The 144179-nt window shown below is 42.2% G+C and overlaps 1 protein-coding gene across 2 annotated transcripts; it reads right to left on the reverse strand.

The window, feature by feature from the left end:
* Window positions 1-327: 327 nt before the first annotated feature.
* Window positions 328-87953, reverse strand: LOC124034304 (polypeptide N-acetylgalactosaminyltransferase 18-like). 2 transcript variants are annotated; one of them, XM_046347314.1, is made up of 11 exons: window positions 87498-87953; window positions 49455-49656; window positions 49181-49347; window positions 47477-47660; window positions 36451-36648; window positions 35926-36040; window positions 30575-30760; window positions 30102-30239; window positions 27938-28033; window positions 13601-13765; window positions 330-1679 (listed from the first exon to the last, which is right to left on the reverse strand). In XM_046347314.1, the coding sequence occupies exons 1-11, from the start codon at window positions 87724-87726 to the stop codon at window positions 1530-1532; spliced, it is 1830 nt and encodes a 609-aa protein (XP_046203270.1). In that variant the 5' UTR covers window positions 87727-87953; the 3' UTR covers window positions 330-1529. The 2 variants fall into 2 exon arrangements, with proteins under 2 accessions (XP_046203279.1, XP_046203270.1); XM_046347323.1 differs by lacking the exon at window positions 30102-30239 and having other exon boundaries at window positions 328-1679.
* Window positions 87954-144179: the final 56226 nt, after the last annotated feature.

Below are 144179 nucleotides of genomic sequence, written 5' to 3' on the forward strand. Positions count from 1 at the left end.
AGTGCTTTATCCGGGTAGCCGGAAAATAGAGCATTGCAGTAGTCTAACCTAGAAGTGACAAAAGCATGGATTAATTTTTCTGCATCATTTTTGGACAGAAAGTTTCTGATTTTTGCAATGTTACGTAGATGGAAAAAAGCTGTCCTCGAAATGGTCTTGATATGTTCTTCAAAAGAGAGATCAGGGTCCAGAGTAACGCCGAGGTCCTTCACAGTTTTATTTGAGACGACTGTACAACCATTAAGATTAATTGTCAGATTCAACAGAAGATCTCTTTGTTTCTTGGGACCTAGAACAAGCATCTCTGTATGAGTGTAAAGGGCTGTCCTGTCCCATAGAAGCACATTTGTTATCAGAAATTCTGGTGGTGTATGTGGATGCTGTGCTTCCTCCACTGCTTCAACAATTAGTGTAAATTGCCTGTGACAGATACAAGCATGAACATGAACGGAGTGATGCGTTTTGAGTGCCATCACGTGCATCTTTCATGACTTTTAACTCAATTTCTAGAAGCTAATGAGGACTGACATGTTAAATCGATGAAAACATCTCTCCTGCACTCCTCTTCAGGAACCAAGTCATAATTTAAGAATATATTTCTCTGTAGGACACGCAAGCAGTGTAGTGAAACGGGAGTTAGTTCTACAAAGTACTTTTAATTAGCAACATATGAAAACCAACACGAAAGCATTCATTTCCCATTTGAAATATACAGGACATTAAGTAAATGAAATCAGTGTCCTTACATTGGTAATAACAGTGATAACATAAGGACATTTGTTTCATCATACAGAGGATATTATTACTGGACGTTTCATTCATGCTCCATTATTACCCAGCTGCTGCTGTCAACAAGTCCTGTATTTCTCAGGATATGGGGAAAATAATGATTGCATTCTTTGCAAAAGCCTACATTTTTATGCGTTGTGAAAAATAATTATTGTATCAAATAGACTATTAAGGTGTCTTCACAAAAACCAATCTGAGATGGACCATCTTGATTGACTTTCACAAGAGCATAAGGAATTACTCAGGATGGATAATCAGCCACAGAATATATTTTTTTCTCATCAGCATTTTTACTGAAGGTTTTTATAAATATCCAGCATATACACATGTAAAAAGTGTGTATATTCGCGACAGTTCCTCGAACCCGACCACTTGATCTTATAATAAAATCTGTCTACAAACAAACCTGAGACATAAAAGAAACCAGAATAAGAAAGGTTTTTCAAACACATGCTACACAGTAGCAGAAATTACATGATGTATATTAGAGCCAATGCCAGCCTAAATTCAGCATAACAAAAGACAATCTGACACTTAAATCCCACATCCACTATGAATCCAGGAATTGTTTAATATTGATCAAATCATGTCTGAGTCTAAGAGATTGCATACTTCTAATTCAATTCTTGCCGTCCTCAATAAATATATAGTTTTAAGAAGCAAAGCTTCTATGTGTCTGTCAGTCACAGATCCAGTGTTCACCATGGGCAACTCTTTCCCCTGCAGGACTCAGGATCCCCTCATTGGCGAGTGTAGGTTGACAGTAGGTTGGTGATTGTCCATTTTTGACCAGAACACTTCTGTATGGCCAGCTGGTAGCCAAACTCCATTTCACTGCTCGCGACAAGCTCCAGACAATGCTTGGACTTCCTGTTCTCTATGGAACCTCCCTATAGGACACAAAGCATATTACAACGTTGAATCATGCAGTCATTTCACTGTGCTGAAATGCATTGTGTCCATCAGGGAGCTCCGACTTCCACCGTAATGGCAGGCCATTTAAAATCAATAGGATAGTTAGTTGTACATCTGTAATCACATATCAGTAAAATGAATGCAGATGATGGATCTTTTAATAATGTCAATCTATAGACAGGTTGGTTGTTTAGCAACAAAACTGACTAGTGCGCAACTACGGGGCAAAACAGACAGGGTTGCCTTGGACTTAACATGTAAACTACAATTAGTCTCCATGTTTATTGAAAACAAATACATTTGCACATTGAGCACTTGTCTCTCAAATACATTGTTACATTGATTCGCCGCACCTTAGCACTCACGCACACACCCATACAGACCCACACAGACATACACGTCACAAATGCTGACATGATTGCTAAATACTGCACAATTTAAAAAGGGTAGGAAGAATGAGTTAACTCTCCAAAGTAACAACACGCTTTGGTCAAAGACTTAGTAACTTATACATTTATTTTAACTAGATTATGAATGACTTTGTAGTTATTAAAACTGGCTAACGTTAGCCACACCCAGGGGTGAAAGTAGATTTAATTTCTTCCCGGTATGGGATCTATGTGTGCTGTGGCAGACCAGGGGATTTGGTCAAGACATTTACACAGATCAGACAATTGTATTAGCTCAGTTGCAAGGGTGTTTAGTCCAGACCTGAATCCAATCGAGAATCTGTGGAAAGAACTGAAAACTGCTGTTCACAAATGCTCTCCATCCAACCAGTTACTAGAATTGGGATTATTTGCTTAAGTATTTTTACCTGAGAACTGCAACAAAAACAGTAGCTAAGTGGAATGGACATCGTATTCTGATTAAAGTCATTGTGGGAATTTCGAGTTGAATCTAGAGGCATTCAGCCATTGCATTCTAAAAAATCTTATTTGGTTAGCAAGCTAGCTAAATTTAACATAACTAGCTAGCTACGTCTCTGCAAATTAAGTCTTTGCTCTTATCTAAAGAAATGCCTGGCAATGGGTTTATGGTTTAATTTTAATTTTCTGTAAGTTTTCAATCAAATTGTTGCTCAAAACAGCAGGCATAATGGATGTTTTAGCACCACCAGAGAGACAGGCCACTCTACTGCTGATGCTAGCTACCATCCAAGAACACAGAGTGCTTTAAAGGGTCTGTGCAGAAACATCGACTTTTGGGTGAAAAAATGTAAAATCTTAAAATTTTCAAAAGTTAAATGTAACTTGTTAACTTTGACAGCCCTAGTAATAATATTCCTTATATCTTTATTATGGTAGAAAAGAGGTACTGTGCCTTCAGACATTATTCACACCCCTAGACTTTTCCACATTTTGTTGTATCCCAGTCTGAATTTAAAATGGATTAAATTGGGATTTTTGGTCACTGGCCTACATACAATACCACAATGTCAGTGGAATTTGTCAACATTTTTACAAATGAATAGAAAATTAAAAAGTTGAAATGTTGAGTCAATAAGTAATCAACCTCTTTGTAATGGCAAGCCAAAAATGTGCTTAACAAGTCACATAATAAATTGCATGGACTGTGAGTGACTGTGTGCAATAATAGTGTGTAACATGATTTTTGACTGGCTACCTTATCTCTGTAACCCACACATACAGATAATTTTAAGGTCCCTCAATCGAGCAGTGAATGTCAAACAGAGATTCAATCACAACGATCAAGGACGTTTTCCAATACCTCACAAAGGACACCAATTGGTAGATAGGAGAGAGAAAAAACAGACATTGACTATCCCTTTGAGCATGGTGAAGTTATTAATTACAGTTAGTAACAGTTTTGCATTAACTCGTGTTCAAAATGTATGGAAAGACTTGTCTTGCAATGATCAACAAAGAACCTGACAGAGCTTGAATCATTTTTAAAAGAATAATGTGCAAATATTGTACATTCCGGTTGTGCAAAACTCCTAGAGACTTACCCCAAAAGACTCAGCTGTAATTGCTGCCAAAGTGATTCTAACATGTAAATGAGATATTTATGCATTTCATTATCAATAAATGTTTAAAAAAAATAAGATATATTTTTTTTGTCCCATTTTGAATTCAGGCTGTAACAACAAAATGTGGAATACTTCAAGGGGTATGAATACTTTCTGAAGGCACCGTACATAATGGTGAATCACATCGAATCAAATAAGGCCACTGTCAAACTGCTTTTTACACACCATAAAACACAAATTGGAATTACATTTTAAAATCAGGGATCATGTTTAAGATACTTTTCATTATTACTGTTGTCTTTAATCTAATATTGCAAATCTAGCTAGTTTGTTACTTGGTCCATGCTTTTGAATTTTGGTCCTAGGTTGGTTGCACCATCTGTACCACATCATCTTGGTTGGTAGTCCTTACTATTACACCATATTTCACATAATGACATCGATGATGTCACAGAACTGGACAAAACTTTAAACTTGCTCTTTCTGAGCTCAGTGTTGATTTAATAGTCAAACAGTCAACATGGGCTTCTGTGGGCTCTTCAAGTGCCATAAGGCAAAAAGCTAAAAATCAAAGAAGATTGACATTGGAAATGAAGAGGGGGACAATATTAGCTCATCAAGGAGATTGATGTGCATCAGTGCTTATTTTTGCTACCTTTGGTTTGGTCTGTGGATTGGTCAACAATTGATTTTGAATACAAACATGTCATATTTGATATAAATGGAATGAAAGTCTGTTCTCTCCCTTCTCCTGTATCCTGCCCATGGAATAAGGTTGTAAGGCCCATGGCCTGAGTAGGTCTGATTAGTTCATGCTTTGTCTTGTAAGTTAGCCTTTGTGAATACTATCTAAGCATACAGATCCTATGTTAATGTCAGTATTGTCTTGTAACTTAAGCTTTATGCCTTGTATGTGAATCCTTTTATATTCGCTTCTCATGACCATTCCCAGATCTTACACAGCTAAATGCATAATAATTGCACATGGTTTAACTATAGTATCATATGGAGTCTGATATTCCGTTCAATAGACTTTGTTAACATACAAATTACATAGTCTTATGATGTGTTACATGTGAGGTATATACAGTATAATATATGCTTAGCCTATATGATAAATATTACTCCACTACACGTAGAGGTAGACCAGGCAGCTCATCACCTTCCACGATCCTGGCTAAAAAAGCCTCTGGATCTGGTGTGGGCAGAGGGGTGCATTGGCTTCCACTCCTAAGGGTACCTGCCCACCTTCCCTATATTTTACCTATCCTCAGGAGATAGCGCTGGCCAGGTGACGTCCATAATATTTTGCAAGATACATTGACACAACTTTTTCGTAGCAACCCCAATTAATTGTAAATGTCTTGGCTCCTACAACATGTCCCCTATGTGTCTCTGGCTGGTCAGGGGCAGGACTTATTTCCTCTACTTCTCCCCGGACCAGCCTCTGGTCATGCTACGGAACAGCACCAGCCCTAAACTGGTCATGGTGAGCCCCAAACCTGCTGTCTGCCATCAGTCTCATCCAAACAGCGAGGAGCCCGTGGACATGGAGAGCGGATCATTCAGGTGTCCGTTTCATGGCTCATGTTGCCACTGTCTTTCAGGTGTACCTCATGGCAGAGGTCCCACTGGTGAAAGTTGGTTTTAGCCCAAGTTGAGGGGGGATTGGCTATATTGGGATTGGGTGTAATCTCTTACAGCAGAGTTCCCACCATGTTGTGGCTGTTGCGTTTCATTTTTATCTTTCAACTTGAATGAGAAAAGACTAATCCGCTGAAGTTCCTTACTGGCATACCAAATAAAGGAGATTTTAGCATTGAATGTAGATTGCTTTGTTGTGATCATTTTAAATAGTATTTCAATAGTATACTGTATGTATTCTGTATACTGTATGTTTTAACTGTCTTTTTTCAATGTGTTAGATATTAGAAGGGTTTCTATAAATATTACATTGATTATAACGCTGTCATCTGCAAAACATACGGCAGGTTCACAGTGGTTAACAAATGCAAAACAGTTCAATGATTGCATATTGCTGTTATGTCTGAAACAAATTACATTTGATTTTCATCTCAGCAGTGCAGCTAGTAATTTATGCTGGTACAGACTGCTGTGCCCAGACTAACTATTGAACTCCAATACCGGAAGGCCCTAAATCTAAATTACTTAGATAATTAATTTAATTCCTAATTAATCTCTTCACTCCGATATGAATGAATTATTGCAGAGCCTGTTTATCCTGCACTCGTCTTTTTGCACATGTCAACTCCTCCACATTAGTGGGTATTTATTTTCTGTGTGCATAAAATTTGTGTTTGCTCCTCCACAGTGTGCTGAGGAGTGTGCTCTTTCCTTGGTCCCAGGGGAGAGGGTCTGAGATGGACTTTACATCTGGCAACGAACCAACTCTGCTCTCCTCTCCATACAACACTCTCATTCAATATCCTGAGTGGGCCAAACCCAAATATTGATTTGCTATCCTAAGTAGAAGCTGAAATTCATCTGGCTTTGAAGGTTGTGAGGCCTATGTGTCCTGCGCTCTGATTCGGGAATCAGGGAGCTTATGAACTTGGAAGTGTCACACTGTGTACCATCTACTGCTAGTCTGAAAGTAGAATCATAAGTTACAGGCACCAATACTGTCTACACACTGTTATCATGAAATAGCTATTTATTTTAAGGTACAATAGAAGGTGGGATTTGTTTTTCTTCAATGTATCATTCGCAATTCCTTGCACTGGGTCTGTCACAGTAGGTAGCCAATGTTCACAAATGGAATATATAGGAAACTTAATGCATCTTTAGATGGCAGTATTATAAATCAGTATGAGCACTCAGCAGACAGCATTTGATATGAAGATAAAAACAACACATTCTTCTGAAAACATTGTTTGTTGAACCGTCTGTGTAGGGTAGAAGGAGGCTGGAGTAGCTGTGGTAGTAAATTATGTATTATTCTGATAAGGCTGTCAAAGTTAATACGTTAATTAACGGAGTCAATTTAGTACCGCATTTATTACATCCATTCTCCACCCACAAATCAGGGTTTCCCCACAGACACTTTAAGTGAAACACAATGCGCTCCGCTGTTGGTCGGCAAGTAATTTCTTTCCCAGAAACTTCAGCCCAAATCTGCAAAGAGTCTGGTAGACTAAAGAGTCTAACTTTGTTAGCCAATACAGAAAGAAGAGGAGAAACACACAGCACATAGGCATAGCCAACCAATCATCTCCCACAACTGTTGTGTGATTCGCTAAAATTAAATGACAAATACAGTAGGTCACCCCCATTGAATTCTATGGTTACTCCAACTAAGGCAAACTTTGAATCATTGATACCCCAGATTTATATGCACTGTGTGCAATAGCCTGGGGATGAGCTTAGTTGGGAAGTAGCAGCAGCTATAGGTCTCACTGTGGTGCCAAAACATCCATTATGCGCACAACTTTGAGCAACAATTATTATATATATATATTTTTAAAATGTTTTTGAATTTTTACCCCTTTTCCTCCCCAATTTCGTGGTATCCAATTGTTTTTAGTAGCTACTATCTTGTCTCATCGCTACAACTCCCGTACGGGCTCGGGAGAGACGAAGGTTGAAAGTCATGCGTCCTCCGATACACAACCCAACCTAGCCGCACTGCTTCTTAACCTCTTCAACCTATGGGGGCGCTATGTCATTATTGGATAAAAAAACATGCCCGTTTTAAGCACAATATTTTGTCACGAAAAGATGCTCGACTATGCATATAATTGGCAGCTTTGGAAAGAAAACACTCTGACGTTTCCAAAACTGCAAAGATATTATCTGTGAGTGCCCCAGAACTGATGCTACAGGCGAAACCAAGATGAAACTTCAAACAGGAAATGAGCAGGATTTTTGACGCTCTGTTTTTCATTGTCTCCTTATATGGCTGTGAAAGCGCCATGAATTAGCCTGCCCTTTCTATCGTTTCTCCAAGTTGTCTGCAGCATTGTGACGTATTTGTAGGCATATAATTGGAAGATTGGCCATAAGAGACTACATTTACCAGGGGTCCGCCCGGTGTCCTTTGTTGAAATTGTTGCGTAATCTCCAAGCTCGCATTCATCCATGTGATTGAGACAGAGGAGACTTCCAGAAATGATATATCATGAAGAGATATGTGAAAAACACCTTGAGGATTGATTCTAAACAATGTTTACCATGTTTCAGTCGATATTATGGAGTTAATGTGGAAGAAAGTTTGGCGTTTGGATGAATGAATTTTCATTTTTTTTTGGTAGCCAAACATGACGCAGAAAACGGACCGATTTCTCCTGCACAAATAATCTTTCAGGAAAAAACGGAACATTTGCTATCTAACTGAGAGTCTCCTCATTGAAAACATCAGAAGTTCTTCAAAGGTAAATTATTTTATTTGAATGGTTTTCTGGTTTTTGTGAAAATGTTGCCTGCTGAATGCTAACGCTAAATGCTAACGCTAAAAGCTAACGCTAGCTATCAATACTGTTACACAAATGCTTGTTTTGCTATGGTTGAGAAGCATATTTTTGAAAATCTGAGATGACAGTGTTGTTAACAAAAGGCTAAGCTTGAGAGCTAGCATATTTATTTCATTTAATTTGCAATTTTGATGAATAGTTAACATTGCGTTATGGTAATGAGCTTGAGGCTGTATTCACGATCCCGGATCCGGGATGGCTCGACGCAAGAAGTTAACACAGTGTGTATCCAACCCGGAAGCCAGCCGCACCAATGTGTCGGAGGAAACACTGTGCACCTGGCAACCTTGGTTAGCGCGCACTGCGCCCGGCCCATCACGGGAGTCGCTTGTGCGCGATGAGACAAGGACATCCCTACCGACCAAGCCCTCCCTAACCCGGACGACGCTAGGCCAATTGTGCGTCGCCCAATGGACCTCCCGGTCGCGGCCGGTTATGACAGTGCCTGGGCGCGAACCCAGAGTCTCTGATGGCACAGCTGGCGCTGCAGTACAGCGGAGCAACAATTATTTGAAGGAAAACATACAGAAAGTTCATCCATAAAAACATTCCAATACGTTTCTTTAGATAACAGCAAATACTTAATTTGTAGCTAGCTAGTTATGCTAGCTAGCGAACCAAATAAGAATGCTTAGAATGCAATGACTGAATGCCTCTAGATTCAACTCTAGAACACAACAGGAGGTCAAAAGGTCAAAAGATTTGAAGCTAACGAACCCAATTCTAACAGTAGCAGCTTGTGACTTATACAGAATTGTAACATGATATGTGATCCTCCATACCCATTACAGCTTAGCAAATCGAAAGCGTCGGCGCCCATTTTTCAACTAACCTTTCTTGGCGATAAGTTAAATCGAGAACAAAGAAAGTATATATTTTTTTAAAATAGTTTGACAGCCCTAATTGCTGAGCATCTCTGCTGAAGTGTGACTTTTTTTCTAGCTGAGCAGCTCTATGGAAATATGGTGCCAATAGGCATGGCTGCCTTGTTTCAGGCTCCAAAGCAAATTTGAAAAAAAAGATTTGATCACTTTATTAGCCCAAAACGTTCTTTGCATTATTATATACAGCCGGAAATAACCTTTGTATATCAGAGACGTGGTAACTCACCAGCATTGCGACCAGGAACACAACTTTCCTAAATTGGATAATTTGTTCTTACCGTCTGTCATGTTCTGACCATAGTTCTGTTATTTTATTCTTTGTTTTAGTATGGTTAGGGCGTGAGTTGGGGTGGGCGGTCTGTCTGTTTTTCTATGTTGGTTTTTGTGTTCGGCCTAGGATGGTTCTCAATCAGAGGCAGGTGTCGTTAGTTGTCTCTGAGAATCATACTTAGGTAGCCTGGGTTTCACTTTTGGTTTGTGGGTGTTTGTTTCCGTGTGTGTGTTTGGGCCACACGCTACGGTTTCGGTTTTGTAAATTCACGTTGTCATTTATTGTTTAGTGTTCTGAGTTTTAATTAAAAATCATCATGAACACTTAACACGCTGCTCTTTGGTCCGATCCTTACTCCTCCTCAGACGAAGAGGGTGATATCCATTACAGAAACACCCACCACAAGAGGACCAAGCAGCGTGGTAACAGGCAGCAGCAGCAGCGGCCGAAAACACAAGACTCCTGGGCTTGGGAGGAGATTTTGGACGGCAAGGGACCCTGGGCACAAGCAAGGGAATATCGCCGCCCTAAAGCAGAGCTGGAGGCAGAGAAAGCGGAGAGGCGCCGGTATGAGGAGGCAGCATGGCAGCGCGGCTGGAAGCCCGAGAGGCAGCCCCAAAAATGTATTGGGGGGAGGCGCACGGGGAGTGTGGCTAAGTCAGGTAGGAGACCTGAGCCAACTCCCCATGCTTACCGGAGAGCGAGAGGGACCGTGCAGACACCGTGTTATGCAGTGGAGCGCACGGTGTCCCCGGTGTGTGTGCATAGCCCGGTGTGATTAGGTAACCCCCATGAACTGTAAATCAGTAATTTCTCCCATAAAATTTCAAAGAAAAACTAAATCACACACACACACACACACACACACACACACACACACACACACACACACACACACACACACACACACACACACACACACACACACACACACACACACACACACACACACACACACACACACACACACACACACACACACACACACACACACACACACACACACACACACACACACACACACACAGCTTGCATAGAGACATACACTGCCTGCATTAGTTAACCTTGTTGGAACTATTAAAGAACCGTCAGACCGAAACTTTAGAAACCTGTTCTAGACCTCAGGTCGATAGTGCGTGGTGAGTTATGTGGCTCTAGAATGTTCTCGGACCGAGAAACAGCCTCGTACATTTGCAATAACTTCAATTCATTTTTGCATCACGAAAATGACGACATTTAAAAATGTCCCAGAGTCGCAAGACTAGGTGCATTGCGACCGCCTCAGCCCATATAGACGGACACCCAACGTTTCTGTCCGATAGCTCATTCAAGGACCCCGTAGCAAGGCATGGAAAAAAAGTGGATTTTAAGCACAAATTAGGGTCTTGCTCGGGCACCAAATGACCTATCGAGCCGGGATTTGGGGTTGCCTCAGCTAGGCCTACACATAACATCAGAAGTGGACCCGCAGCTAGAACGTAACTACGTTTTTTACATTTTTATTATGGTTTGAACAGTATGTGATAGTTGGAAAAAGTGGGTTTGGTGTCAGTTTGTATCAGTTTGGTGTCAGAATGATATCTAATTGACTGATGGACGGTGACTTGCTGGTGACTCTTGTCCATTTGGAATATGTTTAAACAGTGAGGTACCATCACCAAAGTGACATTCTGAAATCAACAATAACGAGCGATGGAGAGGAACCAGAATCACTGCCCAGCCATCCAGAGTTCATCGGGCCAGTCAATTTTGCATTTCTGCAGGATTTTTGAGCATGACAAATTTGTGATGGTACATGCCCATTGAAACATATTACAAATGCACGTGCATTTGTAATATGATTCAACAGTGAAAAAACATCACCAAATGGACATGATGAAATCAACACAACGAGTGATGGAGAGGAACCACTATCACTGCCCGTCCATCCTGTGTTCATCAGGCCAGTCAATTTAGCATTTCTGCAGGATTTTTGAGCACATCAAATTTCTTATGGCATTTGGCCCCAAAAAAGTGACTATGACTTTTGACTTCCTATGAAATCATATTGCAAATGGACAAAACATATGCCATATGCACAAGTAAAAATAAAATAAAAATTATGATAATAAAATTGGACAAAAGTATATTCATAGAGTTCTTACACATGTGTAATTGACAAAAAAAAGAAAAATTGAAAGAATTTTGTTGAATGGTCCAGAAAGCACTTTTTTAAGAGGTTGCTAGGTTTATGATTTTTTTTCCCAATTTTTCAAAATGTTGCTTTTGAATGTTCACTTGTGTTGCATTTGCAATATGAAAAACCACGGTGGAGCGTGAAGTGTTACACCTGGCATAAGCCAAATGGCATTTGCAATCAACTTTGAACGAAACGACGCCAAATTGAGTGGTATTGGACACCGTGTATATGGTTTGTCCAGTGCCAATGACTTACCATTCATTTTTGTCCATTTCAGGGGGGTGTTCCCTTACTTGGTTGTAAAATGTTGGTATGCTTTTGTAAGCGTGGCGCTGTCCTCCGATAATCGCATGGTATGCTTTCGCCGTAAAAGCTGAAATCTGACAAAGCGGCTGGATTAAAAAGAAGTTCATCTTTAAACCGATGTATAACACTTGTATTTTTTATGAATGTTTATTATGACCATTTTGAATTTGGCGCTCTGCAATTTCACCCCGGATGTTGTCTAGCGGAAGACCTGCACCAGAAAGGTTAAAGGCACAGTAATATATATAATAATATATGCTATTTAGCAGACGCTTTTATCCAAAGCGACTTACAGACAAGTGTGCATACATTCTATGTATGGGTGGTCCCAGGGATCGAACCCACTACCCTGGCGTTACAAGCGCCATGCTCTACCAACTGAGCTACAGAAGGACCACAGTCATCGTAGTGTATGTAAACTTCTGACCCACTGGAATTGTGATCCAGTGAATTATAAATTGAATAATCTGTCTGTTAACAATTGTTGAAACAATGATTGATTTAGCATGTGAGATCTAGTTTAAGTCTACCCTGACAAAACAGCTCACATATTCCCTGCTGCCTGTCCCACCTCCCTGGTAATATTCACTCCACCCGCTCTCCTGAATTAAGCATGCGTATACAGCAAGCGCTTTTCATGGCTTGGTTATACGCTGTGATGAGTATTTGCGAGAGGTGATTGTGTTTAACATTTCTGTAATTCACTTTTTATTGGGGATTTCAAGTGATGTCTGTGAAGGGGCAAATAAAAATGTACCAATAAAATAAGAAGCTTATAAAAATCGATGTGGGATCTCAGATTTATACTGCATTGTCCCTCTTAAACTCTTCCCTCAGGGTCAAACACAGTTCAATATTTCAAAAGTTCACTTATCAATAATTCAAAGCCCCTGATTGGCCGCTTCAGAGACCCCCCCCCCCCCCCCTATCTCTCTTCACATGGAGGCAGAAAGGACCTCTGGCTTCAAACACAGCTAAAGTTTCTGCTGGATTTTAAAGCAAGAGTCCTTGTACCCTCCCAAGAGGCAGCCCCCACAGCTTCTGATCAAACAGCCACCGACAAATTATTTTAGAATGGTAGTCCACTACGGTGACATAGGTATTTCATGGAATGATAGGTTGAATACTAACCAACCACTTTCCATTCTTCAGTAACTACTAAAGATTTCTAAATATGAAGTTTAATGACACACCCATTTATCCAGATTTTACTTCCACCATTACTCGTTCTTCATTTCAGAATCTTTGACTAAACTTTCCTTTCAACTATTAAAAATGAAGGAGCCCTTATTTGAACATCTATTGGTGATGCTCTCAAAAATATAAAAAGGACAAAGAAGTACATTTCGCATGTGATTTTTTGACAGCAGGGTGACATTAGGGTGAGATTTAATGCCATCGTCTGTAGTGGAGAAGATGCAAAGTCATTAGGCGATGTTCATTGTTCTCCACAGAGTGGATCTATTGTGTTTAATGAGACAGGGTCCAATGTTCCACTTTGGCTTTTCACATGGTGCGAATGCTTTTTTGTGACACTCCGTAATGTGAAACAAGGCCACTTGAGTGCGGGCTGGTGAACCACACTCTCAACCCACTAACAGAACCACTCTTCACATCTGCTCCTCTCCTTCAAATGCTCAACAGCCCAGTGCAGTGCCTTATTAGCCTGGTTCATCTACCACATTTGTAACTTTGTTTGTGACTAACTCAATACCCATCTGAACTGTACAGTGAATCTACATTCTCATGAGAGAAGACAGGAGTAGCCTTTACCTGAGTAAACTGCCAGGCGAGTTTCATGCGCTTGGCTGTGGCATAGCTGCACTCCAGGAGCCGCGGCCGACTGTTCACATCCACCAGGCACTTGTTGTCATCGTCGTCGATGGTGGGGCTCAAGACCCCCAGGTGTAGCTGCTGCGTGTTCGTGTAGTACACATTCTAGAGAAGTACCAGATGAGTGTCAAGCAAAAAGAACGATTAGTAACAAGGAACAGAAATGCTATGCATCTGACTGGAGGGACTGAATGCAAGCATCAGGGAGATAATTGGGTGGAATGATATTTGTCTTTCGCAAACAAGACATTTGATTTTATTTTATTAGGATCTCTTTTAGTCCCCATTTGGACTAATCTTCCAAGAGTCCTTAACATTAAAATACAATTTATAATACAAACACACTTTCACATATAACACACTATTACAAACATACATAATACACTAGCATAATGACCCAATAAATACTCAATCTAAAAAAAATATTGATTCTTCATCTACTATAGTCCCACAACATTATATACTATATTTAAATTGTTTTTAAATAATGTTTAAACTTATATATTGAAAGGTTTCTAGTTTGCTCAGTTAATTTATTCCATTTCTTTATTGCTCTAAATCGAAATGTTATTTAGCCCATTTCTTTTTTCTGTCTGGATAACGCATAGATGGTGGACAATCTATTCCTAGTATTTACGGAATGTCTGTCTCTTACCAACTGAATACCATTGTGAATAGAACTTGGCCATTTTAAATTATGTATATTATAAAATAAGATAAGTATGTTTTTTTCAATTATCTTGTCGATTGATGACCAATCAAGAACACTGCGCATGACTGCAACAGAAGAACCATATCTCCACCTTAACACAATCCTTGCTGCTTTATTCTGTGCATTCTGCAGCCTCCTAACTTCACTAGATGATGCATTTCCCCAGACCACCGAACAATAGTTCACTTGACTCTCAACCAATGCCTGTGTTATTTGCTGATTTTCCCTGGTAAATATTTAGCTATCCTTCTGATTATGCATGCTGTTTTAATATTTTTTTTTGACATAGATTAGTTATTTGAGACGACCATGATAAGCAGTTGTCTAGCTGCACTCCCAGTAGTTTGGTTTCTGACACTTCTTCAATTTGTACTCCTCCCATACTTAATTATATCCCATGCTGTTTTGGCCTTTTCCTAGTTGAACAGACCAACATAACTTAGGTTTTCTTGGTGTCTAAAGCAAGTTTGTTCTGCAAATATAGTAGCTTGAGTTTCAACCAAGGCATAGGGAAGGTCGTTGGTGTATATTAAGTAGAGAAGTGGCCCAAGGCAGCTGCCCTGCGGTATTCCACAGTTTAACACATTAGGGGAAGAAAATTAACCATTGATATAGGTGGACTGTTTCCTGTCAGTTAGATATGACTGTACCCAATTCAATGCTACCTCCTTAAAGCCATAATGCATTAATTTGGTCAAAATAATTTAATGATCCACTAAATCAAATGCTGCACTGAAATCTACAAATAGTACACCTACAAACCTGCCATTATCCATAGCATTGAGCCACTGATCAGTCATGTCAACCAATGCAGTGGTAGTGGAATGGTTTTTGCGATAAGCATGCTGATTGGCTGTAATCAGATAATTATTTTCCATATACTCCCACATTTGTGTACTCACAATACCCTCCAATATCTTACTGAGTGTAGGGAGTAGACTAATTGGTCGACTATTGGCAGGAGTAATGGGTTCTTTGCAGTCTTTCAGAATAGGACACAATTTCGCATGCTTCCATACATTTGCAAACAACCCCTTTTCCAGTGACCAATTAAATATGTATCTCAGTGGAACTGCAATCTGGGGAGCTGCACAGCGAAGCAAAAAATTGTCCATAAGACCATAACCTGTAGATTTACCATCAGGTAATGACTTCAATAGGTTTAACACCTCCTCCATTGACACCGTTTGTAGACTAAAAGAGCAGATCTTATTGCTCATAATATGATCATCAATCCATTGGACAATAGCTTGTTTGGAAGAATTTGTGTCTACATTGTTGCTGAGTAATTACATTTTCTGTGTAAAAGAAATCTGCAAAATGATTGGCAATATCAACTGGTTTTGTTATTATTCTCCCGTCATCCTCCACACTATATGGGCATGATGAGATAGATGTACCAAGTAAGCCCTTAACTGTGTTCCATACCTTTTTAGAATCATTTTTACAATCAGTAAAAGCATTGTTGTAAAATAACTTTTTTTCCCTTCAATTCAATTTAACTGCATAATTACGTAATGTTCTATAATTCTGTTCATCAATTTCTAATTTTGACTTGGCTGCTTAAACCTTTTCCATATTTCTTTGAGAAAAAGCTTCACCCAGTTCATTATCAATCCATAGAGATGGACGGGCACCAACTGTTCTCTTTCTTATATGGGCATGATGGTCCATTACCTCAGTGAGCAAATCAATAAAACATTCTGTAGCGTGATTTAAATCATCCTCTAGATAAATCAGCTACCAGGGTACAGCAGCCAAATCATTTAGACATAACTCATGATTAAATGTTTTAAAATATATTTTGACCACAATCCTAGGGGTTTCTTTGGAACCTTGGTGTTCATGGTTATGGTCACAATATTATGGTCTGTCCAGCCCACTGGCATTGATCTGGCTTTTAAGCATTGCAATGGTATATTACAGAAAATCAGATCAATGCATGTGTCTGAACGATGACCCAACTTAATTGAAGATCTAGTAGTATCATTAACCATTTTTTTTCAAATCACAGTTCTTAGCATATCTCATCAATTTTGTTCTATTCAAATATTCACACATGATGACTGTAAGTCGCTTTGGATAAAAGCGTCTGCTAAATGGCATATATTATTATATTATTATTATTGTGATCCTTCCAATTTATATTAAAATCCCCCAAGATAAATACATCTCTGTTGGTATCTGTGGCCTGGTCAAACCCAGTACATAAGTCATCCAGATAGGACACCTTAAAGAGAGGAGGTCTATACACACATCCTACCAATATGGGTGCCTGGTGAGGTAGATGTACTTAAGCCTGCTGAGCCCATAGTGCCTCTATTTGACCTACATTAAGGTCATCCCTCCTCTTAAAAAGGTATATGATTCTGAATATACAGTGCAACACCCCCACCATTCCTGTTCCTGTCCCTTCTCAGTAGACTATATCCTTGAATGTTTATTTGCCCATCATTTACAGATGCATCTAAATGCGTTTCGGTCAAAGCCAAAATATGAATATTATTAATGTTGACCAAGTTAAAAACCTCATGTATTTTGTTAGGTAGGCTACATACATTAACCTGAGCTATATGCAGCCCTTTCCTTATCAAGTGGAGATCAATATAGCATGTATTTCTTATAGTTGAAGTTGTCATGATACACTACAACACACAAACTCAGTTTTAAACATTAAATTAAAATAGCCAGGGAGTTACTCTAGTGTCCTGATACAGTTGCCCGTTGATATAAAGTTTATCCATCACCATGGAGACTCATTGATTCAGGCAATGCTTTTCCTTCATGATGGGATATAGTTTTTTTCTCCTTTCATTTCTCCTGTTCTTCGTCATTTCCTTTTGCTTAAATTTATCAAAACATGCAATAATAGCCCATGACCTATTTCCACGGGCCTTGGCTATTCTATGGACTCTGGAGAAAGTGGCATTGCGCACAACATCGGTGGACAGTTTTAGTTGAGTTGACATAAAGTCTCGGACTGTGTCCTCACAGCCTCTGCTGTTGTCATTCTCCGGTATCCCTGAGAATATTAGATTGTTCCGCATTGATCGACACTGTACATCAAGCAATGATTCTTTAAGTTGTTTGTTCTCCCTTTGCACCACCTCCACCTTGCTATGAAGAGTCTACAGAACCTTCCAGCGCCGTGTTCTCTTTCTTTCGATCATCAATCTGACATTGGCTGAATTCAAGACACATAATGCATTGATGTCCTCTCGTAATATATCCAAGATATCAAGTTTGGCAAGCCTTTCATTAATGGATTTTAACAAGTCAACATCCATATCAGTAAACCTCTCCCCAATCGCCACATGCGCCCTCTTACTTGGGGATGGTTTGGTTCCATCGTTGATACCTATTGGCCAACCTGTTTTTGTTTTGTTTTGTAGATTTGGTTGGTTGTCCTTGACGATGCTTGAATCCCCCGAAACCAGCAACATGTTTCTTTGAGTTCGTAAGTATCTCTCGTCAATGAATCGTTCAAGCTCTTCAATGGATTCTAAATCATCCAGTGTGTTTACAGAATTAAGCACACAAAAACTGTTCAGCTAAATTCTTCGCAATTCAGCTCGTTCAGTCCTTAGCTTATTGATGAGCTTAGAAAATCAATTATCCCAACATAAAGCAATATTGAGCCTTTAAGCTGTGATCCTGTAACCTGAAAGAGTTCAGCAGACGGGGACACAGTGATAATAGTGGTTATTAAACATGATCTATAGATTGACATTCCATTCCAACTGAACTCTTAATGGTGTTGCCTCTCCATTCAGAGCTGGTGACAGAATCTCATTAGTCTCAATCCCTGTGAAGAGAGGACTCTGTCCTTCATTACCTGCCAGGTCCTTTGATAGGTCCTAATTGTGTGTATTGTAATAAAGACACAGCTTGAAGTGTTTACACACCTTAAAAAAACATTGTCAAAACAGCAAATATAAGAACAAAAATACATGCATTAAATGGACATTTTTCCCATACAAATAGTTGTTCCACTTTGGTATTTATTAGGATCCCCAATAGCCTCTGCCGCAGCTACTCTTCCTAGGGTCCACATTTTATTGCTAGCTTGAATTACCTGGGGTGGCAGAGAGTTCCATATAGCCAAATCAAAACAAATTGTAGTGATCACATGCACATGGTTAGCAGATGTTATTGCGAGTGTAGCGAAATGCTTGTGCTTCTAGTTCTGACAGTGCAGCAATATCTAACATGTAGTCATGGCTCAATTTAATACTGTGCATTTCCCAGCTTCTGTTCTGGACCTGGGGACTGTGAAGAGACCTCTGGTTGCATGTTTTGTGTTGTACCAAAGACTGTTCAAACTGTGTGCCAAATGCTTGAACAGACAGTTCGGTACCCTCAACACATCAATACCTCACACAAAGACTCAACTCAACTCTCCTCAACTTTGAGCCAGGATAGATTGACATGCATGTTACTGACACTTGCCCACCATGTACATACGTGTGATATGTGCTGCTTTGTTCTGGACCAACTGCAATTTACCTATGTCCCTCTTTCTCGCACATGACCACACAGCTGAACAGTAGTCCAGGTGCAACAAAACTAGGGTCTGTAGGACCTGTCTGGTCGAATGAGATGTCAAGAAGGCAGAGCGACGCCCTATCACGAAAATAGCTTTTCCCATTTTAGCAACTATTAAGGGTATATGTTTTGACCATGACAGCTTGCTTTCTAGGGTTACACCCAGCAGTTTAGTCTCCTCAACTTGCTCAATCACCACATTATTCAATTATAGATCTAAATTAGTCTTAGCGTTAAGCGAGTGATTTGTCAAAAAAATTATGCTTTTTGTTTTTGAGATTTTTCAGCCCATTACTAGCTACCCTTTCTAAAACTGACTGGAGCTCTATGTCTATGTACACTGAGTCATCAGCGTACATAGACACAGGCTTTATTCAAGGTCGGTGGAAGGTCATTAGTAAAAACAGAAAACAGTCATGGCCTTAGCCGGCTGCCATGCTGTACAGCACACAACTGAATTTGCATGATAGGCCTAGAATTTCATTTAAAGTACTCCTGAGCTTTTTTACTATCATTCTTTATATAAGTTCTTTGTCCCATAGTATAGTTTCTTCATTTAGTTTAGTTATGTGATTTATTTAATTGACTGTATGTTTGCTAGTCTGCTGTGTTGTCAGACCCATTTGCATTTCCCTTTGCCTCATCCTCTCAGCCATACAGTTTTTCAATTCATCATCTATCCATGGAGATTTGGAAGTTCTAACCGTCACTTTTTTGATCCGTGTATGCCTATCAGTCAACAGAATAAGCAGTTTCATAAATGCTTCAAGTGCAGCATGAGGATGTTCCTCATTACACACATCTGACCAACCAATTGTTTTTACACATTCGACATAGGAATCATTGCAAAACCTCGTATGATCGTTTATACACAATTTTAGGCACAGTCTTTCAATCTCTCATGGCTCAAAGTGGAAGAGAGATTGACTTCATCCCTACTTGTTTTTGTAAGAAGTGTTGACAACCTGAATGCACCGAGCTGTCTGTTTAAATGACTAGCACACAGCGTGGACACCCATGCATACCCCACAAGACATGCCACAAAAGGTCTCTTAACAATCCCCAAGTTCAGAACAGACCATGGGAGGAGCACAGTACTACATAGAACTCTATTCCACATCAGGTAACTGATGCAAGCAGTAAAACCGTACACACAAAAAAATATCTGGAAAAAATACACCATATGGAACAGCGGGGACTGTGAGACACACACAAAGGTACAGACACATGCATACGCACACAAGATTGTTGAATGGTGGTATTATACATTTTGTATTGTAGGGGTGTAATAATGTTATGATGTACTGTTTTATCTTTTGTTTCGTATGTAATGTAAGTACCTTAATGTGATTGGACCCCAGCAAGCGTATCTGCTGCCTTTGCAACAGCTAAAGGGGGTTCACTAAGAAATACAAATATACTTCCCCAGAGTCAAATTAACTTGTGAATAGCGTTTTCATGTATCTGTGTCCAGTATGAAGGAAGTTAGAGGTAGTTGTGAGCCAATGCTAACTAGCTTTAGCACAAAGACTGGAAGTCTACGGGTATATCCTAGCATGCTACACCCATAGACTTCCAGTCATTGCTACACCCATAGACTTCCAGTCATTGTGCTAATGCTAAATCCTGAAGTATCTCTTTAAAGATTTTTAAACTGAGCCGTGTGGAACAGAGAGTGTGAGTGTGTCTGAACCACCGACGAGAGTGTGTCTGAACCACCGACGTACTCATTTCGAGAAGAGCCTTCATCCCGATGAGGATTTGTACATAACACAGCCAACATTTATTAATCCCTCTTCAATGAACTCTGCAAGCGCTTCATAGCAAATTGAAACCCTCTATCTTTCGTCTGCTGACGCAGTCGGTTTCTGTTCATTTGCTAGGCAAGGAAGAGATGCGGTCTCTACTATAATCAGAACCAACTCCTACATACTTCATTATAAACACAAATTTCACACAAATAATAGATACCATATTGTTGCTGTCTGATGAAAAACTTGTAACTCAATATTTATTTTACATTTATTAAAATCACTAACTCCCCTCAATGTACTCTACATTTCATATTTAGAATTGTATGATCATTAATGGGAAAATATGTTTTTATATATTTCCTGAAATGTTTATTAAGGTGATAAGAGATGTTCATGAGACAGCGACGATATCATGTAAATGTAAAGTAACTTTCAACAGGTATGACTGAGACGACTGAAAACAACCACCTGTCATGTTTTGTCATTTATTATCATGTCTTGTCCCTGTGCTCCCCATTCTATTCGTTTCCCTCTGCTGGTCTTATTAGGTTCTTTCCCTCTTTCTATCCCTCTCTCTCCCCCTCCCTCTCTCACTCTCTCGCTCTCTCTTCTCTCTATCGTTCCGTTCCTGCTCCCAGCTGTTCCTATTCCCCTAATCATCATTTAGCCTTCCCACACCTGTTCCCGATCCTTTTCCCTGATTAGAGTCCCTATTTCACTCCTTGTTTCCCGTACCTGCCCTGTCGGTTCCTTGTTTAGTATTCACCGTGCTGTGTTTGTGTATCGCCCTGTCGTGTCGTGTTTTCCTCAGATGCTGCGTGGTGAGCAGGTGTCTGAGTCTGTCTGGTTCAAGTGCCTTCCCGAGGCAACCTGCTGTTCACCTGCTGTTCAAGATCGAGTCTCCAGTTTGTCCTCGTCATTTCGAGTGAAAGTTGTGTTTTTTTTGATTGTATTTACTTTACTGGATTAAAGACTCTGTTTTCGCCAAGTCGCTTTTGGGTCCTCTTTCACCTGCATGACAGAAGGAACCGACCAAGGAATGGACCCAGCGACTTCAGACGCTCGTTACACTGCCGTCGAGATCCAAGGAGCCATGCTCGGCAGACACGAGCAGGAATTGTCTGCTGCTCGCCATGCCGTGGAGAACCTGGCCGCTCAGGTTTCCGATCTCTCTGGACAGTTCCAGAGTCTACGTCTCGTGCCACCTGTTACTTCCTGGCCTGCCGAGCCTCCAGAACCTAGGGTTAATAACCCACCTTGCTACTCCGGGCAGCCCACTGAGTGCCGCTCCTTTCTCACGCAGTGTGAGATTGTGTTCTCTCTCCAACCCAACACATACTCTAGAGAGAGAGCTCGGGTTGCTTACGTCATTTCACTCCTTACTGGCCGGGCTCGAGAATGGGGCACAGCTATCTGGGAGGCAAGGGCTGATTGCTCTAACAAGTTCCAGAACTTTAAAGAGGAGATGATTCGGGTTTTTGACCGTTCAGTTTTTGGTAGGGAGGCTTCTAGGGCCCTGGCTTCCTTATGCCAAGGTGAACGGTCCATAACGGATTATTCTATTGAGTTTCGCACTCTTGCTGCCTCTAGTGAGTGGAACGAGCCGGCGCTGCTCGCTCGTTTTCTGGAGGGACTCCACGCAGTGGTTAAGGATGAGATTCTCTCCCGGGAGGTTCCTTCAGATGTGGACTCTTTGATTGCTCTCGCCATCCGCATAGAACGACGGGTAGATCTTCGTCACCGGGCTCGTGGAAGAGAGCTCGCATCAACGGTGTTTCCCTGCTCCGCATCGCAACCATCTCCCTCCTCTGGCTCAGAGACTGAGCCCATGCAGCTGGGAGGGATTCGCATCTCGACTAAGGAGAGGGAACGGAGGATCACCAACCGCCTGTGCCTCTATTGCGGAGTTGCTGGACATTTTGTTAATTCATGTCCAGTAAAAGCCAGAGCTCATCTGTAAGCGGAGGGCTACAGGTGAGCGCAACTACTCAAGTCTCTCCATCAAAATCCTGTACTACTTTGTCGGTCCATCTACGCTGGACCGGTTCGGGTGCTACATGTAGTGCCTTGATAGACTCTGGGGCTGAGGGTTGTTTCATGGACGAAGCATGGGTTCGGAAACATGACATTCCTTTCAGAGAGTTAGAGAAGCCTACGCCCATGTTCGCCTTAGATGGTAGTCATCTTCCCAGTATCAGATTTGAGACACTACCTTTAACCCTCACAGTATCTGGTAACCACAGTGAGACTATTTCTTTTTTGATTTTCCGTTCACCGTTTACACCTGTTGTTTTGGGTCATCCCTGGCTAGTATGTCATAATCCTTCTATTAATTGGTCTAGTAATTCTATCCTATCCTGGAACGTTTCTTGTCATGTGAAGTGTTTAATGTCTGCCATCCCTCCCGTTTCTTCTGTCCCTACTTCTCAGGAGGAACCTGGCGATTTGACAGGAGTGCCGGAGGAATATCATGATCTGCGCACGGTCTTCAGTCGGTCCCGAGCCAACTCCCTTCCTCCTCACCGGTCGTATGATTGTAGTATTGATCTCCTTCCGGGGACCACTCCTCCTCGGGGTAGACTATACTCTCTGTCGGCTCCCGAACGTAAGGCTCTCGAGGATTATTTGTCTGTGTCTCTTGACGCCGGTACCATAGTGCCTTCTTCCTCTCCGGCCGGGGCGGGGTTCTTTTTGTTAAGAAGAAGGACGGTACTCTGCGCCCCTGCGTGGATTATCGAGGGCTGAATGACATAACGGTTAAGAATCGTTATCCGCTTCCCCTTATGTCATCAGCCTTCGAGATTCTGCAGGGAGCCAGGTGCTTTACTAAGTTGGACCTTCGTAACGCTTACCATCTCGTGCGCATCAGAGAGGGGGACGAGTGGAAAACGGCGTTTAACACTCCGTTAGGGCATTTTGAGTACCGGGTTCTGCCGTTCGGTCTCGCCAATGCGCCAGCTGTTTTTCAGGCATTAGTTAATGATGTTCTGAGAGACATGCTGAACATCTTTGTTTTTGTCTATCTTGACGATATCCTGATTTTTTCTCCGTCACTCGAGATTCATGTTCAGCACGTTCGACGTGTTCTACAGCGCCTTTTAGAGAATTGTCTCTACGTAAAGGCTGAGAAGTGTTCTTTTCATGTCTCCTCCGTTACTTTTCTCGGTTCCGTTATTTCCGCTGAAGGCATTCAGATGGATTCCGCTAAGGTCCAAGCTGTCAGTGATTGGCCCGTTCCAAGGTCACGTGTCGAGTTGCAGCGCTTTTTAGGTTTCGCTAATTTCTATCGGCGTTTCATTCGTAATTTCGGTCAAGTTGCTGCCCCTCTCACAGCTCTTACTTCTGTCAAGACGTGTTTTAAGTGGTCCGGTTCCGCCCAGGGAGCTTTTGATCTTCTAAAAGAACGTTTTACGTCCGCTCCTATCCTCGTTACTCCTGACGTCACTAGACAATTCATTGTCGAGGTTGACGCTTCAGAGGTAGGCGTGGGAGCCATTCTATCCCAGCGCTTCCAGTCTGACGATAAGGTTCATCCTTGCGCTTATTTTTCTCATCGCCTGTCGCCATCTGAGCGCAACTATGATGTGGGTAACCGTGAACTGCTCGCCATCCGCTTAGCCCTAGGCGAATGGCGACAGTGGTTGGAGGGGGCGACCGTTCCTTTTGTCGTTTGGACAGACCATAAGAACCTTGAGTACATCCGTTCTGCCAAACGACTTAATGCCCGTCAAGCTCGTTGGGCGTTGTTTTTCGCTCGTTTCGAGTTTGTGATTTCTTACCGTCCGGGTAGCAAGAACACCAAGCCTGATGCCTTATCCCGTCTGTTTAGTTCTTCTGTGGCTTCTACTGATCCCGAGGGGATTCTTCCTTATGGGCGTGTTGTCGGGTTAACAGTCTGGGGAATTGAAAGACAGGTTAAGCAAGCACTCACGCACACTGCGTCGCCGCGCGCTTGTCCTAGTAACCTCCTTTTCGTTCCTGTTTCCACTCGTCTGGCTGTTCTTCAGTGGGCTCACTCTGCCAAGTTAGCTGGTCATCCCGGTGTTCGAGGCACTCTTGCGTCTATTCGCCAGCGCTTTGGTGGCCGACTCAGGAGCGTGACACGCGCCGTTTCGTGGCTGCTTGTTCGGACTGCGCGCAGACTAAGTCGGGTAACTCTCCTCCTGCCGGTCGTCTCAGACCGCTCCCCATTCCTTCTCGACCATGGTCTCACATCGCCTTAGACTTCATTACCGGTCTGCCTTTGTCTGCGGGGAAGACTGTGATTCTTACGGTTGTCGATAGGTTCTCTAAGGCGGCACATTTCATTCCCCTCGCTAAACTTCCTTCCGCTAAGGAGACGGCACAAATCATTATCGAGAATGTATTCAGAATTCATGGCCTCCCGTTAGATGCCGTTTCAGACAGAGGCCCGCAATTCACGTCACAGTTTTGGAGGGAGTTCTGTCGTTTGATTGGTGCGTCCGTCAGTCTCTCTTCCGGGTTTCATCCCCAGTCTAACGGTCAAGCAGAGAGGGCCAATCAGACGATTGGTCGCATACTACGCAGCCTTTCTTTCAGAAACCCTGCATCTTGGGCAGAACAGCTCCCCTGGGCAGAATACGCTCACAATTCGCTTCCTTCGTCTGCTACCGGGTTATCTCCGTTTCAGAGTAGTCTGGGTTACCAGCCTCCTCTGTTCTCATCCCAGCTTGCCGAGTCCAGCGTTCCCTCCGCTCAAGCGTTTGTCCAACGTTGTGAGCGCACCTGGAGGAGGGTGAGGTCTGCACTTTGCCGTTACAGGGCACAGACTGTGAGAGCCGCCAATAAACGCAGGATTAAGAGTCCAAGGTATTGTTGCGGCCAGAGAGTGTGGCTTTCCACTCGCAACCTTCCTCTTACGACAGCTTCTCGTAAGTTGACTCCGCGGTTCATTGGTCCGTTCCGTGTCTCCCAGGTCGTCAATCCTGTCGCTGTGCGACTGCTTCTTCCGCGACATCTTCGTCGCGTCCATCCTGTCTTCCATGTCTCCTGTGTTAAGCCCTTTCTTCGCACCCCGTTCGTCTTCCCTCCCCCTCCCGTCCTTGTCGAGAGCGCACCTATTTACAAGGTACATAAGATCATGGACATGCGTTCTCGGGGACGGGGTCACCAATACTTAGTGGATTGGGAGGGTTACGGTCCTGAGGAGAGGAGTTGGGTTCCGTCTCGGGACGTGCTGGACCGTTCACTCATTGATGATTTCCTCCGTTGCCGCCAGGATTCCTCCTCGAGTGCGCCAGGAGGCGCTCGGTGAGTGGGGGGGTACTGTCATGTTTTGTCATTTATTATCATGTCTTGTCCCTGTGCTCCCCATTCTATTCGTTTCCCTCTGCTGGTCTTATTAGGTTCTTTCCCTCTTTCTATCCCTCTCTCTCCCCCTCCCTCTCTCACTCTCTCGCTCTCTCTTCTCTCTATCGTTCCGTTCCTGCTCCCAGCTGTTCCTATTCCCCTAATCATCATTTAGCCTTCCCACACCTGTTCCCGATCCTTTTCCCTGATTAGAGTCCCTATTTCACTCCTTGTTTCCCGTACCTGCCCTGTCGGTTCCTTGTTTAGTATTCACCGTGCTGTGTTTGTGTATCGCCCTGTCGTGTCGTGTTTTCCTCAGATGCTGCGTGGTGAGCAGGTGTCTGAGTCTGTCTGGTTCAAGTGCCTTCCCGAGGCAACCTGCTGTTCACCTGCTGTTCAAGATCGAGTCTCCAGTTTGTCCTCGTCATTTCGAGTGAAAGTTGTGTTTTTTTTTATTGTATTTACTTTACTGGATTAAAGACTCTGTTTTCGCCAAGTCGCTTTTGGGTCCTCTTTCACCTGCATGACACCACCTTTGGTACTACAGTATAGAGCAAACCAGTAAAGATAGAATAACCAATTTAATACACGTGTTTCCTGTACTAAGGTATCCCTTCCGCTCTCTGCAGTAACCTGTAGAGTGCTCTTTGATAAGATCCTTTGATAAGCAATATGGATCCCTAAAGTATCCTCACCAGTGATGGAAAAAGTACCCAATTGCCATACTTTAGTTAAAGTATAGACACTTAAGTAAAAGTGAGTACATTTTCTTGTTTTTAAAATGTACAGATAGCCAGGGGCAGACTCCAACACTCAGACATCATTTACAAATGATGCATTTGTGTAGTGAGTCCACCAGATCAGAGGCAGTAGGGATGAACATGTGTTCTCTTGATAAGTACGTGAATTGGACCATTTCCTGTCCTGCTGAGCATTCCAATGTAACAAGTACTTTTGGGTGTCAGTACTTTACACCACTGCTCCACATACACACAAACACACGTTCAGTGCCAATTGGAGCTTCATCTCTATACAGTCTAGAGGGTCTGGTCTCCTAGGTAACACCAGTTCTAATGAGGAACACTGGGAGATGTACAAATGAGGATCCCTGCTGAGAGGGGAGAATCTCCTGGTGGCCTGGCAGCCCATCTGTTCCCACAAGAAACACCCTTCTACCTCCTCAATAATAGACAGGCCATCACTATCTAATTAGTTCCTGGTCCCTGACATTCACCACCATTCCCCTCCATATCCAGATAATGCTCTGATAGAGTTTGTATAGGCCTACACACGCCATTGTAGTACAGATGCAGAGGACATGTGCTGCTATTTGGCTTGGCTTCAGCCTGCATACCCAACGTAATACATTATCTTCTCTCAGTTTGTATTCCACAGTAAATCCTGTAGGGTTACTGTCTAGAACTAAACTGCATTTTGGACCCAGCAGCTTAACAATTGATAATCTCATATCTTGGGTTTCAGCAAAAATATATAAAAAGTTATGCATAATAAGTACATGTTCTTACATGAGCTAAATGTCTCAGGGATAAAATGAACATTTATTGTGACAGTGAGAGAAAAAAATGTTCACGCAGCAGTTTGGAGAGATCCAGTAGCTGGGTATGACCCAGAGAGAAGCCAAAGGTTTAACATTTCAGGCACCAATCGATTATATTGACTTCTGAAAACAGAGATGCAGTACTAGGCTGTCTTGTTGCAATTATAAATTATTCAATGTGAATATGTAGACGGACAAACTAAATTGTTATTTTTTGCTGTAAAATCCAGCACATTACATAGTAGTAAAAAGGGACAAGTAGTATAAAAGCACTAGGCAAGGATCTTATTTTAAGTGGGGGAAAGACCTAGTAATTCAGTAATTGCTGTGGCATATACGTTAGGACCAGGAAAAAATTGGTAGTGACCTTACAGATGGAGGGGTCAGAGAGCACTCACCTGTGGCGTCATCCCATGACAGACATACAGGATGGGGATGTTGTCCGAGTCAGGCCCCTGGTCTAGACACAGGTCACTCCTCAGAGCATTCTTCAACTGGAGGAGACAGAGGAGGAAAATCAAGGCTGTTCCAACCACATAACCATGGGGCAGGGATGGAGACGGATTAAGGATGCAGAAGTTATCGCTCTCCATGCGATAACAGACAATCTGTTTTGTAAAAGCACTTAAACTGTGCCTTCTTCTGTCTGGCCAACGACAACGGTTAATTAGTCTGTTAATGATAGAATGACACAGCACACAACTGGTCTGTGTGACGAAGAGTTTGACAAATTGAAGCACTTTAGGCTAAATAACGAGAACACAATAGTTGAAACAATTGTTTTTCATTATCCTCACATCAACAAGGGAAGAAATATGTTTTGCAACTTAATAAATGGGATGCCATTATAATAATAATAATATATGCCATTTAGCAGACGCTTTTATCCAAAGCGACTTACAGTCATGTGTGCATACATTCTACGTATGGGTGGTCCCGGGAATCGAACCCACTACCCTGGCATTACAAGCGCCATGCTCTACCAACTGAGCTACAGAAGGACACCATTAGTCCTGCGGAATCTGTTTGACAACAAATTGAGTCACATTTTAGAGCGACATCTACAAAAATAAATAATCACACTGTTTAATATGATATTGTGTAATAAATGTTATTGTTATGATAATATCACTCTCAATGCACTATTATTCAGTTCAGCTTTAAGATAACTATCATTGGTCAAATATGTATTCTTCAAACGTGTTTCAAGAAGTTGTTTTGATAGCAATGCCTTCATAATCATATTCCCAGCTTGACTCCCACACATGCTGAGTAGTGTCATGATCACACATCAAACATTTCTAACACAGTTGTGATGTGCTCATCAAACAACCAAGCAAAGCACTAGAGGGTTCGTCAAGTTATTTTTGGACCGTTTTATTACTCATGTTTAAATACAACTGACCTTCAACCTTTCATTGCTTCAGTGGAGGTATGTCCTCAAGCTGTGGCTTGAAATGGACTCCTATGACAGTAATGTTCTTGCTAAGATATTTCAAAAGACTGATTCAGCACGAACAGTATGTGGGTCGTTCCACCAATTCGGTGCCTTTTAAGAAGTGTAGACTTGTCCCAAAAACTTTAGATTTCACCTCATTTGAACATTCTGTCATGAAAAGGACATGTTCGACTTCATGAAAAAAAACACGTTTCTCCATGGCTATTAAGTGACAAATAAAGTAACAGGGTAGACTGTAACAAGGTTGACAATTTCATCTTAAATCAGCTACAAATCCCCTCGAGACAGGGGGAATGAAAGCTTGTTTTGTGGAACAGGGAGTGGCAATTGAATGCAAGTGAACAACATTTTTTCAATTGCTAATACATTTCTAGCCTGTCTATCTATGGGATACAGGGTTGACGTGTTATATGCTCGACTTTCCAGCGCAAAACACACTTGAATATGGCCAAGAGTATAACCACCTTACTTCCTTCTACAATATGATTTGACTATTCGATATTCAATGTTTCTTTCGAAAAAGGTATTTAAAAAGGAAGTTTCACCATATTAAAAAGAGAGTTCAGTTCTAGTAACAGGGTTGACCTTAAAATGAGGGTCAGACGTAGAATAAGAACTAATCACATTAAATAAATAATAATCTCCAGTAATGACTGTCAAAGGAACAAAATAACTAGGGCTTTACAATGATGGTGAAACTTGGAGACATTTTGGGGTTAAGTGGGTTGAAATCTTCCTAGAAGTGACACAGGGTTGCTGAATTTCGGCACTTCAGTAAGCCATTTCATAAAAATAAAAAATCTGATTGATTGAATTCTCCATGTGGTCTATACTAAAAAGGGCACTTAATATAACAGGCTTTAAAATTCAGTATTGGTCCACAATGTCTACTTAAAATATCAAAGGGACACAAAAGGCACTCTTTTCATGAAATGACTCATGCACGTTCTTACCTCACATTATCAGCACAATATAGCATGACTTTCTATGATAAGTGACATTGTCATACGAGGTGATACGCTGCACATGTATGGTACAGCCATCTTGTGCTATTTTGGAAAAGAAACAAAGGCTGAGATGTACAGATATCATAACATACTCACCACTCCATAGGCAACTGTGTCACTGTAGGTTCTCATCTCAGAGTAGATGTTGGCCAAGAACCAGCTGAATGATTTACACAGCAGTCTGTTTCTCAAAGCCTTCCTCTCCGAGAGGTCCCCTATGTCAATCCCTGAGTTCTAGAAATAGATACACCAACACATGGATACCACAGGTGGTTGGTGGCACCTTAATTGGGTGGTTCATAGTAAGGACTGGAACAGAGTAAATGGAACAGTATCAAACAGGTGTTTGATAGCATTCTATTCACTCCATTCCAGCCATTATCATGAGCCAGCCTCCCCTCACGAGTCTCCTGTGATGGATACCCACATGTCATAACCTATCATTAAATAAAACATTTATTGAATCCAAGTTTAGACTGAATTGACTAGGGCCTGGATTATTTTCTGCTCAGGTCACATAGTCAGGAGGGTTGGATAATGACCCACTCTAAGGAGGCTGCAGTCTTTACCTGTAGGGGAACGTTCCAGGCCATGTAAACATGGTTCTTGTATTCGTCCATCCACACCTCGGCCACCCTAAGTGCATTCCGCCGCACATGAGCAGTCAGGTCTTGAGTGTAGGGCTTGTGAGCACGCTCGATATGCGCTATCCGAGAACAGGGCAAAACCTCCACACTGCCCCCACATTGCCATACCTGGAGTTACATACAGAGTCCAAATAACATATTTCAAAAGAGGTAGGAAGTTGAGTATAGCCTTGGAAGTGTACAGAGTTCAGTAGTGAACACAGGGTTAGATGTAAAGAAGTCAGCGTCAGTAAATTATCGGTCATATAAAGACGGTCTGCCACATCTCACACAAACTTTTGGACTACTGTAGAGCTACCACGTCTCCAAACATCTTTTACGAATCACCATATTTTGTAAAGGAACTTACTGTGAAGGGTTATGAGGAGCTATTATTTAGCATATAATGTAGCCTGTGTGTATGAGAGAGAGAAAATCAAAGAGAGTGAGAGATGGTGTGTGCAAGAATCTTCTTTCATCCTCCAATATTCTCCTGCTGGGTAGAGCCCCAAGAGCTCTTCCTTTACTTTCTCTCAGAGGAAAATCCTTCTCATGGGGATTATACGGAGCATGTGCCTACTGTTTTGGACTGGAGACTGTATCGCCAGACAACATTACACCTGGCTGTACATGGCTGTGGAAGGTATAAGGAAGTGTCCAGGACTAGAAATATCAGTTATTATGAGTGCTGAATTGTTTCACCCACCTGTTCATGGTCATAAACTAAACACACAACTTGGTCAGGAACTCAAAGGAAAAGTTAGCTAACCGCGATTTAATCAGAAAATGACTGCCTGCTGAGATAAGATTCTAAAGTAATCTAATTGGAAAAAAATCTGCAGTAAATATACAGTGGGAAAACAGACATAATAAAGACCTATAAATAAAGTCTTTATTAAAGCATAACATGTGTTTATGGGGTACCAGGGAGGAAGCATTGATAGAAAAACACACAAATCCCATTACTGATGATTCCCCTTGTTTTGGCAGGCCTAAATCAAACTATTCACTACGGGAGATGTTATGCCCTGTGGAAAGAAGTGTAATTCTGGATTCCGTTAACAAAATTCCTCATTTACATTGACAACACTGATTATCCATGACTTGAGTTTCTGTTATCTGCAAAGATAGAGGGGATTACGTATGCACTCGCACACAGAGCCTGTTAAGACAGGCTATGCTGTTCCTGTACTGTACTGAAAATAAACTCCAGCACCCTGGTAATCGTGATTCTCCACAGATTCAATGGATCTTTATACCAACATCTGGTCTCAATAGGGTTATACACTACTTGGCTAAAAGTATGTGGACACCTGCTCGTCGAACATCTCATTCCGTAATCATGGGCATTAATATGGAGTTGGTCCCCCTTTGCTACTATAAACAGCCTCCACTCTTCTGGGAAGGCTTTCCACAATATGTTGGAACATTGCTGCGGGGACTTGCCTTCATTCAGCCACAATAGCATTAGTTAGGTCGGCCACTGATGTCGGGCGATTAGGCTCGCAGTCGGCGTTCCAATTCATCCTAAAGGTGCTCGATGGGGTTGATGTCAGGGCTCTGTGCAGGCCAGTCAAGTTCTTCCACACCAATCTCAACAAACCAATTCTGTATGGACCTTACTTTGTACACGGGGGAATTGTCATGCTGAAACATGAAAGGGCCTTCCCCAAACTGTTGCCACAAAGTTCGAAGCACAGAATTGTCTACAAAGTCATTGTATGCTGTAGTCCGAAACATGAAAAACAGCCCCAGACCATTATTTCTCCTCCACCAAACTTTAGTTGGCACTACGCATTCGGGCAGGTAGAGTTCTCCTGACATCCTTCAAACCTAGATTAGTCTGTGAAGCGTGATTCATTACTCCAGAGAACGCATTTCTACTGCTCCAGAGTCCAATGGTGGCAAGCTTTACACCACTCCAGCTGACACTTGGCATTGTGCATAGTGATCCTAGGTTGCGGGTGGCTGCTCGGCCATGGAAACCCATTTCATGAAACTCCCGACGAACAGTTCTTGTGCTGACATTACTTCGAGAGCAGAATGTGTGAGCATAACGGATCTGGAGCGGAGCAAGGAGCGTGTCCAATTTGACTGGAGCGAGATTCACAAAGGCTGGAGCGTCGGCCTTCTTGCCTGCTCCAAATTCTCTACAGTAGCATTCACTTCACAAGCTCAGGGCATGCCTGCCTCAGCATGCATTTGTAGTATACCTGTGTGCTGCTATAGCCCCCTAATTTAGCTACTGTCAGAGTTAGCTAAATATTTTCATAAAGAAACTGATTAAACACACAGGTGCTAAATCAAGGTGACTTACAAAGATGAGGTCCAAGAGCAAGAGAGGGAGTGTGTTGTCCACAACTAAAGAATTATTGTGGAATCTGAAAATAATCGTATCCCAAAAGCATGCTACGTGTACATGCTAAAAGAAAGGAACGAGGTGGGTCATTAACTAAGTGTGTCATTGTAGCAAAGTATTATAAACAAAAAATCTGATCTCTTAAACGTTTCGTTCATTTTCGTGCAATTATCTATACAATGGGCCATAATTGATTTTGGCCATATAGGCCTGGCATATTCCTACATTCAAAGAGCATTTTTTTTTTTAACTGGCAAGAGAGTGGCCAAAAGGGTGTTTATCATCCCCAGTGGCTTTGCAAGTGTGGAGAGGATATTCTCCACTTCTGGCCTGTTCTCCAGGCACCATCACATGAACTTGAAGACAGACTGGCCAGACTCGTGTTTCTAAAGATTTATTCTAAGTAATTATTTGTTTAATGTGCATTTAATTCTAAGTAAGTCACAGCCTACATGCGCAATTTACAGACTATAAAGATTGAATACAACTAAATGTTGTTTAAATGCTGAGCGCTTTATGTCCCTACTAGTCTATTGTGACGCACTCACAAATGCTTCACAATGCATTTCTTTTTAGGCTATATTCTTCAAATAATATCACCTAAATAATTCATTTTTGTTCCTTATTAGGCTTCCTGTCTGGCTCCTGACCTATTTAGACTTTTTATATGCTGTTTTATATGTCATGTAGCCTATTTGAAATTATGTTCGCTTCTTACATTCACCTTTTCATGTTTATTCAAATACTTTTCATTCAAATTCATATGGTTTGGTTTCAAAACTTTAAAAACAATTGGTAGGTCCAGGTAGTCACAAAAATAGATGGGTGTTGGTTAAATTGTGATTTGAATGAATGGAGCTTATTTGGAGCGGCAGTTGTTTTTCATATGAGCACGGAGCAGTTTTTAGCGGCACAGTATGAAAGCACATGGAGCGATGACCGATGAGTGGGATTTCCAACGGCTCAACTCCACTCAGGTGCTCTGTTCCAGAGGCAGTTTGGAATGTTAGTGTGTTATAACCGAGGACAGATGATTTTCAGCACTCGGTGGTCCCATTCTGTGAGCGTCTATCATAGACCATAACGGTCTACCACTTCGCAGCTGAGACATTGCTGCTCTTAGACGTTTCCACGTCACAATAACAGCACTTACATTTGACCAGGGCAGATATATGATGGACTAATATGTTGGAAAGGTGGCATCCTATGACGGTGCCAGGTTGAAAGTCACTGAGCTCTTCAGTACGGGCCATTCTATTGCCAATGTTTGTCTGGAGATTGCATGGCTGTGCTCGATTTTATACGCCGGTCAGCCTAATCCACTAATTTGAAGGGATATCCACATACCTTTGACCATGTAGTGTATGGACAGTCCTGGCACTTTTTCCATATTTCCACACAATAAAAATTTCCCATTTAGCCAGCAGGTTAGAGTTTTTTGTCATGAATCTTGTTCTGGAGGCAGCTCTGCAGAATGGTCACTAGCTGGCACAACCACAAAGTCATAAAATGTGATTTTAAACCTAACCACACTGCTAAACCGAATGCCTAATCCTAGCCTTAAATTACAGACCAAAAAGCAATTTTTTGTTTACATACATTTTTACAATACAGACCATTTAGAATTTAGAACTGGCCCATCTAAAATCGCTCAGTTCTGCCTCCAGGACCAGACCCATCCCAATAAACATCAACCTCCACTTGCCAGATCCATAATGTAATACATAAAGCAATACAGTTGCTAGAGAGAACATTTCTCCCTTCAGAAGGATGAAGTTAGCCATTTAGAGAAGCTACTGTAAGATGCAGTCTAGGGAGTGACAGCTGGAAACACAGCTGCTCTGATCAATTATTATAACACTCGGTCTTCAGAGTGAAGGACGGGATTTACGCCTACCAAAAAGTTGGCTGTTCCCTTCCCTCCTGATACTGCAGGACCACAAAGCTGCAAAGGGAAAGGATGCACAAACATCCACACAGGACCCACTATAGAAATAGAATGAATATAACAGGATTCCCCATTCAAGTCAATGATGGAATAATGGGTGGACTGGCAGCCATTGAGGGTGCCCATGCCAGGAAGTAAAAGCAGGAAGTGTACCATTCAATCTGTGCTGTGATTTGTTGAGTCAACTCAACTGACATTAGAAAAACTACATTTCTTTGCATGAGCCCCTTCAGTTTGCATCATTTAAACAAATCAGTGGAAGGAGCTATAGGAGGACAGGCTCATTGTAATGTCTGGAATGGAATGAATGGAACAGAGTCAAACGGGGTTTCCATATATGTGATGTGTTTGATACCGTTCCAGCCAGTACAATGAGCCCATCCTCCTAAATCTCCTCCCACCAGCCTCCACTGGAATAAACATTCTACATTACCATGGCAATCCAGAATCAGTAATAGAACATTCCAAAGAACAATGGAAATTGTTGTATCACACTACCAGGCAGCCATTGCGAGTGTCCGCATGAGAACCAATCAAATTGCCAGGTTTGAGCTTGCAAGCCCGTATCTATTCTATGTGCAGTGTGCATGTATGTCCCATAGTAATTAGGGTTCGTCGAAGTGTATTTTTTATATACTTTCAGATCAATGGCTATATGTAAGTGTGCAGGTCGCTGAGCTGGTCGAGTTTCAGCACACCATGGGGGAAGGTGGGGGTTCCTGACACATTGCAGCTCCTCCAATGGCCCATCTGGAGGAGTGCTGAGCTGACTGGATGTGTCTGCCAGCAACATACAGTAGTGCAGCAGTGGATTATTACACACACTAATGAGTTTAAGAGTCCTCAAATCCTAACTTGAAATCTGGGCATGTACGTAACGGACTTGTGTAAATTACTCATCGATGTCAATGGAGGACCGATCTCAAGTTAGGATTTGGCTCTATTTAAACATATTATTGAGCTGATTATAATTTGGACTCCACTCACCCTGATGCCAAGCTCCACATTCTCTCCACCATAGACCTCCATTCCCTCATCCAATAGACCAATCTTCTCAAAGTACTTCCTGTCCACCACAAAACAGCCAATTAGAGCTGGGCTCCTGGTACAAAGATGGCAAAAGAGAGAGAAACCGTCATTTATGCGCTTTAGTTCTGTGAACTACTTCCTAGTACTTGCTCATTTATTTGTAACACTAAGTGCTCAGCTGAAGATTATGCACATTTGATTTCATGATAAACATTTGTTTTCAATAATAACCCTACAAGGTTGTTTGCCTATTCCTTTTTTTCTGTAAAGAATAAGCATGATTTTCTGTAATGGCTGTCCAGAAACAAAGAGCTTTCATCTACATCAAACTGATGCAACAGGTTCACACACATAGTTCTGACATTGTTCTGTTATTAAAATCAAATACTAAACAACATGTGGGTTTCTCAATGCCAACAGAAACAGTGCCAGTGAAATAGCAGAAGACAACAGTTGAGTGTTAAAGTCTTAGCTGACAGCAACCTGATAGGGGCAGTGGTGTTGTGCTGGGTCCACCAGGTTTTGGGCGGATTCAAGTAGCGACACCACAGCTCCCAGTCAAAGCCCTGAGCAGACAGTGGATACTCCTCGATCTCAAACGTGTCATACTTGATGTTGTCAAACGACGGTGAGATGATGCGCGTTCTGTCCTCCTTGATCCTGAGCAGGATGGGCTCGGCCCTGTTGGGAAGACAAGGCATGGTGGGACGTTCTGAAGCTTTGAGATACATTGTGTCTTTTTCCAATGAAACCGATATGAGGGACAACACCTTTCACCATACATTTTTCATCACTTCCCTAACATCAAATCAAATTTTATTTGTCACATACACATGGTTAGCAGATGTTAATGAGAGTGTAGCGAAATGCTTGTGCTTCTAGTTCTGACAATGCAGTAATAACCAACAAGTAATCTAATTAACAATTCCAAAACTACTGTCTTATACACAGTGTAAGGGGATAAAGAATATGTACATAAAGATATATGAATGAGTGATGGTACAGAGCAGCATAGGCAAGATACAGTAATGGGATCGAGTACAGTATATACATATGAGATGAGTATGTAAACAAAGTGGCATAGTTAAAGTGGCTAGTGATACATGTATTACATAAGGATGCAATAGATGATATAAAGTACAGTATATACGTATGCATATGAGATGAATAATGTAGGTTATGTAACATTATATTAGGTAGCATTGTTTAAAGTGGCTAGTGATATATTTTACATCATTTCCCATCCATTCCCATTATTTAAGTGGCTGGAGTTGAGTCAGTGTCAGTGTCAGTGTGTTGGCAGCAGCCACTCAATGTTAGTGGTGGCTGTTTAACAGTCTGATGGCCTTGAGGTAGAAGCTGTTTTTCAGTCTCTCGGTCCCAGCTTTGATGCACCTGTACTGACCTCGCCTTCTTGATAATAGCGGGGTAAACAGGCAGTGGCTCGGGTGGTTGATGACCAGGTGGCGAATCGCATCTCTGCATGTCTGGCAGACATATCAGTGTGGATGACGGATCACCACCTCAAGCTGAACCTCGGCAAGACGGAGCTGCTCTTCCTCCCGGGGAAGGACTGCCCGTTCCATGATCTCGCCATCACGGTTGACAACTCCATTGTGTCCTCCTCCCAGAGCGCTAAGAACCTTGGCGTGATCCTGGACAACACCCTGTTGTTCTCAACTAACATCAAGGCGGTGGCCCGTTCCTGTAGGTTCATGCTCTACAACATCCGCAGAGTACGACCCTGCCTCACACAGGAAGCGGCGCAGGTCCTAATCCAGGCACTTGTCATCTCCCGTCTGGATTACTGCAACTCGCTGTTGGCTGGGCTCCCTGCCTGTGCCATTAAACCCTACAACTCATCCAGAACGCCGCAGCCCGTCTGGTGTTCAACCTTCCCAAGTTCTCTCACGTCACCCCGCTCCTCCGCTCTCTCCACTGGCTTCCAGTTGAAGCTCGCATCCGCTACAAGACCATGGTGCTTGCCTACGGAGCTGTGAGGGGAACGGCACCTCAGTACCTCCAGGCTCTGATCAGGCCCTACACCCAAACAAGGGCACTGCGTTCATCCACCTCTGGCCTGCTCGCCTCCCTACCACTGAGGAAGTACAGTTCCCGCTCAGCCCAGTCAAAACTGTTCGCTGCTCTGGCCCCCCAATGGTGGAACAAACTCCCTCACGACGCCAGGACAGCGGAGTCAATCACCACCTTCCGGAGACACCTGAAACCCCACCTCTTTAAGGAATACCTAGGATAGGATAAGTAATCCTTCTCACCCCCCCCCCTTTAAGATTTAGATGCACTATTGTAAAGTGACTGTTCTACTGGATGTCATAAGGTGAATGCACCAATTTGTAAGTCGCTCTGGATAAGAGCGTCTGCTAAATGACTTAAATGTAAATGTTAAATGTGGTTGTTGTCCTTGATGATCTTTATGGCCTTCCTGTAACATCGGGTGGTGTAGGTGTCCTGGAGGGCAGGTAGTTTGCCCCCGGTGATGCGTTGTGCAGACCTCACTACCCTATGGAGAGCCTTACGGTTGTGGGCGGAGCAGTTGCCATACCAGGCGGTGATACAGCCCGCCAGGATGCTCTCGATTGTGCATCTGTAGAAGTTTGTGAGTGCTTTTGGTGACAAGCTGAATTTCTTCAGCCTCCTGAGGTTGAAGAGGCGCTGCTGCGCCTTCTTCACGATGCTGTCTGTGTGAGTGGACCAATTCAGTTTGTCTGTGATGTGTATGCCGAGGAACTTTAAAAAAACTTGCTACCCTCTCCACTACTGTTCCATCGATGTGGATAGGGGGGTGTTCCCTCTGCTGTTTCCTGAAGTCCACAATCATCTCCTTAGTTTTGTTGACGTTGAGTGTGAGGTTATTTTCCTGACACCACACTCTGAGGGCCCTCACCTCCTCCCTGTAGGCCGTCTCGTCGTTGTTGGTAATCAAGCCTACCACTGTTGTGTCGTCCGCAAACTTGATGATTGAGTTGGAGGCGTGCGTGGCCACGCAGTCGTGGGTGAACAGGGAGTACAGGAGAGGGCTCAGAACGCACCCTTGTGGGGCCCCAGTGTTGAGGATCAGCGGTGTGGGGATGTTGTTGCCTACCCTCACCACCTGGGGGCGGCCCGTCAGGAAGTCCAGTCCCCAGTTGCACAGGGCGGGGTCGAGACCCAGGGTCTCAAGCTTGATGACGAGCTTGGAGGGTACTATGGTTTTGAATGCCGAGCTGTAGTCGATGAACAGCATTCTCACATAGGTATTCCTCTTGTCCAGATGGGTTAGGGCAGTGTGTAGTGTGGTTGAGATTGCATCGTCTGTGGACCTATTTGGGCGGTAAGCAAATTGGAGTGGGTCTAGGGTGTCAGGTAGGGTGGAGGTGATATGGTCCTTGACTAGTCTCTCAAAGCACTTCATGATGACGGAAGTGAGTGCTACGGGGCGGTAGTCGTTTAGCTCAGTTACCTTAGCTTTCTTGGGAACAGAAACAATGGTGGCCCTCTTGAAGCATGTGGGAACAGCAAACTGGTATAGGGATTGATTGAATATGTCCGTAAACACACCGGCCAGCTGGTCTGCGCATGCTCTGAGGGCGCGGCTGGGGATGCCGTCTGGGCCTGCAGCCTTGCGAGGGTTAACACGTTTAAATGTCTTACTCACCTCGGCTGCAGTGAAGGAGAGTCCGCATGTTTTCGTTGCAGGCCGTGTCAGTGGCACTGTATTGTCCTCAAAGCGGGCAAAAAAGTTATTTAGTCTGCCTGGGAGCAAGACATCCTGGTCCGTGACTGGGCTGGTTTTCTTCTTGTAGTCCGTGATTGACTGTAGACCCTGCCACATGCCTCTTGTGTCTGAGCCGTTGAATTGAGACATCACAGGAAAGATGGGGGGAAACAGTGGGAATGTGGGACTTTCATCCCGCCCACTGATTGTTAATGGCTCCTTATGAGTTCTTGTCCTATGGCTATAGGTTACAGTATTCCACGCCACACACAGAATATGAGATGTGTTGATTTGGTGGGTGAAACAAATTAGGTTGGACAAAGCGTATTACCATGTACAGTGCATTTGGAAAGTATTTAGACCCAATCTACATACAATACATGACAAAGCAAAAACAGGTTTATAAATTTTAGCAAATGTATAAAAAAAAGGAAATATTACATTTACATATGTATTCAGACCCTTTACTCAGTACTTTGTTGAAGCACCTTTGGCAGCGATTACAGCCTTGGGTCTTCTTGGGTATGACGCTACAAGCTTGGCACACCTGTATTTGGGGAGTTTCAACCATTATTCTCTGCAGATCCTCTCAAGCTCTTTCACGTTGGATGGGGAGCGTTACTGCACAGCTATTTTTAGGTATCTCCAGAGATGTGCGATCGGGTTCAAGTCCGGGCTCTGGCTGGGCTACTCAAGGACATTCAGAGACTTGTTTCCGAAGCCACTCCTGCGTTGTCTTGGCTGTGTGCTTAGGATTGTTGTCCTTTTGGAAGGTGAACCTTCACCCCAGTCTGAGGACCTGAGCAATCTGGAGTAAGATTTCATCAAGGATCTCTCTGTGGGCCTCCTGAGTGGCACAGTGGTCTAAGGAACTGCATCGCAGTGCTAGCTGTGCCACTAAAGATCTTGGTTCGAGTCCAGGCTCTATCGCAGCCAGCCGCGACCGGGAGTGTTATGCAGGTGAATGAGGACCCAACAGCGACTTGGCGAAAACAGAGTATTTAATCCAGAAAAGTTACTTAACAAACAAAAGGCATAATACTACTCGTAATGACGAGAACAGACAGGAGACTTGATCAAGAACTGCAGGTTGCCTCGGGAAGGCACTTGAACGTAGCAGACTCAGACACCTGCTCACCACGCAGCATCTGAGGGAAACACGACACGACAGGGCAATACATAGACACAGCACGGTGAACAATAGATAAGGATCCGACAGGACAGGAACGGAAAACAAGGGAAGAAATGGGGACTCTAATCAGGGGAAAAGATAAGGAACAGGTGTGGGAAGACTAAATGATGATTAGGGGAATAGGAACAGCTGGGAGCAGGAACGGAACAATAGAGAGAGGAGAGAGAGGGAGGGGGAGAGAGAGGGATAGAAAAAGGGAACGAACCTAATAAGACCAGCAGGGGGAAACGAACAGAAGGAAAAGCAAAATGACAAGATGATATAAGACAAAACATGACAGTACCCCCCCACTCACCGAGCGCCTCCTGGCGCTCTCGAGGAGGAACACTGGCGGCAACGGAGGAAATCATAGATCAAACGGTCCAGCACGTCCCGAGAAAGAACCCAACTCCTCTCCTCAGGACCGTAACGAAAAACGATAAAAAGGGAAACTAGGGTACTACTCTAAAAAAAAAATGAGAACTAGGGACAGACTGAGACACAGCAAGGGCAGGAACAAGAACAGGAGAGATGCGATGGCAGGGAACAGACAGACCCAGCAAGACCAGGAGCAGAAGCAGAATTTTTTTTACCAGACTTCTTCTGCGCGCAGTCTGAACACGCAGCCACGAAACGGCGCGTGTCACGCTCCTGAGTAGGCCACCAAAACCGCTGGCGAATAGAAGCAAGCGTACCCCGAACGCCGGGATGGCCAGCTAACTTGGCAGAGTGAGCCCACTGAAGAACAGCCAGACGAGTAGAAACAGGAACGAAAAGAAGGTTACTAGGACAAGCGCGCGGCGACGCAGTGTGCGTGAGTGCTTGCTTAACCTGTCTGTCAATTCCCCAGACAGTCAACCCGACAACACGCCCAACAGGAAGGATCCCCTCGGGATCGGTAGAAGCCACAGAAGAACTAAAGAGAGGGGATAAAGCATGAGGCTTGGTGTTCTTAGTACCCGGGCAATAAGAAATAACGAATTCGAAACGAGCGAAAAACAACGCCCAACGAGCATGACGCGCATTCAGTCGTTTGGCAGAACGGATGTACTCAAGGTTCTTTTGGTCAGTCCAAACGACAAAAGGAACGGTCGCCCCCCAACCACTGTCGCCATTTGCCTAGGGCTAAACGGATGGCGAGCAGTTCGCGGTTAGCCACATCATAGTTACGTTCCGACGGTGACAGGCGATGAGAAAAATACGCACAAGGGTGGACCCCATCGTCAGTATCGGAGCGCTGGGACAGAATGGCTCCCACGCCCACCCCGACGCGTCAACCTCAACAATAAACGGTTTAGTGACGTCAGGTGCAACAAGGATAGGAGCGGATGCAAAACGCTTCTTGAAGAGAACAGGACAACAATCATATGACCGGTGAGGAGGAAGGGAGTTGGTTCTGGACCGACTGAAGACCGTGCGCAGACCATGATACTCCTCCGGCACTCCTGTCAAATCACCAGGTTCCTCCTGAGAAGAGGGGACAGAACAAACAGGAGAAATAGCAGACATTAAACACTTCACATGACAAGAAACGTTCCAGGAAAGGATAGAATTACTAGACCAATCAAAAGAAGGATTATGACACACTAGCCAGGGATGACCCAAAACAACAGGTGTAAAAGGTGAACAAAAAATCAAAAAAGAAATGGTCTCACTATGGTTACCAGATACAGTGAGGGTTAAAGGTAGTGTTTCACATAATATACTGGGGAGAGGACTACCATCCAAGGCAAACATGACCGTGGGCTCCCTAACTGTCTGAGAGGAATGTCATGTTCCCGCGCCCAGGCTTCGTCCATAAAACAGCCCTCTGCCCCAGAGTCTATTAATGCACTGCAGGAAGCTGCCGATCCGGTCCAGCGTAGATGGACCGGTAAAGTAGTACATGTACTTGACGGAGAGGACCGTCTAGTAGCGCTTATCAGTCGCCCTCCGCTTACTGATGAGCTCTGGCCTTTAACTGGACATGAAATGACAAAATGACCAGCGGAACCGCAATAGAGACAGAGGCGGTTGGTGATTCTCCGTTCCCTCTCCTTAGTCGAGATGCGAATACCCCCAGCTGCATGGGCTCAACACCTGAGTCAGTGGGGAAAGACGGTAGTGTCGGAGAGAGGGGAGACACAGTTAACGCGAGCTCTCTTCTATGAGCTCGGTGACGAAGATCTACCCGTCGTTCAATGCGAATAGCGAGTTCAATCAAAGAATCCACGCTGGATGGAACCTCCCGAGAGAGAATCTCATCCTTAACCTTAGCGTGGAGTCCCTCCAGAAAACGAGCGAGCAACGCCTGCTCGTTCCAGTTACTGGAGGCAGCAAGAGTGCGAAACTCTATAGAGTAATCCGTTATGGATCGATTACCTTGACATAGGGAAGACAGGGACCAGGAAGCTTCTTTCCCAAAAACTGAGCGATCAAAAACCCTTATCATCTCCTCTTTAAAGTTCAGATAATTGTTAGTACACTCAGCGCTTGCCTCCCAGATAGCTGTGCCCCACTGCCGAGCCCGACCAGTAAGGAGTGATATGACGTAGGCAATCCGAGCTCTCTCTTGAGTATGTGTTGGGTTGGAGAGAGAACACGATATCACACTGGGTGAGAAAGGAGCGGCATTCAGTGGGCTGCCCAGAATAACATGGTGGGTTATTAACCCTAGGTTCCGGAGGCTCGGAAGAACCGGAAGTAGCTGGTGACACGAGACGAAGACTCTGATACTGTCCTGAGAGGTCGGAGACCTGAGCGGCCAGGGTCTCCACGGCATGCCGAGCAGCAGACAATTCCTGCTCGTGTCTGCCGAGCATCGCTCCCTGGAACTCGAGAGTAGAGTAGAGAGAATCCATAGTCGCTGGGTCCATTCTTGGTCGGATCCTTCTGTTATGCAGGTGAATGAGGACCCAACAGCGACTTGGCGAAAACAGAGTATTTAATCCAGAAAAGTTACTTAACAAACAAAAGGCATAATACTACTCGTAATGACGAGAACAGACAGGAGACTTGATCAAGAACTGCAGGTTGCCTCGGGAAGGCACTTGAACGTAGCAGACTCAGACACCTGCTCACCACGCAGCATCTGAGGGAAACACGACACGACAGGGCAATACATAGACACAGCACGGTGAACAATAGATAAGGATCCGACAGGACAGGAACGGAAAACAAGGGAAGAAATAGGGACTCTAATCAGGGAAAAGATAAGGAACAGGTGTGGGAAGACTAAATGATGATTAGGGAATAGGAACAGCTGGGAGCAGGAACGGAACGATAGAGAGAGGAGAGAGAGGGAGGGGGAGAGAGAGGGATAGAAAAAGGGAACGAACCTAATAAGACCAGCAGGGGGAAACGAACAGAAGGAAAAGCAAAATGACAAGATGATATAAGACAAAACATGACAGGGAGAACCACGGAGTGGCACACAATTGGCCCAGCGTCATCCGGGATAGGGGAGGGTTTGGCAGCAGGGATGTTCTTGTCCCATCGCGCACTAGCAACTCCTGTTGCAGGCGTGCGCAATGCACACTGACAAGGTCGCCAGGTGTACAGCGTTTCCTCCGACACATTGGTGCGGCTGGCTTCCGGGTTACGCGGGCATTGTGTCAAGAAGCAGTGTGGCTTGGCTGTGTTGTGTTTCAGAGGAGGCACGGCTCTTGACCTTCGCCTCTCGAGTCCGTAAGGGAGTTGCAGCGATGGGACAAGACTAACTACCAATTGGATACCAAGAAATTGGGGAGAAAAAGTGAGTAAAAAAATAAAAAATAAAATAAGGATCTCTGTACTTTGCTCCGTTCATCTTTCCCAAGATCCTGACAAATCTCCCAGTCCCTGCCGCTAAAAAACATCACCACAGCTGCCACCACCATGTTTCACTGTTGGGATGGTGCCAGGTTTCCTCTAGATGTGACACTTGGCATTCAGGCCAAAGTGTTCAATCTTGTTTTCATCAAACCAGAGAATCTTCTTTCTCATGGTCTGAAAGTCCTTTGGGTGCCTTTTGGCAAACTCCCAAGTGGGCTGTCATGTGCCTTTTACTGAGGAGTGGCTTCTGTCTGGCCACTCTACCATAAAGGCCTGACTGGTAGAGTGCTGCAGAGATGGTTGGCCTTCTGCAAGGTTCTCCCATCTCCACAGAGGAACACTGGAGCTCAGAGTCAAAGCCACAGTCAAGGAAATACACATCTTAACACATTTATACAGCAGTTTCCTGTTACGGGGGCTGAGTCACTGGCTTGCTGGGGCTCTCTCGTGCCGTCCCTGGGGGGGGGTGCGTCACCTGGGTGGGTTGATTCACTGTTGTGGTCGGCCTGTCTGGGTTTCCTCCCCCCCCCCCCTTGGGTTGTACCGTGTCGGAGATCTTTGTGGGCTATACTCGGCCTTGTCTCAGGATGGTAAGTTGGTGGTTGAAGATTTCCCTCTAGTGGTGTGGGGGCTGTGCTTTGGCAAAGTGGGTGGGGTTATATCCTTCCTGTTTGGCCCTGTCCGGGGGTGTCCTCGGATGGGGCCACAGTGTCTCCTGACCCCTCCTGTCTCAGCCTCCAGTATTTATGCTGCAGTAGTTTATGTGTCGGGGGGCTAGGGTCAGTTTGTTTATCTGGAGTACTTCTCCTGTCCTATTCGGTGTCCTGTGTAAATCTAAGTGTGCGTTCTCTAATTCTCTCCTTCTCTCTTTCTTTCTCTCTCTCGGAGGACCTGAGCCCTAGGACCATGCCCCAGGACTACCTGACATGATGACTCCTTGCTGTCCCCAGTCCACCTGGCCATGCTGCTGCTCCAGTTTCAACTGGCCTGGGCCCTAGGACCATGTCCCAGGACTACCTGACATGAGGACTCCTTGCTGTCCCCAGTCCACCTGGCCATGCTCCTGCTCCAGTTTCAACTGTTCTGCCTTACTATTATTCAACCATGCTGGTCATTTATGAACATTTGAACATCTTGGCCACGTTCTGTTATAATCTCCACCCGGCACAGCCAGAAGAGGACTGGCCACCCCACATATGCTCTCTCTTAATTCTCTCTTTCTTTCTCTCTTTTGGAGGACCTGAGCCCTAGGACCGTGCCCCAGGACTACCTGACATGATGGCTCATTGCTGTCCCCAGTCCACCTGACTGTGCTGCTGCTCCAGTTTCAACTGTTCTGCCTTATTATTATTTGACCATGCTGGTCATTTATGAACATTTGAACATCTTGGTCATGTTCTGTTATAATCTCTACCCGGCACAGCCAGAAGAGGATTGGCCACCCCACATAGCCCGGTTCCTCTCTAGGTTTCTTCCTAGGTTTTGGCCTTTCTAGGGAGTTTTTCCTAGCCACCGTGCTTTTACACCTGCATTGTTTGCTGTTTGGGGTTTTAGGCTGGGCTTCTGTACAGCACTTTGAGATATCAGCTGATGTACGAAGGGCTATATAAATAAATTTGATTTGATTTGATTTGATTTCCCGTGTGTATCAAGAATGGTCCTCCACCCAAAGGACATCCTGCCAACTTGCCACAACTTTGGGAAGCATTGGAGTCAACATGGGCCAGCATCCCTGTGGAATGCTTTCGACACCTTGTAGATTCCATGCCTTGACGAACTGAGGCTGTTCTAAGGGCAAAAGAGGGGGATGTAACTCAATATTAGGAAGGTGTCCTTAATGTTTTGGACACTCAATGTAGTTCTCCTCACTAAAAGGTAACTTGAAGTCTTGTTCGTGGGAGTTTGAGTTTTCAATTTTAGAATAGATAAAACACGTCAAGATAGACAGAAAATCTGTTGTCGACTGGCACTAGACAACATGTCCACAGCTCCTGATGATTGTAATGTACAGTGGCAGAGGTGCTAAATATAGCAGTCAGTCGCCCTCTATCATTTAAAATGACAGACATTATTCAATCAATCATTAAAAATAACCATGTTAGATCTCCACAAGGCTTGCATATCTGTGTAATTACATTTGGAAAAGGATCCTCAGCAGACACACAAATAGCATCAAAGTTGTTTTTTGTACAAAAGGCCTCAGATCAATGTTAATATGAACAGCCAACCTGTAATTATATCAACATGTTTCTGTGCATAAAAGACAAGCCGAGAGCCTCATGTACTCTGCTTTTCAAGCACTGTCATCGCATTGAGGCAAATTACTTTATTGGTCGAAGACATTAAATCTGGTAGCTCTGAGAAGTGAGGAGACCTGTGTGTTCTGAGATCTGTGCCAAAGCACTTCAGGAATAAGTGGGGTTATTTTGAATTGAGCCCAGGCTCTTCAGAGATATGTGCGTCGTTTGGCCTGTCAAGCTGTGGAGAGAATGATTAACAGGCACATCAACTCTGTCAGACAACAGGAAGCCCTGATACACTCGGTTGCCATAGACAACACATCTCATATCTCAACTCCAGTCAGCAGCACGTCAACCCTTTGAGCCCTAATGCCTTTAAGAGCTGAGGGCAGTCACATATTATTCTGACTGAAAACCCTCTACCTCATCTACCAAACTAGCTCTTTTAGGTAAAATCTCTTAGGTAATGACTGAGAAAATGCAGCACATATCAATTCTACCGCACTTGCATCAAATATCATAAATGGGCACACAAGGTTTTTAGCTGTTGGACAGATGGGCACATACACATATGGCATCCCAGTCCCTTACCATCCAATGTTGAACTCCACGTGGGCATCGAACAGGGCCACGACGGGTGCGCTGGCGGCCCTCCACCCACTGACACGGGAGCGGATCAGTCCCTCCTGCTTGTCATGACGGACCAGTTTGATGAAGTCTGGCCGCTGGGAGTTGGTCTCCTTCACAAAGTGTTGAAGGTTCTCCTTCAGCTCAGCTATATGGATTTGTATAAGCAACACAGAGTCTGTCTGACCTTTACAAAGAAGTGACATTGCTGCATGAAACACTGGGAAGCTTTGAAACAGTGTGTAGGTATTTCTCATTATGTCTTATAAAAGCCTACACCTGTGAAATCTGCTGAAGGTATGTACAGTGTAGACTACCTAGGACCATCAACTAAACACACTTTTGAAATGTGCTTTACAGCCCGAAGTGCCATCTATTCCACATTCCATGGTGTAAAGGGTATTTCAAAGGAATAATATTGGGGTTGTGAAAAGTCCTGGAAATATCCTATTATTGAGCAGCCCTCAGCATCGTCTGGTTGAGGGAAGTCCATTCTGCTTTCCCACAAGCACCATCTGCCACCTGCTTGTTTAATTTGTTAGGTGGTCATGGCAGTGGCTTACCATGGCAACGAGAGGGAGTGATTGGGTCATTATGGGCAAGGATCAGACATCACTGTCCGTTTTCATTCCAGCAGTGTTTGGGAGTAAGCTGATACACTTTCGGGGACAATATCCTTCAGACATGTTATGTATGACAGTATTCATCATACAACCGTGAACTGATTAGGATTAACCAAGTAATATACAGCGATAGTTAGTGGTGAATATACCGTAATTTAACTCATTTAGAAATTAAGAGTACAAATAAGAGGACTAAGGTCAATTAGATTAATGGGATTGTCATGGGAATTAACCCCAGCTGACTCTATGAGGAACCCCACTAAGGATGGCGAGCTGTTAGCCAGACTGAAACTGTACAGAACGGGAAGTGTCTCATTGTTCAAAGTGAGCCAACTGCCAAGGAATTAATTAGAATATCAACGGCCACAAAGGAACATTTTATAGCTTCATTTCCACTCTCAGTAATACTCTGCCTCTGGGCTACAGTTCCGTTTTCCAATTCATTTGCATTACGGATGCTCCTCTCTATTTAATCCAATGATTCAATGTTTATATCCTGAAATAGGAGGCCTTAATAAAAAGATTAATTCAAAAGAAGCTGCCTGTTTCTTTTTTATCCCTCTGCTGGACTCGTTTGACCCTCATTTGTCACCATAATATGATACATGTTCAGTCAAGTATGCAGCTCAAACACCTTGATCAGTCTAGGTAAAACAGAGCCTTTAAATCTTCTCACTTCCCTCTGGCTCTATAGCTGATCAGTATGCAGGCCTGTCCTGCTGAAATAACTAGGATAACAAATAAGTGAATTAGGAGCTGTGTGAAAGTAATCCATTAAATTGGCAAGCAACACCAGCAATTTTGTTTTTGATATTGTAAATGTGTATAGGGGTAGATACATTTTTTAAAGAACATTAAAGAGAAAATTCTGATGTACTCTCCGTCCTCAAGCATGTCAAGTGTGGATTGATCTATGTATGATGATGTAAATACATAGTGTGTAGGCATGAATTTATGCTTGCTAGTAAGCAGCCTGAATGGCTTCCTGTTTGCAATGCAGTTTGTATATTTTGTAGGCTACATTTGGTAAGAATATAGGAGGTACCATTGTTGCTGTTGTCATCAACCAGAATGATCTCCTTGAGGAGGTGTGAGGGAGTTCTGTTCATGGCTGTGTGGATGGAGCGCAGGATGACCGACAGGGCCTCGTTCACAAAGATAAAGATGATACTGACTTGGGGGAGATTGGAGGGGTACGACATGTTTCTGCACCTGAGGAGAAACCGCAAACAGACAAGATATGAAAAAATAACTTGTATAAATATTTGTTTTAAATGGATGATAAAAAAGAACCAACATAAGGGTCAAAGCTCACTGACCCATCAGGCCTGAGGTCTGGGATGGGTCTGGTCAGAGAGAGGCGGTCACTGAGGTAGCCATTGTAGCCGTAGTACTGGAACTTCTTCAGCGCCACCCGGCGACTCTCAGGACCAAGGTCATGACCCCAGCGGACGAACAGGGAGGAGTCTGAGAGGGACTCCCCTGCTTTTTCTTCACTGTCCTTATCCTTTTGGGGCACCTCTGTAGGAGAGAGGAAGAGGAGAGATAAAATGTGTGGCTGGGCAGTAGAAAGAACATTGGTTTACATTCATGACGTTGCCACATACTTCACATAGCTTACATTAAAGAGATTTATACTAGGTGGTGAAAAGTCATTGTATTCAGCATGATAACAGGCACACTTCCTGGAAAACATTAGCATTTGAATTGATCCATCATGTGAAACGTTGCTATGTGTTACTAAGGCCTCGGACTAATGATAATACACCTGCATATTTCAACTTTTCTGGTCGTCTACTGAAGCAGCAATACCAAACAGGTTAGTCCTACTATATCACATTGTCTGGACAATACGATAATCTCTGTCACTCAACACCAGTATTGTGAGCTAAAAGAACGCAACCCAGTGGAAAGTTAGAGGTATTTACAGCGAGTGATGAAATGACTTCACAAAGCACAGTGAGTGATGAAGGGCTTGGCGCAGGTAATTACTGAATGCTAATTATCGTCCAAGGTTATTTAATTATAGCCACTACATTGCACTCTTTCAGTACTAAGTCATCCATCTCTGCCACATTTGCTACTAAGGGCACAACTATATCTGAGGAGGATGTTGACATGAAGGGTTCAGTACGCAGGGTCTCCTGATAGCACAATAATACTCTGATTAAATATACACTACATGACCAAAAGAATAGGGACATCTGCGTGTCAAACACCTCGTTCCAAAATCATGGGAATTAATATGGATTTGGTCCCCCCTTTGCTTCTACAACAGCTTCCACTCTTCTGGGAAGGCTTTCCAATTGATGTTGGAACATTGCTGCGGGGACTTGCCTTCATTCAGCCACAATAGCATTAGTGAGGTTGGCCACTGATGTTGGGCGATTATGACTGGCTCACAGTCAGCATTCCAATTCATCCCAAAAGGTGTTTGATAGGGTTGAGGTTACGGCTCTATGCAGGCCAGTGAAGTTCTCGCACACCAATCTCGAAAAAAAAAACATTTCTGTATGGACCTCGCTTTGTGCACGGGAGAATTGTCATGCTGAAACGGGAAAAAGACACAAAGTTGGAAGCACAGAATCGTCTAGAATGTCATTGTATGCTGTAGCATTAAGAATTTCCAAGCTGATTAAAAGGCACAGTCAACTCAGTTTGTGTAAACTTCTAACCCACTGGAATTGTGATACAGTGAATTATAAAGTGAAATAATCTGTCTATTAACAATTGTTGGAAAAATGATGCAAAGTAGATGTCCTAACAGACTTGCCAAAACTATAGTTTGTTAACAAGAAATTTGTGGAGTGGTTGAAAAACAAGTTAATGACTCCAACCTAAGTGTATGTAAACTAGTTTTAATGACTCCAACCTAAGTGTATGTAAAGTTTTAATGACTCCAACCTAAGTGTATGTAAACTAGTTTTAATGACTCCAACCTAAGTGTATTTAAAGTTTTAATGACTCCAACCTAAGTGTATGTAAACTTCCCACATGAAATCAGTCAAAATAAGACATGGTATCAAGAACAAGATGAAATTAGATGAAACGAGGCACTTACGATTCCCCACATGGCAGTTTCGTGTCGTTGATGCTAGCTATCTGAAGTTATTTTCTCCAAACTGTCAACAATACAGTATCCCTATAGGAAATGGACAATATTACATAGTTTTCCAAGCTCAATGAAGGAGATGTGTGCATTCCGTCTGTTGAGTAACTATTAAATTATATATTTCATACAATCTGCAAAATCTATGAGATGAAATAATTCTACACAATCCTATTTCCAGTAAATGATTGTAAATATGTAACGCTGAGAGCAGGTAATTGCTTCTTCCGCACACTGGCTCTGATGTATGGCTTGTAATTTTCAGCTTGGTAATGGCATTCACAGTGTAGTTGGAAAAAAATATACAAAATAAAAATGTAAAAAATTGTTCAGTGTCTTTTTCCCACCTCAAATTCATGAGCAGCCGTAAGAGCCGGGTAAATGTTTACCATGTGCTCTAGGCAGGCTGTATAGTTCTGTATGTAACATATTTGGCCTGGCCCAGGCCCCCAACACACATCTGAGCCATAGTGGACCTCTGTGGTTAATCATGCGGAAAAGAGGTGAGCCATGCAGGCATTTATGAAGGCTTCAATGGACAGTAGTGTTTTGGACTGGAAAAAGTAGCCACATGGGAATGGAACACTTTGCTGTTGTCTTGATGCCAAAAGCTACCAAGTAGTGCATGAGTTTGTAAATGACTTCAGTCATGAAGTTAACATCGTCAAATCAAATGTTATTTGTCACATGCACTTTATACAACCTTAGTGAAATGCTTACTTACAAGCCCTTAACCAACAATTCAGTTAAGAAAAATAAGAAATAAAAGTAACAAATCATTAAAAAGCAGCAGTAAAATAATAATATCGAGGCTATATACAGGGGGTACAGGTACAGAGTCAGTTTGTGGGGGCACTGGTGAGTCGAGGTAATATGGACATGTAGGTAGAGTTATTAAAGTGACTATGCATAGATAATAAACAGAGAATAGCAGCGGTGTAAAAGGGGGGAGGGGGACAATGCAAATAGTCTGGGTAGCCATTTTATTATATGTTTAGGAGTCTTATGGCTTGGGGGTAGAAGCTGTTCAGAAGCCTCTTGGACCTAGACTTGGCGCTCCGGTAAAGCTTGCCGTGCGGTAGCAGAGAGAACAGTCTATGACTAGGGTGGCTAGAGTCCTGGACAATTTTAGGGCCTTCCTCTGACACCGCCTGGTATAGAGGTCCTGGATTGCAGGAAGCTTTGCCCCAGTGATGTACTGGGCCGTACGCACTGCCCACTGTAGTGCCTTACGGTCGGAGGCCGAGCAGTTGCCATACCAGGAAGGGATGCAACCAGTCATGCTCTCGATGGTGCAGCTGTAGAACCTTTTGAGGATCTGAGGACCCATGCCAAATCTTCACAGTCACCTGAGGGGGAAATAGGTTTAGTCGCTCCCTCTTTACGACTGTCTTGGTGTGCTTGGACCATAACAGTTTATTGGTGATGTAGACACCAAGGAGCTTGAAACTCTCCACCTGCTCTACTCCAGCCCTGTCGATGAGAATGGGGGCATACTCGGTCCTCCTTTTTCTGTAGTCCACAATCATCTCCTTTGTCTTGATCACGTTGAGGGAGAGGTTGTTGTCCTGGTATCACACGGCCAGGTCTCTGATCTCCTCCCCATAGCCTGCCTCGTCCAGGATCCAGTTGTAGAGGGAGGTGTTTAGTCCCAGGGTCCTTAGCTTAGTGATGAGCTTTGAGGGCACTACGGTGTTGAATGCTGAGCTGTAGTCAACGAATAGCATTCTCACATAGGTGTTTCTTTTGTCCAGGTGTGAAAGGGCAGTGTGGAGTGCAAGTCAAACTAATCATGTAAATGTAATTAACTAGGAAGTCGGGGCACCAAGACAAATCTTGAGATTAAAGTTAGAATTTTCCTAATACAACTCTTCGCATATTTTAATATCTGATCAATTAGTCTTATTAATGAATGATTCCAAACGTCGCAAATTGTTCGTTATTTGCATGAACCCAGCCTTTACTATGAATCATCCATACACCAATTGGCTTAATCACTTATTTACTAACTAAATAATCACAGAAATGCATAAACAAAAAAACAGTAGATATGATTACAAGGAAATGATAGTGGAGGTTACCTAGTGGGCTAAGCTGATGTGATGGCTTGGTGGACAAAAGGAAGTGGAGGGTGGACTGAGAACATAAAAAAATATATGTTTTACCTTTATTTAACTAGGCAAGTAAGTTAAGAATACATTGTTATTTTCAATGACGGCCTAGGAACAGTGGGTTAACTGCCTGTTCAGGGGCAGAACGGCAGATTTGTACCTTGTCAGCTCAGGGGTTTGAACTTGCAACCTTGCATTTACTAGTCCAACTCTCTAACCACTACACAGTTTATAATTACATTAATTAAAATGCTAATCCTTTGCACATGAATGCTCACTCCTTCGGGAATAATTGCAATCAATATATATTGACACCCAGTGTGTCGTCGTGATTTCTGTTGGAATCCGGTCCGTCTGCGGAGAGTTCGTTCAGCAGCGCCTCTCCCTCTGCTTCCCTGAAGATCAAAGTATTCAGAAATGTCATAGAATAGATGTTTCGGCGGTTGTCGGTCTTCACATCCCAGGTTGACATAATTTCTAGCTGCAGACTAGTATTTAGTATCGAAGATTTGCTCTTATTCTGTAGGGATCAATAGTCTCAGTGTTTAACAATTTCCAGCCATGTAGCCAATGTTTCACGTGGTATGGTTAGGAGTTCAATAACTATTCGTAATCACAGCTCACGCTGTGAGTCTAAACTCAAACCTGTGCCCCCTCGGTGTCCATCGAGGTACGTGTGGTCTGAAGAGTATTTCCTAAGGAGGGGGTTTTATTCGTAACAATAGAAAAGGAGGTTCTAAGACACCAGATCATGTCTGCTAACGGGGGCGGGCCAATGACTTAGTTAATCTTTTAACATCAAGTTACAGAACTTCAAATAGTTTAATCTTTACTCATTTATTTTATACAAGAACTATACGCAAACCCCAAAATTGAGAATTGTACAGACCCATAGATAGAACGAAGGCTTTCACATGGCAAGCTCCTGAATCCCCAAAATGGGTATTTGATCCAAAATGTCCACTTGTGAGAAGGTGGGAATGGTCCGTGGACACTTAAGGGATGGGTATGACGAGTGTGTTTCATTTGGTGACCTCAGACAGGACAGGATACACAACTATATCTCTGAATGCGGTCTTAGTGGTGGTGGTGGTAAATGGACAGCTACGAAGAATATAGATGAAAACTCTTGGTCGATAGAGTATCTCATTTTTTTTATTTTACTTTTATTTAACTAGGCAAGTCAGTTAAGAACAAATTCATATTTACAATGACGGCCTATCAAAAGGCCAAATTCCTCCTGCATGGACAGGGGCCTGGGATTAAATTATTATTTTTTAATTATACAATTTAAATATATGACAAACTACACAACACTACATAAAGAGAGACTTAAGACAACAACATAACAAGGCAGCAACACAGCATGGTAGCAGCACAAAAACATGTTACAAACATTATTGTGCAAAGTCAACAGCGCAAAGGTGAAGGTGGAGACAACAATACATCATGCAAAGCAGCCACAACTTTAAGTAAGAGTGTCCATGATTGGGTCTTTGAATGAAGAGATTGAGATAAAATTGTCCAGTTTGATTGTTTGTTGCAGCTCGTTCCAGTTACTAGCTGCAGTGAACTGAAAGGAGGAGCGACCCAGGGATGTGTGTGCTTTGGGAACCTTTAACAAAATGTGACTGGCAGAATGGGTGTTGTATGCAGAGAATGAGGGCTGCAGTAGATCTCTCAGATAGGGGGGAGTGAGGCCTAAGAGAGTTTTTATAAATAAGCATCAACCAGTGGGTCTTGCGACGGGTATACAGAGATGACCAGTTTACAGCGGAGTATAGAGTGCAGTGATATGTCCAGTAAGGAGCATTGGTTGCAAATCTGATGGCCGAGTGGTAAAGAACATCTAGCCGCTCGAGAGCACCCTTACCTGCCGATCTATAAATTATGTCTTCATCATCTGGCATGGTCATCTGAATCAGGGTTAGTTTGAAAGCTAGGGTGAAAGATGAGCGATTACGAGAGGAAACCAAGTCTAGATTTAACTTTAGCCTGCAGCTTTGGTATGTGGTGAGAGAGGGAGAGCGTACCGTCTAGCTCTAAACCCTCAGAGGTAGTAATAACACCTGTGGCAAGAGGGGCATTCTTCTTACCAAACCACATGACCTTTGTTTTGGAGGTGTTCAGAACAAGGTTAAGGGTAGAGAAAGCTTGCTGGACACTAAGAAAGCTTTGTTGTAGAGCATTTAGCGCAAGATCCGGGGAGGGGCCAGCTGAGTATAAGACTATCATCTGCATATAAAATGGATGAGAGAGCGTCCTACTGCCTGAGCTATGTTGTTGATATAAATTGAGAAGAGCGTGGGGCCTAGGATTGAGCCTTGGGGTACTCCCTTGGTGACAGGGAGTGGCTGAGACAGATTTTCGGACTTTATGCACTGCACTCCTTGAGAAAGGTAGTTAGCAAACCAGGCTCATGACAAGCTGTAGACCACACTACCTCAGGCGAGCAAAACCTCAAGACTTTCCTAGATAATAGACACCAGCTGCTGTTTACAAATATACATAGACATACCAGAGGCTGCTGTTTCATCCTGCCGATACAGTGTGTAACCCACCAGCTGTATGTTATTCATGTCGTTGTTCAGCCACGACTCGGTGAAACATAAGATATTTCAGTTATTAATGTCCCATTGGTAGGATATACGTGCTTGTAGATTGCCCACTTTATTATCCAGCGATTGTACATTAGCCAATAGTAACGATGGCAAAGGCAGATTAGCCACTTGTCGCCAGATCCTTAAAAGGCACCCCGATCTCCTTCCGCGATATCGCAGTCTTTTTCTCCTGCGAATGACAGGGATGATGGCCTCGTCGTGTGTCTCTCATTCGACTAAAAAATGTTGCCATTGTTTTGTGGGTAATCGCTGTTCTGATGCCCAGAAGCTCTTTTCGGTCATAAGAGACGGTAGCAGCAACATTATGTAGAAAATAAGTTACCAACAATGCAAAAAAACAAAAACAGCATGTTTGGTTAAGAGCCCATAAAAACAGCAGCCATCCCTTCCTGTGCCATTACATTTATGAGGGTATAGGTTGTCTGAGGCCTTCTACGCATGTGTCTGATTACAGGCATGCCTTAGGGGGGTATGTATTTTCCCTCAACCTGTACAGTACCCCTACCCCCTTAGATCACTGAGAGCCTAGTGTGCTTGATAGGGTAGGGGAGGTGGTTGGGGCTTGTGAGCGCCAAGGTACAGACCAAAAAAGCATGTCACTGTCATCCCTGAGAGCAACTGCCACCAAACACTGATGTCATCATGGCAAACAGCAGGCTGAAGTGACCTTGCTGAGAACATGCTGGCTTGTTTTCAATGTCTGCTCAGCTGTAGTAGGACAATATAGATACCCTCACAGTCTATAGAGCTTCATCACAAAGAGAGCGGCAATGATGAACAGGAATATTATCAGCATTGGTAGAATTTATAGCTACATCATCATGAACCTCAAAAAACAAAAATGTTTTGTTATCCATTCATGAGAACACAGCACAAGAACTTAGATTATATCATCAGATGGTTAAATTCTGTGCACAATTAGCAAGCATGGTTGAAACTTTTTACCCTAACGTATGGTAATATCTTGATCCAGTAGCCAGCACAAGAAAACTACATCATGCAGATGGTCACATGCAGTTTAGTGGCCAGAAAGCTGCAGAGGTTGTGAGTTCTTGGTTGGTCATTTTAAGAAGTCACTCTCCCATTAGAACGCAACACTGGCTGACATGCTCTCCAGACTCCTCTGTGCGTGCGTGCGTGCGGTCTGTTCAGAGAGGAGAGGACATGCACAGTGACAGAATAGTGTGTAGGATACAACAGTGTGGAAGGATGTGGTCATCTATAGGGCCAGGACCATACAAGTATTGCAATATTTTTTCCATGTCAAAAAGGAAAACACAAAGCAGTCCAAACTCTTTGGACCTTTAAAAACTTGCTTTTTCTAAAAATATTCGGTGCTAACTGCTAAACATTTAAATGTTTTAATAATTTCCTATTTTATATTTGTATTTTCAGTGTCATGTTTAACTCAGACATTTTCATTAGGGGAGCAATGTTAAAACATAACACTTTTATGGACTGTTGCAGTAATGATAATTTTGTAGAAATTGTGGTAAAATACATAATAGCTGATTTAAAAAACATGATAAAATAGATAAATACAAATGCTAATCTCAGTGATCCAAGAGGAAATTCTGTGGACCACAGAAGTTAAACCACGGCCAGATAGATACAGGCAATTCCACAGTAACAGCGTAATGCTGAGACTCAGATTTTTAACTTTAAAATGTCAAATCAAAACCAATGATTGCAAAGTAAAACAAACCAAACCATACAACTGTATGCACTAGGACTACTTAATTTCTACAGAAAATGTTAAAAACAAATTTACTTGAAGAAAAGTGCAGATGAACAATTTAGACAAAGTTTGCAAGTAAATGTGTTTTTAGATATAACCTATATTACAGTATACACATTCTGTTGTTACAGGAACACTTGTGTTATTATTTGGAGAATACAAGCTAACTAGTCATTTTGTACTCAATAAACATCAATAGTGTAATATCTGGATGAAGTAAATAATAAGTATCACGCCGTGACCTGAGATATCTCAGTTTTCTTTATATTTTGGTTAGGTCAGGGTGTGACTAGGGTGGGTACATTAGTTTTTGTATTGTCTAGGGGTTTTGTAGGTCTAGGGTTTTTTGTAATTCTGTTGGCCTGATATGGTTCCCAATCAGAGACAACTGTTTATCATTGTCTCTGATTGGGGATCATATTTAGGTAGCCATTTTCCCTTTGGTGTTTGTGGACTCTTGTCTATGTGTAGTTGCCTGTCAGCACTCGTATGTATAGCTTCAAGTTTCGTTTCGTTAGTTTGTTCAGTCCTTATAACGAACGTGACAATAAGGAACATACATTGTAACATGTTTATTGATAGGCAATGCCTCTGGTACAGAGTCTGATTCATGATTTGACAAAGTAACAGCCTTATCCCAAACGGCTCATCAAAGACAAATGTGTAAGAAGTAACTAGTAACCAGAAGGTTGCACATTCAAATCCCCGAGCTGACAAGGTTCAAATCTGTCGTTCTGCCCCTGAATAGGCAGTTAACCCACTGTTCCTAGGCAGTCATTGAAAATAAGAATTTGTTCTTAACTGACTTGCCTAGTTAAATAAATATTTTTTTTATCTAGCTATAAAAATATTTGTCCACATTCCAGATAGTGTCCATCACTGATTCAGGCAATAGTTGCATTTCTTGGCAATAGTTGCATTTCTTGGCAACTTACAAAAAGCCTTAGGGCCAACTGTTACATTGGTTGTCTAGTAGCCAGCTAGTGGGGATACTTTACATTACAGCTAGGTCGTTCTAGCTGTTGTTTCGTTAGCTAGCCAGGTAGCTGCTGTAGGATGGCTAACAAGCTACATTTCAAGTACAGTAGCTAGTTTAACTAGTATTAATGCTAAACTCTGTATTCATCCTTGATCATTTAATTATGTTGCAGAAGAGGGAGAAAGAGATTGGATGGTCCTCTGCCTAGTCGTTAGCTGTGCCCCATAGCGATTTGCGAAGCTACCCTGATCCAGGGGTGTATTTATTACACGATTAATACAAAACATTGTGAGTTGCAAAACATTTTGCAACAGAAAGTGTTTACTCCAAACAGAAACCGTTTTGCAATTAAAACAGAGTTTATTGGACAAATTCAGGTAGGTCCCTCCCCGTTCGTTTCTCTCTTGTTATCCATTGCAAGACTTAATGAATACATCCCTGGCTTTTTGGTTTGTTTACAAATCATGGAGTGTAGGCTGCCAGAGACCATATGGGCTGTGCACACGAAAGAAGATTGCGATGTCCACGGCAGATTAATAAGGAGAAAAACATTGGTTTTCTGAGTTTGGAAACTAAACAAGCATTTCCGCATTTGGCCAACGATTACGTCGAAATAGTGGCAGCAAATTCCTCTGGATGGGTCCTTTAAGGCTTCGTAGAGTGTATCCCAGCAGGCTTTGCACTTTAAAGCAAACACTCCCACTCAAATGAGAGGATTTAAAGGAAAGTTCTCAGAGCTCTGAAAATTCTCTCGCCAAAGCCTTTGTTTTATCTGTTTGTGTACAGAACTTCAAAAATCAGAGAACGTTCCCTCTTGTATAATAATTATTGTGGACCAGTGTTGTTGAAGTACTGCTGTGCTTGCAGTCTTGTGCCTCAGCTCTGAAATGATTCATTTCATCATAATTGGAACAGATGGTCTTCCCACCTATTTTCTCAAGTGTGAATAATGATGATCCATTTGCAGTGCACCTCGAAAAGTATAAGGTTCTCACCTAGGAAAGCAAGTGAAACTCATTCAAGTGTTAAGCCATTAAGAGACTGTTAAAGCTTTAGTTGTTTGCCAAACTGTTATTTTCAACTATCAGACACCATTTGTAGCTCATCCTGGTGTGCTCACATGGTGTGACAGCCTACTGCATCTGTCCAAATGGTCATCGTATTTCACTCTGTTCATCTGTACTAAATCCCCCTCTGTGGGGTATGGATCACCTCCCTCTGCAGTCAGGACACCATCATTATCCATCATGTCTGAGGATTACCCACAAGGCCTGTCAGGAGGCTCACACACACACACACACACACACACACACACACACACACACACACACACACACACACACACACACACACACACACACGTAATTTGACAAGCAGGAAACATGACTGGCTAGTGAGTCAGAAATTATCTCTAACTAAAGCCTTGAGTATACTAGCTTCATCCTGAAATCAATATTATGCACTTCAAATAGATATTTCTTCCTGCAAGTTCATACTGCTTGATTGAAACACAAGATACGATTTATGAGCTCAAGTTACAGCATTGCTGATACGATTTAATTTCTCTTCTAAAAGAGATCAGGAAAATGTAATTGCTCAGAGAGTGACTTCCTGGAAAGCTGTGGTAGAGCGAGACAGTACTACTTTGCTGCAATTATCTGACACATAATACGAACAATACATTCTCTCACAGTCAGGACTTTGAACTTTTAAGTTCATTGTAACAATCTCCCCCTTATTATGAATTATCTTCATTGTCCAATTCTGGTAATTTTGTTTAATTTGAAGCATTATTGTATATAATCTGGACCTTGGGTGTTACCTGGATAAGGGGGTACATATGTCTAAGGCAGGAGTGTCAAACTTATTTTTCCCCACAGGCCGCAGCCGGTCTTCACCGGTTCGGAGTACTGCACTCAAAATTGATTATATTTCCTCGCTAAAATGACTGTTAGCAAGCTGGATATAGTGGGGAGACTAGAAATGACTGTTAGCTAGATGGATACAGCGAAAAGACTAGAAATGTAGTTCCATTATTATTTCTCCACAGTTTCGATTTGGGTTAAGTCATTTCAAAGTACATGTTTTTTGTACTCAAACCACCTGCGGGCCGGATTGAATGGGCCGTACATGGTTTGACACATGGTCTAAGGTATTCTGGGTCATAATTAAGAATTGTTACTAGTTCTGTACAAACGTCCTTTAAAACATGAAAATGATTCCAAATGATCTTGATGATATAGACCTGACTGCACAGATGAATCTGCTGTAATATATCAAGAGACAATCAAGTTGAGAGGTCTTATAAAACACTAGGACCAATTAATGCATGTCATCACATGACCTTTCATTACGGTCATTCTGATTGTCTGAGTCTATGCAAACCTATATCCTTTCAATTAAATATTAATCTGTGTTTTGGGAGTTTGAATACTCAGTGAAACAGATTGAAATGTTTTCCTGAGAACAAGACATTTGCAGTCAAACTTCTGCTCACAATATGCTTGACTTCTGCTCCTAATCAGGAAAACAGGGCACAAGTTTAGGAAACATATGGCCCCCTCACAAGACCAATTACCCCACAGCTGGCGAGCAATGTGAGTAAAGTGCTTCGCTGATGCCTTTGTTCAAACCACTCCCAGTCAAAGTTGCACCTGCTCGCATCTCCTACTGTACAATTACAACCACTGCATTTAACACAGCCAAGTGAGCTAGAAACAATTATTTAAATATTTACTATTTACTATATTTACTAAAATATCATGCACTTAGTTTGGCTTGGTTTGAATGCAAGGTCGTGTCTGAATTTTATTTCAAATGAAATAAACATTCATTACGTAACACAACCAGCCAGTATACATAAATTAAGATGTTTTTTCTTTAGACCTCAAGATAGGTAGCCTTATGGTTAAAGTGTTGGGCCAGTATCTAGATGCTAGTTTTAAGCCCCGAGCCGACAAGGTGAAAAATATGTCGATGTGCCCTTGAACAAGGCAGTTAACCCTAAATGCTCCAGGCTCGCCATTAATAAATGGCAGACCATGGCTGTGACCCCACTCTCTGAGGGTCTCAGGGGGAGTTGGGATAGGCAAAAAAACAACAACAAAAAAACATTTCAAATCACAAATGTATATAATGCACGATGTATAATACATCGTCCTGAAATAGGACAAATGAGCAACATTATTATTTAAGTGTTATCGTGTGTTGTAGAGTTTGTATAATTTCCCCCCTTTACAGGTCCAGTTCCCCATATCTCAGACAGTGTGAATGAAATGAATCATAATCCTAAATGTGCTTCCTCCCACTGAGACAGACAGTGTCTCTCAAGGCACCATGGGCTTGAAGGTAAACCGATTGAAAGAAGAAAAAGGCCTCGCTCAAGTCCCATCCGTCACACCAGGGACAAAGGTTGACTGGGGGAATAGTAAGAGCGCTAAGAACTTTTGTTAGTGAATACATCATGAATACCAGGGCTACACAAGCTCCATGTTGAGTTTATGGGCATGCAGCACAGTATGGATGTTATGTTTACCTTTGTAATGTAATGACACTAAGGTCAAAAACACTGCAATGATATTAAATAATATGACAACCTGAGGGAAGCCAGTCGACGGAAACGGAGAACGTGCCCTGACAGACTAAATACAACATTTGCACATATTTGCCCTACCACCTCCCTGCCAGAGAGGCTTATGGGAACAGACAGCCCACTCACATATCCTGGGAAATATATTTTATTAATTTCTTGCATACGCACATTTACTGAAGCCCTCACAGGGAAGAGGGCCCTTCACTGAGAGGCTGAGATGGGCTGGGATGTGCTGTCATATGCTGGGCTGGAGGACTATGCACAGGAGATTTAGACCTAGGGCTGAATGAGACATGTCCAGTTCTGGCTGACCGTGTGCCTACCCAGCCAGGGGAGGTGTGGCAGAGTGCCACCTCTCTGGGACGGGAGGGCAATTGTAATTCTCTGTGCCCTCTAAGCCCTACAATTACCAATCTGTTTACCATGCATGTATGGAAGCATTTACATAAATGGAGACCAGGAATTCAAAATGTACCACAAGAGGTTATTAGCTACTTTAAAACAATCTCTTTAAAAAAGGTGGTTGTTGCAGATGTTGACCTACTACTGCTGTTGACTTTGCACATTCTATGTCATCTCGTTGAGTCCTTTACCGTTAAGAACTTTAAGTGCTAATACTCCCAGAGAGTGTCCTCCTCATCCCGGTCACAGATGCGTGTCACCCTGGAGTGTCTGCTCTGCACATCCCTCAGTACCAGTCTGGTTAGATGTGTAGGATTCTAATCTGACAGTGAGGAGAGAGAGCCAATCAGCTCAGTCACCAGGCGTTATGCAAGTGTCTGCCTGCTGTCCCTGACCTCCGGGTGGTGCCACCCACAGGAGTGGGCGCGAACACGTCCCAGCCATTACTTTCAGTAACCTCGTTTAAAGAGACAATCGGGGACAGCTGACAGACTGGTGGAAATCTGCCTTGCAACATTACTTACTGTTGGGGACAGCTTTAACTTTAAGTGTTCGGAGGAAAACAAGGTTTTATTTTGAACCTTTCCCAAATCCCCGACACAATAAAAAAGCATAGAAATAATGCAGGTGTGTAGTGTAAGGGTTTCTCTCTCTATATACACTGCTCAAAAAAATAAAGGGAACACTAAAATAACACATCCTAGATCTGAATGAATGAAATATTCTTATTAAATACTTTTTTCTGTACATAGTTGAATGTGCTGACAACAAAAACACACAAAAATTATCAATAGAAAATCAAATTTATCAACCCATGGAAGTCTGGATTTGGAGTCACTCAAAATGGAAAACCACACTACTGGCTGATCCAACTGATGTAATGTCCTTAAAACAAGTCAAAATGAGGCTCAGTAGTGTGTGTGGCCTCCATGTGCCTGTATGACCTCCCTACAACGCCTGGGCATGCTCCTGATGAGGTGGCGGATGGTCTCCTGAGGGATCTCCTCCCAGACCTGGACTAAAGCATCCGCCAACTCCTGGACAGTCTGTGGTGCAACGTGGCGTTGGTGGATGGAGCGAGACATAATGTCCCAGATGTGCTCAATTGGATTCAGGTCTGGGGAACGGGCGGGCCAGTCCATAGCACCAATGCCTTCCTCTTGCAGGAACTGCTGACACACTCCAGCCACATGGGTTCTAGCATTGTCTTGCAGTAGGAGGAACCCAGGGCCAACCATACCAGCATATGGTCTCACAAGGGGTCTGAGGATCTCATCTCGGTACCTAATGGCAGTCAGGCTACCTCTGGCGAGCACATGGAGGGCTGTGCGGCCCCCCAAAGAAATGCCACCACACACCATGACTGACCCACCGCCAAACCGGTCATGCTAGAGGATGTTGCAGGCAGCAGAACGTTCTCCACAGCGTCTCCAGACTGTCACATGTGCTCAGTGTGAACCTGCTTTCATCTGTGAAGAGCACAGGGCGCCAGTGGCGAATTTGCCAATCTTGGTGTTCTCTGGCAAATGCCAAACGTCCTGCACGGTGTTGGGCTGTAAGCACAACCCCCACCTGTGGTTGTCGGGCCCTCATACCACCCTCATGGAGTCTGTTTCTGACCGTTTGAGCAGACACATGCACATTTGTGGCCTGCTGGAGGTAATTTTGCAGGGCTCTGGCAGTGCTTCTCCTTTCAAAGGAGGAGGTAGCGGTCCTGCTACTGGGTTGTTGCCCTCCTACGGCCTCCTCCACGTCTCCTGATGTACCGGCCTGTCTCCTGGTAGCGCCTCCATGCTCTGGACACTACGCTGACAGACACAGCAAACCTTGCCACATCTCACATTGATGTGCCATCCTGGATGAGCTGCACTACCTGAGCCACTTGTGTGGGTTGTAGACTCCGTCTCATGCTACCACTAGAGTGAAAGCACCGCCAGCATTCAAAAGTGACCAAAACATCAGCCAGGAAGCATAGGAACTGAGAAGTGGTCTGTGGTCCCCACCTGCAGAACCACTCCTTTATTGGGGGTGTCTTGCTAAATGCCTATAATTTTCACCTGTTGTCTATTCCATTTGCACAATAGCATGTGAAATTTATTGTCAATCAGTGTTGCTTCCTAAGTGGACAGTTTGATTTCACAGAAGTGTGATTGACTTGGAGTTACATTGTGTTGTTTAAGTGTTCCCTTTATTTTTTGAGCAGTGTATATATAGAATATATATAAAATATATATATAAAATTTGAATGCCAGAGCAGTTGATCACATCGTCCCTTGAGTTCTTGACCTCCATAGTCCTCCTAATGTTTGCAAGCTGTTTGATAAACCATAAACTACAGTGGAATATTCAGGAGATTCCTGTAACCCAGGGAGATCGTATGTGCAGATGCCACTGTTATCAAAATGTAAAACCCCCACACATCAAAAAGAACACTATTGAGCGTGCTCCACTCCTCTATGTGACAAACAGAAAAATAAAAAGAGGCGTCAGAGTGGCGCACCGGTCTAAGGCACTGCATCTCAGTGCAAGAGGTGTCACTACAGTCCCTGGTTGTAATCCAGGCTTTATCACATCTGGCCATGATTGGGAGTCCCATAGGGCGGCACACAATTTCCCCAGCATCGTCCGGGTTTGGCCAGGGTAGGCCGTCATCGTAAATAATAATTTGTTCTTAATTAACTTGCGAAGTTAAATAAAGGTTCAAAATCCCCAAAAGCTCCCATTCCCTCAATCATTTGCAAAGTTTCAAATATATAGTGTCACTCACCAACTCTCAACCATAAGCTAACTCCACCTAGCCCACAACATGAGGTATCTGGCAAAACTCATGGGCACTCCAACTCTCAGAGACCTACTCAGATGCCCACCGCTTCTTCTATGCCCATTTCCCAGTCATGCCCCAGGACAGTTGGGATAACGAGGACAGTATATCGGTGGATCAGTGGATCAATGTGGTGCTTAGGGTGATTAATCAAATTAGTGCCTATGGTTGCATCAGTAGGTTACTGGAATATAATCAATCACAACCCTGGTGGTTTACTTAGGCGGATGTCTGTGGCAGTGGCGGCCACTGATTGGCTGAATACTCGAGGCACGAGGTGGTTGGAGTTGTCAACAAAGCAGCATGACAGAAATATGATGCCAATTTTTTGAACTAGTTTCTTTGAGAAGATACTTTTGGTCGTGTAGTGTATGTGGACACCTGCTTGTCGAACATCTCATTCCAAAATCATGGGCATTAATATGGAGTTGGTCCCCCGTTTGCTGCTATAACAGCCTCCACTCTTCTGGAAAGGATCTTCATTTGATATTGGAACATTGCTGTGGGGACTTGCTTCCATTCAGCCACAAGAGCATTAGTGAGGTCGGGCACTGATGTTGGGCGATTAGGCAGTCGGAGTTCCAATTCATCCCAACAGTGTTAGATGGGGTTGAGGTCAGGGCTCTGTACCGGCCAGGCAAGTTCTTCTACACCGATCGACAAACCATTTCTGTATGGACTTTGCTTTATGCATGGGGAATTGTTCAATAAAGGTTAAACAAAAAATAAATAATGATAATCCCCAACCTGATGCCACGAAGTTGGAAGCACAGAATTGTCTAGAATGTTATTGCATGCTGTAGCGTTAAGATTTCCCTTCACTGGAACTAAGGGGCCTAGCCTGAACCATGGAAAACAGCCCCAAACCATTGTTCCTCATCCACAAAACTTTACAGTGTGATCTATACATTTGGGCAGGTAGCATTCTCCGGGAATCGGCCAAACCCAGATTCGCTGGCGGACTGCCAGATGGTGAAACGTGATTCATCACTTCAGAGAACGCATTTCCACTGCTCCAGAGGCCAAAGGTGGGGAGCTTTACACTACTTCGGCCAACGCTTTGCATTGCGCATGGTGATCTTAGGCTTGTGTGCCGCTGCTCAGCCATGGATACCCATTTCCTAAAGCTCCCAACGAATAGGTCTTGTCCTGAGACAGTTTGAAACTCTGTAGTGAGTGTTGCAACCGAGGACAGACAATTTTTACACGCTATGCACTTCAGCACGAGGCGGTCTCATTCTGTGAGCTTGTGTGGTCTACCACTTCGCGGCTGAGCTGTTGTTGCTCCTAGATGTTTCCATTTCACAATAACAGCCCTTACAGTTGACCGGGTCAGCTCTAGCAGGGCAGAAATTTGACAAACTGACTTGTTGGAAAGGTGGCATCCTATGACGGTGCCACGTTGAGTCACTGAGCTCTTCAGTATGGGCCATTCTACTGCCAAATGTTTGTTCTATAGAGTCTGCATGGCTGTGCTCTCGATTTTATACACCTGTCAGCAACGGGTGTGGCTAAAATAACCAAAGTCACTGATTTGAAGGGGTGTCCACGTGTGTGTGTGTGTGTGTGTGTGTGTGTGTGTGTGTGTGTGTGTGTGTGTGTGTGTGTGTGTGTGTGTGTGTGTGTGTGTGTGTGTGTGTGTGTGTGTGTGTGTGTGTGTGTGTGTGTGTGTGTGTGTGTGTGTGTGTGTGTGTGTATAGCAATCTGTGCATTTTGAACAACAGCATAAATACACCTATTTCACATTTGCATGTCAAAAACCAAAATGTCCACTGCTACACATGCTGCCACTGTTTTGAACAGATTAATCAAATCATCAAATCAAATGTTATTGGTCACATATACATGGTTAGCAGATGTTCATGTGAGTGTAGCGAAATGCTTGTGCTTCTAGTTCCGACCATGCAGTAATATCTAACAAGTAATCTAACAATTTCACAACAGCTACCTTAGTCGTAAAGGAATTAATAAGAATATGTACATAAAAATATATGGATGAGCGATGGCCGAACGGCATAGGCAAGATGCAGTAGATGGTATAGAGTACAGAATATACATATGAGATGAGTAATGTAGGATATGTAAACATGATATAAAGTGGCATTGTTTAAAGTGGCTAGTGATACATTTATTACATCCTATTTTTAATTATTAAAGTGTCTAGAGATGAGTCAGTATGTTGGCAGCAGCCACTCAATGTTAGTGATGGTTTAACAGTCTGATGGCCTTGAGATAAAAACAGCTCGGTCCCAGCTTTGATGCACCTGAACTGACCTCGCCTTCTAGATGATAGGGGGGGTGAACAGGCAGTGGCTCGGGTGGTTGTATATTTAAAACCAAATACTTTTAGATTCCTACTCATGTAGTATTTTACTAGGTGACTCACTTTTACTTGAGTCATTTTCTATTAAAAAGGGTATCTTTACTTTTACTTAAGTATGACAATTGGGCACTTTTTCAACCACTGCTATTTAGATCGAGCAGCCAGCTCATGAAAGAATGCACCAGGGACAATGCAACAAGCATGCTGAAACAAGTGAACACACATGAACTAACTGGGCTAGCTAGCTAGCTAACATAATGTCACAAAGCATGATGCGCTAACCAGTTAACTTTCATTCTGAAATTACTTCAGATTTCTAACTTAGTCAGATATTAGTTTAGAAAGACTTAAAATTGACATGGGAGCTAATCAGCTAGCAAACTAACGGCTAGCTATAGCTATCAAAAAGGTAGATAACTGGTTAATTTGAACCCCCCCCCAAAAAAAAATATACAAAACTATTTATAAAAATTACTGTAGCTGGCTAATTAATTGTATCATGCTTTGTGATAAACAGCATAAAACCAGGTGTTAGTCCACAGAACCCCACCACCTACAGTAAAAACCGATGAACAACATGGGGGGAAACAATCCAATTGGCCAGCCACCGTCAATTTTTTTGTCCTACCAGAGCCGCAATGAGAAGGGTCTAGCTCGCGTATCCCTCTGTCTTGCGACTCTTGTTGGATGTAGATATCCGATTTATCATGTCCCAGGCTCCCATGACTGTTGTGATTATTCAATTACAATTTGCTTTAGCTCCATCTGTACCTGATAGAACAGATCTAGTCTCATGTGCAGAAGTAAGCTGCCTGGTGCGAGAGAAGTTCTGAAAGCACATTTGAATGCTGCAGGACGGTCCATTTACTTTTTGCTGTTTTAATCACATGATTTTATTGCATAAATTTCATTGGGGCAGTTCTCCCTCATAGCAAATAACTGGCAAAACAATCCAAGCATTGTTCACACGGCCTATACACCCGCTGTAGCAGTCAATGAGGGGCAGAGTAGTACGTGAACAGCTTGTTTTGAACACTATATTTGTACCCCTTATATGTTATAGAACATTTACCCCCCCAAAAAATGTATGCTGAAATATCATAATTGGATAAGTGTCCAACCTCAAGTTAATACCAATTTGTAAGTCGCTCTGGATAAGAGCGTCTGCTAAATGACTTAAATGTAATGTAAATGTAATACTTGGTGGAAGCACCTTTGGCACCCATCACAGCTGTGAATCATTTTTGTTAAGATTCTACTGACTTTACACCTCTTAGGGCAACATATATCCATCATTGTTGTCAAAATTGCTCAGGCTCAGTGAATTGGGTTGGGGATCATTGATGGATAGGGATACTTTGTATTTTCAAGTATTGTGGTGCAAGCATCATGTTACGGGTATGATTGTTGTCGGCAGGGACTCGTGAGCTTGTCAGGATCAAAATAAATATGAAAAGAGCAAAGCTCAAGTCTTCTGAAAACCTAACCCTGGAATAAAGTTGTATTTTTCAGCAAGACAATTGCAAAACAATGTATGCCAAAGACTCACCAGAATGGGTTTCCAAGAAGTGTTAAAAGTTCCTGAGTACTCTAGTCTGTCTTAACTGAAATTTGCTTGAAAATCAGAGACAAGGTTTGAATATTGCTGTCCATCAATGACTCCCAACCAAATGTACTGAGCCTTATCAATTTTGACAAAAAATAGGCATATACAGTGTGTGTACAAAACATTAGGAACTGCTCTTTCCATTACGTAGCTTTCACTTGGGTTCACCTGGTCAGTCTATGATCCCTTATTGATGTCACCTGTTAAATCCACTTCAAAATCAGTGTAGATGAAGTGGAGGAGACAGGCTAAAAAAGTTTTTTAAAAGCCTTGAGACATGTGTGCCATTCAGAGCGTGAAGACAAAATATTTATGTGCCTTTGAACTGTGTATGGTAGTAGGTGGCAGGGTACACAAGTTTGAGTGTGTCAAGAACGTGCTTCTACATCTGCATTGCTTGCCGTTTGGGGTTTTAGGCTGGGTGTCTATATAAGCACTTAGCGACATCTGCTAATGTAAAAGGGACTTAAAAATAAATTTGATTGATTGAAGAACTGCAAAGCTGCTGTGTTTTTCATGCTCAACAGTTTCCTGTGTGTATTAAGAATGGTGTGAACATGCTTCCCACATTCGACACCCTGTAGAGTCCATGCCCCAACAAATTCAAGCTGTTCTGAGGACAAAATGAGGTGCAACTCAATATTAGGAAGCTGTTCCTAATGTTTTGTACACTCAGTGTACTGTATGTTGTGCAAAGTTGGTAGAATCATAATAAAAAATGATTCACAGCTGTAATGGCTGCCAAATGGTGCTTTCACCAAAGTATTAAGCTCAGGGTGGTAGAGACTTGTCTTCCGTTTCTCTTAATTTCACCAATGTTCTGTAACTTTCTTTCACTTTGAAAATATGGAGTAGGTTGTGTAGATCTGTAGGGATCGCCGCACACTTCCCATTTCTTCAAGGCAGCAAAATGTGAAAAAAGTTCAAGGGGGTGTGTACTTTCTATGCATTTTCTTGTGGTTAGAGGAATATTTTCCTTAACAGGGTAAAGGCTGACTCAAGCCACTCCAGGGACAAATACAATTCTGCAGCAATTCAAAACATGTCACAGGCAATTATTTCTTCATTTGTGGAGGGCAAAAAGGGTCTCTTGAAGGCATCGGCAGAATTGTTTTTGATTTCAGTAAGGCAAATTAGATTAGCATAAATGTCCAATATATTTTTTTTACTCATTATCTTGTCCAAATACACTATGCATTCATGGGAGCAGTACACAGCATATAATACAATATTCTGGATGTTGCTCTTAAGGCGCGCCATCACTACTGTATACATAGAATAATGATAGCGCCTTTGGGATTCTCTCGGTAGGAAATCAAACCGCACAATCTTGTGATGCTATGAGCCATGTCTCATTAGAAGCTTCTGGAAAACAAAACAATCCACAAAAACATGTCTGAAAATGTAATGGAAAATAATCCTTCTTTGGCTATTAGCCTATAGTAGGCACTCCTACTTGACCAAGGACATCTCATTCTCTCTGTGCTATATCCTGTGTAGAACAGAGTAGCTCTCGAACTCATCTATTCACCGACGGCTCTACGAACCTGGTCCCATTTCCATCCGTTACAGAAAAATAAGCTGTCAAAGCTACCTCGTAATATATTGCAATGTGTTCTCAGAGCAATTCGTATTATTCTGTATGTAAATCTGTGACCCTACATTTAGTATGACATATTACGTTACATTATGAATGGAATAGCAGTCGTACAAAATGAGGTGAATTATAGGATGCATAGTGTCATACATCTAACCCAGTCATACAATAGCATATTAATTGGATGATGTAACTGATTATACATATTGGAGGATGTATAGTATTATACAGTTTCTCTGAAACAAGGTTGCTTGTTGCGCCGTTACAACAAAGGAGAATTACGGGGAGAATTTACACGAAGAAAAACACATTTTTGTCCATTAAAACAACATCAAATTGGTCAGAAATACAGTGTAGACATTGTTAATGTTGTAAAAGACTACTGTAGCTGGAAATGGCTGATTTGTAATGGAATATCTACATAGGCATACAGAGGCCCATTATCAGCAAACATCACTCCAGTGTTCCAATGGCATGTTGTGTTAGCTAATCCAAGTTTATCATTTTAAAGGGCTAATTGATCATTAGAAAACCCTTTTGCAATTATGTTAGCACAGCTGAAAACTGTTGTACTGATTAAAAAAATCAATAAAACTGGCTTTCTTTAGACTAGTTGAGTATCTGGAGCATCAGTATTTGCGGGTTCGATTACAGGCTCAAAATGGCTAGAGACAAAGAACTTTCTAATGAAACTCAGTCTATTCTTGTTCTGAGAAATGAAAGCTATTCCATGCGAGAAATTGCCAAGAAACTGAAGATCTTGTACAAGACTGTACTACCTTCAAAGAACAGTGCAAACTGGCCCTAACCAGAAGAGGAGTGGGAGGCCCCGGTGCACAACTGACCAAGAGGACAAGTACATTTGAGTGTCTAGTTTGAGAAACAGACGCCTCACCAGTCCTCAACTGGCAGCTTCATTAAATTGTACCCGCAAAACACCATTCTCAACATCAACAGTGAAGAGGCGACTCCGGGATTCTGGCCTTCTAGGCAGAGTTCCTCTGTCCAGTGTGTATTCTTTTGCCCATCTTAATATTTTATTTTTATTGGCCAGTCTGAGATATGGCTTTTTCTTTGCAACTCTGCCTAGAAGGCCAGCATCCCGGAGACACCTCTTCACTGTTGATGTTAAGACTGGTGCGGGCGAGAGTAGGTAGGCATGTGGGTGTGTGCGTGTTTGTTTAGTCGTTTGCTTTGTTCCTCTCGACTTTATCCCGGTCTGTACGCTTGCTACTTATCCCTGATGAGTCTTAGAGATGAGAACTCTCGCACTGGTTTATGTAGCACTCCACACAGGCTCTCTCTGTTTGCCTAATTAATCTAGAGTTACATCCCATTGCTTCTAATTACAAGGTTAATCCTATAATCCAGGAGAGAATATGGTTATTATTATAGCTCTGTGCTGTTTGGGCTTCATCTGTGAACCATATATAATAGCAGTTTCACCCTCACAATCTGTGGTAGAAGTCATGACAGCAGGAGGAGCAGGACAGTGTGTTCATGAGACTCAGATGATTCATCTGGCTCTCTCAGAATAAGTGGATTTTTCTTTTCATACACAGAAATTACTCTTTTTCAACCACGCTGAACTTGACTTATGGTGGGATGCTGAGTGAGCCAAAACAGACCTCTCCCCCTCCTATTGTCAATGTGCTTACTGTCACAGCTTGACAGTCACAGGCTGGTTTGTCTGAGCTCAGAAGAGACCTGACATACAGGACATACATACATACAGGAAGTACGAAGCACCATACAACATTGCTCATGTCAAATGGAAGGCACAATTGAACACCTAAGATCAATGAACTAACTAATCAATTAAGTTAAATCTTAACAGATGGATATTTACATCTTAAACAATACCATTCAAAGAAACCATGAACTATACACAATGTCAGTTTGTTTGGCAGATCTAACATCATAATCTACTAATTCCACACAGCACAGTCTACCACAGCAGGGACATTGGAGCCCAACCCCCAAGGAGAGGCTCAGAACAAGGAAAGGTTGTCATCATCAAGGAGCTGCCATGGGTCAATAGATAATCTGACCATCCAGTCCCCATGGTACTCATTCACACTCTGGGCATGTGGCTTTGAACTCTCCCTCTAGACAGCCTCTCATTGACCACAATTAACTTCCCGAGAATGCAAGTTCCAGCCAGTGAACACTTTTCTGCAATTACTTTTCTGTTGAACAAATGTTCTCATAGAAACATTTTAAAATGTAGTATTTTGGTATACTGGCAGTATAAAAATAAGTAATCCTCTGCTTGCCCTATACAGTGGGGCAAAAACGTATTTAGTCAGCCACCAATTGTGCAAGTTCTCCCACTTAAAAAGATGAGAGGCCTGTAAATGTATCTGTCATGTTTGTCATTTATTATCATGTCTTGTCCCTGTGCTCCCCATTCTATTCGTTTCCCTCTGCTGGTCTTATTAGGTTCTTTCCCTCTTTCTATCCCTCTCTCTCCCCCTCCCTCTCTCACTCTCTCGCTCTCTCTTCTCTCTATCGTTCCGTTCCTGCTCCCAGCTGTTCCTATTCCCCTAATCATCATTTAGTCTTCCCACACCTGTTCCCGATCCTTTCCCCTGATTAGAGTCCCTATTTCTTCCTTTGTGTTCCGTTCCTGTCCTGTCGGTTCCTTGTTTAGAATTCACCGTGCTGTGATTGTGTATCGCCCTGTCCTGTCGTGTTTTTGCCTTCATCAGATGCTGCGTGTGAGCAGGTGTCTCTGTCAGCTACGGCCTGCGCCTACCCGAAAAGCGACCTGCAGTCTGTGGCCGCTTCTCCTGTTATTCCCCTCTACAGACTAGAGGATTTCTGTTATTCCCTGTTTGGACATTTCCTGTTAAGGATTCAGGATTTGTCGTTTTCTGTTTGGACTTGAATAAACTCTGTTTCTGTTAAGTCGCTTTTGGGTCCTCTTTCACCTGCATGACAGTATCATCATCATAGATACACTTCAACTATGACAGACAAAAATAGAAGAAAAAAAAACAGAAAATCACATTGTAGGATTTTTAAATGAATTTATTTGCAAATTATGGTGGAATAAGTATTTGGTCAATAACAAAAGTTTCTCAATACTTTGTTATATACCCTTTGTTGGCAATGACAGAGGTCAAACGTTTTCTGTAAGTCTTCACAAGGTTTTCACACTGTTGCTGGTATTTTGGCCCATTCCTCCATGCAGATCTCCTCTAGAGCAGTGATGTTTTGGGGCTGTTGCTGGGCAACACTGACTTTCAACTCCCTCCAAAGATTTTCTATGGGGTTGAGATCTGGAGACTGGCTAGGCCACTCCCGGACATTGAAATGCTTCTTACGAAGCCACTCCTTCGGGTTGTGTGTTTGGGATCATTGTCATGCTGAAAGACCCAGCCACATTTCATCTTCAATGCCCTTGCTGATGGTAGGCGTTGTTACTTTGGTACCTAGCTCTCTGCAGGTCATTCACTAGGTCCCCCCGTGTGGTTCTGGGAGTTTTGCTCACCGTAATTTTGACCCCACGGGGTGAGAGCTTGCGTGGAGCCCCAGATTGAGGGAGATTATCAGTGGTCTTGTATGTCTTCCATTTCCTAATAATTGCTCCCACAGTTGATTTCTTCAAACCAAGCTGCTTACCTATTGCAGATTCAGTCTTCCCAGCCTGGTGCAGGTCTATAATTGTGTTTCTGGTGTCCTTTGACAGCTCTTTGGTCTTGGCCATAATGGAGTTTGAAGTGTGACTGTTTGAGGTTGTGGACAGGTGTCCTTTATACTGATAACAAGTTCAAACAGGTGCCATTAATACAGGTAACGAGTGGAGGACAGAGGAGCCTCTTAAAGAAGGTCTTTGAGAGCCAGAAATCTTGCTTGTTTGTAGGTGACCAAATACTCATTTTCCACCATAATTTGCAAATAAATTAATTTAAAAAATGTGATTTTCTGGATTTTTTCCCCTCGTTTTGTCTGTCATAGTTGAAATGTACCTATGATGAAAATTACAGGCCTCATCTTTTTAAGTGGGAGAACTTGCACAATTGGTGGCTGACTAAATACTTGTTTGCCCCACTGTAGGTCAGAGATTCTAATTTATAGAATTGTGCTTTGTATTTTATATGCTGCCTTACACAGTGAATTAGCAAATCATTCCTCTGGTGGTCTTGGGTAGTTTGTGGGCATAGAAAAATACTTCATTGCCAATGGAAAATTAGAAACTATTTCATTTAGCAGCGAGAGAGACTTCTATTAACATAGTCTGTTGAGCCGGGAACTTGGATTCTTCACGATTTACAGAATGACTTCTCAGAAAACGCTCCATATATTTGGACAAAACAATCATCTGTCTCTGGCTGTGAAACATCAAGTTACTTTTAAAATGTATTTTTTAACTATGGGGATTAATGTCAATAATCAGTGCAGTGCAGCGTAGATGGGTGGACAGACAGATTTATCCAGTACACTGCAAAGAGAAAAGCCTTAGCTTCAGCTACAGAGCATGTGAGAGCTTAGAGCAGAAGCATAACACCCATTAAAAACCTCCTCCTGGTTTATTTGCCATTCACGGTTAGAATCTAATAAAACCATGGGGAGTTACTAGCACTAACGACTAAAAACAGCTTCAATGGAATCAAATGGTTCACGACCTAGTTCTCTTTCAAATCAAGCAACATTCACAGTTGACAGGCTGGGGGCATCTATAGCAAAGCCTCCATTGCTGAGCACATCTGCATCTCACAGCCAGATTACCCCAACATAATCTACTGTGAAATCCATCTAGTCAAAAATGACACGTGTTTTATGATCTTTTGATTGTGCATATTCAACAGTATATCCAGCTGTGAGAGCCTAATTTGATCACTGACCTCTAAAGGAGAACATAATTTTAATGTACACATCAATGGAGGAAATTAACAGTTCCCTTATAACCTTTACTTCTCAAATCCCATCACAAGGCATTTCATATTTGTAATGAGAGAATAACTTTGCTAGAAACAAGATTGAACTTTACATTTCTCCTAGCTGCTTGTAAATCAATGGATTCAGTCGGGTCGGCGTCAACCTTAATGTGGAGGGATGCACTCGCATCATAATCTATATATTCATAGACCAATCAAGCGAGATGAAACAGGGAACGGCCTTGATATCCCACTCTACCTTTGTCTTTCCTGTTGCCTACAAGTGGAAAACATAGCGTATCATCTGGTCTCACAATCTAACAAACCCCCTCTCCTCATTAACAGCTGGGAATGAGGTAATCTAAATCCCAGCTCAATAGGAAATACAGATCTATCTATTCATGGGCAATACCACACCAAAAATATGTTCTGCTCCTTCTGGTATCTCAGAATGTTCTGGCAATTCTCACATCGAAACTTAAAAAGGGAGGAACAATGTTTGAAATATTTTTTTACATTTGTATCAAACTATGAGAAAATCACGACCTATACATAGCTTTTGTGACCTACCTATGATCTGTGAAACGTAAATGATACAGAAAACAACTTGATATCATTATACTCCTTAGTATGCTATAAAATATGGAATAAGTGTGCAATAAACTCCACATGGATATCAAATGGGCTATCTGCTCATTCTGAAGGTATGCTGCATTTTATGAGCACCACCAACACAGTGAAAGGGAAAATGGAATCAAAAGGAGCATCCTCTGCTTGTGACTTGCTGAATGTGCAATCCTAAAGGATTTCTATGTACATGTATAAAAATTGGTCATATCATTAAAAGTACCAAATAATATTTTTTGTCACATAATACCGAATACAACAAGTGTAGACATGTATAGACCTTAGTGAAATTCTTACTTACAAGCCCTTAACCAACAATGCAGTTAAGAAAAATACCTACAAAAATAAGAAATAAAAGAAACAATTCAAGAGCAGCAGTAAACTAACAGTAGCGAGGCTACATACAGGGGTACCGGTACAGAGTCAATGTGCGGGGGCAGCGGTTAGTAGAGGTAAAATGTATACGTAGGTAGAGTTATTAAAGTGACTATGCATAGATGATAAACAGAGAGCAGCAGCGTAGGGGAAGGGGGGCAATGCAAATACTCTAGGTAGCCATTTGATTAGATGCTCAGGAGTCTCATGGCTTGGGGGTAGGACCTTTTTAGAAGCCTCTTGGACCTAGACTTGGTGCTTTGGTACCGCTCGTCGTGTGGTGACAGAGAGAACAGTCTACGACTGTGGTGGCAGAGAGAACAGTCTACGACTGTGGTGGCAGAGAGAACAGTCTACGACTGTGGTGGCAGAGAGAACAGTCTACGACTGTGGTGGCAGAGAGAACAGTCTACGACTGTGGTGGCAGAGAAAACAGTCTACGACTGTGGTGGCAGAGAGAACAGTCTACGACTGTGGTGGCAGAGAGAACAGTCTATGACTGTGGTGGCAGAGACAACAGTCTACGACTGTGGTGGCTGGAAAAGGGTTTTGATAGAACTTTGGCAGGGTCGATAAATAATACAAAATTATTTCACAGCACTGATATAAAGATGGTACTTATTTTCTTTTGAAAAATGCTCTATGTACAGCCAAATCAGGACCTTTTAAAACAGCTGATTGAAGAAAATGACATTGTCTTTCAAAACATAGGCCTTCTATTTCAAGTACCACAGCATTCACTTTCTACAGATTCCATCTCCTTTGTGATTATGACTTCTTTTCAGTTTCCAATAAAAGGCTCCAGGAGAATGAAATGTGAAAGGGTGTTGTGTGTCATCTTAAAGTAACCATACAAATGCAAAGATCTTCCTCAGGCACATTAAAATTACACAAGTCAAGCAAAAGAGACATAATGAGCTGACCCAAAATAAATTACTGGCACTGCAGCGCACTTGAAAGTGGTGAATGTAAAAATCCCTGATAAGATTGTCATAGTATTCCAACACCATGCTGGTCCCTTCTAGGAGTAGGAGTGAGGAAATGGAATGAAAAGGAATACGTCATTTCTGTTCGATGCAGCATTATTCTCCATGAAGACAACAAACGATCAGCTACCTTCCTGTTGCTCCCCCTTTTCCTCAGTCACTTTTACCTACAGTTTATAATACTCAATCTCCCATTTCATTTTGAAGCTCTCACTACTGTTGTAATGAATCCATGGGCAACTAAAATGTTGGTGAGAGACGGTCATATTCTAGATAGTTCATTCTGGGCATATTGCGGTAGCAATTGAATGGAATGTTTGCAAGTGGCACTTGAAACCTGAGGGAATAATGTGTGCTGCAAGAGCGAGTCATCAGTGTGGTAACTATGGCCAGAGCGTTTCCAGGGCGACCTCTGCTAAATCTGGACCAACAGAGTGAATTGAACTAAGATCAGTTTATGTCAAACTCAATAAGGGAGGATGTGCTGGTAATTGAAATGTCCTCATCTGCTTTAAGCCCGAGTGGTGCAGCGGTCTAAGGCACTGCATCTCAGTGTTAGAGGTGTCACAACAGACCCTGGTTCAATGCCTGGCTGTATCACAACCGGACGTGATCGGGAGTCCCATAGGGCAGCAAACAATTGGCACAATTGGTTAGGGGAGGGTTTGGTCGAGGAAGGCCGTCATTGTAAATAAAGAATTTGTTCTTAACTGACTTGCCTCGCTAAATATTTAAAAAATGAATAAAATAAAGTAAAGCACTGCCTCGTCACAGGATACAAACTCGGAGCAGGCTGCCACACCATGTCATTCTTCTCAGATGACAATGTAATCAGACATTTCAGACAAGCGTGAAAACCAGACTCCCTGCTTTTAATGGATTCTGGGGAAATAAGCCCCTCTCAGGCAGAAGGCACTGACACTTATCTTACAAACAGGAGGGAGGGACCAAGCGAAATGTAGATGCCCTGATCTGTGTGGTCTGGTTTCATAAAAAGTGTGCTTTCGCCTTACGCAATGATTACTTTGTTAAGTTTATGATTACTTTATGAAAGCTGTTACATTAACTGTATCCCCAAAATTGTATACATAGCACCAAAATGTTTTACTTTGCACTATTACACTGGTAAAAAAACAAAAAGTTCCTAGATACAGCACGTATGAAAAAAATATGCAGTCTGCTCTGATGTACAGTGCCTTGCGAAAGTATTCGGCCCCCTTGAACTTTGCGACCTTTTGCCACATTTCAGGCTTCAAACATAAAGATATAAAACGGTATTTTTTTGTGAAGAATCAACAACAAGTGGGACACAATCATGAAGTGGAACGACATTTATTGGATATTTCAAACTTTTTTAACAAATCAAAAACTGAAAAATTGGGCGTGCAAAATTATTCAGCCCCCTTAAATTAATACTTTGTAGCGCCACCTTTTGCTGCGATTACAGCTGTAAGTCGCTTGGGTTATGTCTCTATCAGTTTTGCACATCGAGAGACTGACATTTTTTCCCATTCCTCCTTGCAAAACAGCTCGAGCTCAGTGAGGTTGGATGGAGAGCATTTGTGAACAGCAGTTTTCAGTTCTTTCCACAGATTCTCGATTGGATTCAGGTCTGGACTTTGACTTGGCCATTCTAACACCTGGATATGTTTATTTTTGAACCATTCCATTGTAGATTTTGCTTTATGTTTTGGATCATTGTCTTGTTGGAAGACAAATCTCCGTCCCAGTCTCAGGTCTTTTGCAGACTCCATCAGGTTTTTCCAGAATGGTCCTGTATTTGGCTCCATCCATCTTCCCATCAATTTTAACCATCTTCCCTGTCCCTGCCGAAGAAAAGCAGGCCCAAACCATGATGCTGCCACCACCATGTTTGACAGTGGGGATGGTGTGTTCAGGGTGATGAGCTGTGTTGCTTTTACGCCAAACATAACGTTTTGCATTGTTGCCAAAAAGTTCAATTTTGGTTTCATCTGACCAGAGCACCTTCTTCCACATGTTTGGTGTGTCTCCCAGGTGGCTTGTGGCAAACTTTAAACAACACTTTTTATGGATATCTTTAAGAAATGGCTTTCTTCTTGCCACTCTTCCATAAAGGCCAAATTTGTGCAATATACGACTGATTGTTGTCCTATGGACAGAGTCTCCCACCTCAGCTGTAGATCTCTGCAGTTCATCCAGAGTGATCATGGGCCTCTTGGCTGCATTTCTGATCAGTCTTCTCCTTGTATGAGCTGAAAGTTTAGAGGGACGGCCAGGTCTTGGTAGATTTGCAGTGGTCTGATACTCCTTCCATTTTAATATTATCGCTTGCACAGTGCTCCTTGGGATGTTTAAAACTTGGGAAATCTTTTTGTATCCAAATCCGGCTTTAAACTTCTTCACAACAGTATCTCGGACCTGCCTGGTGTGTTCCTTGTTCTTCATGATGCTCTCTGCGCTTTTAACGGACCTCTGAGACTATCACAGTGCAGGTGCATTTATACGGAGACTTGATTACACACAGGTGGATTGTATTTATCATCATTAGTCATTTAGGTCAACATTGGATCATTCCGAGATCCTCACTGAACTTCTGGAGAGAGTTTGCTGCACTGAAAGTAAAGGGGCTGAATAATTTTGCACGCCCAATTTTTCAGTTTTTGATTTGTTAAAAAAGTTTGAAATATCCAATAAATGTCGTTCCACTTCATGATTGTGTCCCACTTGTTGTTGATTCTTCACAAAAAAATACAGTTTTATATCTTTATGTTTGAAGCCTGAAAAGGGGGCCGAATACTTTCGCAAGGCACTGTATGTTCCACAGCAGTGGTATTCAAATTCGAGGTTGTGACTGCTAGTGGGGTCGTGGGGGAACAAACAATTAAGAGTACAGATTATTTTATGGAACAATATACAAAAGTTGAGAATGATAAAGTTGAGAAAATGTATTTACTCATTTTGATAAGAGATGAAAATGCAATGACAAGGTTATTGTTGATGGGTTTTTTTTTACATACTATTTGTTTTACAAACTTGGTGACACATTGCTTAGGTAAGAGTGAGACATGCATACTTTACGCACGAGGAATCCTCCCCCCTACTCTGGAGGAGGTGGGTGTGGAGTGGGTCATAACTCTAAAATGCTACTGACTGTCTCCTATGGAGGGTGAGTCCATTATGAACCTCCCAAGGGGGGGGGGGGGTTCTGGATCGACTGCAGTGGCAGTCCCTCTTATCTTTAATTAAAAGATGAGCGTTATAGGTCTAGTGAGGGCAAATCAGGAAGCTGAGAGGACCCTTCTGCATTTTAATCATTTGGTGCGGGCCTCAACGTTCCCTGTCAGCTTGCCTTGGGAACAGGGTTGGGTGGTATCTAATAGGAAACATTCTTAACCTTCTAATTGTAAGTCGCTCTGGATAAGAGCGTCTGCTAAATGACTTATATGTAATGTAAATGTAATGCAAGACCTGACATTTCTTCTACTGTACACATAAAGCACAACTGCAGTCATGTACTGAATGTTTGATGAACAGGCACTCACACACACACACACGAGCCAACACACCCTATAGTCTACTGCAAAGATGTGAAACTCCATGGCATCTCTCGTTTTATCATAAAGGGCAAAATTGGACATAGACCTACACATTTTGGGGATTAAAGGTCTTTTAAGGTCCCACAGTTTGTCAATTGATCTCCTCAGCTCCCTGCTAACAGATATCATTGACAACATAAACAGACCCATTCACAAGAATATAACATGGCACCAGCTACAGGGGTGCATCTATGAGAGTTCTTGCCAAATGCTCCAAGTGCTAAATTTACTCATCAGCTCACCACCAGCATTTGAGTCACTCAGCACCCTGACCTCCAGTGTGAAGTGCACTAGTTCCTAGCTATTTGTACATGTCCATCACGTTGTATTAGTGAAAACGATTCATCCTCTTTTAGCATGGTGCTTAAAGCATTGCTTAACTCCTCTAACTGTACTTGGACAGGACAATATCAGATACTTTGAATTTAACACGATGTGGTTAAGATTGATAATCACATTACATGGAATAGCTTTGATTATATTTTATAGTAGGTCACCTAAAATTAAACACATTTTCAGGATGGAAAACCGTTCTTCAATGTAAATTTTAAAATGACTAAAACCAGATAAAGTATGTAGAAAAGATAATGGACCTACAGATTTAAAAATCTTTGAGAACTAACAAATCACCTAAATAAAAGCTAGACAGTGAGGGAGAATTGAAAATTCCCAAAAAACAATGAATTTGTTATTATGTTTGAGCAAATGACCATGGCACTAGCCATGGCAAAATGCATTGAATTGCAGGAAATTTGCATCAAAACAGCAAAGAGGTCTCTCAGCTCCATGGAGAAATTAGAAGGATTGCAGGAAATTGGAAGATGCAACATTTTTCTACACCACCAAGATGAGGTCCAAAACAATTCTTTCAAATTTAGCCGCACAGACCGCACTCCATGCCATGCCACCACCTAAGCCCATATTTGATCCAGAAATCCCTGAGTACATTATTTCCTGAATTATAGTTGCTCCGGTATAGTATGCATTGGTTAGAGCTCAATGTTAAATTTAAATCTCCCTGCCATCATCTGTAAGCCAATATGACACCGATGTCTATGAAAATTTGCTAATCAACGTGGAGGTACACAACACACTCCCCTCGTCATGAACCATCTAAACGTTAACAAGAACCACTATTCCAGATTTTTTGACAGGGTCATAAGCATTAGGGTGGTCAGAATGATGTTGGCCCAAACCTCTCAAAATCTAGACGTCAGATTAAACAAGGCTACAGTGTCCATAAGGTGACCATTAGACTTAGATCCATGTGGACTGAATAAGCTTGTAGGTACAACAGATTTTTATTAAAATTCACCAGTCTCACATGCACATTTCTGCCCAATATATATATTTTTAAACATGTGCTACCTTTTTGTAGCATTTCTGACAATGATAACATCTTTTCAGCCAAATCTCGGAGTTCTAACACCACGTGCAACTCGGGTGCTGCGCAACAGTAGCAGCTAGCTAGTAGAAGGCTAGCAGCTGTAGCTAGCTTACACCAGTTAGATGAGAAGCAAATAGTGTTCACACGATACCAGAATTTTGACTTTGATACCAGGTTAAGTATTGCAATACTTGATACCAACATGATACCAGGGCAAAATAAGAAGGCATATTGGCCAATCACAGAATGCCATTTGATCCAGACAGATAAGCTACTGCTCTGTTCAATTGTTAGGCATCTTTTGAGTTCAATATCATTACATTTCTATATTTTTTTTTATTTTTCCAACAGCCATGTATGCATTAATGACTCAATTATACAAACAATTTGAATTTGTTTTTACCAAGTTAACTACATAATGGTAATAACTTATTTGAAAAGGTAAATCTCTATTGATATAGTGGATAAATCAAGACGTAACATAGGCCTAACCACAATACAGGTGAATGCATATTCAATAGGTGTGCGCCTGCATTGCATTATTTCGCTTGTTTTAGCTAATTTCACAGAGCTACAAATGTCAAGCAATCCATTTCCCTTCGATTTGGGACTTATATTATTGTACTGATCAACAAAAGAAAAATGTGCGCTCTCATTCACGAGGCAGTCAGTTAATGGAGGCAATGGGGGAGAGAGACCAAATAAGTGAATGAATAAAGTTTTTGAAGGCAATCAGCTTTGAAATCAGCACATTTTGCATTATGGTTTATAACAAACAAAGTACTAGGGTAGTGAATTGATGTTAGCTTTATCTGTCAGCTAGCAAGGAAAGTTTGCCTACAAAGCTGGAAGCTACCTGTATTTTCATCCACTGTAAAGTCTATGGACATTGTTTTGCAAACAGCAATTAACAGTTTTTAACTTCACTGCATCATGAGTGGGGAGCTAACATGATGCATCCCAGACTCCCAGTGCAGGATGGCAACGAGTAAGTGGAGGGGTCGGCTGAGCTAATAGACAGGCTTGATCCGTGAGACACATTAGACAGAAGTGCCGAAAGTAACACATTCTAGTACCAAACCATCTTCATGTACTAGTATTCGAAAAAGTAACGAAGCGTCGATATACCGTGCAACACTAGAAGCAAAAGGTAGGTAACTAGCTAGCTAGGTATATTTTGCCATGGAAGTATTTTCATAGGTCTGAAGTCAGCTGTGTAAACTGCTGTAATCGGTTCTAAAACAAATAAGATAGCGAAAGTCAATGTTTGCTATTATAGCCAGTTAGATACACCAAATTTCGGGAGGTTTGGAAAAACGGTCACGTTGCTAATTTATAATACACGCACACCAGAACAGATACATCGTGGTTAGAAGATCCAGCGCAAATTCTAGCCCTTACCGTATGCATTAATTCAGTACGCTCGCTCCCTCTGTCAATTACATTTTCTTCTTGTCATTAGAACACAAGTTACTTTTCAATGGGTTACCGAAAACCTGAATTTTTCATCCACAAGTATAAATAAAGTAGCAGGGGTGCGGATTGCACACAAGCATCCAGGTAAAACAACATAAGGATCATTGCTTGCGAGACCTGTGCGCAGTCAAAACAAAATGTCATTCTTGCTAACTTGGTTAGCTATGTGATGAATTAAACCGCTTAACCCATCAACTGTTTTAGACTTTACATTTCTTACCAAGCAAGATAAAAACGTTCCACCAGTACTGAGTTAATTAACAAAAACATTTTTGCAACGAACGCATGCTGTCATCACCAGACTGTCCATTTAAGTAGTGTCAAGTTGACGTATCTATAACAGGGGTCGTAGCGTAACGGTTAGCGTCACTGCTCTGGGTTCGCCTACTGAAGTGGATATTTCGACCATTCTATTTCGTATTTTTATTTTACACCACCCTCCCTTTCCCGACACACAGGCGCACCAGTTGAGTGCTTATTTTCATTAAATTAGGTGACTCTTAAAAGAGCCTTTTGTAACGGCGTTCTTCTATCTCCTCCTCTGATGAAGAGGCAGAACAAGGAACGGACCAAAATGCAGCGTGATGATGATTCATGATATAATTTTAATGAAAGAAAAAACAATACAAGCGGATACTACAAACTAAAGAAAAGTGAAAACCGAAACAGCCCTATCTGGTGCAAACACAAAGACAGGAACAATCACCCACCAAAACACTCACAGAATATGGCTGCCTAAATATGGCTCCCAATCAGAGACAACGATAATCACCTGACTCTGATTGAGAACCGCCTCAGGCAGCCATAGACTAATTAGACACCCCACAAAACCCCAAGACAAAAAAACACACCACAATAACCCATGTCACACCCTGGCCTGACCAAATAAATAAAGAAAACACAAAATACTAAGACCAAGGCGTGACACCTTTGGGTTTGTTGGGCATTGTCAAGTGGCAAGAAACAGGGAGTGTGACGTGTACTAGTGCGAAAGGTAGAGAGACCAGCTCTCAAACTCTCAAGAAAGACGTTGTTGCCCTCATCCATCAGATGCATGCCATCCTTACAGTACAAATGCATACGATAAGTTGTACAGGTTGTAAACATTCCTCCTTTTCAGGTGCCTCTGTCATTTGTGAAATTTGTCAAGCTGGATATTTGTGGCGCTGATATGTGGCGCTGACAAACGACTTACGTTTATTCAGGTGCACACATTACTTCGCACACTATCAGTAGCACAAAACACGACCCTGCCAAGCCGCACTGCTTCTTAACACACTGCCCGCTTAACCTGGAAGCCAGCCGCATGTATGTGTTGGGGGAAACACTGTACAACTGTCCGGGTTAGGGGAGGGTTTGGCCACGAGGGGCTTTACTTGGCTCATCATGCTCTAGTGACTCCTTGTGGCGAGCCAGGCGCCTGTAGGCTGATTTTGGTCGTCAGTTGAACGGGGTTTCCTCCGACACATTGGTGCAGCTGTCTGGCATCCAGGTTAAGCGAGCGGGTGTTAAGAAGTGGGGCTTTGTGGGTCATGTTTCAGAGGACGCATGACTCGACCGTCGCCTCTCCCGTCCCCGTTGGGGAGGTGCAGCAATGAGACAAGATCGTAGTCACGAAATTGGGGAGAAAAAGGGGGCAAAAAATTACAAACAAATAAAATATTGCCTAGCAAGTTCTCATAATAACTTTGCTTTACAGACAGTAGGCTACTGAGACAGACAGTAATGAGGCGCTCAGTGGTGAGGCTGAGGCAGGCTGTAATGCATGCAGGAGGAAGCAGAGTAAACAGAGAGAGGAAGCAAGCACAGAGAGGTTAGTACAGTGGTTCCTAAACTTGGAGTCGGTGTACCATGTGGGATCCCCTGAGAAAATGTGTACTAATCTTATCAAACAAGCTAGGACCTTTAAAAAAGCAGCCATGTTTCAATATGAACATCTCCATGTGGCCTATATTCCCTATAAGCCTACATTAAAATGCAATCAATACAGTTCTAAAAATCACCAATGCTACGTGTAAATGTGAATAATTTCTCAGATTTCCCCCCTTTCAGTGTTATAACCAGTGGGGTGGAGAACTTAAGTAAAAAAACGTTAAAGTACTACTTAAGTAATTTTTTTTTGGGGGGGGGGTATCTGTACTTTACTATTTATATTTTGTTGACAACTTTTACTTCACTTACATTCCTAAAGGAAATCATCTACTATTCACTCCGTACATTTTCCCTGACACCCAAAAGTACTCATTTAATTTTGAATGTTTCATAGGACAGAAAAAAATGGTCCAATTCACCACGTATCAAGAGAACATCCCTGGCAGACTCACTAAACACAAATGCTTAGTTTGTAAATGATGCCAGGAGTGTGTTCCTGGCTATCCAAACATAAGTAAAACAATTATGTTGTCTGGTTTGCTTAATATATGCAAGTAGAAATTACATTTTTACTTTTGATAGTGAAGTATATTTAAAACCAAATAGTTCGTTTTTTTCTCAAAACTTTTTTTCCCTGGTGACTTTTACTCAAGTATGACAATTTAGTCCTGTGTTTGTAGAACGACTGAAGTGAATGAACCTACATCAGCCAAGGTGATGATGGCTAGGGTAATTTTTTCTTGTTTTTGCTCGTCCAAATAACATTAAATATATATTTTTTTATAGTAATAATAATAATAATAATATGCCATTTAGCAGACGCTTTTATCCAAAGCGACTTACAGTCATGTGTGCATACATTGTAGGTATGGGTGGTCCCGGGAATCGAACCCACTACCCTGGCATTACAAGCGCCATGCTCTATCAACTGAGCTACAGAACCACCATAGAATTGCAGTAAATGAGCTTCAACTAAAATATATATATATATATATATATTATTATTATTATTATTAGTAGCAGTACCCCCACCCCTTTGGACCTCACTAAAACTCAAACCCTGGTTATGGCCCTGTGTGTTATAATTTAACCTTTGTTTTTTTGGAAATTATTTATCGCTGAAATGAAATATACGTTCCTTGTGTTTCCAAAACCTTCCCGCAAGCGATGCATGTTAACATTTAGTCTAGAACAAGCGTCGGAGATTTTAACAAAACTCCCCAAAATATACCATCGTCCATATGCACTAAATGAAGTTCGTGTCTATGAATAGGCTAACCTTGGATATGTTGGTTGACCACATTTTCCAGTCGGTCCAGTCGCTCTATAATCTTCAGAGTTTCTCCCTTGTCATCTTCAAACTTCCTCTCCAGTTCGGGCTCTGGGACTTTGGTGTTCACATAATTAGTGATCCAGCCGACGTAGAGAAGACAGACAATGTTGGTCATGCCACTCAAAATAATGCATGTCGACACCAAAGTTTTGGTTCTCCTAGAGCAGACCATCATCGCGACATCCCTCCATACGGTCCAGTGTGCATACAACCACAATAGAAAATGCTTACAAAACTCAACGACAAAACGGTAGCTTCAGTGCAGGATTATAACATTGCAGCAAAGGGCTAAAGCCTTCCAGCTGCTGAGACTGACAGCAACGCTAACACATAAACGTAAATTAGTAGATGCAATGTTCAGTACTGCATATACTGGGCACCACCTGAAAGCCGCTGCTACAAATTAATCTGAGGCACAGCGCAGGCGGCCAATGAAATCCTCTGGAAATGTATACTGCATATCCGATCATTACACAATCCAATTGGAGCGTGGGACGCGTGTTCTCCACAATTCTCTCGTCCTTCAAATAGGGAAGGTGCCGTGAGCTTTATAGATCACCTGAGTCAAGCACACCGACCCGTTGGAATTCCATTGAAGTGTGGAACAGGTGTGTGTGTGTGTGTGTGTGTGTGTGTGTGTGTGTGTGTGTGTGTGTGTGTGTGTGTGTGTGTGTGTGTGTGTGTGTGTGTGTGTGTGTGTGTGTGTGTGTGTGTGTGTGTGTGTGTGTGTGTGTGTGTGTGTGTGTGTGTGTGTGTGTGTGAAGATAATATCTCAATACCGTAATAATACAATTTCATCAATAATTGACTGCGATTTTTGTAAAGGTTCATGTCTTTATCCTCATCAATAAGATGGTACATTATGATGTATTACTTTGAGGCCACACGAGGCCTCCTTTTAAAGACTTTATTGGTACCCAAGTAATTAGTCATCTAACATCAGTCCCCCCTTCACATCCAGTAAGCATACTGTATAGACCTTCAGAGTATTAAGACTGTCACAATTTTTTATTTGATTAATTAGGATCCCCATTAGCCGACACCAATGGTGACAGCTAGTCTTACTGGGGTTCGACACATAACGAAAAATACATTATGGACAAAATTCTTTACAATTTACACTACTGTTCAAAAGTTTGGGGGCACATAGAAATGTCCTTGTTTTTAAAAGAACATTTTAAAAAATTGTCCATTAAAATAACATCAAATTGATCAGAAATACAGTGTAGACATTGTTAATATGGTACATGAGTATTGTAGCTGGAAACAGCATGTTTGTTATGGAATATCTACATAGGCATACAGAGGCCCATTATCAGCAACCATCACTCCTGTGTTCCAATGGCACGTTGTGTTAGCTAATCCAAATGTATCATTTTAAAAGGCTAATTGATCATTAGAAAACCCCTTTGCAACTATGTTAGTACAGCTGAAAACTGTTGTCCTGATTAAATAAGCAATTAAATTTGCCTTCTTTAGACTAGTTGAGTATCTGCAGCATCAGCATTTGTGTGTTCGATTACAGGCTCAAAATGTCCAGAAAAAGTACTTTCTAATGAAACTCGTCAGTCCTATTCTTGTTGTGAGAAATGAAAGCTATTCCATGCGAGAAATTGCCAAGAAACTGAAGATCTGTGTACTACCTTCACAGAACAGCGCAAACTGCCTCTAACCAGAATAGAAAGAGGAGTGGGAGGCACCGGTGCACAAATGAGCAAGAGGACAAGTACATTAGAGTTTCTAGTTTGAGAAACAGACGCCTCAAAAGTCCTCAACTGGCAGCTTCATTAAATAGTACCCGCAAAACACCAGTCTCAACGTCAACAGTGAAGAGGCAACTCCGGGATGCTGGCCTTCTAGGCAGAGTTCCTTTGTACAGTGTCTGTGTTCTTTTTTCCATCTTAATATTTTATTTTTATTGGCCAGTCTGAGATATGGCTTTTTTGTCTTTGCAACTCTGCCTAGAAGGCCAGCGTGACGGAGTCGCATATTCACTGTTGACGTTGAGACTGGTGTTTAGCGTGTAGTATTTAATGAAGCTGCCAGTTGAGGACTTGTGTGGTGTCTCTTTCTCAAACTAGACACTAATGTACTTGTCCCCTTGCTCAATTGTACACTGGGGCCTCCCACTCCTCTTTCTATTCTGGTTAGCGCCAGTTTGTACTGTTCTATGAAAGGAGTATGTCACATGTGATCCCTCTCTGGCCTCTAGGTCACCAGGCTTCTCATTATGGCGCACACCTGTTACTATCATTATGTGCACCTGCGCATCATCAGACTCACCTGGTCTCCATCACTTCCCTGATTACCTCCATCACTTCCCTGATTACCTTTGACTCCCTTTGGTTCCTTCCCCAGGCATTATTTTTTCTGGTCTGTGTGTTCGTGGTTCTTGTTTTGTATTATGTTGCATTAATTTATTAAATTAAGCCACTTTAACTATGCCACTTTGTTTACATATTCATCTCATATGTATATACTGTACTCGATACCATCTACTGTATCTTGCCTATGCTGCTCTGTACCATCACTCATTCATATATCCTTATGTACATATTCTTTATCCCCTTACACTGTGTATAAGACAGTAGTTTTGGAATTGTTAGTTAGATTACTTGTTGATTACTTGTTGGTTATTACTGCATTGTCGGAACTAGAAGCACAAGCATTTCGCTACACTCGCATTAACATCTGCTAACCATGTGTATGTGACAAGTAAAATTTGATTTGCTTTGATTTGATTTTGATTTGCTTTCAAGCACTCACTCCCTGAACTTGCTTCCCGACTCTCAGCGCACATCGTTACAGAGTAGTACACAGCATTGTACGAGATCTTCAGTTTCTTGGCAATTTCTCGCATGGAGTAGCCTTTATTTCTCAGAACAAAAATAGACTGACGAGTTTCAGAAGAAAGTTCTGTTTCTGGCCATTTTGAGCTTGTAATCGAACATATAAATGCTGATGTCCCAGATACTCAACGAGTCTAAAGAAGGCCAGTTTTATTGCTTATTTTAATCAGTTTTCAGCAGTGCTAACATAATTGCAAAAGGGATTTCTAATGAACAATTAGCCTTTAAAATTATAAACTTGGATTAGCTAACACAATGTGCCATTGGAACAGTGATGGTTGCTGATAATGGGCCTCTGTACGCCCATGTAGATATTCCATTAAAAATCTGCCGTTTCCAGCTACAATAGTCATTTACAACATTAACAATGTCTACACTGTATTTCTGATCAATTTGATGTCATTTTAATGGCCCAAAAATGTTGCTTTTCTTTAAAAAACAAGGACATTTCTGCGACCCAAAACTTTTGAACAGTAGTGTACATACATTTAAAAACATTAACATGTAGTGTGTGTGTGCATCTATCAGTTACACACACGCAGAGTGGTCAGGCAGGCGGGCTCAAATCAGGACAGGCAAGGGTCAAAACCAGGAGGGCAGCAAAAGAGAGACTGGGAAAAGCAGGAGCTGAGACAAACACTGGTTGACTTGACAAACAAGACGAACTGGCATAGAGAGACAGGAAACACAGGGATAAATACACTGGGGAAAATAAGTGACACCTGGAGGGGGTGGAGACAAGCACAAGGACAGGTGAAAGAGATCAGGGCGTGACACCACCACTATAGTGAATAGCCTACCACCACTATACAGAATAGCCTACCACCACTATGCAGAATAGCCTACCATCACTATTAGAGGTCGACCGATTAATCGGAATGGTCGATTAATTAGGGCAATTTCAAGTTTTCATAACAATCAGAAATCTATATTTTCGGACACCGATTTGGACAATTTTTAAATTTAATATATATTTTTTTACACCTTTATTTAACTAGGCAAATCAGTTAAGAACATGTTCTTATTTACAATGACTGCCTAAAAACAGTGGGTTACCTGCCTTGTTCAGGGGCAGAACGACAGATTTTTACCTTGTCAGCTCAGGGATTCAATCTTGCAACCTTACACTTAACTAGTCCAATGCTCTAACCACCTGCCTCTCATTGCACTCAATGAGGAGCCTACCTAATAAATGCCATTTAGCGGACGCTTTTATCCAAAGCGACTTACAGTCATGTGTGCATACATTCTACGTATGGGTGGTCCCGGGAATCGAACCCACTACCCTGGCATTACAAGCGCCATGCTCTACCAACTGAGCTACAGAAGGACCACCTGTTACGCGAATGCAGTAAGAAGCCAAGGTAAGTTGCTAGCTAGCATTAAACTTATCTTATAAAAAACAAACAATCATAATCAAATCAAATTTTATTTATATAGCCCTTCGTACATCAGCTGATATCTCAAAGTGCTGTACAGAAACCCAGCCTAAAACCCCAAACAGCAAGCAATGCAGGTGTAGAAGCACGGTGGCTAGGAAAAACTCCCTAGAAAGGCCAAAACCTAGGAAGAAACCTAGAGAGGAACCAGGCTATGTGGGGTGGCCAGTCCTCTTCTGGCTGTGCCGGGTGGAGATTATAACAGAACATGGCCAAGATGTTCAAATGTTCATAAATGACCAGCATGGTCGAATAATAGTAAGGCAGAACAGTTGAAACTGGAGCAGCAGCATGGCCAGGTGGACTGGGGACAGCAAGGAGTCATCATGTCAGGTAGTCCTGGGGCATGGTCCTAGGGCTCAGGTCCTCCGAGAGAGAGAAAGAAAGAAGGAGAGAATTAGAGAACGCACACTTAGATTCACACAGGACACCGAATAGGACAGGGAAGTACTCCAGATATAACAAACTGACCCTAGCCCCCGACACAAACTACTGCAGCATAAATACTGGAGGCTGAGACAGGAGGGGTTAGGAGACACTGTGGCCCCATCCGAGGACACCCCCGGACAGGGCCAAACAGGAAGGATATAACCCCACCCACTTTGCCAAAGCACAGCCCCCACACCACTAGAGGGATATCTTCAACCACCAACTTACCATCCTGAGACAAGGCTGAGTATAGCCCACAAAGATCTCCGCCACGGCACAACCCAAGGGGGGGGCCAACCCAGACAGGATGACCACAACAGTGAATCAACAAACTCAGGTGATGCACACCCTGCAGGGACGGCATGAGAGAGCCCCAGTAAGCCAGTGACTCAGCCCCTGTAATAGGGTTAGAGGCAGAGAATCCCAGTGGAAAGAGGGGAACCGGCCAGGCAGAGACAGCAAGGGCGGTTCGTTGCTCCAGAGCCTTTCCGTTCACCTTCCCACTCCTGGGCCAGACTACACTCAATCATATGACCCACTGAAGAGATGAGTCTTCAGTAAAGACTTAAAGGTTGAGACCGAGTTTGCGTCTCTGACATGGGTAGGCAGACCGTTCCATAAAAATGGAGCTCTATAGGAGAAAGCCCTGCCTCCAGCTGTTTGCTTAGAAATTCTAGGGACAATTAGGAGGCCTGCGTCTTGTGACCGTAGTGTACGTGTAGGTATGTACGGCAGGACCAAATCAGAGAGATAGGTAGGAGCAAGCCCATGTAATGCTTTGTAGGTTAGCAGTAAAACCTTGAAATCGGTCCTTGCTTTGACAGGAAGCCAGTGTAGAGAGGCTAGCACTGGAGTAATATGATCCAATTTTTTGGTTCTAGTCAGGATTCTAGCAGCCGTATTTAGCACTAACTGAAGTTTATTTAATGCCTTATCCGGGTAGCCGGAAAGTAGAGCATTGCAGTAGTCTAACCTAGAAGTGACAAAAGCATGGATTAATTTTTCTGCATCATTTTTGGACAGAAAGTTTCTGATTTTTGCAATATTACGTAGATGGAAAAAAGCTGATATGTTCTTCAAAAGAGAGATCAGGGTCCAGAGTAACGCCGAGGTCCTTCACAGTTTTATTTGAGACGACTGTACAACCATTAAGATTAATTGTCAGATTCAACAGAAGATCTCTTTGTTTCTTGGGACCTAGAACAAGCATCTCTGTTTTGTCCGAGTTTAATAGTAGAAAGTTCGCAGCCATCCACTTCCTTATGTCTGAAACACATGCTTCTAGCGAGGGCAATTTTGGGGCTTCACCATGTTTCATTGAAATGTACAGCTGTGTGTCATCCGCATAGCAGTGAAAGTTAACATTATGTTTTCGAATAACATCCCCAAGAGGTAAAATGTATAGTGAAAACAATAGTGGTCCTAAAATGGAACCTTGAGGAACACCGGAATTTACAGTTGATTTGTCAGAGGACAAACCATTCACAGAGACAAACTGATATCTTTCTGACAGATAAGATCTAAACCAGGCCAGAACATGTCCGTGTAGACCAATTTGGGTTTCCAATCTCTCCAAAAGAATGTGGTGATCGATGGTATCAAAAGCAGCACTAAGGTCTAGGAGCACGAGGACAGATGCAGAGCCTCGGTCCGATGCCATTAAAATGTCATTTACCACCTTCACAAGTGCCATCTCAGTGCTATGATGGGGTCTAAAACCAGACTGAAGCATTTCGTATACATTGTTTGTCTTCAGGAAGGCAGTGAGTTGCTGCGCCTTCTCTAAAATTTTTGAGAGGAATGGAAGATTCGATATAGGCCGATAGTTTTTTATATTTTCTGGGTCATGGTTTGGCTTTTTCAAGAGAGGCTTTATTACTGCCACTTTTAGTGAGTTTGGTACACATCCAGTGGATAGAGAGCCATTTATTATGTTCAACATAGGAGGGCCAAGCACAGGAAGCAGCTCTTTCAATAGTTTAGTTGGAATAGGGTCCAGTATGCAGCTTGAAGGTTTAGAGGCCATGATTATTTTCATCATTGTGTCAAGAGATATAGTACTAAAACACTTGAGCGTCTCTCTTGATCCTAGGTCCTGGCAGAGTTGTGCAGACTCATGACAACTGAGGTTTGGAGGAATATGCAGGTTTAAAGAGGAGTCCGTAATTTGCTTTCTAATAATCATAATCTTTTCCTCAAAGAAGTTCATGATTTTATCACTGCTAAAGTGAAAGTCATCCTCTCTTGGGGAATGCTGCTTTTTAGTTAGCTTTGCGACAGTATCAAAAAGGAATTGTTCTTATTTTCCTCAATTAAGTTCGAAAAATAGGATGATCGAGCAGCAGTAAGGGCTCTTCGGTATTGCACGGTACCGTCTCTCCAAGCTAGTCGGAAGACTTCCAGTTTGGTGTGGCGCCATTTCCGTTCCAATTTTCTGGAAGCTTGCCTCAGAGCTTGGGTATTTTCTGTGTACCAGGGAGCTAGTTTCTTATGAGAAATGTTTTTAGTTTTTAGGGGTGCAACTGCATCTAGGGTATTGCGCAAGGTTAAATTAATCACTAGTTAACTACACATGGTTGATGATATTACTAGTTTATCTAGCGTGTCCTGCGTTGCATATAATCGATGCGGTGCACATTCGCAAAAAGGACCGTAGTTTCGCCAACGTGTACCTAACCATAAACATCAATGCCTTTCTTAAAATCAATACACAGAATTATATATTTTTAAACCTGCATATTTAGCTAAAAGAAATCCAGGTTAGCAGGCAATATTAACCAGGTGAAATTGTGTCACCTCTCTTGCGTTCATTGCACACAGAGTCAGGGTATTTGCGATAATAATAAACATTTTGTTTTCTAAATGATAGTTTCCGGATTATACCATATGAATGACCAAAGGCTCGTATTTCTGTGTGTTATGTTATAATTGAGTCTATGATTTGATAGAGCAGTCTCACTGAGCGATGGTAGGCACCAGCAGGCTCGTAAGCATTCATTCAAACAGCACTGCGTTCGTGCGTTTGCCAGCAGCTGTTTATGACCAAGCCTATCAACTCCCGAGATTAGGCTGGTGTGACCGATGCGAAATGGCGAGCTAGTTAGCGGGGTGAGCGCTAATAGCGTTTCAAACGTCATTCGCTCTGAGACTTGGCGTGGTTGTTCCCCTTGCTCTGCATGGGTAATGCTGCGTCGAGGGTGGCTGTTGTCGATGTGTTCCTCGTTCGAGCCCAGGTAGGAGCGAGGAGAGGGACGGAAGCTATACTGTTACACTGGCAATACTAAAGCGCCTATAAGAACATCCAATAGTCAAAAGGTATATGGAATACAAACGGTAGAGAGAGAAATAGTCCTATAAATACTATATTAACTACAACCTAAAACTTCTTACCATGGAATATTGAAGTCTCATGTTAAAGGGAACCACCAGCTTTCATAGGTTCTCATGTTCTGAGCAAGGAACTAAAACGTTAGCTTATTTACATGGCACATATTGCACTTTTACTTTCTTCTCCAACACTTTCTTTTTGCATTATTTAAACCAAATTGAACATGTTTCATTGTTTAATATATATAATAATAATATAATAATATATGCCATTTAGCAGACACTTTTATCCAAAGCAACTTACAGTCATGTGTGCATACATTCTACGTATGGGTGGTCCCGGGGATCGAACCCACTACCCTGGCGTTACAAGCGCCATGCTCTACCAACTGAGCTACAGAACCCCTATTTGGGGCTAAATGGATTTTTATTGATGTATTATATATATTAAGTTATATATTAAGTTAAAAGTATTAATTCAGTATTGTTGTAATTGTCATTATTACAAATAAATAAAAGAAATCGTCCGATTAATCGGTATGGGCTTTTTTTTTGGTCCTCCAATAATCGGTATCTGCGTTGAAAAATCATAATCGGTCGACCTCTAATCACTATACAGAATAGCCTACCACCACCATACAGTGAGCTGAGAACTTTAGCCAACAGCAGAGGCGGGTTCAAGGTCCAAGTCATTTTTATGACAGCTGATGAGACAGACAGAAGTACCAGGAGTCTCCCCATCAGAGCTTGAGCTCTAAAATCAAATCTGAGCAACTGCACAAACAGATGGATTGCACAGATAGTGCCTTTAGGCAACAGCTTTGATTGTTGTCTTTCATGCACCCGATTCACTAAATTACTTCTTCACCTTTACGTCTCCACCATAAACCTCATTCTCCAAGAGGAGCGCCTGGAAGGATGCAGTTGATGGATGAAAAATGCATGAGCACTGAAATATTAAGCGCTGGTAGGGGGCTCTGCTTAGAACACTGGGCCCATGAAACCAATTGAAAAACTTTGTCATGACTTTCTCATGGGTCGGAAGTATGAAATATAGTTAGCATTGGAACAGCATGTCTTGAAACCGCATGGATACTGCAAATTAAGTTTTTTATTTTATTTCAAGGTTTAAAAAAAATCTCGTGATAATAAAGTGTAAAAACGAGCAGTTGGCTAAGCTGCTACAGGCCCATGGGATCTATGCTAAACTTCTCCTCTGAGGGAAGAGATAGTGGGCTGTCATCTATTTTGAAAAAGGAGGGACATTTTAATATATTTTAAGGAGGCAAGATTATGCCAGTTGATGTCTAAATGCAATACAAAGTCAAGGGTTTGTCTCTTGGCAGAACAGAATGGATTTAACTAAAACAACAAGCCACAAGACAGCATCATTGAAGGAACATAAACTTGATGTGATTTACTAATATTATGTGCCCGTACAGTATCTGAGCTATCTAATTAAGTTCTAGTGTGGAGTAAGTAACTGGCTAGAGTTACACCTGTCTGAGGTACCTTGCTCTGCTCCATAATTGGGCTCCCTGGTCCCCGGTTCAAATCCAGGCTGCATCATATCTGACCATGATTGGGAGTCCCATAGGGCAGTGCACAATTGTCCGGGTTTGGCTGGGGTAGGCTGTCATTGTAAATAAGAATTTGTTCATAACTGACTTGCCTAGTTAAATACATGTTTTTAAAACTTGATAGCAGCCAGAATAGCAATAGCTTTACCTTCTCTATCACTGTGTCTGTCATTACCCTGTATCATCACTATGTTATGAATTAGGTGTAAACAATTGTGGAATCAACAAAGCTCCAAAATTGAAAATAATCTCTGGGGAAACAAGGTTGACTCATTTCACTCAAATGGATTTAATATCTCCAACCTGCAGGGGCTTACCCGCTGTCAGACAATATCAGATGACTATGTTGGGTCATGCTCTGCCTTCCTTAAATCAAGCCCTGAGTGAATCAATTGAAAATCCCTCTGTCTTGGTACGTGTTTACTCAGAGCGAAGCATCAGCCTGGCACTGCTCAGGAATCTAATCACATAATCAACAAGCATTGATGATGTAGACAGACTATAGAAGGCCACTGGTCAGGGATGAGTCAAGCAAAAGGCTCCCTCGATGCAATGACACTCCTATCATCAGAAAATTAATTGAAACTGCTGAAATGGGCTGCTGTTGATGTCAGGAAATCATCCTAGCTATGCTACCTTTAACACTGGAGTAACCAGGGAAAAAGGTGCCCCGAATGTACACAGAAACCATTTGACTCTTGAGCATGAGATTGCCTCATGCAATGTTGGGCATGCAACTTGAAATTAGGCTATTTCATGAGGAAATAAGTAATTGTTTCTTTACCCTTCAGAAGTGCTCTGACCTGCAGTGTTGAAGGATAGAAAATGTGTTTAGCCTCCTCCTTTGTATTTCAGTCACTTCAAGTATATATTGAGATGAGCCAAGTGGCAAGGACAGATCTTACAATGACCTTCGCACTCAAGCAAGGGGACATACAGTAAATTTAATGATGGTTTCACAGTATACTGTATGTATTAATTATGCAGGCCAGTTGTCACAGAGGTCATGAAGCTCACCCAACAACATCCATTGCCCAATCACAAAATAAGCTCTTTCAAACTCAAGTTATTATGTCTTTGAAATAAAATGTCTCTATTGAAACATTGGGGCTACATGATAATATATAGAGTATAATTATTTACTGAGCAGCAATTACTTTGATCACAATACAATCTTTGTCATTTTCAATGTCTGCACTTCAGATTGAAAAAACATTTATGAAGTCTCTTTGAATGCAAAACCAATCTTATCAAAAGTGATGACAGATTAACTTCGTGAAATTGCAAGCCTTTCTAAAAAAGTACTACATTTCAGTCAAACTGTACTGTGCCTTTGCCAAAGCAATAATCAGTTGAAAGTAAAGTGAACTGTCAGGAACCTAATGAAATGAAGAGCCCTGATTTGTATGAAGCTGACTGCTGTGGTTCTACCATACAGTTGAGTAAGTAAATTCCTTCGAACACCATTCATTCAATCATTATTGAAATATAATTAATTGCAGAAGGTAAAACGCTTACTTCTTGACATCCACCCACACTCCCTGAGAAGGAAAAGATCAGGGCATCTACATTTCGCTTGGTCCCTCCCTCCTGTTTGTAAGATAAGTGTCAGTGCCTTCTGCCTGAGAGGGGCTTATTTCCCCAGAATCCATTAAAAGCAGGGAGTCCGGTTTTCATGCTTGTCTGCAATGTCTGATTACATTGTCATCTGAGGGGGATGACAGTGTGGCAGCCTGCTCTGAATTTGGCTCCTGTGTCGAGGCAGTGCTTTCCTAAAATGGACAAGGATATTTCACAATTACCCGCACAACCTCAATTAACCTGATTGTCCCAAAGTGATCCCAGTGTAATTCACTCTGTTGGGCCAGGTCCTATGGAGGAAATTGAAAATGCCCAGGGAATTCCAGAGCCATGGTAACTGGAAGTAGAGGTTGGCCCTGCTCTTACAGTTTAACAGCACGTGACCTATTCAGATTAGTGTCCCCCTCTTCCATCAAGCCTTTTATGTGACTGGTATTAAAAATGCTTTCAAGAGGTAGGGGTTTGCCCATCACAACCACAGGTCTAAGCCACATTCATTGGCTGTTAGGACTCCATGCAATTGACCTCAAAGTGCCCCATCATTCTTTTGTGTTGATTTCCCTATGGTTGGAACAGCTTACCCACAACATCACTGCTTCACTATGCAGTTCAGTGTCCTTACTTACCCCTCTGGATTTATTTCACAGGGCCTACGCAATTAAAACAAACATTTCACCAGGAATGCGATGCATTGTACTAGATTTAGCTAAATAGCTAGTTAACATATCCCGTGCCTAAACAGGTGAACAAAGGAAGTACTTTCTTATGCAATTCAGGAGCCTAATTCAAGAATAAATTCAGATTTTGTATATGATCCACTGATGTGCTATCACGGATCTAACATAGTTACGCCCATTTCATTTTATTACATCTTTCCCATTTACATTTTGAGAGCTGCAAAAGAAAATTGGATGATAGATTGCCAATAACTATCCAAGTTATAGAACACAAACCTCAATGAAGCATTGGAGGAAGAAGTATAGTAATTTTGGGAGGGAGCAGAGCAGAGCACTCATGAATGTGCATTTGTGATGCAGCCGGAGTCTAATTAAATATTGGGTAGAACCACCAGAGATCGCTCAGTAATGAAAACGCTCAATTTAAATGACACGAGAGAGCAAATAGTGCTGAAATATTACAGTGATACATAACGTAAGCTTTTCATTAACACATATCTCAGCAGGCAACCAAACAAAGTCTGCCCTGGAACCACCACTATTCTCCACTGTCTTTCTGGTGTGTAGAGAAGTGGTTCCTCAAATGCTTTTATGCTGTGACCCGTCTAAAGCTTTTTGGGGTTTTCTTGCGTGACCCACTATGTAAACAAGACACAATCTAGTCAGTCATCCCTCTGACCTTACACTTGGAAAACACTGGTTTAGATATTTTGGACATGAAATTCACTTCTTTGTCAGTTATTACTAAGTGACCTCTTTAGGTGTCTTGCCAACAACTAAAATATTTGTATGTAATATTCAGTTGGGTACCTTACATTTAAAGGTAAAAGCCACCTATCATTGCATTCATAAATTAGGGCTCACTATCTCCCCTTCCCAGACTGTCTGCAGATTGCTGAGAAAAGTGTTAAGTAAACGCATCACTGTCTCCATATTAATGAGGTCATTACCGGTTCCTGACGTGCTCTACTCTGAATGGCAACAGGAAGAAAGCAATATCTAATTTCATGTTCCAAACCACCCCACCAATCCAGACATATCCTGTCAAAGAAGGAAATACAGATGATTACTGACACAATAAACATTTGCTTGTAGGCTACTCACCGAGTATAAGACCATTAGGGCATTCATTTGGGCATTCAGCTTGAGGGCATTGAAGATGAAACGTGGCTGGGTCTTTCAGCATGACAATGATCCCAAACACACCACCCTGGCAACGAAGGAGTGGCTTCGTAAGAAGCATTTCAAGGTCCTGGAGTGGCCTAGCCAGTCTCCAGATCTCAACCCCATAGAAAATCATGAGGGAGTTGAAAGTCCATGTTGCCCAGCAACAGCCCCCCCCCTCAAAAAAAAAATCACTGCTCTAGAGGAGATCTGCATGGAGGAATGGGCCAAAATACCAGCAACAGTGTGTGAACCTTGTGAAGACTTACAGAAAACGTTTGACCTCTCATTGCCAACAAAGGGTATATAACAAAGTATTGAGAACCTTTTGTTATTGACCATATACTTATTTTCCACCATAATTTGCAAATAAATTCATTAAAAAATCCTACAATGTGATATTCTGGATTTTTCTCATTTTGTCTGTCATAGTTGAGGTGTACCTATGATGAAAATTACAGGCCTCTCTCATCTTTAAGTAGGAGAACTTGCACAATTGGTGGCTGACTAAATACTTTTTTGCCCCACTGTATATATTTTTAAACCTGCATATTTAGTTAAAATAAATGCATGTTAGCAGGCAATATTAAACTAGGGAAATTGTGTCAGGCGCGTAAGCATTTATTCAAACAGCACTTTACTGCGTTCGCGAGCAGCTCTTTGCAATGCTTCAAGCATTGCGCTGTTCATGACTTCAAGCCTATCAACTCCCGAGATTAGACTGGCAATACTAAAGTACCTATTAGAACATCCAATAGTCAAAGGTATATGAAATACAAATGGTATAGGGAGAAATAGTCCTGTAACAACTAAAAAAACTTCTTAACTGGGAATATTGAAGACTCATGTTAAAAAGGAACCACCAGCTTTCATATGTTCTCAGCACGGAACTAAAACGTTAGCTTTTTTACATAGCACATATTGCACTTTTACTTTCTTCTCCAACACTTTGTTTTTGCATTATTTAAACCAAATTGAACATGTTTCATTATTTGAGGCTAAATTTATTTTTATTGATGTATTATATTAAGTTCAAATAAAAGTATTTATTGTTCATTCAGTATTGTTATAATTGTCAGTATTACAAATATATAAAAATCATCCGATTAAATCTTTATCGGCTTTTTTTGATCCTCCAATAATTGGTATCGGTATTGGCATTGAAAAATCATTAAAGAAAATAAATAATAATAATTAATAAAAAATAAAAATAAAAATAAATATAAAATTGGTCAACCTCTACTTGGCACACCTGTATTTGGAGAGTTTCTCCCATTCTTCTCTGCTGATCCTCTCAAGCTCTGTCAGGTTGGATGGGGAGCATTGCTGCACAGCTATTTTCAGGTCTCTCTAGAGATGTTCGATCGGGTTCAAGTCTTTGGCTGGGCCACTCAAGGATATTCAGAGACTTGTCCCAAAGCTACCACTGTGTTGTCTTGGTATGGCTGTGAGCTGTGTATGGCTGTGGTCATTGTCCTGTTGTAAGGTGAACCTTTGTCCCAGTCTGAGGTCCTCAGCACTCTGGAGCAGGTTTTCATCAAGGATTTCTCTGTACTTGAGCTCAGTTTCGAGTCTCATAGCAAAGGGGCTGAATACTTACAGTATGCAAATTAGGTATTTCTGTTTTCTTTTCATATATTTGCAAAAATGTATAAAAACCTGTTTTCGCTTTGTCATTATGGGGTATTGTGTGTAGATTGCTGAGACAAATTTTTTTTAATCCATTTTAGAATAAGGGTGTAAGGTAACAAAATGTGGAAAAAGTCAAGGGGTCTGAATACCTCCCAAAGGCACTGAATATACGTTACACACACACATCCACATCCTTTTGTTGCCTTACAGCCTGAAATGAAAAAGCCAGATTTTATGTGTTATTTACACACAGTAGCCCACACTATCCAAGTGGGGGGGGGAATCTCAAACTCTGAAAATGTATTACAAGTAAAACAGTAAAATAACAAATTTGGATAAGTTAACCCCCCCTTAGAATTGCAATTGAAAGCGTGGAGGTATAACCAACCACCTTCCATGTCACAAATTAAGCTAATTGGCTTCCATCTGTGATCAGTTGTAGTGACTTTGATTAGTTCAGAATAAAAGCAGTTAGACTCCAAAGCAAAGAATCCACTGTGGGCAGAAAGGCACTTTCAAACAATCTATGACATAAAGTTGTGGAAAGGCACAAGTCGGGATGGATATAATAATATTTCAAAGGCTTTGTCTATCCCTGGGAGCACAGTTAAGACCAATATTAAAAAGTGGAAGGCGTATGGCACCACCCAGACCCTGCATAAATCAGGCCGCCCCTCCAAACTGGATGACCGGGCAAGGAGGAGACTGATCAGAGAGGCTACCAAGACGCCAATGGAGACTTTGAAGGAGCTTCAGGCCTTTATGGCAAAGACTGGTCAGTGTGCATGTAACCACAATATCACAAGCACTCCACAAATCTGGCCTCTATAGGAGGATGGCAAGAAAGGAAAAAAAACTCCACAGCCACTTCAAGTCTCGTGCTTTTTGGCAAAGCTCAAACATTGTAGATTCCGAGGCCAAGTGGCAAACGGTGCTATGGTCAGATTAACTTTTTGGCCTGAACGCAAAATGACATGTCTAGCGAAAACCCAATACATCTTTTCCACCCAAAGAACACCATGCCTACAGTAAAGCACGGCGGTGGCAGCATCCTGTTGTGAGGGAGTTTCTCTTCAGCACGGATTGGAGCACTTGTCCGGATAGAAGGAAAAATGGACAGTGGAAAATACCGACAGATTCTTGAGAAACTGCTGCCCTCTGGCAGGAAGTTTAAAATGGGAAGAGGGTTCACGTTTCAACATGACAATGACCCAAAGCACACCGCCAAAGCAACCGTACAGTGGCTGAAGGGCAAGAAGGTGACTGTCCTTGAGTGGCCTAGTTAGAGCCCCGACCTAAATCCCAACGAGAATCTGTGGAATGACTTGAAGAGTGCAGTCCATGAGCGGTCACCATGCAATTTGACGGAGCTTGAACAATTCTACAAGGAAGAATGGGACAATATTGCACAGTCTGTGTGTGCAAAGTTAGTAGAGATATATTCAAATAGACTCATGGCTGTAATTCAAGCAAAACATTGTTCCACCAGGGTGTTCACTTATCCAAATAGGGTATTTTACTGTTTTCATTTGAATACATTTTCAGAGTTTTTATAAAAATGTTTTACTTGGATATTGTGGGTTACTGTGTGTAGTGTGCAAAGCTGTCAAGGCAAAAGCTTTGAAGAATCTCAAATAAATATATTTGTTTAACACTTTTTTTTGGTTACTACATAATTCCATAGTTGATGTCTTCACTGTTATTCTACAATGTAGAAAATAGTAAAAATAAAGAAAAACCCTTGAATGAGTAGGTACTGTACATATTGAGGTTGGGTTGGGTTTAATGAGGCAAATTGCTGTCAATACTGCCGTGGTGATTTTCTGACTAAAGTTTTGTAAATACTTTTAATTCTGATTTTATAATTATTTCATTTTATATCTACCTCTTTAAATCTAGTATTTTATATCCAGTTTGTATTATTTATTTTGAATCCAGCGATGAGAATAGACACAATACTGGGACCACGAGATTTGTCCCTGGATCCTTTTAGTAGCCTATTTGGCTAGGAAGAAAATTGGCTGAACTGAGTGAAGGGTGTTCTCTCCTGATTCAACCCAGTGAAGGACGATTTTGAAAACTTCACCTGCGTCAAATGCCATGAATTAAATGCTGCCAAGAAGAGGATCATTACTTTACTAGAGGAAATTAAACATCTGGATGAGTGTCTAATTATGATTAAGGACACTTCATGTTTAACTGCATTTGTTGATGCCTCTTTTCAAAAAGACTAATGGAACTTTTATGGATCTTGAGCATTTCCCCACCTTACGGCCTTCTGAACTTAGCCAAAAGTCAGATGCTATCAGCTCTACCCCTGGCGGGCGTGAATGGAGTGTGATTGGATCCAGGATGAGGAAGAGACCCGTAGCCCAGCGGTTCATTTTTTCTCTCGCAGCGTCATCACATTAAACTCTCAAATCGTGACATTAAACTCTCAAGAACTCACTGTCCCCTCCGTCTTCCCCAGGGCGTACGGACACTGGGTACACAGATGCTGTAGCTTCGACACTGACGATCACCTCCACTACAGGCTACACTATGGGCGCTCGTGTTCAGGGTGCCAGGTGGTTGGCAATAGGGATCTACTCTGAAGTCTCCCCAGCCGCTTTCTGCGGCTCCTGCCGCTAATCGGAGAAACGGTAGTGGGGGGGGGGGGATCCGACCGGTGCTCATCATTGGAAGCTCAATGGTAAGGAATATCTGCTATCCGGGTGCAAAAGTAAAGGAAATCACTACACTACTTCCTGAAGCCAAAAACCAAAATCCACAGACAGATACTGTTATAGTACAGTTGAAGTCGGACGTTTACATACACCTTAGCCAAATACATTTAATCACAGTTTCACAATTAAAAAGTAAAAGTAAAAATTCCCTGTCTTATGTTAGTTAGGATCACCACTTTATTTTAAGAATGTGAAATGTCAGAATAATAGTAGAGAGGATTATTTCAGCTTTTATTTCTTTCATCCCATTCCCAGCATGTCAGAAGTTTACATACACTCAAATAGTATTTAATAGCATTGCCTTTAAATCGTTTAACTTGGATCAAACGTTATGGGTAGCTTTCTATAAACTTCCCACACTGAATTGGGTGAATTTTGGCCCATTCCTCCTGATGTGTAACGGAGTCAGCTTTGTAGGCCTTGCTCACACTTTTTTAGTTCTGCCCACATATTCTCTATAGGATTGAGGTCAGGGCTTTGTGATGGCCACTCCAATACCTTGACTTTGTTGTCCTTAAACCATTTTGCCACCACTTTGGAAGTATGCTTGGGGTCATTGTCCATTTGGAAGACCCATTTGCGACCAAGCTTCAACTTCCTGACTGAGGTCTTGAGATGTTGCTTCAATATATCCTCATCATTTTCCCGCCTCATGATGCCATCTATTTTGTGAAGTGCACCAGTCCCTCCTGCAGCAAAGCTCCCCACAACATGATGCTGCCAATGCTTCACAGTTGGGATGGTGTTTTTTGGCTTGAAAGCCTCCCCCTTTTCCTCCAAACATAACAATGGTCATTATGGTGTCATGGAAATTTCCTGTATTACCAAACCATGAGAGCAAACCACACACAAGTCAGAGTTATCATAAAGTCCATCTTTAATTATATGAGCTTCACCATAGCCCTGTGACTCTCAGATGAATTCAGTGTCTATAAATGAATTCTCTGAGAGTGCTTACATATTGGCAACTGAGATCCTTTATAGTGTAGCAAAGACACACATAGCCAGACAGCATTGGCTATAAATTATCATTCAGTTTGGTCTCCTAAACTAAGTTCCTATCTCGTTCTTGGTACCACTTAGAACCAAAAACATTACCTCATCCAATGGCATATATCAAATACACCCCCTCCTGGACAAGATCAGAAAAGACAGTGAGCCTCTTAGGTCATATACTAAATCAAGAAAAGGGCAACCTCAGAGGGGACATGTAAATAGTTAGACACATTCCCATAAGACGACAAGCCTAACCTCTCCCCAATGGGAAAAGTTACTTTTCCCACATAAGCATACTTAGAAACATTTATAAAACATCTTATTTATAAATGTTACCTAAAGGATTCTGATACCACAATGGCCAAACAGTTCTATTTTTGTTTTTTCAGACCAGAGAACATTTCTCCCAAAAATGTGCAGTTGCAAACCGAAGTTTGGCTTTTTAATGGTGGTTTTGGAACAGTGGCTTCTTCCTTGCTGAGCGGCCTTTCAGGTTATGTCGATATAGGACTTGTTTTTACTGTAGATATAGATACTTCTGTACCGGTTTCCTCCAGCATCTTCACAAGGTTCTTTGCTGTTGTTCTGGGATTGATTTGCACTTTCACACCAAGGTACGTTCATCTCTAGGAGACAGAACACGTCTCCTTCCTGAGCGGTTTGACGGCTGCGTGGTCCCATGGTGTTTATACTTGCGTACTGTTGTTGGTACAGATGAACGTGGTACCTTCAGCCATTTGGAAATTGCTCCCAAGGATGAACCAGACTTGTGGAGGTCTACAATTGTTTTTCTGAGGACTTGGCTGATTTAATTTGATTTCCCCATGATGTCATGCAAAGAGGCACAGAGTTTGAAGGTAAACCTTGAAATACATCCACAGGTACACTTCCAACTGACTCAAACTATGTCAATTAGCCTATCAGAAGCTTCTAAAGCCATGAAATCATTTTCTGGAATGTTCCAAGCTGTTTAAAGGCACAGTCAACTTAGTGTATGTAAATGTCTGACCCATGGAATTGTGATACAGTCTGTAAACAATTTTTGGAAAAATTACTTGTGTCATGCACAAAGTAGATGTCCTAACCAACTTGCCAAAACCATAGTTTGTTCCCAAGAAATTTGTGGACTGGTTGAAAAACTAGTTTTAATGACTCCAACCTAAGTGTATGTAAACTTCCGACTTCAACTGTACATGTGGGATTTAATGACTTCATGGAATGAATTGCAAAACTGAAATACCTAAACAAGACGTGGATATGGTAGATTCAGTAGGTTGCTTTAACTTCAGGTCTGGCTAAAGAGTTATTGTAACTGCCAAAGTGGTCTTTATTGATATCTTTGACACTTTTTGGAAAGGGAAAAGATTCTACAATTAAGACGGAATTCACCCAAACTATCTCGGGGCGGCATTAAATACCTGAGCTGACAAGGTCAAAATCTGTCGTTTTGTCCCTGAACAAGGCAGTTAACCCACTGTTCCCCGGTAGGCCGTCATTGTAAATAAAACTTTGTTCTTAACTGACTTGCCTAATCAAATAAAAGTTAAATGATTTTAAGGCTCTGAGAGATTGACTGGGATATAACCTGCACTCTACCCAGGTTATACCAACCACCATCACACAAACTGTTTCCGATTTTAAATACTCTAGTCAAGGAAATCTACATGAGCCGTGTCTTAATTTCAATGGGTTTTAAACAGCCACCAAAAAGATGCATCGGGGCAAGCTTTGATGAATTAATTTCTATCCTATGAAATCTCCAGACTTACTTAAAACCTCTCTGAGATATGTGGGACAGTAGCGTCGTCTCACTTGGCCAGAAGCCAGAGAAAATGCAGAGCGCCAAATTCAAATAAATTCATATAAAAAAATCAAACTTTCATGAAATCACACATGTAAGATACCAATTTAAAGCTACACGTGTTGTGAATCCAGCCAACATGTCAGATTTCAAAAAGGCTTTTCGGCAAAAGCAAACAATGCTATTATCCGAGGATAGCACCTCCAATAACCTCTTCAGTCGACCCTCTACTTTTTCGAACATTCTGTTAAAAATCGCGCAACATTTCAGCTCCCTGCTACTCATGCCAGGAATATAGTATATGCATATGATTAGTATGTGTGGATAGAAAATACTCAGACGTTTATAAAACTTTAACAGAACGTGCGTTTAATTGAAAAGTGCAGGAAAATCTGATCACTGAAAGTGGAAAAATATATCCATCCGCGGCTTCAACCCATTATTATGGGCGAAAGACATTAAATAGGGCTGAGGTTGCAGTACCTACAGCTTCCACACGATGTCAACAGTCTTGTCATTTGCCAATTCTTTGTTTCTTGGTCAAACGAACAAGAGACAGGCTTTTTCTTCAGGTCTCCGACCGGATATTTTGGTTGAGAAATACACGGACAGTATTTCAAGACAGACCCCTATAGAAAACACTTCGTCTCGTGATTAATTTGATTGCTTATTAACGTTTACTAATACCTAAAGTTGCATTACAAAAGTATTCCGAAGTGTTTTGTGAAAGTTTATCGTCGACTTTTTGAATTTTAAAAAATGACGTTACGTTATGAAACGCTATTTTTTTCCCGCTTATCACACAGTCTTCATAGATCGATATCTAGGCTATATATGGACCGATTTAAATCGGAAAAAAGACCCAATAGTGATTATGGGACATCTAGGAGTGCCAACAAAGAAGATGGTCAAAGGTAATTTTATTTGTGCGGTTTGTGCGCCGACTATGCTAATTATTTTGTTTACGTCCCCTGCGGGTCTTTTGGGGTGTTACATGCTATCAGATAATAGCTTCTCACGCTTTCGCCGAAAAGCATTTTAAAAATCTGACTTGTTGCCTGGATTCACAACGAGTGTAGCTTTAATTTAATACCCTGCATGTGTATTTTAATGAACGTTTGAGTTTTAACTAATACTATTAGCATTTAGCGTAGTGCATTTGCATTTCCAGAGCTCTAGATGGGACGCCTGCGTGCCAGGTAGGAGCAAGAGGTTAACAGAAGAGAGAAAACATTTCAACCCTGCAGGCGCGACATAAAACGCAGAAATAAAAATGTAAATATCATGCCTTACCTTTGACGAACTTCTTCTGTTGGCACTCCAACATGTCCCATAGACATCACAAATTGTCCTTTTGTATGATTAATTCCGTCCATATATATCCAAAACATTTCAAACTACTTTTGTAATACTACTTTAGGTATTTTTTAAAGTAAATAATCGATAACATTGAAGATGGGATGATCTGTGTTCAGTACAGGAAGAAAACAAACTGAAGCATGCTTTCTGGTCATGCGCCTCTATCAAACAGTACACATGAAGTGACCCTCGTTCAAGATGGCCGTACTGCTTCATTACACAAAGGAGTAACCTCAACCAATTTCTAAAGAATTGTGACATCCAGTGGAAGCGGCAGGAACTGAAAGCAAGTCCCTTAGAAATCTGGATTCCCAATGAAAACGCATTGAAAAGAGTGACCTCAAAAAATTATCGGAATGTTTTGTCCTCGGGGTTTCGCCTGCGACATAAGTTCTGTTATACTCTCAGACATGATTCAAACAGTTTTAGAAACTTCAGTGTGTTTTCTATCCACATCTACTAATAATATGCACATCTTATCTTCTGGGGATGAGTAGCAGGCAGTTGAATTTGGGCATGCTTTTCATCCAAAATTCCAAATGCTGCCACCTATCATAGAGAAGTTAATGTTTGTAATGACCTGGTTAGGGTAAATATGGACACTCCTGCAGTTTTTAATTCATTTAAAGGGCTGGGTTTGTTTAATTTAAATGTGATAAGTATGATGTCAAAATGGACTTCATCGATATCTGGATGCATGACGAACACAAACATTCTTGTTTTAAATTAGACTTGGTTAAATGATTCGATCATGGATAAGGACATTGACATTGTTAATTACAACATTTTCAGATGTGATAGGCAGAGAAAAGCTGTAGGGGTAGCGATGTATGTGAAATCCACTTTTGTCGCATCGTGTGCTCTTTATATCACTATACCCCAGAAATGTGAAATCCTAGTTTTAGATGTGACCATGAGCCAAAACGTGCATGCATTTGTTGCTGGAGTGTACAGGCCTCCTGCTGCTTTACTTGATGCAATTAGTATCATAACTGAGCATTTAAAACATTTCCTATCATCTGAACTGGTGGTCTTAGGTGTCAGCCAGTCCAAGTTAAAATCACCTCTCAGACAACTTTAAGAACATTTGTCTTGATCTTAATCTAACCCAGCTAATCACAAAACCCACTTGGTTAAATGTGAAAAATGTAGATAGATCCTCATTATTAGATTTAATTCTCACAAAGACATGTGAGAATTAGTACATGTCTTTTGGTGTGTTTGTAAGTGACCTCAGTGATAATTGTCCTATTATTAGAGATACTAGACAGCATAATTCTGATCCCCGTATTATTAGGAAGAGACATTTTTAAAACTTCTCCAAGAGTTTATGCATGACTTGTACTTTTCTGAACTTTTCTCCATCAAGCACTTCTCATCTATTATTATATCACTGGCAGATAATCACGCTCCTTTTAAATGCTATATATCCTCTTGCTCAGTTGTGCACCAGGGCCTCCCACTCCTCTTTCTGTTCTGGTTAGAGACCGTTTGTGCTTGTTGTGAAGGGAGTAGTACACAGCATTCTTGGCAATTTCTCACATAGAATAGCCTTCATTTCTCAGAACAAGAATAGACTAATGACTTTCAGAAGAAAGTTCATTGTTTCTGGCCATTTTGACCCTGTAATCAAACCCACAAATGCTGATGCTCCAGATAATCAACTAGTATAAAGAAGGCCAGTTTTATTGCTTCTTAAATCAGCACAACAGTTTTCAGCTGTGCTAACATAATTGCAGAGTGGTTTTCTAATGATCAATTATTCTTTTACATTTTTTATTTCACCTCTATTTAACCAGGTAGGCCAGTTGAGAACAAGTTCTCATTTACAACTGCGACCTGGCCAAAATAACGCAAAGCAGTAAGACAAAAACAGACAATTACTTGACATTTATATTGAGTGGTATCCAATTGGTATCATGGCACCGGAGAAGATGGTTGACGTTTTACGTGCTCCTAACCAACTGTTTTTATTTGTTTTTTTAAGTTGTTTGTCACTTTTTTTAAATTATTCTGTACATAATGTTGCTGCTACCGTCTCTTATGACCGAAAATAACTTCTGGACATCAGAACAGCGAATACTCACCAAGAACTGGCAGAAGCTTTTTTTTTCTTTTAAAGAGTGTGATAGAAAAATTACATATTTATCTGATTTGTTTGATATTAATAGTTAGCAATTGATACTTAACATATAGGATTGTCAAGTTCGTTAGAAATTTGAGACCAAGCCGCAGCGTGAGTAGCGCTCCAAATGGCAACTAAATATCCCATAAACACCAAAGGGAAATGGCTACCTAAATATGATCCTCAATTAGAGACAACGATAAACAGCTGTCTCTGACTGGGAACCAAATCAGGCCAACATAGAATTACAAAAACCCCTAGATCTACAAAACTCTAGACATACAAAAACCCTAGACAATACAAAAACCAGAGGTTCTACATTTGTTAAACAACAGTTTCATAATTTTACTAAATTAATGCAACAGGTTAAACTGATAAGATTACCGGAAAGGGGCTCTGGGATTGTTTATTTTACACAGGGTCTGTTCCACTTAATGGAATCTTGCTACCAGTACTGATGGAAGTCCAATACAGTATGTATGTTAATTAAGGGTGACGTAGGAGACCACGTCTCAAACAACTTTTTAATAGATGCCTGGGATCAAATATCACTGATTCCTTACACTGAGAAATTGACTACATTTGCGACAAAAAAAGAGCTACATTTAGAGGGGTAACAGGAACAATCTAAGGTGAAACAGCTATTACATATGTTGTTGGACATTGGTCTAGTAACGATACCAGGATAATTTTACATGGTTATGAATGGAGAGACCAATCATATAATAAGATATGGGAGTGAATTGTTACACTCGGTGACGAGATACATGTTGTCGTGTCTAAGGGTAGAGCATGCTAAATCAAGTGCACATAAACGTTGGGGTACATTTTAAAAAACAATTAATGATTTGAGGGAGTACAATGGACTTGTCATTATCATGTTTTGTTTGTAGTTAAAACCTTTGGGTTGCTGATTATGATATTGGTATAGTGAATGCTAAAGAAATGGACACTTTCACTTCCAGGAGAATGGGGGTAGTCATTTTCTCTCTCTTTGAAACGTTTCCTGAGGCTATGGTCTTGGAAGAGCGGTAAGTGAAATTCGACAGTTTTATAGGTATAAAGGTATCCAGATTCGGTGGTAAAGAGGAGTTAACAAATTAAATAAGGCCTGGCCATTTTTGTTTGTTTTTGCCATATGATTTGCCACACACACACCAGCACGGACACACAACTTACTGGTTATGAATATGGGTTAGTGCCGAGGTATCTTAAAGGGGCACACACACATTGAATTGGATAATTTCTAAGTTTTAATTGAACATGTGAACTATTAATTATAATTAATAGTTATATTTGTGATTCGGAAAGAGAGGGCTGCCCTTGAATAGCCTGGAGGCTGTCTAGGGTCTGTTTTTGCAATGAAGTTATGGGTACAAATGGTGAGTCGTGTCAAAATTGGGGAATTACCAGTCTTTTGAGGTTTTTGGATTCAAGTTTACACAACTTGAGTGATATATAGAAATGTACTGAGTGATGTATGAAGGAGTGTATTGTTATGTTGTTTGTTCTGTTTTGTTTTGATACATCTCACCAAATTGGGTCTGCTTGATGATCGGGATAATTTCCTGATCCTATCAAATCATATCAAATTTTATTAGTCACATGCGGCAAATACAACAGTGAAATGCTTACTTACGAGCCCCTAACCAACAATGCAGTTAAACAAATATAGATAAGAATAAGAAATAAAAGTAACAAGTCATTAAAGAGCAGCAGTAAAATAACAATAGCGAGACTATATACAGGGGGGTACGGGTACAGAGTCAATGTGCGGGAGCACCGGATCATACCATGAGACTATCTGCCTTGACAGAATCTCTAGCCTACCTAAAGTGCAGTCTGGCTGAGGGAAGCTGCAAACTCCCGTTGTGGAGTGTAGAACTGAGGGTGAAATGTAAAATACACAAAAGGTCAATTATTTATGAAGGTAAAATATGTTTGTAGTGACACTGGTTGACTTGCAACAGTTAGGCTACGTTTACAAAGGGAGCCAAATTCTGATGTTTTTTACATTAGTCTTTTGACTAATCACTTCAGATATTTTTCACAGCTGATCTGATTCGTGACAAAAGATCAGAATTGGGCTGACTGTGTAAACACCGCCATAGAGGCAGATATAGCATGAGAGAGAGATGAAACCCAGGCTTTGAAGCAACCTCCTTTTGTTTGCAAATGGAGCACAATTATTGCCAAGTGTTGTGAATGAGCTCTTCTAAAATTAGTTATCTAAGCCATGTATGTTTTCAGTGTTTTATCTTCATAGGATAATCAGAAATCGGATACCAAAATAAGTCCTCAGTAAGCCTACAATGGCATAAGCAATGGCCCTGACAAAACTGCCCTGGCAATACACAACACATTTGAAGGCCAAAACCCACACATTTCTAGTCTGATTATTAAATCATCTGCTACATGTTATTCCTAATCATAACATACACTGCTCAAAAAAATAAAGGGAACACTTAAACAACACAATGTAACTCCAAGTCAATCACACTTCTGTGAAATCAAACTGTCCACTTAGGAAGCAACACTGATTGACAATACATTTCACATGCTGTTGTGCAAATGGAATAGAAAACAGGTGGAAATTATAGGCAATTAGCAAGACACCCCCAATAAAGGAGTGGTTCTGCAGGTGGTGACCACAGACCACTTCTCAGTTCCTATGCTTCCTGGCTGATGTTTTGGTCACTTTTGAATGCTGGCGGTGCTTTCACTCACTCCCAAATTTTATATATATATTTTATATATATTCTATATATACACTGCTCAAAAAAATAAAGGGAACACTTAAACAACACAATGTAACTCCAAGTCAATCACACTTCTGTGAAATCAAACTGTCCACTTAGGAAGCAACACTGATTGACAATAAATTTCACATGCTATTGTGCAAATGGAATAGACAACAGGTGAAAATTATAGGCATTTAGCAAGACACCCCCAATAAAGGAGTGGTTCTGCAGGTGGGGACCACAGACCACTTCTCAGTTCCTATGCTTCCTGGCTGATGTTTTGGTCACTTTTGAATGCTGGCGGTGCTTTCACTCTAGTGGTAGCATGAGACGGAGTCTACAACCCATACAAGTGGCTCAGGTAGTGCAGCTCATCCAGGATGGCACATCAATGCGAGCTGTGGCAAGAAGGTTTGCTGTGTCTGTCAGCGTAGTGTCCAGAGCATGGAGGCGCTACCAGGAGACAGGCCAGTACATCAGGAGACGTGGAGGAGGCCGTAGGAGGGCAACAACCCAGCCGCAGGACCGCTACCTCCACCTTTGTGCAAGGAGGAGCAGGAGGAGCACTGCCAGAGCCCTGCAAAATGACCTCCAGCAGGCCACAAATGTGCATGTGTCTGCTCAAACGGTCAGAAACAGACTCCATGAGGGTGGTATGAGGGCCCGACGTCCACAGGTGGGGGTTGTGCTTACAGCCCAACACCGTGCAGGACGTTTGGCATTTGCCAGAGAACACCAATATTGGCAAATTCGCCACTGGCGCCCTGTGCTCTTCACAGATGAAAGCAGGTTCACACTGAGCATATGTGACAGACATGACAGAGTCTGGAGATGCCGTGGAGAACGTTCTGCTGCCTGCAACATCCTCCAGCATGACCGGTTTGGCGGTGGGTCAGTCATGGTGTGTGGTGGCATTTCTTTGGGGGGCCGCACAGCCCTCCATGTGCTCGCCAGAGGGAGCCTGACTGCCATTAGGTACCGAGATGAGATCCTCAGACCCCTTGTGAGACCATATGCTGGTGCATTTGGCCTTGGGTTTCTCCTAATGCAAGACAATGCTAGACCTCATGTGGCTGGAGTGTGTCAGCAGTTCCTGCAAGAGGAAGGCATTGATGCTATGGACTGGCCCGCCCGTTCCCCAGACCTGAATCCAATTGAGCACATCTGGGACATCATGTCTCTCTCCATCCACCAACGCCACGTTGCACCACAGACTGTCCAGGAGTTGGCGGATGCTTTAGTCAAGGTCTGGGAGGAGATCCCTCAGGAGACCATCCGCCACCTCATCAGGAGCATGCCCAGGCGTTGTAGGGAGGTCATACAGGCACGTGGAGGCCACACACACTACTGAGCCTCATTTTGACTTGTTTTAAGGACATTACATTTAAGAACATTACAGTTGGATCAGCCTGTAGTGTGGTTTTCCACTTTAATTTTGAGTGTGACTCCAAATCCAGACCTCCACGGGTTGATAAATTTGATTTCCATTGATAATTTTTGTGTGATTTTGTTGTCAGCACATTCAACTATGTAAAAAAAAGTATTTCATAAGAATATTTCATTCATTCAGATCTAGGATGTGTTATTTTATTGTTCCCTTTATCTTTTTGAGCAGTGTATATGGCAACCAATAATTTGTGTGCGTGGTGTGGGTGTGTGTGCATGGCGTGCATGTGAGAGAGCCCCCTGTGACAGGCCTTGTGGGTAATCCTCAGACATGATGGATAATGGTGGTGCTCTGACTGCAGAGAGAGGTGATCCATAGCCGACAGAGAGGGCTTTAGGACAGATGAACAGAGTGAAATACGATGCCCATTTGGACAGATAAATAAAGCCCTTAATGCTTTCTGATCTCAACAAGATAAGTAATACATTCTATGTAATGATGCCACATCAAAACTTGAGCCATAAGTTTAAAGTCACCATGGTATTGGCAGGTAGTCTACCGGTTAGAGCATTGGGCCAGTGAACAAAAGGTTACTAGTTTGAATCCCTGAGCCAAGGTGAAAAATATGTTGATGTGCCCTTGAGCAAGGCACTTAACTTAATTGCTCCAGGGTTGCTATTGATAATGGCTGGCCGTGACCCCACTCTCCGAGTGTGTATCGGGGCAGTTGGGATATGCCAAAAAACAAATTTCCAATTCACACGTGTATAATGCTGACTTGTACATGAGTAATATAGGACAAATATTACATTTTTTTTAAATTGTACCCTTTTTCTCCCTAATTTTGTAGTATCCAATTGGTAGTTATAATCTTGTCCCATTGCTGCAACTCTCGTACGGACTCGGGAGAGGCGAAGGTCGAGAGTTGTGCGTCCACCGAAACACAACCCAGCCAAGCAAAACTGTTTCTTGACACAACGCACACTTAACTCAGAAGCACCAATGTGTCAGAGGAAACACCGAACACCTGGCGACCATGTCAGCATGCATTGCACTTGGCCTGCCACAGGAGTCACTAGTACACCGGCTGTGACAGAGCCTGGACTCAAACCAGGATCTCTAGTGGCACAGCTAGCACTGCGATGCAGTGCCTTAGACCACTGAGCCACTCGGGAGGCAATATAGAACAAATATAAGCACCACCTTATTATTATTATCATATTGGATGTACATCCTTTAACACTCACAACCCTCCGCTAAATTAGATCTATGGTGTTTAAGGTCTGACAGTAATACACCATGATTCCTTGCCTTACATACAATATTGTTCTCTCTTGTAACGTTAAACAGATTCATCAATGGACATTGCCCATTGGACAATCAGAAGAATCTGTCAAATGTTTTAGGATAAACCACCAAAGATTCTTGCATCGCAAGTTTCTCTGAATACGTTGGCTGTTTTTTTGTTTTTTTTTGTGTGAATTTTGTGAATTTTACCCCTTTTTCTCCCCAATTTCGTGGTATCCAATTGTTTTAGTAGCTACAATTCTTGTCTCATCACTACAACTCCCATACAGGCTAAGGTTGAAAGTCATGCATCCTCCGATACGCACTGTTTTAACATCCAACCAAGAATCCAGCCGCACCAATGTGCGAACTGCGCCCGGCCCGACACAGGAGTCGCTGGTGCACGATGAGACAAGGATTTCCCTACCGGCCAAACCCTCCCTAACCTGGACGACTCTAGGCCAATTGTGCGTTGAAAGTTGGCTGGGTGGTGGACCATTCTTGATATACATGGGAAACTGTTGAGTGTGAAACACCCAGCAGCATTGCAGTTATTGACACAAACCGGTGTGCCTGACATCTACTACCATATCGCTTTCAAAGGCACTTAAATCTTTTGTCTTCCCCATTCACCCTCTGAAGGGCACACACCCAATCCATGTCTCAATTATCTCAATGCTTAAAAATGATTTTTTAAATTGTCTTTGCCACCTTCATCAACAGTGATTGAAGTGGATTTAAGAAGTGACATCAATAAGGGATCATAGCTTTCACGTGATTTGATTTGGATTCATCCAGTGTTCATAATGTTTTGTACACTCAGTGTATATACAAACAGATAAGTAAACAAACCCTGTTATTGCATGTGATACATGCAATCATGTAAACCTATGTTAAAGGCCCAGTGCAGTCAAAAACCTGATTTTCCTGTGTGTTATATATATTTACACACTACGAGGTTGGAATAATACTGTGAACTGTGAAAATTATAATAATGCCCTTTTAGTGTAAGATACGTTTGAAAAAAATGCTTGAAATCTCAGCCTATTTTAGTGGGATGGAGTTTTGGCCTGCCTGGTGACATCACAATGTGGTAATTTAGTTAATAGACCAATAAGAAAGAGTTCTAAAACTCTCTGCCAGCAACAGCTAGTTTTCAGTTTCCCCTCCTCACTCAGACCACTCCCAGATAGTCCTAGCAAAATTCTTGCTTGAGAAATTGCTCTTTACTAAGAATATATTTTTGTTTCTATTTAACCATTTTAATTGAAAGCAATCACAGTAAGCTACTTAACTTTTACTCAGAAATGATTTGATATTGAGATAAGAATGGCTGCATTGGGCCTTTAACATGTTAAGTGATACACTGATATATACCATTTGACCTATAGTAGCCCTAGAGTTCCAATTAAAAGTTAGGTCATGAGAGAGACAGGAGGAGAGGGATTGGTATTTCAACAGAATATTAGTTAGACAGTGAAATAGATTTGGAAAATAATCCATGAATACGTTAGCATTCGGTATATGACATTGCCCTGTTGATCCCGAGTTTACAGGTCGCCATGGCCACCAACTGGAGGCACAAGGTGATCTAATGCCTAGGATGTCTTAGGCATAAATAATTACGGTTCCTTTCTACAGAGTGGAATGTTAGCTAAAGAGACTGGTACTCAGGCTATAGTCTGCCTGGTAAGAAATTACATTGGGCTGCCTAGATGGCTTTGGCGTAGTAAATATAAATGTGCCAGTGAGCCTGAGAAATGATGAAAATATGTCAGAAGAATTATTCAGCTGAGTGAAATGTAATAAAGCAATATGAAGGATACCAAGCCACAGCGGACAACCCCTGGCATCTGGCCATGTGTGTATTCTTCATTTTATGGCTCTCAATTCATCATAAGCTTGAATTTATATGAATGTTGTTATTCTGAGCTGTGCCTTGGCCGCCAAGTGTTACCCAAGCACTCACGACTTAACGGTAATTTATTTTTGCAATGGAACACTAAGTCAAAGTTGCTAATTAGTAAGATAGGGATGAAATGCTATTATATCTACATTTGGATGTCTTCCATTCCAATGTGATGGCTACAATACCTAAACCTAAACCTGAATAAGATCTGTAAGATAAACTATAAACCCAACAGTTTTGAGTGTGTTTGTGGTGTTTTTCACCTAATCCCGATAGGAGTGGCTACTGGCTACAGCACAGCACTTTGCAAAAGAAAGAAGACAGAAATTATACTAGCAATGCTATCCCTTAATCAGTCGTTAATGTATTTGATTTGGGAGCACCAAGAGTGTTTCCATCCCTTTAATGAGAGAGGAAGTTGTATCTAAAGAAGAGGAGAAGGCCACTGGGCAGACTGTAACAGGAAGGGGAAATGAGACAGTTGGATGTGTCTGTGTGGCTGTCAGGTGCCTAATTTGCTCCTATGTGAATCTTGTAGAAAACTTGGCAGAGCCTCTTACCCCAGTCTTTAATTAAGAGTAAGTGGCCTAGCGGTGCCCTGCATTTACACTCCATGCTTCTGTAATCTTTCTGAGCATAAATACCAACTCATGTTGCTCTGGCCGGCTCTATTTAATCATGAGCTTTTCACTGGTCTGCTTGACACTTGTCCTGTGCTTCCAAATGTTGAACAGAAATCTCCACAAGTGAAGGTTTGCTGCTGGGATTTAGCTGGACAAAAATTGAAATATTTTTATTTCAGTAAATTTGCAACTAATACTGGTCTTTAGATGGTTGAGGAGCCTACAGGCACAACATCAGATAGCAGAGTTGGGATTAGCAAAGATTGTCTATAGATTTTCCAGCGCAGTCAAGAGGATTACTCTGTTCCGAGGACTTCTAGATTGTATCTCCAGAATGAGAAGGACTACGTTTAGTTAAAGATGAGGGCACCTGACATAAGGTATATCCCTACGCAAGTCTAGTCCTGATCAATATCTTGTGTAAGAGTATCCCTCTAGAACGTAAACATGTTTGTGAATGTGTACAGCTCATGTTGGACAGCACGATAAATTCAATAAATACAATCTAACAGTGGAAGTCCTTGGCAGTCCGGAACAACTTGCAAAAACATCAGCCTTTTTAAAAACGTACTTGTAAACACAAACAATCCGATTCTGCTTGACTTGAATTTACTACCCTGCTCTCAATCTCACATTCAGTTTTGTCTGTTCATACTTCACTACGCACTAGAGTTCCCATGTTATATTGACATTGACAGGCCAAAGTCCCTTAATACAGCTAATTAGTTAGAGAAACAAGGACAGCGATGTAATAATGAGTAGGCATTGCTTCCTTGCTAAAGCAGACTACTGTGATGGTCAGGTAAGTACGACAAGTTTTAAATACAATGTAGCCAGGGCAACAGTGTTATGAAACCAGAGTATGTTTGATGGGTGTGAGATTGGATGCAGGATTTGACATCTCGGGTGAGAGCCTGGGCACAGCTAGTTTCTATAGCACTTTAGACCACAAAGGCAGTGACAATGCTGAGGAAAGGAAAAACACAATACTTGATATGGTATTTGACCAGGTATAGAGAAACCTATAAAAACTTTGTTTTTATTCCAATACATTGCAGTATAAAACTAATAATAGTGTTCAGATAATGATGTACTGTAGGATAAATCGGTCATTGTGCAAAAAGGTAAGTATTTTTCCCTGTAGTGCATCACTAATAAATCAAAGCCTTTATAAACATTAGGGCAGGAAATAGCTTTTTTAATGTTGAAATGGGATGATTATTTTGTCTTTGTATTCTGTTAATAACATTAAATTCTAAAAGTCAAAATAGTCATTTTTTAAATAAAATCTTGATATATTCTGTCTGTAAGACTCCAACCAGCCCCAGGAATTTTACAAAGAGATTCAAATTTGGGCTGATGAATATAGATCCTACACATAGACAGTAGTTTAATCGAATAAGTCCTCACAGTAGATGGTGTGTTGTTCAAAGGGCTTACCAACTGAGACATAGTTCACCTTGGGTGAGAGGCTATGAATATCACATAAGCAATAGGAGGATAGGTTCATTGGCACACGGGTAGCACAGCACAGCATGGCACAGGTACATACTGTAGCTGCTATCCTCATTTTTGTAATTGAATGATGTTCATTAAATAGGCTTTTGTTAAACAACACAACAAAAATGGCATTCAATGAAGGCAGTGAACGCTACAGACAGTTAGTAGGCAACACCTTGCTGTTATGAAGTGCTGTCAACTCAGTTCATAATCTGGCAAGTACCACACACACACACACACACACACACACACACACACAGATTATTTAAATATTGGTTGAGTATGTTTTCTTAGAACATTTACATTTACATTTAAGTCATTTAGCAGACGCTCTTATCCAGAGCGACTTACAAATTGGAAGTCCTGTGGTTCGCCATTAAGGATTATTTCTATAGTGCAATGTAATGAAGAAGAAATGATGCAAATTATCCGGTAGTACTCTGTTACATACTGTGCAGCTGATGAGAACAACCACCATCGCCTATAGTGCACCGAGCCGAGCCATAAGTCAAAGGGGTACCGCTTCTCTGCCAGAGTCACCTGAAAATAAAACAAGGCAACAGTAAACATGTCATCCCCCACGAATGATGCGGTACCCCTATGAGCCTTGGGACATTTTGTAAATTACGGTGCTCTATGGCTAAACACATCATTCACCCAAGTTTCATCAAAATCGGTCCAGTGGTATCTGATATATCACGTGGGTTAGCTAGACTCATATCCCTGAGCATGTGTGCCAAATGTCATCACTCTGAGTCAAACAGACCAAGAGATAAACATGTGCCTGTTATAGCTCCACCGTGAGGTCGATATGAATGTTCTTGCATATGTTGAATCATGGCAGTGTTTACAATATGTGTATCAAATTTTGTTACAATACGAATATCATTGACAGATTTATATGCATTTATGTGCCAGACCACGCAAACGTGAATGTTTATTGGTCAATAACGGCCATGTTGTTTTAGGTACTAGTATGGAAAATATTGTGTTGAGAGACCTTTGTCCATAGATACCATATATCAAGTGTTGTGCAGATCGGTCATTCGGTGAAAGAAAAGTGGCATTTTAAGTGTTTTATCACAAAATGGTGGAAAATGAGGGGCGTGACCTTTCAAAGTTTGCATTTTCAAACTTTTATTATAGCGCCAACATTTGGTCAAACAGGTGCATCATTCACCCAGTTCTGTCTGAGATTTCGCGTGTGACTAACATACGAACAAACGTACTAACATACTAATGCCATAACAGACGGACACTGATCAACAGTCCCCTCCACGATTTCACAGTGGGGGAGAACAAAAGGAAATATTTTGACTGGATGTCAGAAAAGCCGGCAAAATCATTCATTTCCACCGAGCTGCACGAAGGGGATCCATTTCAGACAGAATGCCAGCCAAGCAAATGCCCCCTTGTTTTGTCCACAGTGAAGTGGAAAGTGATGAGATGAGATGAAGGTACTGTGGGCAGACTGGACTACATCTGTGGTTTATTGTCTTGTCGTCTACTCAATCGTTATTAGACCGGGGTCACACTGAGCTGCTCCTGCTGGGGTAGTGACACAGACTCGTTAAAGAGCCCATTTTCCTTTCCCCTTCTGGGAGGGCAAAGATAGAAAAACATCATGAAGAGATCTGTCATCATTACTCTCAAATACCTCAGTACACCTCAGTAAGACCACGACCAAGTGCAACAAGAAGTTGATGAAGATTTGGAGAAAGTGAACTACATGAGCACTGAGCAGATGTCAGTGTGTTGTAACATTGAGTATTTGATTTATTTAGGCATCTCAAAACAATATCAGACTTATGAGATTACAACGGACAATAGACCAGAGTGTCACAATTCTTATGCAGAGAGAAAATTGCAGTTTCAAAGCTATACTGAACAAAATTATAAACTGAACTTGCAACAATTTCAACAATTTTACTGAATTACATACAGTTCATTAAAAGAAATCAGTCATTTGAAATACATTCATTAGGCCCTAATCTATGGATTTCACATGGGCCTGGGGGGGCATAGGCCCCCTCCCAAATGAGCCAATCAGAATGAGTTTTTCCTAACAAAAGGGCTTTATTACAGACATAAATACTCTTTAGTTTCATCAGCTGTCTGAGTGGCTGTTCTCAGACGATCCTGCAGGTGAAGAAGTCAGATGTGGAGGAGCTAGAGTGGTTACACGTGGTCTGCTGTTGTGAGGCCGGTTGGATGTACTGCCAAATTCTCTAAAAACGACATCTGTGGCACTTAAGAAATCTGTGGCAATGTGTTGTGTGACAAAACTGAAAATTTTAGAGTGGCCGTTAATTGTCCCGAGCACAAGGTGCAGCTGTGTAATGATCATGCTGTTTAATCAGCTTCTTGATATGACACACCAGTCAGGTGGTGAAAGGAGAAATAGTGACTAACAGGGATGTAAAGCTTTTTGTTCGCATGGAACATTTCTGAGATATTTTATTTCAGCTCATGAAACATTGGACCAACACTTTACATGTTACGTTTATATTTTTGTTCAGTGTAATTTACTGCAATTATACACATTTTGCCATGTGGCTGAGAAAGAATTTGCAGTCCTAAACAAATTTCCTGCAATTATGCACATTTTTCCATGGCTTACACCATGTTCTTAATCTACCTAAGTGACTCAAACATGGCCCATTCAATAACATTTTTTTAAAGATTTTAGATTCTCCCTAACTGTCAAGTTTTTATTTTGGTAATGGTTCATTCTCAAAGATCAAATCAAATCAAATCAAATCAAATTTATTTATATAGCCCTTCGTACATCAGCTGATATCTCAAAGTGCTGTACAGAAACCCAGCCTAAAACCCCAAACAGCAAACAATGCAGGTGTAAAAGCACGGTGGCTAGGAAAAACTCCCTAGAAAGGCCAAAACCTAGGAAGAAACCTAGAGAGGAACCGGGCTATGTGGGGTGGCCAGTCCTCTTCTGGCTGTGCCGGGTAGAGATTATAACAGAACATGACCAAGATGTTCAAATGTTCATAAATGACCAGCATGGTCAAATAATAATAAGGCAGAACAGTTGAAACTGGAGCAGCAGCACAGTCAGGTGGACTGGGGACAGCAAGGAGCCATCATGTCAGGTAGTCCTGTGGCACGGTCCTAGGGCTCAGGTCCTCCGAGAGAGAGAAAGAAAGAGAGAATTAGAGAGAGCATATGTGGGGTGGCCAGTCCTCTTCTGGCTGTGCCGGGTGGAGATTATAACAGAACGTGGCCAAGATGTTCAAATGTTCATAAATGACCAGCATGGTTGAATAATAGTAAGGCAGAACAGTTGAAACTGGAGCAGGAGCATGGCCAGGTGGACTGGGGACAGCAAGGAGTCCTCATGTCAGGTAGTCCTGGGACATGGTCCTAGGGCCCAGGCCAGTTGAAACTGGAGCAGCAGCATGGCCAGGTGGACTGGGGACAGCAAGGAGTCATCATGTCAGGTAGTCCTGGGGCATGGTTCTAGGGCTCAGGTCCTCCGAGAGAGAGAAAGAAAGAGAGAAGGAGAGAATTAGAGAACGCACACTTAGATTTACACAGGACACCGAATAGGACAGGAGAAGTACTCCAGATAAACAAACTGACCCTAGCCCCCCGACACATAAACTACTGCAGCATAAATACTGGAGGCTGAGACAGGAGGGGTCAGGAGACACTGTGGCCCCATCCGAGGACACCCCCGGACAGGGCCAAACAGGAAGGATATAACCCCACCCACTTTGCCAAAGCACAGCCCCCACACCACTAGAGGGAAATCTTCAACCACCAACTTACCATCCTGAGACAAGGCCGAGTATAGCCCACAAAGATCTCCGACACGGTACAACCCAAGGGGGGGGGGACCCAGACAGGCCGACCACAACAGTGAATCAACCCCCCAGGTGACGCATCCCCCCCCCCAGGGACGGCACGAGAGAGCCCCAGCAATCCAGTGACTCAGCCCCCGTAACAGGGTTAGAGGCAGAGAATCCCAGTGGAAAAAGGGGAACCGGCCAGGCAGAGACAGCAAGGGCGGTTCGTTGCTCCAGAGCCTTTCCGTTCACCTTCCCACTCCTGGGCCAGACTACACTCAATCATATGACCCACTGAAGAGATGAGTCTTCAGTAAAGACTTAAAGGTTGAGACCGAGTTTGCGTCTCTGACATGGGTAGGCAGACCGTTCCATAAAAATGGAGCTCTATAGGAGAAAGCCCTGCCTCCAGCTGTTTGCTTAGAAATTCTAGGGACAATTAGGAGGCCTGCGTCTTGTGACCGTAGCGTACGTATAGGTATGTACGGCAGGACCAAATCAGAGAGGTAGGTAAGATGATCTTATTTTAAAATATATTGCTCCATTATCTTTACTACATACTTTATATCTGGTTTTAATCATTTAAGTTTACACTGAAAACATTTTACCAGCCCCAAATATATATATTTTTGCAGTGGTGGCCACAATTTAGCAGAGGCAGTGCGCTGCTGCTTAATGCATATAGGGGAAACACTGCTTATGCTAATTGATACATGTGGAGTCTGATGTTCTATTCCTAGTTCTATAGACTTCCACATGACTAGAGGTCAGTAGTTTATACTTGAGACCGAGGACAAGACATACTGTATGTCTGAGAGTAGTGAATGACTGTATGTACACAGAAAACATATAAACGCAACATGTAAAGTGTTGGTCCCATGTTTCATGAGCTGAAATAAAAGATTCCAGAAATGTCCAATATGCACAAGAAGCTTATTTCTATCAAATGTTGTTCACAAATTTGTTGACATCCTTGTTAGTGAGCATTTCCCCTTTGCCGAGATAATCCATTCACCTGACAGATGTGGCATATCAAGAAGCTGATTAAACAGCATGATCATTACACAGGTGCACTTTGTGCTGGGGACAATAAAAGGCCACCATTGTGAACGTTGCCCCATGGTGGCGGTGGGGTTATGGTATAGGCATGCATAAGCTGACAACAAACACAATTGCATTTTATCGATGGCAATTTGAATGTACACGAGATCCTTTGGCCAATGTCGTGCCATTCATCCCCCTCCATCACCTCATGTTTCAGCATGATAATGCAAGGCTCCATGTCGCAGTTCTTCCATGGCCTGCATACTCACCAGACATGTCATCCATTGAGCATGTTTTGGATACTCTGTATCGACGTGTACGACAGCGTGTTCCAGTTCCTGCAAATATCCAGCAACGTCGCACAGCCATTGAAGAGGACTGGGACAACATTCCACAGGCCACAATCAACAGCCCGATCAATTCTATGTGAAGGAGATGTGTCGCGCTGCCTGAGGCAAATGTTGATCACACCAGATACATGCTAGTTTTCTGATCCACGCCCCTACTTTTTTTGCAAAGGTATCTCTGACCAACAGATGCATATCTGATTCCCAGTCAAGTGAAATCAATAGATTAGGGGCTAATTAATTTGTTTCAATGGACTGATTTCCTTATATGAACCGTAAACTCAGTAAAAAATGTGAAATTGTTGCATAGTGCGCTTATATTTTTGTTCAGTACTAACCATAAGGACTTGATATTTCATGATATTTCTGGAGGTACTGTTGTAGGGGAATATCCTGGATCAAACAGCAGCTGTTTGCTGCAATTTGATGTTTCATAACTTTTTAAATTACAGTGTATTGATTCAGAAAACAATCTATGAGAAAATAAATTGGTTTAGCTATATGAGCCAGTCAAGTGAGACAAATACTTTACTTGTGATTTGTTGATTAACTTATTAGAACTGGTTGGGAAAGCCAAGCTTTAGCAAGAGACATTATAATTTTTTCATTTTACTTGTACAGAAACGGTCTTTAGTCAGCAATGTGTTCTGTGTGTAATAGCTGTAGGGGGTAATGTGAGAAACAAAATGTTACAAAGACAAAGGTGAGCATTTAAATTCCCATTTAGTTTAGGGTAAAGTACAGAACAAAAACTGTAATCCCTGTCTATCTATGTAAGTGAGGGTCAGAGAATGATCATACACATGTACTGTATGTCCATGGGACATTTTTCGAGTTATCAAATCAAAAGTATTACATAAAGTATAAACTGGCAGTGAACCAACTAAAACCATGGACTGTGTAGAGTTCTGTACAATACAGTAAGGATCCAACCAGAGAGGAGGGGAACTAGGAATACTGAATTTGTTCTGTTCTACCAAAGCAGTGGGCCTTCAGACTCTGCTTGTACAGCGTACAGGGGGAAAGAGAGCATCTGCACACTGCATATCAAAGCTCTCCACCACACACCATCCATATTTAAATCCATATCATCAATATCCCGGAGGAAAACATCAGTGTTCACATGAAAAGCGTTCTTCACTCTGACCACATTTGATCAAAGCACAAGAGCATCTGAATGAATAGAGATTTTTCTTGTATTATTAGAACTGCCAAATATCCTAAAACGAATATCCATGAAATGGAAATGCTTCAGTAACATTGACATACAGTGTTATATCTTCTGGGGTAAGGCAGGTAAGGAGTTGAGAGTATTTGGTTTGAATAATAAAGAGACATGAATGTCAAATAGGATGACACAAAATGTATAAATTAGTGGTATATGTTCTATTAAATGCATGAATAACTGCATATAGTTTAAAATTAATTTACTGGATCATATTGTACCTCATCCCATTATAAACTTCACCACCAAAGCTATGGTCAAATAAAGTTTCATTAATGAATTCAGCAGGGCTCAAGACTCCAGAGCACCTGTACTCTGATGATTAGATGGCTTAGTTTATTGGAAATGGACCATACAGTATAAATTGCCTTACGTATGTTGGTTCCGTTTTTCTGTGCTCTGTTTTATTTACTTAACAAATAAGGAATACTCTAAATGTGCACTTATAAATCATATCAATTTTACTCAAAATACAGCTGTAGACAGATGTCAAAGATCAAACATCACACATACAACTGATGTCTCTCATGAGATCTGCCCCATAGGAAAAGTCCAAGTTGCTTTTATCATGCTTGTAGTCAACCCCCTGTGATGTCACTGCATACGTCGTTACCTGCTACTCCTCAGACCAAGCCCATGCATACACAGCTATACAAACTTGCAAGAGATACAATAGTTCCAGTGTTTTCTAAGGCTCAGCAGTAAATGTCCACTCCCCCAAGTTGATTTATATGTCCACCCCATGCCATAATTCACACATTTCTCAGATAATTTTTAAAAATTAGAGGCAGAGACTTAGAAAAGACTGTGGAATAATTATAAAATCTTACAATGAATATATATATTGTTAATCTGTAGTCTAGGACCCTATAAATGTAGAGGAGGAGGGGTCCCATAGCCCTTCCCCTTCTATTAATACAACATAAGCATAATCAATTATTATAATACATCAAACATTTCGTGCAGCCCCTATCATGACCCCAATTTGACTCCATCACCTATAAGCCAATTAAAGTACCCAGACATTCACTTAACTGGACAACCATGAGTAAACAATTTTGAGTTCTCACATGCAAAACTTTTAATTGCTCTAAAATCTGTTTGGCATGTTAAACACAGTTTGTGTTTTTATCGGCCTGCATTTACACAGACATTTACGCAGACAATTAAGATTTTTTCCCCTCCACTAACTGATATTTTTTCAAATCAGATATCTTTTAGAAATCAGAATTGGGCTGCCTCTGCGCAGCCTAAGATCTTCAAATGTGAAGAAATGGATAGGAAAACACTATGACTGTGTTTACACATGCAGCCCAATTCAGTTTTTTTTCTCACTATTTGGTATTTTGACCAATCAGATTTTCTCTGAAACACCTCTGATGTGATTACTGGAGAAAAGAAATCACAATTGGGCTGCCTATGTAAACATAGCCTGTGTAGTTTGTAGAACCATACAAGCCATTACTTTTGTGTGTGTCTTGTCAAAAATTCAGAACTGTAATTGCATCCTAATATTTTCTACTCTGGAAACATCTGAACATACTGCTCCAGAGACTTATCTGCCCTAGTTTTCTCCACCAATCATTGAAGGATTATCTCAAATGGTTGCACCTGAGTAAGTTCCACCTTGCTGGTTTTGATTACCACCAGGTTAAGCTACTTGAGAATTTGACAAATATACTTTCCATGACACCAACCAAATGTTTCTGTCAGCACAATAATATGTGGTGTTAAACACACATTTTTGGAACCAGATAACGACACACCAGCATAGCTTCTGTGCTGCAGCTCATTCATGATGGCTGTGTCTGTCTACCTTTTAAGGTAACTATGTTTCTATTTTAGTTTTTTCTTCACTTCTAAATTTCATTTCGGTAGCCTAGTAATTATTTTGAAGTGATTTCTGTTCTCTTTTGCAGCATGGTTCTGTTTTGCCTGTTAAATGTAGCAGTAAACTGGATCTTTTCCAAGAGGTATGGGAATGTTCAATTGTCAATAAAAATAAATGTAAAAAAAGCTACAGTCTGGGATTGTCACATCCATGAAAATTAATTATTATTCTGTTAACCCCATCTGAACCCAAAATATAATTGATGTTTGTAAACAATTCGTTTACAATTATTTTATGTAAAGCGTTAACATGGTTAATTTAAATTTTGATCTCATGGACTTTCAATCCCTGCATCTAGACTACAGTCTATGAATTTGAGGGATTACATTTTCCTAGTGTCATTCCTCAGTTGATTAATGTAACAAGTGGTGGAATGGCTTTAGAAAAATGTCATCCCAGGATGAGCCTTTTTAACAACTAGGAGATTGCACATAATCTTAGAACATCTGTATTTATTTGAATCTCCTAGTATGTTATACTAAAAGTGTTCATTTATTTCAGGCTGCAGTTATGGCTATGCTGAGAGTGGACAGCGTCTCACTGTGGAGCCCCAGTACTACAGAGCTGCACATTATCCCAGCCAGCATGACCAGGTCCACAGTTCCTCAGCCTGGAGTAGCACTTTTCCTGCTGACCTCAGGTCAAAAAGTGCTCCAGGAGATTTCCGCCTAACTATATCCTTCCAACGCCTCTCAAGTCCACCGACAACCTCTACCAGTAGTCCTGGCTCTAATCAGAAAGGCGGCACACCTTGCGCTGGTCCTGCTCAGGGGGGCCCAGACCCAAACCAAGATTAGTCTGCTCCCAATGGATCTGACACCCAGAGAGAGGTTTCCCATAGCCCCATTGGAAAGATCCAAGGTGTAAAGGGCAGTTGGGTTTTTTATCCCAGATAAGATGGAGCTAACGGATTTGACCAAACCCCAAACTGGAAAGACCAGCTGTGCCATTTACCCTATTCCCTTAGCCATTGGTCCCCCCCCCCAGTATGAGACAAATCCCAGTGGCTATTAATTGCATACCACATCTTTCCCCATGTATTATTCAAACCCAACTTCTTCATTTTACCCTGTTCCAATGTGGTATGGTCCCACTCAGGATATTAAGTGGTTATAACCCAGGCCAGGTGAAGCCTCCCACAAACTTTGACAAAGGACCATTTCTCCCAAACCAATCACTGCAGCTGGTCCTGCACCGGTTGGCTCAAGTACCCCCCCTCAGCCTGGAAATGTTCCCAGTGGACATTACCAAGGTCTGACGAACCCCACTACTACCCAATTTGGGACACCCTAGACTGGAGGAGGACAGGCTGATAAGAAATCCTCGCCTGTCCAGACAGGAAATAAACCTAATTCCTCCAGAATGGAAAGCTCTCAAAACCTGCACTCCAGCGATATACCCCCAGCTATGGCCCTCCTTATAGTGTAGGTCAGTATAAATATAAACCCCCAACTCCAATAAAACCTGACCCTGTGCCCACCAATGTTGGCTATGGCCAAAATGGAGAAGCTCCTAGTGGTTACTACTACCCGGGTCAGGAAAACCTCTCCCCAGGTTATTTTGGCAAAAGACTGACTGAACAAACTATGCCTCCAAAACCTACTGTTGACCCTGTATCCAATACCTCTGATCCTATCCACTATGGAAACTATTTTCTAGTTCAAACTAAACCTTCCATCTCAAATTCAGGAATAGGCCAGGCTGGTAAGAAACCTGTTCAGAAAGGTAGTGAACTTGGTCCACCAAGCCCCCAAATAAGACCTGCCCCCCCAGAATTATACCCCAGCTATGGCTCTCCTTACAGTATGGATAGCCAATATACATTCAACCCCCCCCCCCCCGTCAGAAAAACCCCTCCACCTCCCATTCAGGAAGAGACCAGGATGGTAAACTCTCTCCTGGACCAATTTCTGGCCCTGTTTCTGTGCTCAATCATTCCATCACAGGAAGTTCAGACAGCAAACCTGCTGAGTTATACCCCCACCTACAATGCTCCTTATAGTGTTGGTAGCCAATATAACCGCCGAAGGCCAGTCAATCCTGACAAAACAGAATATCATTGAGTCCCTGTGTGCTCCAATGTTGGCTATGGCCAAAATTTAGCTCCGAGTGGCTACTACTCAGGTCAGCATTAACCCTCCAACTATTTTAGTCATGGACCAACTTGGCCAACCTATGCTTCCCATATCCATATTTGATGTCGGCCCTGTCCACTATCCTACCCACTATAGAACCTTTTACCCATGGCAGATGCAACTTTCCACCACCAATTCGGGAGGAAGTGGCCAGTTTGGTAAGAATCCCTCTCTAGGTCAGCAAGGTAGTGAACATGGTTCCCCATCCCGCAAATACAGCAGGCCTGTGCCCCTTACTTTTCGCTCTGGATAAGAGCGTCTGCTAAATGACTTAAATGTAATGTAAATGTTATAGCCCCATCTTAAAGCACAGGTTCCCCAAGGCCAGTAACTGCCCAAACAGACTACTACCTTGTGCCATCCAATATTGGCTATAGCCAGAAAGGAGAAGTGCCTATTAGCTACTACTACTCAGGTCAGGAAAACCCTTCTACCAGTTAGTTATATTGAACAAAACATTCTTCCCAAAGCTTTCATTAAAGCAAAACTTTACCCCAGCCAATGTTCCTCTGCACAAAGTATACAGTGCCTTGCGAAAGTATTTGGCCCCCTTGAACTTTGCAACCTTTTTCCACATTTCAGGCTTCAAACATAAAGATATAAAACTGTCTTTTTTTGTGAAGAATCAACAACAAGTGGGACACAATCATGAAGTGGAACGACATTTATTGGATATTTCAAACTTTTTTAACAAATCAAAAACTGAAAAATTGGGCGTGCAAAATTATTCAGCCCCTTTACTTCCAGTGCAGCAAACTCTCTCCAGAAGTTCAGTGAGGATCTCTGAATGATCCAATGCAATAATGCAGTTTTGAAAAGAACACCTGAAATTTCAGCCTGTTTTGGTGGGATTGAGTTTTGGAAGTTAGACCAATTACTTTCAAACCTATGTCAATAATGGATCGATTTTAGGTTACAGATCCCTCCTAATAAGGCCCTTCACTCAGTCCTAGCAAAATTCTTGCTTGAGAATTGCTATTAAGCTTTTAAAAACTCATTTCTGACCATATCAATTGAAAATAACAGTATGAAGGTACTTCATTGTTCCCTGAATTATTTTATATTGAGGTAAACTGTTGCATTGGACCTTGAAAGAATGGCATAAGCTTGAACGCACTAGGTGTGAGGAAATACCATTTGATTTTTGTTCAAACATCCTTAACATTTCTGGGATTACATCTTTATAATGAGGACTAGAAGTAACTCCACAGGGCTTAAGCTTACACTGCAATTACATTCTGTACATATCAACTGGAATTCACAGGATTGAAATACAATGGATGTCAAAAGTTGTCATGAGGTGCCTTGCTCTATGGTCCATATCAGCTGCTAGAAACCTTTGGCACCATTACAAATGAGGATATTGTCTATTCAACCATGTATGATTTTTGTCACTCAATGAGTTGTAGCTGTGGGTGGCAGGTGTGGTAATTTGACTTGTCACGTGTATGGCATTTATGTGATAAGATGTCGCACTGCGCAGTTGCCGACATTGCATAGAGGGTGTGTTCAAAAGAACTCCAGATCAAAGAAATGCTCTTTTTTTGGTGAGTCTCACAGGAGACACGTTAACTTCAAAGACTAACGGGTTGGAGCTCTTCCTTTGCTTGTTGCAATAGGTCTGGGCGGCATCACTGAAGCACATCAGCTGTAAACAAACCCTGCATATTCATAGGAACTGACATACCATGTCATCATTCTTGTTTAACATGAGCCCCCACCTATTTAGTCCTGCCCCACTTGTTACTGCTCTGGCTGCTAGCTACTGTATGACAAATAGTGATTAGTGGTATTAGTGGTATTTTGACTAACTGTTTCAGTGTTTTGTTTTGTGGACCCCAGGAGGAATCGCTTCGGCAAAAGCTAATGGCGATCTGAATAAAACTTGCTTCTAATTCCTTGTATCTTAAATGGGCTAAAAGTGTAGTTGTGTAAATTATTTATTGGGAATCTACATAACACCTACCACAGATCAATCACTATCCATAAAAGTATGACTGATGCCACCTACTGTTCAGAAACTGATGCATAGAGTATACGAGCTAATGGAAAGTAAAATTATTACACATGGTCAACTTTATTTTTTAAAGTTTCACTTGATAAGACATCTGTCTGCAGCAGGGTTGCCCAGGAAGCAGATGTTAGCAATAAGAAGAGGAAGGTAACAAGCGTTCGAAAGAGAAAAAGGCTGTCAGTGAGGGGAAGAGACTGGCTGAAGAGAGGAGTATGAAATTAGAATGTGAGTGAGGGGAAGGATGGATTGGGGGGCAAAAGAGAGGTTTTAACACTGTTTAAGAAGCATGTCCAGTTAAGCTTTGAGCAACAGAAAGAGCATAAAATTAGTCTGAGGAGCATAATCGTGCTGTCTCCATTGTACAGGGCTTTTGGGACCATTGCGGAATATGAGCTTGCCAAGTAACAAGCCTTTTAAATAGTAAGAAAAAAAGTGTTTGTTTTTAAAACAAACGATGCAAGCGGTTCCCCCTGCCCTGAATTCCAGTTTGGATTGTCCTCCAGTCACAATAAGGTCCTCTCACTTCTCACAACTAGGGTTGGGTGGGCCTAAACTAATGTCCCAGCAGGGTTAAACAGGAAGGTATGTGCAGTGTCTGCATGAGAGTTTATGTATGCAACTCAACAAAAAAGCACTTAATGGGATGCTTCTGGATTTTGGAAATGAGGCCTTTATCTACTTCCCCAGAGTCAGATGAACTCGTGGATACAATTTTTATGTGTGTGTCCAGTATGAAGGAGTTAGGGGTAGTTTTGCGAGCCAATGCTAACTAGCATTAGCGCAATGTCTGAAAGTCTATAGTTATCTGCTAGCATGCTTACAATTCTTAAATGGTGTCCACAGGTTCATCTGACTCTGGGGAAGTAGATAAAGGGCTTCCTTGTCAAAATCCCAAAGTTAAAAAAACGATTGTTTAAAAAAGAAAATCCACTCAATGTTCTTCATGCCTACAGTATTTTCAAAGGCTAAAAACGATATAAGCACAAAGGTGCTCCTATATGAGTGGTGAGCAGTCTTCAATCAGTCCTTTAAGTTTGTGGTTGGTTGGGGTGTTTGCGTCTCCATCCGTGGGTGAAGGCTTGACGCAGTGCCCTGCCTCAGGGGTCAAAGTTTGTCCCACCGTGTCACAGCACCAACTCCCTGTCTCTGTGATTGGCACGGCTTGAGTGCTGGTGGCGCACCTCCAGGTGTTTGCTCATTGTAATCCATGTAAGCATATGCCGGAAGCTTGATGCTAACAGACTTAGACTCAATGTACTCCGACTTATCCCTGAAACCAAAAACATGGGGATGAAATAAATAACTGTATAGGGAATAATATTGTAGTGGCAGTGGCCATGGGAATGGAATGCTGCACACTGTAGGCACACCAAATTAACACAACCATTAGTACTACCCACACTGTCCTCGTGAGCTCTGGGTTAGGCGTACAGCGAGAGAAGCTGCAAGGCTCTGAAGCAGTAGCAACATCAGCAGGCCATACAGGGCCTTGATCAGGTATGGATTGTTCTCCACCTCCAGCAGCTGAAGATGTAAGTCTAGACAAACACAGAAAGATGAGAGACAGGTGTGTGTGTAGTGCTGTGTGATGCCGTTCAGTGTGTGTGTTCAGGTCTAATATTGGTGCTGTAAGACTCACAGGTAACGATGGAGCTCTTGATCAACTGAACAAGCTTGTCCACTTCCATGAGGAATTCCACAGTCACCTCCAAGTCACCACTACATGGCTAACATAAAGGAAATATAGTATAATATACACACCAATAGAAATACACTATGAGGTGTAATAATACTGATATGCAACATGTATATCAAAGACAAGCAGAAAGGATAAAACTTCTGGATGAGGTCGTAGGCATGGCGATAGTTCTTTGTCAGGAAGCAGTGGGACAAGGTGGCCACAGGGTTGTAACACCAGGAGCGAGCGGTACAGGCAGCAGAAGAGGGCATTGCTCTCCTGCAGAGGGCGCCAGACACACACAAGGGCACCAGACACACATTACAACTCAATCCATTCAATAAGTTCATTGAAATTCAAGTCCTCTGTCACTTTTTCCCAATTCTTAATTTGTTTTATTTGGAAACTTCCTGAATTGAAAATTACCCAGATCCAGGTGGCTGCTTTCAACACCATAGTGCCATCAAAGCTCATCCCTAAGGTAAGAACCATGGCTCTAAACACCTCCCTCTGCAACTTGATCCTGGACTTCCTGACGGGCCGCCCCCAGTTGGTAAGGGGAGATAATAACACATCTGCCACGCTGATCCTCAACACTGGAGCCCCTCATGGGTGTGTGCTCTCCCTGTTCACCCATAACTGCATCGCCAAGCACGACTTCAACACCATCATTAAGTTTGCCGATGACACAACAGTGGTAGGCCTGATCACCGACAACAATGAGACGGCCTATAGGGAGGAGGTCAGAGACCTGGCCATGTGGTGCTAGGACAACAACCTCTCCCTCAACGTGATCAAGACAAAGGAGATTATCATGGACTACAGGAAAAGGAGGGCCGAGCATGCCCCCATTCTCATCGACGGGACTGTATTTTGTATTTGTATTTATGGATGCCCATTAGCTGCTGCCAAAGCAGCAGCTACTCTTCCTAGGGTCCAGCAAAATTAAGGAAGTTTAAAAACATTACAATACATTCACAGATTTCACAACACACTTGTGTGCCCTCAGACCCCTACTCCACCACTACCACATATCTACAGTACTAAATCCATGTGTATGTATAGTGTGTGTGTGTGTGTGTGTGTGTGTGTGTGTGTGTGTGTGTGTGTGTGTGTGTGTGTGTGTGTGTGTGTGTGTGTGTGTGTGTGTGTGTGTGTGTGTGTGTGTGTGTGTGTGTGTGTGTGTGTGTGTGTGTGTGTGTGTGTGTGTGTGTGTGTGTGTGTATGCCTGTGTCTATGCCAATGTTTGTGTTGCTTCACAGTCCCGCTGTTTCAGAAGGTGTTTTTTAAAATCTAATTTTACTGCTTGCATCAGTTACTTCATGTGGATTAGAGTTCCATGTAGTCATGGCTCAATGTAGTACTGTGTGCCTCCCATAGTCTGTTCTGGACTTGGGAACTGTGAAGAGACCTCTTGCCGCATGTCTTGTGGGGTATGCATGGGTGTCCGAGCTGTGTGGAAGTAGTTTAGACAGAGTTTGCATTCAACAAACTCTCATACCTTAAAGGAAGATTTCGGCAGTACCTGTATGGTTAGTGAGAAAGTCCATATTGCAAATGTACGGTCCCTTACTAGACGTCCGAAATCGTTTGTAAAATTCGCGGACGGCGTCGGGCCGAGCGGCAGGGCCGGACCTACCAGGAAGTCATCAAATGAACTTTGTCGGACATTCGGTTTCCGTTTTACAAAAATAATAAGATTTAGGTCATTTTTCCGATGTCCCGGAAATTCCCACAAGAGGGCATAAGCAATCATATTGCTATTGGACAAAACATCACGATTCACGACGGGGCCTTATCTCGAAAACTGAAAATATTTAGAAGCCGAAACTCGGTGAGCGTAGGGGCGGCATAATGGGCAGTTGGCCCCGAACAAGATGGCGTCTAGGCCTCAACGGTTTTTGAGTTATGGCCATTTATCTGGGATTAAAGGTCCAAAATGAAAATAGAGAAATTATTTTTCCACTTCACGTCAAAGTCAAGGAGCCTCCGGTGTCAATAAAAAAAGAATCAGCCATTTATCTATCGTCATTTAAGAGAAATCGTACAACGACACCTTGGTGATGTTCACGGATAGGTGTTTTTTTTTCAACGGTTACAGATCCAGTTGCAGGGTGTTCTTACGAATCTTTTTAAAGTGTGCTGCGGAGCTCTGCGAGATTTCTGTGATTTTCTATGATTTTCTGAAATAACACACACTCACTAAACCCTCCGTAAATAACTCAGTTCTTAACGTAAAGACTTAAAACTCAGGATTCTGTAAAGGCATACCCCAATCATGATATGAGTTTATTTATAGCTTCCTGTGCCAACCGGAAGTGCCTTTAATGGTGTCACAGTGGCAGTTTCCATGGGTTAAAAAGGTCAGATCTTTTCAAAACTTCATATGTGTGACTAGGTAACCCTCATGAACTGTAAATCAGTCATTTCTCCCAACAGATGTCAAAGAAAATCTCTCACACGCACACACAGCAAGGATGGAGTGAAAAGTGCGGTTCTCAAAGACACAGAGAGCAGGCAATGGCATAAACATAATCTCTAGGCCGTGCCGAGTTCAACGAGATATCCCGCTTGACCGTAGCTCGCTCGGTCTAAGCGCAGCGACCATTAGAAAATTAGGCCCAAAATTAAGCCTGCCCCACAACGTCATTTGCTTTTGGGTGACAGTGAGAGAACCGTTAGGGTGAGAAGCACAATTCGACCTCAGGTATGTTCCTAAGGTCCTTCCGATCCGTGCAAGCCTAACGTTGACCGTGTGGCATTAACCCTTAATAGTTAAAAGAAGGTGTTTACTTCAAAGAGTTTGCATTGACTTCTCTCCCCATAGGAATACATTGCCTGCACCCCTAAATTCAACCTGAAGTCTATATGGGTTATGAATGCCGTATGAACCTGTCTTTAGTAACAGTCCATCAAGCCAGTATGAGGTCTACCTGTGTTGATTCTAAGCTTCCTGGCAGGCTTGTTTTCAAATTGTTGTGCGTTTTGTTGCCAACCTATTTTGCTACCTGACAACTTTACGGGTTTCACTTTTTAATTACCGTTCATATATTTATTTTTTCCTCGACTTTTTCACTCCGGACGCTTTATCTGGACACGATTCGTCAGGACCTCCAACAGCCGAAGCTAAGTAGTAACATTAACATGATGCCTTCTAATTGCAGCCGCTGTGCTCGCCTTACGGCGACGATAGCTGTACTGCAAGCCCAGCTTCAGACGCAATCGTTAGGCAAGGGTAATTTCAGTGTAGGAAAGGATGAAACAGCGTCTGTGCCACCAGTAAGTACAGATAGTAGTATAAATCCCTGGCACAGTCCCCCGCAGCCGGACAACTTTCTCACGGTTTCTGGAAGGAAATGCTGTAGGAACGCTCAACCGGTGTCGCTCATTCAGCAGACAGAAACTTTCAACCGGTTCTCCCCATTAAGCAGCGGGTCGGTGTCAGAGGCCGAGTCTTCTCTGGTCTCTACTCCTCCCGTTACGGGGTCTGAGACGCCGAAGCTTCCCACCATTAGCTCTGACAAATTGAAAACTCTAGTCATTGGCGACTCCATTACCCGCAGTATTAGACTTAAAGCGAATCATCCAGCGATCATACACTGTTTACCCGGGGCAGGGCTACCGACGTTAAGGCTAATCTGAAGATGGTGCTGGCTAAAGCTAAAACTGGCGAGTGTAGAGAGTATAGAGATATTGTTATCCACGTCGGCACCAACGATGTTAGGATGAAACAGTCAGAGATCACCAAGCGCAACATAGCTTCTGCGTGCATATCAGCTAGAAAGATGTGTCGGCATCGAGTAATTGTCTCTGGCCCCCTCCCAGTTAGGGGGAGTGATGAGCTCTACAGCAGAGTCTCACAACTCAATCGCTGGTTGAAAACTGTTTTCTGCCCCTCCCAAAAGATAGAATTTGTAGATAATTGGCCCTCTTTCTGGGACTCGCCCACAAACAGGACCAAGCCTGACCTGCTGAGGAGTGACGGACTCCATCCTAGCTGGAGGGGTGCTCTCATCTTATCTGCCAACATAGACAGGGCTCTAACTCCTCTAGCTCCACAATGAAATAGGGTGCAGGCCAGGCAGCAGGCTATTAGCCAGCCTGCCAGCATAGTGGAGTCTGCCACTAGCATAGTTAGTGTAGTCAGCTCAGCTATCACCATTGAGACCGTGTCTGTGCCTCGACCTGGGTTGGGCAAAACTAAACATGGCGGTGTTCGCCTTAGCAATCTCACTAGGATAAAGACCACCTCCATTCCTGTCATTACTGAAAGAGATCATGATACCTCACATCTCAAAATAGGGCTACTTAATGTTAGATCCCTTACTTCAAAGGCAATTATAGTCAATGAACTAATCACTGATCATAATCTTGATGTGATTGGCCTGACTGAAACATGGCTTAAGCCTGATGAATTTACTGTGTTAAATGAGGCCTCACCTCCTGGCTACACTAGTGACCATATCCCCGTGCATCCCGCAAAGGCGGAGGTGTTGCTAACATTTACGATAGCAAATTTCAATTTACAAAAAAAAAATGACGTTTTCGTCTTTTGAGCTTCTAGTCATGAAATCTATGCAGCCTACTCAATCACTTTTTATAGCTACTGTTTACAGGCCTCCTGGGCCATATACAGCGTTTCTCACTGAGTTCCCTGAATTCCTATCAGACCTTGTAGTCATTGCAGATAATATTCTAATCTTTGGTGACTTTAATATTCACATGGAAAAGTCCACAGACCCACTCCAAAAGGCTTTTGGAGCCATCATCGACTCAGTGGGTTTTGTCCAACATGTCTCTGGACCCACTCACTCTCACAGTCATACGCTGGACCTAGTTTTGTCCCATGGAATAAATGTTGTGGATCTTAATGTTTTTCCTCATAATCCTGGACTATCAGACCACCATTTTATTACGTTTGCAATTGCAACAAATAATCTGCTCAGACCCCAACCAAGGAACATCAAAAGTCGTGCTATAAATTCACAGACAACACAAAGATTCCTTGATGCCCTTCCAGACTCCCTCTGCCTACCCAAGGACGCCAGAGGACAAAAATCCGTTAACCACCTAACTGAGGATCTCAATTTAACCTTGCGCAATACCCTAGATGCAGTTGCACCCTAAAAACTAAAAAAATGTCTCATAAGAAACTAGCTCCATGGTACACAGAAAATACCCGAGCTCTGAAGCAAGCTTCAGAAAATTGGAACGGAAATGGCGCCACACCAAACTGGAAGTCTTCCGACTAGCTTGGAAGGATGGTACCGTGCAGTACCGAAGAGCCCTTACTGCTGCTCGATCGTCCTATTTTTCTAACTTAATTGAGGAAAATAAGAACAATCCGAAATTCCTTTTTGATACTGTGGCAAAGCTAACTAAAAAGCAGCATTCCCCAAGAGAGGATGACTTGCACTTTAGCAGTGATAAATTCATGAACTTCTTTGAGGAAAAGATTATGATTATTAGAAAGCAAATTACGGACTCCTCTTTAAACCTGCGTATTCCTCCAAACCTCAGTTGTCCTGAGTCTGCACAACTCTGCCAGGACCTAGGATCAAGAGAGACGCTCAAGTGTTTTAGTACTATATCTCTTGACACAATGATGAAAATAATCATGGCCTCTAAACCTTCAAGCTGTATACTGGACCCTATTCCAACTAAACTACTGAAAGAGCTGCTTCCTGTGCTTGGCCCTCCTATGTTGAACATAATAAACGGCTCTCTATCCACTGGATGTGTACCAAACTCACTAAAAGTGGCAGTAATAAAGCCTCTCTTGAAAAAGCCAAACCTTGACCCAGAAAATATAAAAAACTATCGGCCTATATCGAATCTTCCATTCCTCTCAAAGATTTTAGAGAAGGCTGTTGCGCAGCAACTCACTGCCTTCCTGAAGACAAACAATGTATACGAAATGCTTCAGTCTGGTTTTAGACCCCATCATAGCACTGAGACGGCACTTGTGAAGGTGGTAAATGACATTTTGATGGCATCGGACCGAGGCTCTGCATCTGTCCTCGTGCTCCTAGACCTTAGTGCTGCTTTTGATACCATCGATCACCACATTCTTTTGGAGAGATTGGAAACCCAAATTGGTCTACACGGACATGTTCTGGCCTGGTTTAGGTCTTATCTGTCGGAAAGATATCAGTTTGTCTCTGTGAATGGTTTGTCCTCTGACAAATCAACTGTACATTTCGGTGTTCCTCAAGGTTCTGTTTTAGGACCACTATTGTTTTCACTATATATTTTACCTCTTGGGGATGTTATTCGAAAACATAATGTAAACTTTCACTGCTATGCGGATGACACACAGCTGTACATTTCAATGAAACATGGTGAAGCACCAAAATTGCCCTCGCTAGAAGCATGTGTTTCAGACATAAGGAAGTGGATGGCTGCAAACTTTCTACTATTAAACTCGGACAAAACAGAGATGCTTGTTCTAGGTCCCAAGAAACAAAGAGATCTTCTGTTGAATCTGACAATTAATCTTAATGGTTGTACAGTCGTCTCAAATAAAACTGTGAAGGACCTCGGCGTTACTCTGGACCCTGATCTCTCTTTTGAAGAACATATCAAGACCATTTCGAGGACAGCTTTTTTCCATCTACGTAACATTGCAAAAATCAGAAACTTTCTGTCCAAAAATGATGCAGAAAAATTAATCCATGCTTTTGTCACTTCTAGGTTAGACTACTGCAATGCTCTATTTTCCGGCTACCCGGATAAAGCACTAAATAAACTTCAGTTAGTGCTAAATACGGCTGCTAGAATCCTGACTAGAACCAAAAAATTTGATCATATTACTCCAGTGCTAGCCTCTCTACACTGGCTTCCTGTCAAAGCAAGGGCTGATTTCAAGGTTTTACTGCTAACCTACAAAGCATTACATGGGCTTGCTCCTACCTACCTCTCTGATTTGGTCCTGCCGTACATACCTATACGTACGCTACGGTCACAAGACGCAGGCCTCCTAATTGTCCCTAGAATTTCTAAGCAAACAGCTGGAGGCAGGGCTTTCTCCTATAGAGCTCCATTTTTATGGAACGGTCTGCCTACCCATGTCAGAGACGCAAACTCGGTCTCAACCTTTAAGTCTTTACTGAAGACTCATCTCTTCAGTGGGTCATATGATTGAGTGTAGTCTGGCCCAGGAGTGGGAAGGTGAACGGAAAGGCTCTGGAGCAACGAACCGCCCTTGCTGTCTCTGCCTGGCCGGTTCCCCTTTTTCCACTGGGATTCTCTGCCTCTAACCCTGTTACGGGGCTGAGTCACTGGCTTGCTGGGGCTCTCTCGTGCCGTCCCTGGGGGGGGATGCGTCACCTGGGTGGGTTGATTCACTGTTGTGGTCGGCCTGTCTGGGTTCCCCCACCCCTTGGGTTGTACCGTGTCGGAGATCTTTGTGGGCTATACTCGGCCTTGTCTCAGGATGGTAAGTTGGTGGTTGAAGATTTCCCTCTAGTGGTGTGGGGGCTGTGCTTTGGCAAAGTGGGTGGGGTTATATCCTTCCTGTTTGGCCCTGTCCGGGGTGTCCTCGGATGGGGCCACAGTGTCTCCTGACCCCTCCTGTCTCAGCCTCCAGTATTTATGCTGCAGTAGTTTATGTGTCGGGGGGCTAGGGTCAGTTTGTTTATCTGGAGTACTTCTCCTGTCCTATTCGGTGTCCTGTGTAAATCTAAGTGTGCGTTCTCTAATTCTCTCCTTCTCTCTTTCTTTCTCTCTCTCGGAGGACCTGAGCCCTAGAACCATGCCCCAGGACTACCTGACATGATGACTCCTTGCTGTCCCCAGTCCACCTGGCCATGCTGCTGCTCCAGTTTCAACTGGCCTGGGCCCTAGGACCATGTCCCAGGACTACCTGACATGAGGACTCCTTGCTGTCCCCAGTCCACCTGGCCATGCTCCTGCTCCAGTTTCAACTGTTCTGCCTTACTATTATTCAACCATGCTGGTCATTTATGAACATTTGAACATCTTGGCCACGTTCTGTTATAATCTCCACCTGGCACAGCCAGAAGAGGACTGGCCACCCCACATATGCTCTCTCTAATTCTCTCTTTCTTTCTCTCTCTCGGAGGACCTGAGCCCTAGGACCGTGCCCCAGGACTACCTGACATGATGGCTCCTTGCTGTCCCCAGTCCATCTGACTGTGCTGCTGCTCCAGTTTCAACTGTTCTGCCTTATTATTATTTGACCATGCTGGTCATTTATGAACATTTGAACATCTTGGTCATGTTCTGTTATAATCTCTACCCGGCACAGCCAGAAGAGGACTGGCCACCCCACATAGCCCGGTTCCTCTCTAGGTTTCTTCCTAGGTTTTGGCCTTTCTAGGGAGTTTTTCCTAGCCACCGTGCTTTTACACCTGCATTGTTTGCTGTTTGGGGTTTTAGGCTGGGTTTCTGTACAGCACTTTGAGATATCAGCTGATGTACGAAGGGCTATATAAATAAATTTGATTTGATTTGATTTGATTTGGACCAACCGGAAGTGGTTAAAATCACCCTAAAAGTGTTTTTCCATTACCTGCCTGCAGTTTGGTTTGATAGACAGTGCATTCAACCCTGTGTAAATCAGTCAATTCTTAACGTAAGGACTTAAAACTCAGGATTCTGTAAAAGCATACCCCAGTGAGGATATGTGTTGCCTTCTAGCTTCCTGTGCCAACCGGAAGTGCCTTAATTGGTGTCTCAGGGTCTGTTTCAAGGGGTTACAAAAGTCAGATCTGTCCAAAACTTCATATGTGTGATTAGGCAACCCCTATGAACTGTAAATCAGTCATTTTTCCCATGAAATTTCAAAGGAAAACTAAATCACACAGACACACAACTTGGAAGGAGGGACGTATTGGGGTTTGTAGAGACAGACAGTGCCTCCAATAGTTAGCTTTGTTCGAGCTAAAAAAGAACCATCAGACCTAGAGTTCCGAAACTTTAGAATCCTGTTCTAGACCTCAGGTCGATAGTGCGTGGTGAGTTACGTTGCTCTAGACGGTTCTCGGACCGAGAAACAGCTTCGTACATTTGCAATGACTTCAATTTATTTTGACCATTACGAAATTGTAAAGTGACTGTTCCACTGGATGTCATAAGGTGAATGCACCAATTTGTAAGTCGCTCTGGATAAGAGCGTCTGCTAAATGACTTAAATGTAAATGTAATGTAAATGTAGAGCATCGCTTTATTAGTCATCTCAACTTGTTCAATTTCCACGTGACTTATTACTCTAGCCCTAAGACTCCTTTACAAGTAACAGTCACGGTCTGAAAACACTACCTGCCGCCCTAAAACGGAACATGCATTGGCCGGGAATTGAACCCAGGCCTCCCGTGTGGTAGGCGACAATTCTA

This window comes from Oncorhynchus gorbuscha, linkage group LG01 (genome assembly GCF_021184085.1).
Source record: "Oncorhynchus gorbuscha isolate QuinsamMale2020 ecotype Even-year linkage group LG01, OgorEven_v1.0, whole genome shotgun sequence".
Taxonomy (NCBI): Eukaryota; Metazoa; Chordata; class Actinopteri; order Salmoniformes; family Salmonidae; genus Oncorhynchus; species Oncorhynchus gorbuscha.

Bases quoted from the DNA above. Each gene is read 5' to 3' on its own strand.
- LOC124034304 (XM_046347314.1), bottom strand. From the start codon at position 87,726: ATGATGGTCTGCTCTAGGAGAACCAAAACTTTGGTGTCGACATGCATT. The intron at 47,661-49,180 runs GTACCTCCTATA...AAATCCATATAG, and splicing joins TGATGACAACAGCAACAATG to CTGAGCTGAAGGAGAACCTT. The intron at 30,761-35,925 runs GTGAGTGGAGTC...ATGTAACTCCAG, and splicing joins ATGTGGAGCTTGGCATCAGG to GTATGGCAATGTGGGGGCAG.